The sequence below is a fragment of the Gymnoscopelus microlampas genome (genome assembly GCF_963454915.1).
Source record: "Gymnoscopelus microlampas genome assembly, chromosome: 20".
NCBI classification, from domain to species: domain Eukaryota; kingdom Metazoa; phylum Chordata; class Actinopteri; order Myctophiformes; family Myctophidae; genus Gymnoscopelus; species Gymnoscopelus microlampas.
This window is the reverse complement of record NC_139957.1, coordinates 17,621,185-17,748,845: the sequence shown is the minus strand read 5'-3', so window position 1 is coordinate 17,748,845 and position 127,661 is coordinate 17,621,185. Positions and strand designations below refer to the sequence as shown.

The 127,661-nt window shown below is 41.3% G+C and overlaps 8 protein-coding genes across 12 annotated transcripts in view; 7 read left to right on the top strand and 1 right to left on the bottom strand.

Moving 5' to 3' along the window:
- Nucleotides 1-9,653, top strand: part of slc8a3 (solute carrier family 8 member 3) — a 119,125-nt gene extending 109,472 nt beyond the window's left edge. Inside the window, exons 4-8 of one of the 2 annotated variants that reach the window (XM_084045645.1) lie at nucleotides 1,807-1,824; nucleotides 4,781-4,905; nucleotides 5,552-5,651; nucleotides 8,145-8,414; nucleotides 9,232-9,653. In XM_084045645.1, coding sequence (XP_083901771.1) covers nucleotides 1,807-1,824; nucleotides 4,781-4,905; nucleotides 5,552-5,651; nucleotides 8,145-8,414; nucleotides 9,232-9,608 — 890 coding nt within the window. In that variant the 3' untranslated portion in view covers nucleotides 9,609-9,653. The remainder of the gene's footprint in view (nucleotides 1-1,806; nucleotides 1,825-4,780; nucleotides 4,906-5,551; nucleotides 5,652-8,144; nucleotides 8,415-9,231) is intronic. The other variant, XM_084045646.1, reaches the window with a different exon arrangement.
- Nucleotides 9,654-18,357: 8,704 nt separating this feature from the next.
- map3k9 (mitogen-activated protein kinase kinase kinase 9) lies at nucleotides 18,358-36,076 on the top strand (the record flags this gene model as incomplete). The annotated part of the gene is made up of 11 exons (XM_084045388.1): nucleotides 18,358-18,751; nucleotides 20,169-20,582; nucleotides 25,167-25,347; nucleotides 28,049-28,197; nucleotides 28,525-28,700; nucleotides 29,208-29,448; nucleotides 29,826-29,948; nucleotides 31,082-31,226; nucleotides 31,578-31,690; nucleotides 34,055-34,819; nucleotides 35,626-36,076. The coding sequence occupies 11 exons, from the start codon at nucleotides 18,358-18,360 to the stop codon at nucleotides 36,066-36,068; spliced, it is 3,144 nt and encodes a 1,047-aa protein (XP_083901514.1). The 3' UTR covers nucleotides 36,069-36,076.
- Nucleotides 36,077-41,690: 5,614 nt separating this feature from the next.
- On the bottom strand, nucleotides 41,691-44,454 carry ttc9 (tetratricopeptide repeat domain 9). Its single transcript, XM_084045841.1, has 3 exons — nucleotides 43,438-44,454; nucleotides 42,892-43,074; nucleotides 41,691-41,926 (listed from the first exon to the last, which is right to left on the bottom strand). The coding sequence occupies exons 1-3, from the start codon at nucleotides 43,922-43,924 to the stop codon at nucleotides 41,844-41,846; spliced, it is 753 nt and encodes a 250-aa protein (XP_083901967.1). The 5' UTR covers nucleotides 43,925-44,454; the 3' UTR covers nucleotides 41,691-41,843.
- Nucleotides 44,455-46,274: 1,820 nt separating this feature from the next.
- med6 (mediator complex subunit 6) lies at nucleotides 46,275-53,112 on the top strand. Its single transcript, XM_084044801.1, has 8 exons — nucleotides 46,275-46,370; nucleotides 48,075-48,234; nucleotides 48,890-48,981; nucleotides 50,016-50,098; nucleotides 51,020-51,128; nucleotides 51,369-51,484; nucleotides 51,597-51,624; nucleotides 51,973-53,112. Exons 1-8 carry the CDS (start codon nucleotides 46,349-46,351, stop codon nucleotides 52,101-52,103), a joined length of 741 nt encoding a protein of 246 aa, XP_083900927.1. The 5' UTR covers nucleotides 46,275-46,348; the 3' UTR covers nucleotides 52,104-53,112.
- A 1,061-nt stretch (nucleotides 53,113-54,173) lies between these two features.
- pcnx1 (pecanex 1) lies at nucleotides 54,174-108,502 on the top strand. 4 transcript variants are annotated; one of them, XM_084044398.1, is made up of 36 exons: nucleotides 54,174-54,499; nucleotides 57,419-57,633; nucleotides 59,657-59,762; nucleotides 60,559-60,595; nucleotides 62,721-62,789; nucleotides 63,095-64,864; nucleotides 68,901-69,030; nucleotides 72,863-73,056; nucleotides 75,356-75,449; nucleotides 77,951-78,008; nucleotides 78,693-78,907; nucleotides 79,121-79,274; nucleotides 80,014-80,046; nucleotides 81,826-81,997; nucleotides 82,605-82,715; nucleotides 84,020-84,111; nucleotides 85,164-85,273; nucleotides 85,811-85,916; nucleotides 86,324-86,416; nucleotides 87,000-87,150; nucleotides 87,908-88,049; nucleotides 88,697-88,874; nucleotides 89,865-89,973; nucleotides 90,463-90,592; nucleotides 90,778-90,836; nucleotides 91,840-92,055; nucleotides 95,775-96,028; nucleotides 96,522-96,752; nucleotides 97,682-97,782; nucleotides 98,193-98,343; nucleotides 99,271-99,501; nucleotides 102,293-102,567; nucleotides 103,021-103,202; nucleotides 103,448-103,893; nucleotides 104,380-104,520; nucleotides 106,588-108,502. In XM_084044398.1, the coding sequence occupies exons 1-36, from the start codon at nucleotides 54,347-54,349 to the stop codon at nucleotides 106,726-106,728; spliced, it is 7,050 nt and encodes a 2,349-aa protein (XP_083900524.1). In that variant the 5' UTR covers nucleotides 54,174-54,346; the 3' UTR covers nucleotides 106,729-108,502. The 4 variants fall into 4 exon arrangements, with proteins under 4 accessions (XP_083900524.1, XP_083900523.1, XP_083900526.1 ...); XM_084044397.1 differs by having other exon boundaries at nucleotides 78,678-78,907; XM_084044400.1 differs by lacking the exons at nucleotides 68,901-69,030; nucleotides 72,863-73,056.
- A 1,157-nt stretch (nucleotides 108,503-109,659) lies between these two features.
- On the top strand, nucleotides 109,660-122,261 carry lgmn (legumain). Its single transcript, XM_084045830.1, has 14 exons — nucleotides 109,660-109,795; nucleotides 110,149-110,311; nucleotides 111,128-111,225; nucleotides 113,258-113,339; nucleotides 113,515-113,597; nucleotides 113,796-113,871; nucleotides 114,313-114,375; nucleotides 114,712-114,778; nucleotides 116,190-116,308; nucleotides 116,554-116,643; nucleotides 117,226-117,435; nucleotides 118,750-118,920; nucleotides 120,877-120,944; nucleotides 121,164-122,261. Exons 2-14 carry the CDS (start codon nucleotides 110,174-110,176, stop codon nucleotides 121,195-121,197), a joined length of 1,299 nt encoding a protein of 432 aa, XP_083901956.1. The 5' UTR covers nucleotides 109,660-109,795; nucleotides 110,149-110,173; the 3' UTR covers nucleotides 121,198-122,261.
- Nucleotides 122,262-122,907: 646 nt separating this feature from the next.
- On the top strand, nucleotides 122,908-123,456 carry LOC311036025 (ADP-ribosylation factor 4-like; the record flags this gene model as incomplete). The annotated part of the gene is made up of 1 exon (XM_084044550.1): nucleotides 122,908-123,456. The coding sequence occupies one exon, from the start codon at nucleotides 122,908-122,910 to the stop codon at nucleotides 123,454-123,456; it is 549 nt and encodes a 182-aa protein (XP_083900676.1).
- Nucleotides 123,457-125,078: 1,622 nt separating this feature from the next.
- On the top strand, nucleotides 125,079-125,405 carry LOC311036024 (E3 ubiquitin-protein ligase RBX1-like; the record flags this gene model as incomplete). The annotated part of the gene is made up of 1 exon (XM_084044549.1): nucleotides 125,079-125,405. The coding sequence occupies one exon, from the start codon at nucleotides 125,079-125,081 to the stop codon at nucleotides 125,403-125,405; it is 327 nt and encodes a 108-aa protein (XP_083900675.1).
- Nucleotides 125,406-127,661: the final 2,256 nt, after the last annotated feature.

Sequence of the window (127,661 nt, the reverse complement as noted above, 5' to 3'; positions counted from 1 at the left end):
ACACAATACAATTACATTATTTAAAGTAACTTTTTTCTATTTGGACATTTTATAGTATAATGTTGTTTGATAAAACTGTGTTGTCACTTGAGGGTTGCCAGTGTGAATCTCCAAATCGTCTGGGAAAAGTCTGACTGGAGGAAGAGAATGAGTAATGCTATGAGTCTGTCAATACTCTCTGCACATGCTGCCCCCATGCCCATGAGCAGACACTAAAGTCAAAGTTTTTGTGCACAAAATCTTAAGGTGCACCTGCATTCATTGCAAAAATACCCGATTGCATTGTGATGCGTTGTGAGCTTGAAGATCTGCTATTTTTGTAGGAGGAAAAATAAATAAATACATTAATTAATTAATGAAAGGTATACAGTAGTATGTGTAACTTGCCCTGTGTTTACATAGCAAAACATCATAACAACCCAAAATTTCCCTCTATACCAGCAGTCATCAGCCATTGAAGTAGCGAGGTGGTGTTTACCTGCAGAAACACATTGCCCTCTCGCTGTATTCTGGTGTTTTCACTGTTTGTTTTGGTAGAAAGGGATTTTTTGGGGCAACCAGAGCAAACAGTGAAAACACCAAAATACAGCAAGAGGGCAATGTGTTTCTGCAGGTAAATCCCACCACACCACATGCCCAAAATAGGGACACCAGATTGAAAATTTAAAATAAAATAAAAAATTGGATATAGAATTTGCCTCTGTATTGGGAAATAATTGTGCACTTTATTGCAGCGATTTGGGAACTACTGCTCTAAAGTACCAAAAGCATCAGTGAAGCTGTAGGCAGCTCCAACGTGTGACTGTGTGAATACAACCATGGTTGCCTGTGAACCCACTCCCCAGGCTGTAGCACTATAGTAAATAAGAACATGTACTTACCTTGAAGTGTTGCCCATGATGAACTATAGGTACAGCATAATCATACTCTAACTGCTTCATTATCGGAGCATGAAATGCCACTGCATAGTGCTCTATGAAATCAAAGATCCATGACTGCATCATAGCTGAGTAGTGAAAAAATATTTTTAAATGAATTATCTTCTGCTCTGCCAAAATCACTGTTGGTAAGTGAATATTTTAAGATTCAGTGGCATTTAGTGGTATTATCTTTATTGATCCACCACCATGAAGACTGAGGTTTGATTCTTCTGCCTCTGGTTTGGCCTAGCACTGCAGCTAACACAATTTGGCCATGTTAATGGGTAGGAAGCCAGCAGGGCAGCAGGGGAGGGTGATCTCTGTCACTGCATTAGCGACATGTATTCAACTCTTCATATACCCTTATAATGCAGTATGCTCATGATGATGCCTTGCAGTGCACAGTTCTAAAGTGCTGCTGTGTCCTTAGTGCATCTGATTAAATAAGGGTTTATTGTATTGCCATTACCTTCAAACTCAGCCAGCTGACAGAAGATGGGAGTAATCAACTGTGTGAATGAGTATTTCAGGTACCCTCATATTAGGTCCTCATGGCATCAAATATTCTCACAGAACTTTCCTTCATTGCTATCGGGGAAATGTCTTCCATTAATAAACCCTGTACCCTCATACGAACTCAGGAAGATATTAACACCGCAATCTTTCTGCTATACTCATCCAGGGCTGTAATCAGACCCATATACATTACACCTTACTGCCAATACATGGTCATTTTCTGACTCCATTACATTTCTCTTCTTGTTTTTCCTCTTATTAACATGCTCTGCTCCTTATCTATTCTTCTTCTTCCAACTCATCACTACTTTTCTGTTTGTTTCCCCATGCCCCATCTACCCCCATCTTCTTCCCTCTTCTTCCTCCACAGCTCTGTTGCTAGCTGAAGGTAAGTTGTTCTTTCCTTCTCTCGGCATCCCTGCTGATGATGATGATGATGCTTCACTGAGTGTGCTGTGGTTTTTGTCTGGGGAATGTGGTAATATCTTCCCAAATGTGTTCAGCTCTGGACCCAAAAGAGAACTTTGGTGTCTTCCTGGGACCCAAACTTCCAAAGATACGAATGAATTAACCACTAATGCCCTATATCAGATCTTGCTATTTTCACTATTCTTACCATTACACGTTGTGAGCTTGTAGATTGGCTATTTTTACAACCAGAATATGGACGCCTGATTCATACTTAGTCGTACAACCGTATCCCACGTACGACAGATCGCATCGCGATTTGTTGTAAGCTTGTAGATGCGTTATTTTCAGAGCAGGACACCGTAATACGACAGAGCCTAAATTAGCCATTACTGCTCCTTTTGAGACAACTGAAAAATGTGCATATAATTGACACCTTGATGGTCAATAATTCTGGAGAATATCCATCCAGGCCCCTTGGTGTGGTAGGGCTTAACAACTTAAAGGATGACATCACCCATTTTCAACCTATCTTCATATATTTGTTCCTCAGTAATGCCCATGATAAAATGGTAAAAAAAAAAAAAAAACAGTGACATCATCATTAGGCAGGTTTTTCAAATTTTGTTTAGATTTGTATTAACGCGAGAACAATGGCTTCCGTTATAGAATGATAACTTTCCAGGAATAGAAAGCCTGCCGTTTCTATTAGCTTGTATTCCCAATTGATGATGTCACTGGTAGGTGGGTTTCTGAACTGTCCAAAGTCCTTCTCTGAGACACAGACGGGGTAGACAAAAATGGTACCATATTATAATGAGCATTAGTGAGGACCAATTACAGTATATGAAGATAGGTTGAAATGGGTGAAGTCGTCCTTTAAGCCATATTTTCAAGAGTAGCTAAAATAGCAGATCTACAAGCTTTTTAAATATTTACCTAAAATTATATGCCCTAAATAGCAACTGATGCCAGTCTCTAACTGCTTCAGCTAAGCAGTTTCACCTCCAACATAACAGGTGCCCTTTTTTTTCTGACATCGCCCGCAACTGAGTGATGGATTAATTCCCCTAATCACAGGATTAATTAATCACAAACTCATGACTTATTTCCCCCCTGTCAAGCGGAAGGCCAAAACATTTGATAACCATAAAAAAAGAAAGAATCTCAGCTCAGCTCAGAAATTAGAGATTTATTACAGTACCTATGTGATTAATTCTGTGGGTTTTCTATTTTTTCTTCTTGTTCTCATTGAGGAAATATTTTCATGTTGTACTGCAAGAGGAATGTTGTGAGAATCACATTTTAAACATGAGCAAAAAGAAACCCTGTCAGGTCTTCAGGGCACATACTGTCTTGAGTGTGTAATTGATTTAGCTTAAAAGCATGTGTGTGTGTGTGTGTGTGTGTGTGTGTGTGTGTGTGTGTGTGTGTGTGTGTGTGTGTGTGTGTGTGTGTGTGTGTGTGTGTGTGTGTGTGTGTGTGTGTGTGCGTGCGTGCGTGCGTGCGTGCGTGCGTGCGTGCGTGCGTGCGCGCGTGCGTGCGCGCGTGCGTGTGAGCATGTGTGCTGCTGAAGTATGAGTGCACAAGTGCCTGCTGTGCTAACACACCTGACCACTCTTCCCTATCAAGGGGAGCTTGGCTGTGATCTTTAATGGCAGCGTTAATATTTAATAGTAACCGTGTTTTCAGCTAAGAGCAGCGGGCTGGGACTCAGGGCCTCAAATAAAAGATGACAGGGTTTCTGCACCAGGTGTCTCTGTGGGAGTGTTGCAGACAGCAGGATGAGAGTGCAGAGAAAGAGTCAGTTCTCTCTTTCTCTCTCTCTCTCTCTCTCTCTCTCTCTCTCTCTCTCTCTCTCTCTCTCTCTCTCTCTCTCTCTCTCGCTCTCTCTCTCTCGCTCTCTCTCTGTCTCTCGCTCTCTCTCATAAAGTTAAGCCTACTTTATACTTTCTCCCTCAACGTTGTGGCTTGCCAAAAATAAATGCATTGTGTCACTCACTGTATATCGTTGTCAAGTATACATGAGTCTTTAGTCATTACTGAACCAATGTTATGGACCAGTTTGTACTGCTCCAACAATGATGTCGGTTTGTACCACAGCCACACAAGACATGGGACATGTTGTGTTGATAATAATAAAATACATTTCTACAGCACATTTTAAAAACAATGTTACAGAGCTTTATATCAAACAATACAATGTGATGGTTTGATTGTTTAAATTAAAAGAAACAAAAATACTAGAAAAAACGAAACAAAATACACATACAAACTGTAAAATAGTAATAGTGATTAAAAATACTATTAAAATAGAGAGACAGAGAGAGAGGGAGAGACCGAGATATAAATTTGTATTGAATTGACTTCATAATTAGGTCTTTGGTAGTCTGGCAGGAGATCAATTCAGCTCAGTGAAATGTTGCTGCTTATTAGGGACATTGTTCCAGTGTTGCTGCAGGATGAATAAAGTATTCCTCCAATGTTTGGCCGCTCTGTGTTTGGTCTTGTCGAATGCCCGACCAAGCGTGAAAGCTCATTTGAGCTTATATAACGTAAATGATGTACACAAGAGGACATTAGCCACAGAGAATAGTTTGGGCAAAAAGTATGAAGTATGGATTCTGCATTATTAAAATGCATCCTCTATTTCTTTCTTTTACATCTTTATTTGTTTTTACTTTTCTTTTTTATAAGTTGAAGTAAGTTGTTATATATCATGAAGTCCCCCAATACCAAGGAAACATAAATACATTACAGAACTTTCAATAAACAGATCAATCAATGTTCTTTCCTCATGTTTTGTTTGTATACAGCGAAGTACAGCAAAGCACTTTAACTGAATTAACTAACATTGTCTCACATTCTCTGCTTTATTTCATTTGTCATCTTATTCTCTCTCCTGTCCTCTCCTCTCCACCTTTCTCCCTCCACAGACATACCAGACAGGAAGCTGACATCAGATGCAGAGGAAGCCAAACGGATTGCAGAGATGGGCAAACCAGTGCTGGGGGAACACTCCAAGCTTGAAGTCATCATTGAGGAGTCTTATGAGTTCAAGGTGGGTGATGTTCACCATGAAAAACAACCCTTGAATCACAACCGATAGCTGCTGGGTATTTAAGTATCTTTACAACAAAGAAGTGAATGTCAATTTCTTATGTCAATGTCATAATACGGTTCACTTCGATCAATGTATTTGACACAAAAGAGACAAACACTGTCTCTGTCAAACACTCATTTATCTTTTCACTTAAAAAAACGTGAGATGTTCACTTTGTGCAGTACTGCCATCCTCTATCCTCCTCAGTAGCATAAATATACCCAACATATTTGTTTCAATCATGCATCAAATAGAAGAGATGGGTTGCTTTTGCTGAGGACTTGATGCCACTGCCATCAAGTGGTGAAGGATGGGCACTGATGAAGCCCCAAGCTTATAGCAGTGGTCTTCAAAGTGGGGGCTGTGGCCCCCAGTGGGTAGTTGGAATGAAGAGGAAAATGGATGGCGGGGGTGTCATAAAACATAATATTAAAAACAAATCTAATTTAGATGACTTGTCATTTGTGCCAATTTAACCACTATCAACCTGCCGTTCCTATTTTGGGAATGTCATGGGGGGTCCTTGGCATGGAAAAGTTTACATTCTGAATGTAAATGATGGATGGATTGTTTATCTGCTTATGTCTCTTTTTTTATCGTACAGAGCACAGTGGACAAGTTGATCAAGAAGACCAACCTGGCTTTAGTCGTGGGAACCAACTCTTGGAGAGAACAGTTTATGGAGGCAATTACTGTCAGTGCAGGTACAGTCACAATTGTCCCACCATGCTCAGACTCCAGGTGTCTCTGCAGAGACACGTGAGCCTTTTCTACGATAGATTATCATAATTTAGGCAATAGGGGCTGTTAAAGGATAGGTCTGTTTCGTTTTTCCCCAGTCTGTCTGGGGATTTTCCCCCCAGTCTGTCCCCATTTTTCGTACTTACACACTTTATAAGATTCACCTGGTTTGGCCCCATAAGATTATCTATGACAGCTGCATTATTCCAGTATGTGAGACTTATCCTTTAATGTGAAAATGTATGGTGCAAAAACTAAATGTACAAAAAAAAATCATTCAACTTTGGGTGGAGCTAATTATTACCCTTTTCCCCCCAACTGAATATTGGTAAGAAGAGATGTTTCTGTTGCAAAGAGTTTGCGATGCCTGTTATTCCTATGTTGGTGTTTCTGAGCAATGTTGGCAATACTAGCTAATCATTCCATACATTCTGTCTGACAGCTTAAAATCCTAGTGCAACATCAACGTTGGTGATATTATGATGTCATGCGCAAAAACACTTTTGAGAAGAGTCCTTGTTTGTGGTCCCCCCTACGTTGTAATGAGATTTGCGACCTTGCTTATAAGACACTTATATATATTGTATAACATACTGTACATTCATTACATACATTCAGTTTTGTAAGTAACACACTTGGCTACATTGTATTAAGGGTATTAAAATACTTTGTCTTCTTGTTGAAGCTCTAGAAATTTCAACATATTCCCTTCAAAACTAAATTAAATCTTGCCATTTTCCACCACTACCAATCAGAATGATTGTGTTAATTCTTCCGCCCAATTTTATTATAACAGTCAATAATCATAAGTTACACATTTCTAAACATTCATAAATAAGGGCTTAGATTACTTTATAACTCATGAATTATAAACATAGTAAAGACTTGGTAATCATTTGTTGACACTTGGCCAATAATTAATACATTATTTACTAATCATTACATATAATAATATTATATACTACAATATAGACACATCTTTTATATCTCAGTTAGAGATCAGTAACCAATTATTTACATATATTTAATAATAATAATAATGTATTTTACATTTTATATTTGCTATTTTGCATTAGGCTATGTAATTTCCTAACGTAAAATTGATACATGTACAATATGCCTATGATATATATATATATATATGATATAATGTATAGAGTCTCTCATCATGCATGCCATATGACATCCACCAAACCACCACAGTCCCAGTAGCCACAGAGTAGCCAAATCCTCCTCTGGTGCCTCGCTTCATCCCTTCACCGTTGAAATATTTAATCCAGCGACACTCTTTATTTTTTCATGGTGCTCATCCTCTCTCCTCCCCTTCCTCTTCCATCGCCACCAGTAGCACTAAAAATGGATGTGCCTCACATGGCCTGCCACTTTGAATCAACACAGTGTCCCCTGGTGTGCACCATTTTGCCTTTGCATTTGAGGTGTTAAGTTGTTGCCCTTATTCAGAGTGACCTGCGGTACAATGAGTAAAGGTTGAGGGGGCTTTCAGTGTCTCGCTCAAGGACAATTGCAGTTCATGTTGGCTACCAATGAGATCAAACGGGTGACTTTTATGTTACCAGATTGATGTTTTCTAACCCCTGCTTGAGACACCTTCCAATATAATGAGTAAGCAGAAAGCTGGCTCTGTGTCTCATTCAAGGACACTGTGACAGGACACATTCCATTTTTGGTCCCTGCAATGACCAACGTGTCACACTGACTGTTTTGCTAGCATCAAACATGACTTAAAGTTTACAGGTTTGTGACTGCCTAACCTAGAGTTGATCCTGCCACCTAATTGCATGAATTAGACCCACATGTTACGATGTGACCTCTGCTCAAGGATCCAAAAACCTAAACTGGAGCAAAGTATTGTTTATCAAAAGTCTGAGCTGAAAGCCCACGGCTTAAACTAAGCTAGAAGTCAAAATTATTGCTCAACAAAGTAAGGAAAAAATACAATAAAATAAAAATAAAATGTTTTGGGGAAGGGACTAGTGCATCTGTATCTTTAGGGCACGTTATTATGAAATAATAACAAAAAAGCCCCAAACCAAAATTAACCCTCAACCAAAAACTTTTTACCAACAAAATAAGCTAAAAAGCCCAAAGCCTGCCCAAAAGCAAGAGTTATTTATCCCCACACTTTAGTTACAAATGAGTCCATTCACTGTATGTTTCCTATGCTCTCTGCAGATATTCAGAGATTTCCTAGTAATAGTTCCACGGTGTTTAAGTGAATGTTGTTGTCTGTCCTTCCTTCTCTGTCATCTCTCATCCTGTATCCCCTCACCATCTACCATATTGCCTCTTTATCTCTGCTTTTTCATTCGCAATCCCAACTTTATTTTGTATATGGTATCATTCTCTCTCTCCCACCTTCCCTTCTTCATTGCCTCTTCCTTCTCCAAACTCTCCCCTTTCACCCCCAATCCCTCTCCCTCTCTCTCCCCATGCAGATGAGGACGAGGAGGACACGGGTGAGGAGCGTCTTCCGTCCTGCTTCGACTATGTCATGCACTTTCTCACCGTCTTCTGGAAGGTGCTGTTCGCCTGTGTGCCGCCCACTGAGTACATGAATGGCTGGGCATGCTTCTTCGTCTCCATAGTCATCATCGGCCTTCTGACGGCCGTCATCGGAGACTTGGCGTCCCACTTTGGCTGCACCATTGGCCTCAAGGACTCGGTCACTGCTGTGGTGTTTGTGGCGCTCGGCACCTCCGTCCCTGGTCAGTTCAGTGTGTGTGTCTGTCTATTTATCCAGGTGGAATACTGTGTTAGCCTACTGTGAATGTGGGGCTGCTAGATTATGGCAAAAAGCATAATTACCATTATTTTGGTCAATAGTGAGATCAAGGTTATTTAACGAGATTACTCGATGACTTTCGAAACATCTTGCATTTATTGAACTTTTAGTCTTTTAACAGTGGATTTTCTTTAACTTTTTTGCTCATATAGTTTGGCCATAAACCACATAAACCACCTTCCTATACTGTGTCACCTGGAAATATATCACGATACAGGAGTTGGATACTAGAGAAATAGCATTTCAGCTGGACTTTAAAGGGGGTGTGTCCAGGTGGCACAGGAGTGAAGTTCCTGCCCACCAAAGTGGATACTGGGGTTCGAATCCGTAGCAGTGCCTTCAGCTTGGCCAGGCGATCCAAGGAACACAGTTGACGTGGTGGGGTAGCCGGCTAGGGAGGGTGATCTCTGTCGCTGTACTAGCAACTTATATAGGTTTTTCGGGGTGCCTGTTTAGCAGGGAACAGAACTGGGAAGGATAGCTGGTGACATCACACATATCAGAGTAGACACACAACCTCTCCAAGACCAACTAGTAGGGTCAGCAGTGACAGTGACTACATGGGTGAATTGGGAATTGGCAATTTGGCATAATAACTAAATTGGGAGAAAATATAGAATGGTAAAAGATAATAATCTTTTAGCCATTTATCCGATTACTAAAACGTAATTTGAGTGGTACAACTTTCCGTTGATCAATTAATCGGTTATTTTCATTTATTTTCTTGGTTTACTCCACAGACACGTTTGCCAGCAAGGCGGCGGCGGTGCATGATACGTACGCAGACGCCTCTATTGGGAACGTGACCGGCAGCAACGCGGTCAACGTCTTCCTGGGCATCGGCGTGGCCTGGTCCGTGGCCGCCATCTACTGGCACATGCAAGGGAAGCCGTTCGTGGTGGAGGCCGGCTCGCTGGCCTTCTCCGTCACCCTCTTCACCATCTTTGCCTTCCTGGCCGTGTCGGTGCTGCTGTACAGGCGCCGGGCCCACATCGGAGGGGAACTGGGCGGGCCCCGGGGACACAGACTGGCCACCTCAGCCTTCTTTTTCAGCCTCTGGTTCCTCTATATCCTGTTCTCCAGTTTGGAGGCCTACTGTCATATAGAGGGATTTTAAGACCATGACCCCGCCCCACCCCCACCCCTTATACAGAAAGAATAACTCTTAACTCCAACGTGGAAACAAAACAAGACAGAGGTTTCAAAGTACAACTTGGGAGTGAGAAAAAAAAATAGATTGAATTCTCGCTTGTGGAATTTTTTGTCCGGTCGTGTAATGGAATGGATGAACAGGAGAGGCAAACCCAGGGAGTGCAGCGTTGCTGGTTCCTCCCTCACCTCCGTCCCGCCTCCCACTGTCTTTCTCTCTGTCTCTGTCTCTGTCTCTGTCTCTGTCTCTCTCTCTCTCTCTCTCTCTCTCTCTCTCTCTCTCTCTCTCTCTCTCTCTCTCTCTCTCTCTCTCTCACAAGCTCTCACTCTCAAACCCTCCTGTAAGAATGCTCAAAGGTGTGTAGCCTGCACCAGGTGCTGAAAGCCTGTACGTCTTCTGGCTGCAGGAGCAGCCATCCTGAGCCCAGGCGAGTGAGTGTGCTTACAGCTGGGATTGGGGCGCCACTGAGTCATAAGAAGATGCAGAGAGGTGGGCCTGCATTCCACTGACGGAGACTGCAGTCTTATTATACCCAGAAGGAGTTGAGCTATCAGAGGTCTATATTTTTCTCAACACCTGATGAGAATGTTATTTCGTTTTTTTTGTTTTGTTTTTTAAACGAAGTATTTTGGGGATAAAAATGCAAAAAATTAGAATAAAACAATTACGAAAAAAACGAACAAAAAGAGGAGTCAAAGACACTATTTTCTGATCTACGTTATGGAACGAAATATAAAACAAAATGGAGATTTGCTGTCGAGTGATAAGCTGGATGGACTCATAGTATTTATTTTTATTTGCATAGTTTCCTAAGGAGCGCCACAGAGTTCTCAGATTTAACGAGAGCTGAAAGGGGGAGGAGCTACAAGTGACAACCTAAATACTGGCAGACAAATCAACCAATCAAACAGGCGTGGAGGAGGGAGCTCGGGGACACAATGGACATTGCCAAACTGCCCTGGACATTACTTCCGTACTATATACGTATCTATATATAATATATTTCCATATTTTCTGTATATTTTGAATATTTGTTTAAATGTGATCACCTTCTGCTCTAACAAAAATGGCGGATTGCTGTGGCTTGGGGGTAGGGGCAGTTGGGGTGGGGTGGGGGGTATCATATCCCAGAACGATGTCTTCACATTTCTAAGAGTTCTGTATCTTGCCTAGGAAAAAAAAGAAAAAAGAAAAAAAAATCTAAAAAGAAAAAAAGTATGACATTGTATTTTATTTACTGAAGATATCTTGGTCTCACTCGAGTTTTCACATTTTGAGAATCCGAAGTCCAAAAGAAAAAAAGTGTTGCTGCAGAGATAAAAATTCAGAGGTATTTTTGTACTGTTCCTTCCATGCACTTTGCTGTATAAATCTATTTATGGAGACTTCTTCTTGTACACGTGCAAGAGGCCAATATTCAAAAGGTACGTATCACTATGGACTGTAGAGTGCCTGTGCCAGATAAAGAGCTTGTTGTGACGGCACCCACTGACCAGCTGCCTACCAGTTCAGTTCAACTAAATCCACGGGTTCCATTATCAAAATGGCCCCATATCCAGTTTCAGACCAAGCTGTTGCCCGAATTTACTTTTACAACATATCAGAAAGAAATACCAATCATATTATGCTTAGTTTATTGGCATCACAGCAGTCACATTATTACAAATCACTGAAATTGACATTTCCATAAAAGAGCTTATTTTCAAGTCAGCGTTCATTATGAGCAGGTGTTGCTTCAAATAGTGGTAAACTCAAAACATCTATTGGAACAGGAGTGTAACTGTTGTGGAGTTTCACTAGTCTGAAGTGTCACTGGTCTGGGTGCCGAAGCAGTAAATATCTAGAGTTTGAATTTGAAAGTAACGTGATATTGAATGCTGTTTAAATACAAAATGACTGGTGCTTTGTTTTTAATGAGAGATAAACATATATATATATACGTTTAAGAGCTCCCAACCCCATGAAAATGTTTATTACTTCATTTGCATCAAGCATACATTGCTCTGTAATCACTAAAGTCTTGGCCAATTTAAAAAATCACTGAAGAGATTACCAAAGAGATGGGATGCAACATCTTTTTCAAACATAGGGTGATGGAAAGTTGCAGTGACACTATATCTCCACAAGGGGGATGTCAATCTCTAGTCCCTGTGGTTGTCCCCTCCTCTCTTTCATTCCTAGCCACTCCTCCTACCTAGTGAATATTCTCCTTCCTTTGTGGTGAGAGATGTTGTACATACATCCAGTGGCTGAAATGGATAATAATATTCCCCTAGCCCACACCTGCTCTCCCTTTGAGTTCTCCTTCTCTCTCTCCCTCTCCCCCACACACACACACACACACACACACACACACACACACACACACACACACACACACACACACACACACACACACACACACACACACACACACACACACACACACACACACACACACACACACACACACACGTTCACACACGTACACGTGTATGTTTACATAGACACGGTATAAGCGTATTTGTCAAACCGGCATGTCAAAACACAATACTCTTTCACATCTCATTCACAATAGCTTTGTCTGAGCCAACATCAGCAAGAGTGTGATGGTAAAAATGAACAAATGTACTTTTGTTATTATATTTTGTTTTTCATTTACATTAATGTGTGAGAGAGGCCCAACAAACCAGCCCTTGTAAGCCTTGAGACAATAAATATTATGGGAGTATTATATAGAGGTGGTATTTTTCACAAAGTCTAACACAAGTGGATGCAGCAGGAATTAATTGTGACAAAGAAATGCCAGGTGTGTGTGTGTGTGTGTGTGTGTGTGTGTGTGTGTGTGTGTGTGTGTGTGTGTGTGTGTGTGTGTGTGTGTGTGTGTGTGTGTGTGTGTGTGTGTGTGTGTGTGTGTGTGTGTGTGTGTGTGTTGCTTTTTATCAAAGCAAAATGTTGTATTTGAGGTTGTTGTGTACGTTGGTATGCTGCAGTCAGGCCTCTGTGGCTTCTCTGTACTTGTGAGTGCAGGTGATTTCACTGATGTTTGTCAGTTCTCTCCACATGGGAATGCCTCTGAGTTGGTTCATTTGTCATTTGTCTTAAAGCTATATGTCTTAAAAGTTGTTAGTTTTGTTAGGTGCAGGGCAGATTTGAAGTGTGTGTGTCTACAAAAAAAGCATCACAATCATTTGGAATTGCTGATGATGTGATAATCTAAAGAAAGATTGAGGGTCATATCATATGCTGACAATGCTAATGTTTTCTTTTCTGTTGTCAAAGAAGAGAACACATTCTGATGGGTGGGCGGGAAATGTTTTTCTTACCTATGTGTAGGGATGGAAAACTGATTTTTATTTTTTCTCTTTTTCTGTACCACAACCACTAGCTGGGATAGATTAGATACACTCTGAAAAAGATCGTAATGTCATTATGCATTGCTGTCAACATACTGTACATGATTGCTCGGATGAAATTATAATTGGATGTTGCCTAAACACGTTTTGAGGAAAATGCAGTTTGATGTCAAAAGCGTAATATTTGGCTGTTTTGGAATTTCGTCAGATTGCAATAAAACTAAGTCTTGGCTTTCATAATTCGTCGATATTGCTGCCCAATTTAAATCAGAAACATAAGTCTTGAAGCCTTTAAATGTAGCATGACATGCTAGTGGAGGCACATTTTTTCATATAACTCATTTATGCTTTAGGAAGTAGTCGGCAAGACTTTCTTGGTTTATTATTTCCTTCTAAAAGGAATCTGTGTGGATTGTCTTCATGCCACAAGAATATAATCTATAAGGAAATAATTAACCATGTTAAATGCTATAATTAAGACCTGCTTCGGATTTGCAAAGATTATTATTTCATATAATATACTCATTAAAACCCTTTTTCTCAAAAAGAGGCTGGTAACGACCTACTGTATACGCAATGTGATGTTGTACAATTGATCTCAGTAGAGCAGGTGAGGTCACATATTCTGTTGAAAATGTATAAAAATGTGCCAGTGTTGCAGAGAATAGAACAACAATTATCTACACAGCATGTTCAGGTCCCTTGTCTGCCCTACTGAAGTGCCCTTGAGCAAACACTAAAGCACTAATAAGATCCATACTGAGGGTGGTCAGCAAAGGCATCCAATAAATAAGAAATACAAATATTTTATTTAAAAATTATAGACAGATGTGTAGACAATGCTACATTATTTTAAAGAGTTTAAAGACTTATGGTCTTGTGAGAAGAAATCACACTCATTAAATAAATCACAGGCTGGTTTCACCAACATAGATTAAGCTTAGTTCAGGTTAAGATTTCAAGAGTTGCTGACACACAACATCCACTGATTTCTATTTAATTTTGCCCTGTCTTTTACCTGCATTTTGTGTTCCTGATTAATGGTAAATGAAGCTATAGCTCAGGCAACTAAAAGGCCAAGCCAAGGATCAGTTATCTTATCGTATGGTATTAAAAACACTACAACTAGGTTTGATGTATTATATGTGAAACAGCTCTCTTTTCCAAAAGTCTGCATGTATGTTGAAATGATCACCATATAACACTTGACAGTGTATCGGGAACATAATTTAGGAAGCCACCTGAGTTCTGTTTGTCATTAACTTAGCTGTGTGTGTGTGTGTGTGTGTGTGTGTGTGTGTGTGTGTGTGTGTGTGTGTGTGTGTGTGTGTGTGTGTGTGTGTGTGTGTGTGTGTGTGTGTGTGTGTGTGCGTGCGTGCGTGCGTGCGTGCGTGCGTGCGTGCGTGCGTGCGTGCGTGCGTGCGTGTGTGTGTGTGAGAGAGAGAGAGTTCAGTCTTTATGCTGTTTAAATGCATTAAAGGGTGCAGCAAATGTGAATTTCTTTGTTTCTCATCAGCTACGCTTACATCTAACCTTTTGTTTAATGTGCACTGAGGCAATGATAGCCTACTGTATGTTTTAGGCAGAAGCAGTCACCTATACTGTAACTAAAACATCCCAAAAGCGACACTTCCAATAGCTTTAAACTTAATTCAAACTTTGTCATAGGCTACATATTTTTGATTATTGACACGGGTGACAGTTGTATGATGAAGTATAAACTATTGAATTAATAAATTAGGCTTTATTATGTAGTCTCTCTCTCTATCTCACTCTGTAAGTGTTTCATTTAGGCCGAAATCAATTAAAGTCCTTATTTTCCTTATTTTGTACTTTGTCACACAATGGTGTCGCCGAATGTAACCAATGAAATATGGAAATTCGGCTTTAAAAAGCTTTTATTTTTTTTATAATCTCCAATATAGCTATGTTACGATTTGTCACATACTCATCACAATTGCAGAAGCATTAAGCCAGATCCTCCAAAATATGGGGTCCAGCAATCACCATTACAAGCCTCATAAGTATATGTTATGGTCTTTACAAGCAACATCTCTGTATTTCCCTTATCTACACCTACATGTATACACAAACAGTTTGGCGATAAAGACAAGTACATAAAAACAACAACTGAGGCTACATGTACAATCCTGACCTGATGCAAATGTTGAGATGGTTGACCTGGGTTGGAGTGACAGCGTAGTCTTACATTGATGTTGACACTATTGGTTGTTTTTTTCACTGACCTCTTTCTGACTGTGCCCTAACACCCCGCAACTGACACTGATTCGCCCACTGACATAAACATACTTGATTTCTGTGATACACCGTATTGCATCACACAGTGGAGTGTGTACAGAATGTCTACCTTTACAAGTTGGAGCTGTTCTCAGAAAGCTGTATATCCTACTCTACATGATGTCTTACCACAATGTTTTTCTGGGTGTTGGTTCACTTATCCATTGCTGGGCTGAAATTCAATCAAATCACACAGTACAAATCCTCAGTTAGTTTAACTCTGGGTTAAAGTAGCATGGAAGGTTTTGCTGTGTACATGTGTCAGGTGACTTGTGCACTGGAGTCTCTTTTCAAAAATTTTAAGGAAAGAGCTACAGAGTTGGTTAATTAGTTTTAGATATTCTAGTTTTGTGGGGTGTCTGTTACAGTGAAGGTTGATTGAATTCCAGCCACAACGCGTGAGTGTACACACACACACACACACGCACGCACGCACGCACGCACGCACGCACGCACGCACACACACACACACACACACACACACACACACACACACACACACACACACACACACACACACACACACACACACACACACACACACACTGTCTCATTAAAGTCACTGAAAAAGTGGGATTATTTTTATTTATTGTTTGTTATGTTGATTGTTTCTTACTCCTTGCTATGAATTTTGTTTTTATTTCAGGGATTATGCATGGAAATGAACCTTAAGTTGATTATTTTATTATTCTGTTTATTTTGTTTGTTGGGGGTCAATAACAAAATAAAGACAACTGAAAATCTAAATCATGCTAATGTGTTTAATTGGATGATGGTAAATAGTGCAACACACTATAATGATTATGAAAAGGATGAGCAGAAATTGACACTTGGATCGGGAGGAGATAAACTGTGATTGGCATCGACATGAGCTAATTGCTAATGAGAGGATGATTCGCACATTGACAGTGTTGTTGAGTCACTTTAAATAATCTTAACGCGCTCTTCAAGTTGTACCTTAGTGAGCTTTTAACTTCTGGTCGGAGGACTACAAATTAAGAGCATAATTATTACATTACATGTTAGTGCCTGCATTTGCGTTAATAATCAATAGGCTCTATTCACAGCAGCCATATTATCACTCCCTTCCCAGGTGTTACCAATGATACTAATGAAGGCTCTGTTCCATTTAGTCTAGCACAGTGGTTTCCACGACCCCCATAACTCTGAGAGTGTTCAAATGGAACTAAATGGACCCTTACGGATCCATTTGGTTCCATTTGTACACTCTCAGAGTTACACACCTGTAAGGGGCCATTTGGAAGGTTTCCAGTGAGCCAACATGCCAACAATATCAGCACCCTGACTCTGTTTGACCAGAATGGAACAGAGCCTTCATTAGTATCATTGGTAACACCTGTGAATGTCTTCATAATATGGCTGCTGTGAATAGAGCCTTTTGTTTAGTTCAGTGGTTTTCATCTTTTCATCATTTTACACTCTCAAGAGTTAAAGATCTAATAAGGGTCCATTTGGTTACCAACTCTCCATCATTTAGCTGGGGACCGCATGGAACTCCCCAAGGACCACTGGTTGAGAACCACTGGTTTAGTTGGATATAAAATATTACAAATGAAAAGGAAGCAGTCATCTAAGTATGCAATCTTCACTAAAATAATGATAGCCTACTGGTGACAGGGATTTGGTTGCCTCAATAAGATCAGGTGGCCTGGCCTGGGCGTTTTATCCCAAATTAACGACTATTTAGGATTAATCATCATGCCAAAGCCAGACTGCATTACGTTTATTCAAATTCGTCTTAAGGTTAAGACAGCACTTTCTTATAAATGTGCTTGCTTTGCTTGTGTAAATGTATACTCACTATTATGTCTCGTTTGTCAAAATAGAACAAGATCTACAATGCATAATGTGAAGGTTGTATGTATCTGTTCTTTATTTTGTCAAGCGACACAGAGTACCAGTGATGGAAGAAGTACTCACATGTTTTACTTAAGTAAAAGTATCAATACTGCAATGTAGATATACTGTTACAAGTAGAGGAGTCCCATAATCAAAATGTAGTAGCCTACCAAAAATTAAAAGTAGGCTACTAATTGTGCAGAATGTCCCATTTCACAAGTTCGAAATGTATACAAATCTTTTGAAAATAGCCCATCAACAAGCTCACAATGCGTGGCATGACCATGCATTGTGGATCTGCTATTTTCCAATGGCCGAAATATATATAGGGCTGAAGTGGTTAGTATGTTAATGTAATAATAATCAAAATCTAACTAAAGTTTTCATATAATTGTAGTGGAGTAAAAGTACAACATTTTCCTCTGAGATGTATGTGGGTAGAAGTAAGAGTATTGAAATGTGTAAATACTCAAGAAAGTAAAAATACCTAAAATAAGAACAGTACTTGAGTACATGTACTTAGTTACTTTACACCACTGCAGAGTACCGCAGTCATACCTGTGCTGCTATTAATTTTCCTCCAGCTCCAGGTGTGTTGTGGCTTATGTTTACTGTAGATCCTTTTATTTGGCTTATTTATCTCTTCTGCTCATTTGACCCTGTCTCTCGCTGTCCATGGTCCTGAAAACGGACTGGCTCATGTCAGAGAAAAAGACAATATTTATTAAAGGACCACTTCACCCATTTTCAACCTAATTGGTCGGTCCCCACTGGTGCTCATTATGATATAACCATCAGGCCTACGTTATAGGCTACTATTTAGCCCCCAAAAGCTTTTATCTTGAAGTCCACTGACCGGAAGTCATATTCTTACGTGGGCATGGACTGACGATCGTGTTCAAATAATTTGAGTTGACGGAACACTAGTGGCACAATTGGCTTAGAATAAAGACGATACATGGAGTTCCAATGCTGCGAGTGGGCAGTCTCCTGTATCAGAATAAACGATCTATAATGTTCTTCTCGACACGAGTGAGCAAAAGGACCGAGAGGAGAAGGATGCAGCAAAATGTTGGTACGTTCAGCAGCGACTCTGCGGGATTATAGCTGCAGTGGAGGAAGCCACTAGGTTCAGTATGCAGGGTGCTCCGACCGTCGCTCCCCGCATCGTCAGGTGTACTATGCGCCTGCAGTGATTCAGGTCGCCCCTATGGATCGCTTCAATGGATGTCTTCAAACCTGCTTTGGACGATAGCGTGAGTCCCAAGGCTTCTATTCCTTCATCAGATGACACCGACGCGGATGTGTTTCGCTGGCCGACGCCGGAGCACGGAGCACCGGCTGCAGCGCCAGCCAGCCCCGGTGGTCTGTGGACGGCGGTGTTCGACTATGAGGCGCGTGCGGACGACGAGCTCAGTCTGCAGCAGGGCGACCTGGTGGAGGTCCTGTCCAAAGACTCCCTGGTGTCGGGAGACGAGGGCTGGTGGACCGGTATGATAGCGGACCGGGTGGGCATTTTCCCCTGTAATTATGTCAGCATTGGAAATGGCATTTCGGAGAAAATACGGGACACTTCAGAGCAGCAGTACTCAGATTACTCAGTACCTAATCTGCACCGTGAGTATCCCATTGTGCTGCCATACCAGATAATGAAATGAGTATGTCCCTAAAATGTTGCATTAAGCTCCAGTACATACATCCTTGTTTTTGGTCTGAGAAACCCACATTGAGACTGCTATGTCATGTTGGTAGGCTACTAGGCGCATTGCACTTTAGTAGGCCTGTAAATACCAAAGCATCCTCAGTGAGGGCCATCCTCAGCACCATTATTCATCATATTGCTGCCTGTCAAACAAGGCAGTCGGCCGCGCTCCATCAATACACCCCGCCTTGCAGCTCGAATTTCATTGCACATTGTGCGTCGCATCCTCAGCAAGCCAGAGCAGCCCGGCCCTACGTCACTGCCAGCCATACACATCCCATAGCTTCATTAGGTGTGTGTGTGTGTGTGTGTGTGTGTGTGTGTGTGTGTGTGTGTGTGTGTGTGTGTGTGTGTGTGTGTGTGTGTGTGAGTGAGCCTTTGTCATCATGCTCTACTGAAGCAATGGCATCAATTAGCTTGCTTTTACTGTTAAGCATCCCTGTTCTGGGCACAGATACTGATGATGCTCCACAGCCACTGGAGCTGCAGGAGAGCAATGAAAAGGGGTCAATTATCGAATTGTGCCTCTGAAGAAAAAGCTTATGCTGTTAAATGCCAAGCCAAGGCCCTGGGCTCAGCTAGATCAAGTAGACATAAGCAAAATCTCCTAAATTGTGCTGCACTGGAGCTACATGTGAAAGCACTCTCATTCTGATTGGCCTTTATAAAACAAATTATGTGCCAAATTGATCCTGTGGAAATGCCTTTGAGCATACAGGTCCAGTCTAGTATTTAGTACCCATCTCCTGGTTATTGGTCCATCGAATGTAATATTTGACCAGTGTATTTTAACCACTTTTAACCCTGATAGCAGATGATGTATGTGAGCTACGTAGATTGGCTATTTTCGATGATTATTTTTTTTAAAAGAGAGAGGAAAATAGAGCTTAAATAAGGCTGCATTCTTATGACTGGGATGAGATCCCTAGTTTGGGTGTGTTGTATTACTTCCACTGTCTTTGCTGTCTGAACATTATTTCTATTGCTCATGCTCGGAGGCAGGTGACCTATTTTCACATACCATACCACCTGAAATATTTATCAAGGTCAGTCTGCTTAGGGGCCTGGTAGGAAAATATACAACCTGAATGTATGCCTATACTAAGTGTACAGACAAAGCGCAGACACTGAGCCGGCAAGTGGCAACATGCTCTCGATTCATCATACAGTACATAATAACTGACCTTGGACTCAAGCACTTAGGATAAATATCTATCAAGCAACGTGTCTCTCATTTTGACTATCTTGAGCAACCATCAGCTGGGTGAAACTGAATTTGCCCTGCAGGATCAATAAAGGTCTACCTTTTCCTGTATCTCTTCTCGCCCTCAGTGTTGGAGATCAACTTCTCAGAGCTCACCCTTGAGGAGATCATTGGCGTGGGTGGTTTCGGCAAGGTGTACCGCGCTGTGTGGCGTGGCGCGGACGTAGCCGTGAAAGCGGCTCGCCGGGACCCTGATGAGGACGCGGGCCAGACCCTGGAGAGTGTTCGCCAGGAGGCCAAGCTGTTTGCCATGCTCCACCACCCCAACATCATGGCCCTGCTGGGCGTCTGCCTGCAGGAGCCCAACCTGTGTCTGGTGATGGAGCTCGCAAGGGGCGGCCCCCTCAACAGGGCCCTCTCTGGGAAGCGCATCCCACCGTGCACACTGGTGGACTGGGCTGTGCAGATAGCTCGTGCCATGCTCTACCTCCACAGCGAGGCCATTGTTCCCATCATTCACAGAGACCTCAAGTCCAGCAACAGTAAGTCATCTGTGTAGTGTATGCCAATGACGGGTATGGTGGAATGCTCTGCTGGTGGCGATAGCCTATATGCAAAGTCATTGTCATTTTTGTAATCAAATTAACAAGATTTAGAATCAAAACAACATGACGTGCAACAACATGCATAACCCAGAGCTAAAAAAGGGTCCCATGTTTTTGTAAAGGCAGCAGGGTGGCCTAGTGGACAGAGAGACAATTGCAAAGGGGTGTAGAAAGGAAAAAGCAGTTTGCATGTATGTTTGTGGGTCTGTTGTAATCTTGCATTTTACTCTGGATCCCCTAAATCCCAAGCCTATTACCAAGGATTTGTCCAGTCCTCTGCCCCAGGCTTCCTATTGGACGCTCAACAAACATATGCTTGTTTGCCACTGGTCTATCCTCCAGTGATTAGTGGAGGCCTTTGAGTACAATTGACTGCTTTTGAGTGTTAAGCCAATCTAACTAGTTGACATCCTGGGCACAGTGGCCCTTTTATTTTATTTTATTGTATTATTAATAATTATATTATCAATCATTATTATATTATTGTTATATTATGTTTATTGGAAGTCAGGCACAAAATCATTGTCATTCACATCGACATGACTACAGTGGCCCTTTTAACATAACGGTAGATAAATGTATAAGACAATGTAGCTCTCAAAACCACAATATACAAACCCACTCGAGCATCAAAATGAATGGATGGATCCAGTGGTGTCCGAGATTAGCTTCACACAGGCAGACACACAGATACACGAACAGGGGCACAAACAAAATCTCTGCCTATCAGCCTGGCAGTGATCATTAGACCGTAAAACATTAAGTGATAAATAAAAACATTAACATTTTGAATATAGATAAAGCTTAGGTTTTGCTTTAATGCAGGATACTTATTACTTGGTTAAATGTATTTGTTGATAATCATATAAACTAAAGCTATAAGAATAGAAGAACAACAATTCTTCCCCTTTATGTGTCAGTATGATTGAACATTAAAGGGGGTGCAGCTTTTCAGTAAACAGAAAATACATTTTCAGGTTGGGATACCAATTTTATCCAATCAGGAGAGAGAGCCCCACAAAGATAATTTATTAGTTCCAATTATCTCTGCTCCTTTTTTCCCCAGCACTTCAAATTTCACTTGTTAATCCTGTATCCCATGTACAGTAAGAGTTCTCTCTCCTGATTGGATAAAATTTGTATCCCGACCTGAAGATTTATTTTCTGTTTAGAAAACAGAAAGAGCTGGAGAGACAGGGAAACTGACTGAACAAATACTATAGCAGCGGTTTTCGAGATCAGACCCACTTGAAACAAACAAGGTCAACAGTGTGAACAGAGCAAGTTTATTTAGATGATCAATCAAATCGATCAATCAAATCCGATTTTGATAAACACATAGATTGTGTTTCGGATTGGATCAATGGAACTGAAGTGTATACTTCATTTTTAAATTTAAATTTTTCTTTCTTTAGAGTAGCCAATTATGTTTTACTCCTTTTTCTCCCCAATTCAGTCGTTATGCCAATTAATTCCCTCACACACATTTCTGTGTTGTCGCTGCTGTATCGTACTGTCACACCTGCCAGTGAGGAGCCCCCACCGGGAGGACGTGCGGCCTTCGTCCTACTTCTCCCGCCCAAGGCTCCCTGCTGACAGGTGCTGCCCCAACCCGTAGGAGTACGTGCAATGACCATTATCACCCTCCCAGCTTCCCTCCCCCGAACACGAGCCAATTGTGTTCGCATAGACCCCCGACAAAGCCGGATACCCCGGTGGATTCGAACCACCCGGGCACTGTGTATATACTTCATTGACCGGAGTTCCCCACCCAGCGTTCTATTCTTGGCCTAGTTCTTTTTTCCCTCCACACCAAATCTCTTTGTCTATCTACAAGCTCACTACGTGTTGTAACACAATGCATTGTAAGCTTGTAGATGTGATATTTTCGCTGAATGTTCGCCAATTATGACATGCCCAGAATGGGGATGCTAGTGGTTAAAGGTAGGGTAAGTGATATTCTTTGGTTAAAACAAAAAGGTTTTGTATTAAAAGGTTAAAGCACGATATTCTGATTGTAATCATTGCTAGTGTTTGTTCAGTCACAGGGGTCTCCCTGTCTCTCCAACTCTTTAATAAACAGTACATACATTTTCAGGTAGGTGACAACATTTCAGCCAATCAGGATAGAGTACCCATTTATCAGCTTCATTTGTATAGTGTTCCAGTTCCAATTTTGTCTGCTAATTTCTTTGTGTCACCACTTCCAATTTCACTTGATAAAATTGGTATCCTGACCTGAAAATGCATTTTCTGTTTAATAAAGTGATGGAGAGACATGGAGACTCCTGTTACTGAACAAAACCTTTATAGCAATGAGTACTATCAGAATATAGAGCTATTTAACACTTATTTTGACCAAAGAAAATCACTTACCCTACCTTTTTAAGTTCCTATTTAATGGTATCACAGTCATGGCCCATTTCTCAAGGTTTTAAAGACAGAATACCATGACATCTTTTTAACATTATTATTTTTTAAATCATTGTGTTTTTCCAATGATTTGCAATGCCAGCCCACAGGTTGGGACTCGCTATTTAATTATTACTTGAACCAAAAAATATCACTTCCCTTTAAATAGAGTTATAGTATTGTCTCCTTCCATTTAAGCCTCTTTGGTTTATTTACCACGTTATCAGCTTGCTCTGACTGTTGACAGCAGGGTTATTGTGCTGACAACGCGTTGTTTTGGTCTTGATCACTGTGTTAAGGTTCGGGTACACTACTACTCAACAATCGTCGCCATTGTTTGTGGTTTGGGTGAAATAGGCTCTCTCCCACAGTCTCCCTCCTCCCTCCCTCCCTCTCTCTCTCTGTTGTGCTGACAACGCGTCGCAAATGTCCAGGCCATATGTGGACATATCTGTGTGCCCGCTACAGACACCACCCATCCACCACAACTTGAACTTTATATAGTAGATTATGAGCACACACAGGACTGCAGTATTCGGATCTAGTGTTTTGCATTAAAAAAGATGGAACCCTCCTTTAGTCTGTTACACTTTACGAAGCCCTGTGACAGAGGTGTGGCTATTATTCCATATGCTGTACTTGTGCATACCTGCAACTATGGTACAACATCTAATCAACACCTGTAGCTAGAGCGCGTCTGCTCTCACTGGCTTCAGTAGCTGTCTGTAAAAATCTGTATTTTAGCAACATGCATCAAATCCTTGGAATCATCAGACATGTATTTCTGCTGACGGTGGAAATGTGGTGGAGAGCTGAGCTGGGTTGGTTTTTTTAGATTACATGTGGGGTAAAACAAGCTTATGAGGCAAACTATTAATCTTCACAGTGACAAGAACTCAATGCTTCAAGAACAGAGTTTTGTGATACATAAAAAGCGAAAGTCCTTTCTGTTAATTATCTTTTTTATATCTAATAATTTCTGTAATTAATTTAAAAAAAATTGTGTTTATATCTTTAGAGGGCAATACTTTTGGGTAATTAACCTCCACCCTTTTCTGTGACCCACCATGTTTAACCTAACATCTGCCATTTGGTGGATGCTTTTGTTTTGTGCATGCAATTGTAGCATGGGTGGCCCCAAGGGAGGGATGGCAATTGGCAACCCCTAACCATGGACAGTTTTTTGTGCCATGCTCTTCCCATTGGGCGACACAGAGCCAGGATTTCCTTGCACCACATGTTGGGATTTAGTTTCTTTGGAACAGTAACAGCAGAGCCGCATGAGCAGCAGATGAAGGGTCCCTTGATGTGCACCACAGCTTGTAGACACACCCTCCCTACTGGGTAAAGCCACAGCAGATGGCCTGGCATTGTACAGCTGAATGGGGGAGCCCATGTGGTTGGGTGGAGAGAGCAGGTTTTGCTCTTGTGCATGGATATTGAGGTGTTTTCTACAGCCTACCCCTGCAACAGGAGTGCCAAAGTATGCTGTTTTCTGCACTTACAGAGCAGTATTATTAGAATGGCTGTATTGTTTTTAATGTATTAAATTAATTCCATTCATTTCATGTCTAATCTGTACAGTTGAATGGGGAAGAGCATGTGGTTAGGTGGTAGAGCTTCTCTTGGCTGTATTCTAGTGCCTTACTGTTGCAAAAGGGTGTACCACATTTGTTTGCAGTTACACTGTGGTCTACTGACTGGGGCTGTTAGCATTGATCAAGTCCTGTATTTTTCATCTGTGCTCTTTTCTGTGTCTTAATGGCTCACTGTTTCATGGTTTCCGCTCTTGTTTTTTTCTTTCTCTCTTCTTATCTCTCCTGCTTTCATCCTTCCAATCCTTTCATCATGGCCTCCCACCAACTGCACCCTGTTTTTGTTAATTTCCCATGTTGTCCCATCTTTGCATTCCCACATACATTGTTTTCACCTCCATGGTCGGATCCTGCCCGCTGTACTACTCCCAACATTTCAATCCATGGTCCTCATCACCCTTCACCCCCCATCCTCCAAACTGACCACCCTCAACCACCCTCAACCTCTGCATCACCCCCCCCCCCCATCATGATCTCCTCTCCTTCCTCTCTTGGATGCTTTGTATACCACCAGTACTAATCCTTGAGAGGGTTGAGATGGACGACCTTAGTAACAAGACTCTGAAGATCACAGACTTTGGCCTGGCGCGGGAGTGGCACCGTACCACCAAGATGAGCGCCGCAGGCACCTACGCCTGGATGGCTCCCGAGGTCATCCGATCATCCACCTTCTCCAAGGGTAGCGACGTCTGGAGGTGGGCAGAAGGGGGACAGATGCAGCTGCAAACTGCATCTCTTTTTTCCGTATTGTTCAGATGGACCGTTTGTGCAAATACAATAAACATCCAGACATTTGTTTGGTTTGCATTGGTGTAGTTGAGAGACATGTTGATAAGCTAACTGATCACAAGTACAACAATAGGAACAACAGTATTCTTTAAGACACGCATATGGGTTGGCCAAATCTGCCATTGTCTTGGAGGTGCAAACACAGGTACAGCGTTTGTGGGACACATTAGTGATATCTTCTGTGTTTTGTCCTAGCACAAAACTTTGGTCAAGTTATACAGGGACCTGCAACAACTACCATCTTAATGAAAAAGTGAGATGGGATGTCCAAATATACATTTTTCAAGCTCCCAAGCCACTTCAATACGCATTGATTTCCTTCCCCTATTCGCACGTACTAGGATGTGATGTCACTATGGCTAAAGGAATGTCATACAGTGCAGAAGGACAGTGGCAAACAATAGACACTATGCAGTCCTTACCAGCCTTCACACAGTATGAGAAGATATGGGGGGCTTTTTGTCATTATTTATTTGTATGGTAAAATATTATATTTAACACTCATTTCAGTTTTTTCCACTAGAATTCTTTTCATACCTCGTGGTGCTTACTGAATAAAATCTAAACAGATGCAGCACACAGGATGGCATATTGGCACAGTTGGAGGGCAAAACACGTGGTCTGCAATTTATATTTAGGTTAACATTTTTGTTCACTCTGTATATTCAAGACTCAAGTGCCTGTGTAGCAGAGTATCACTGCCTGAATACCAGAACGCTAATATCTCCCTTGGACATGGGGGATTCCTCTTTGGATGATTGGTAGATGTTTGGTCTCCCATGCGGGAGGGTGAATGTTGTAGTGTGGCCCTGCCTGAAGCCCAATATCTCCTTTGGCATGGGGGAATTGCCCTTTGGATGAGTGGTAGATATTTGGTGTCCCACGTGCAAGAACCGGGTTCTAATCCATGTGGTTACACCTGTGTGTCCTTCATATTGAGCTGCATTGTTAAGAGCCGAGCTCAGTCCACAGGGAGAGTTAAGGGAAATGGTATTAACTGGCCAGCTTAGCTATTTCTGACTGTTGTGGGGTTTCCCTCTCTACAATGGGATTAAAGGGTGATAGGTTGAAAGTCAAGGAGGCAGTGTGCAGTACAGCAGTAGTGACAGAGAGGCTAATGTCCTGAGGAGTTTTTATTTTGAAGTTTTAGCTACTGTGAGTTTTCTGTTCTACAAAAACTTGACTTGTTCACAGATCATAGAAACTTCCCTATATGTTAAGTCATGGTAAACGGCATTGAATGTTATTCAAACAAGTGATATTATGGACGTGATCAGTCACCCAGAATCAGTACAGTATGTCTATCTTCCTGTGCATACAGTCTTTACCTATTTCTACTGTTTTGTGCCATACTGTAGTTGCCCATAAGTAGACAACGTGTGCATTCCCTCCATTTGTGGTGGCACAGTCGATCTGACCTTGATATACCGTAGTTGTATATCGGCTGTATCCACTAGTATGCGACTGAGGTCATTTACTCAGCTCATCAACCCTCTCTGTTTGAAGCTGATGTTTTACTAGGTGGAATCCAAAAGCCATGGCATTAATTTATTTTGTTTTAACCTTTATTCATCTGGGAAAGGCCTGCTGGGTGAGCACATGGTTTATTTCAGGAACACCCTGCTTGATGTCCATATCGTTGCTGTCGGTGGGAAACCGTGTATGTCCAAAACAGAACCTTTTGTTCCAGTGGATCCAATGTACTATTTAGTCACCAGCTCTTGTTAATACTTTTCATTGGTTAAATATTTATAGAAACCACAGACAGACTGAACCACTTTAAAGCTGGTGTCCCTATTTTCTGAATTTTGTGAATGTCATTATTATTATAGCTCACAACGCATCTCCTTTTACACATCGCTACTTTTGCATGACACATGCGTGATACAACAAAGTATCGCAAAGTATAACTAGAAAATGTGCTCCTCGGAGCACAAGTCTCCGCCAGCAGACCCGTGCTATTTTAACCAAAGGAAATCACTTACCCTATCTTTAACCATAGTTTTCTAGAAATGTTCTGATTCTTAGATTAGAACATCTAAGGATTAGAACATGTTAGCTTGGCTAACATGTTCAATCAGCCAAGCTAACATGTCCAATGTTAGCTTGGCTGATGGCACTGATGTCACTTCAAAACATGTAAACAATGTTTTGAAGTGACACACCTATTTATAGGTCTCTATTTCGTCATGCGTCTCGCTAGCCAATCAAAGCACACCCTTTCAACATATTGTCACGTGTCACGTGAAGCTTGACCAATGTTAGCTTGGTGGACACACGGAAGGACGAGAATGAAAACATAGTCTCCTGGCGGAGACAATAATAATTGCAATAATTAATGAAAAAAACTAAAAGATGCAATATGGATATATACACGGTTTCTGCCCGACAGCGATGATATAGTATTGCACACGTTCATCTTCCACACAAGTGTTTGAAATCATGCAATCAACAACCTAGAAGTTCATCCCTGGGTGTGAAATGGGTATCTGCTGTCCACAATGTAGCTAGTCTAACTAGTCTAATGTCCACCATAATCAATTATTTGAATGTTCACAACATCTTTTGCCACCCTTTGCTGTTTTTTTTTTAATATGATCAATCAAGCTATGGTGTTCTGCTGTGGGAGTTACTAACGGGAGAGGTGCCTTTCCGTGGTATCGATGGTCTAGCAGTGGCTTATGGAGTAGCTATGAACAAGCTGGCTTTGCCTATCCCCTCAACCTGCCCAGAGCCCTTTGCACGTCTTATGGAGGGTAAGAAGGAAACTTTTACCCGCAATCTTTATACATTTATTGCACATTCCTTTCTGCATGCTCACACTGTGCTGTTCTAAGACTCTGAGATTTGATCTCATCTATTTTAAAAGCCTATCCACTGTCAGCAAGCTACTTTTAAAGCTACAGTACTGCTTCAACAACGTCCTAAGTGATGGACGGCTTAGAGATGCTATTGATGTTTTAGAAGTGTAAAGTACAGTAAGCTTTTTTAGATTGCATCAGAAAAGACTACACAGACTATCTTTTCACTGTATAAAACACTTTGGAAGGCCACATGGACTTTGATTTAAATCTTTACCACAGACTGCTGGAGCCCAGACCCTCATTCCCGGCCTCTTTTCACAAGTATTCTGGACCAGCTCACGGCTATTGAGGAGTCAGGCTTCTTTGAGATGCCAGCAGACTCCTTCCACTCTCTGCAGAACGACTGGAAAATAGAGATACAGGAAATGTTTGATCAGCTAAGGACCAAGGAAAAGGTGGGGGTTGCTTGCTTGCTCAATAGACTGATTTATTGATCATTAATTATCTCCCCCAGGCCAGAGATTGTTTTCACCCCTGTCCGTCCGTGTTTGTGTCTCTGGCACAGCTGGACCGATCGGTGTGAAACTTTGCGCACACACTTCCAGTTGGCCAAGGAAGAACCTCTATGAGACCATGACCATCAAATTGGCCTTGTGGTGGCGCTATGACCGTAGGTCAGTATGACCGTAGGTCATACAGTAAATTAAATTGCGCTGGATTCCATGGCTCATGGTGCAATTCCCCATATAGGGCACGCCCATTTCGGCCTGACAAGATTTTCTTTGCGGGGGTGGAGCTGGAGTGCCTACCTGTAGACATTAAAATTTTGACGCTTAGAGTGCATTTAATTGATTGGATTGACGTAGCGTATTAGGCTTACAGCAACTTTGACATGTTGTTGTAATTGTTGATTTCATCTTATGTTTGAGTATTTATTGCCTTGGATGTGATTTGCTGGTTAGGAGCTGCGGTCATGGGAGGAGGAGTTGAGCCGAGCGGCTCTGCAGCAGAAGTGTCAGGAGGAGGCCCTGAGGAGACGAGAGCAGGAGCTGGCTGAGCGTGAGATCCACATCCTGGAAAGAGAGCTCAACATCATCATCCACCAGCTGTACCAGGAGAAGCCCCGCGTGGAGAGCAGGCAGGGCAAGTTCAGACGCAGCCGCCTCAAACTCAAGGACGGAAACAGGATCAGCCTGCCCTCAGGTACTGTGGGCCTTGCTGTATCACTGATGCTTGAATTGCTTGATTTATCCCTCCCATTTTAAAACTGATGAATTGCACTTTGAGTTGGACATAGTGATCTTCACATCATATAGATGAATTCTTATAATGTGAGGTTTCCCTTGTGATTATTATCCCCTACTCGGGGACCAAGCCAGTTGGGAACGATGTAAATCGGGAATGATGTGAGTGCAATACCTCTTGTACCTGCTGTCAGAGTACTCGCTGAACCTGTTGTTAAGAGTACCCAGTGTGGTATCCTATCCGCAGGCACTGGCCTACTCGGGAACGATGCAGGTCTGATTTTATTATTATTGTGCTATTATTGAATGCTAACAACATTCCTGGTCCTGTTTCAGACTTTCAGCACAAAATCACAGTCCAGGCTTCCCCCTCACATGACCGCCGCAGGAGTTTGCTTGGTAGCAGTTCCAGCCCACCAAACAGTCCTGCAATGCTGCCCCGGCTGAGAGCTATCCAGCGTGAGTAACATTTCATGTTAAAATCAAATCATAACAGAATATTGAATTGAGTTAATTGCATCAAATGTATCTTCACTGTCTTTGGATTTTAGAATAGAATCCATTAGTGCAGTGCCCATTTGACTTCACACTTCACACACTCAACACACCCTCCAAGTGTGAGTGGAGTCGATTAGTTGAACGATTCGCAAGATATGTGAAGGACAGACGGGTAGAGAGACCTTGACTGTACTGTAGATAGACTAGTGCAAGGGCTAGGGGCAACCACCTCTTATTGAACTACCAGGTGATCATGTTGGGCTATTGAGGAGATCAAATGAATTGATCAAAAACAGCCATTATTAATTCCATCATTGTTTGATGTCCATCCCTGGACTAGTGCAATGCCCATTTGGGGCATGACCCCCTAAGAGTGAAGTCGATCAGAAGAGTGGTTCACAGTATACACATGCCCGTACCCGAGCGGTATAGTTATGGAGAACCCCTGATCCGATTGACTTCACACTCAATACTGCACTCCCTAAGGTCCTCAACAGCACATCTGCCAAGTGTTGATCAGATGAGTGGTTCTTGAGATATGCGAAGGACTGACAGACATATAGCACATACATACTATACATACAGAGATTCATGGATTTTATAGATAGATTTCCTGTTATACCGGTAGTACTTAGAATTTGATTGGTTTACAGGACAATACTCAGAGATACACTGCCGGAGATTGTAGTTTAGGCATGGGTTTGGTGTGGTTTTTAGGATAAAGATCTGGAAGGGTAGCAAGTGTTCATTGGTGGGTATCATCCTGCCAACTGATCCTAATCCTGATTCTAATACCGACCAGTTCTAACAAACAATTTAGAATCATTGTAGCCAAAGAATATGAATTTTGTAATCAAATTGAAATGATCTTAATTGGTGTTTAGAATTCAAATGTCTTTCTTGCCACAGAGCATTTTATTTCCACACAGTACATTTGAAAACAATGAAATGTAAACAGACTGTGGTCTCCCAAAGCCCCTACATATAGCATACTGTCTTTTCAAAGTGGAGCCACTCATTCATTATTTATAACTACAACACTTTAATGTTTGACTTAATTCATCTCCTGAATTAAAACCTCTGTTGTTGTGTAGTCACCCCAGGTGAGGGGTGTACAGCCTGGGGTCGGAACACTGGCTTCCTGCAGGATGAAGATGAAGGGGAGAGGAAGGGGTCCCGAAAGAAGGGCCGGGGAGCCCGGGGGTCGGGGCCATACAGGGAACACAGCGCTGATGCCTGGTAAGAACCTCAACTGTAGTGCTTCATATGAGGGTGAACATTGGGGTTGAATTCTATTAATAGAGCATTAATTATCACTTACCTGGGATTCTTTTTTGGGATTCTTTTTCTTGGTAAATATAATTTGAAAATATTATCTACGGAAAAAGATTCATAGTATTTGACTTCAACTGAGTCGATTAAACTGAAAGTGAATTGATCCCAACCCTGGTTGGCATCAAGAACACGTGAGCTGAGCACTTATGGAAATTGAGAAAAGGAGACTAATAACAATCAGGCCTTTATTGGCCATGCAGTGCTACTGGTGTTACAAGACAATGCTTCTGATTGTTTCTTTTAATCATCTGTCAGTGTCAAGCCCCCTCATGAGGGCAGCAGGCAGCGGTCTTGTAGTGCTCCTAACCTGCGGAGGTCACCCAGACACAGTCCAGCCGTACCCGGAGTTCCAAGTCTTGTGGAAATGGGTGAGGAAGAGTGGTGGATTATCACTAATTGAGTTTTCATCAACCCATTTTCTGTGCATTTTGCGCATAAATCCCTGAATGGAAACACTTGAAAATCTTCATATTTCCCAAAAATAAGGTGGATTTCATCGAAAATTGTAATTAAATACGCAAATAAACACTTTCTGTTTTGAGGTAGAAAGCATTGAACTCGCATGACTATCGATTTTGCACAGTTAATAGCTTAATATTTTGTATTAAAATTAGCCTAGATTATAACTAAGTAGGCCTATAGTTATTATTCATAAATTGAAGCCATCTCGGGTTTAACAACCAAACGCATTTCTGAACGCATGTAGGCCTATATGCCCACATTTCTACTGTAGGTCTATCAACAAATACATTCAGATGATAAAATTAGGCTAATGAATGCCACTGTAATTGTGTTCTATAAAGTACACTTTGATAAAAGATCTTAATAACATCATATCTCATCATAATAGTCACCTTCATAAATTAGTTTAATGTGCGCAATTCGCAGTTCCATTAATTAAAGTCTCACACTTATTCTGTGATGCTCTTTGTCCTCATATGTAGAAGTTAATAACTGTATCCGTCTTTGAAACTCGGGTGAAACTTTGATCCAAATAAAGTCTATCATTTTGGGTTTATTTTCAGTCAAGGAGGACCATGGTAACTGTGGGCAAGCCAAAGTGATGTGCATGGCTATCGTTGCGCACAGCGCGGCTTACCCACATTATAATAACTTGGGTGCTCAGGTTGGCGAAAATACGCCGGAATTGGCACTGTACCGGTGGTGAGCGCCGACCCAATTCAATGTCGTTCAGCCTGAGGTTCAGGGAATGACAAGTTACTTAATGTCGTTCATGAATTGTAGGCTACTATTTCCAAACAGACTGATTGAATTGTGTTTCTCTGCGCAACCAGCAGACTTCAGTGGGCTGCACAATGGGCAGTACAGATCAATATTTTCTGACAAAAGGATGTCAAATAGTATGTGTGTCATCTGGCCGGCATATGCTTATCTATAAAGTACACTTTAAGATAAGATCTTAATAAGATAATGTCATCATGACATAATGTGCACAATTTGCTGCTCCATTAATTAAAGCCTCGCTCTTATTCTGTGATGGTTTCTGTCCTCATATGTAGCAATTAATAACTGTATCCAAGTCCAACTTTGATCAGTGCTCCAAATAAAGTCAGACTCCATCATTTTGCGGGGTTTATTTTCAGTCAAGGACCAATGGTAACTGCTTGAAAACAAGTGCTGTGGCTATCGTTGCGCCCAGCAGTGTCCACGTTATTCCTGCATTATAAGTAGCATTATAAGTATTAAACTTAGTTGCTCAGGTAGGTAAATACGACAGAACTAGTACTGTACCAGTGAGTTTGGCCCAATAGACCCCTTAACAGACGATGTCACTCTGATAATAACCAGTATGCGTGCGCAGGCCGGCACCAAATGAAACCCATTCTGTCATGTCCCGCTAGGACGCGCCTCACTAGCCAACACACAAGAGGAGGTTGAATGAACTGAAACCAGCACACCCCGAAAAAATATGTTGGGAATTGATTGCATGAAACAATCACCTGTCCGTCCAGTCTCAATGTTGGTAAACAAATAATTGGTCTATTAGCCTAGTAGTATTATCAGACAGCCTGATTAAAAGAAACGTTTCACAGCCTTTGCACAATTAGAGGACTTGCAGCCCAATGGCCTACCAGGCAGTCCGTGTCTGTATAAAAGAACGCCAAAAAGTAATTCAGGTCCAATAAAATGCCTCCCACCTGACTGGCAAAATAGTGCCACCTACTGCTTATTTCATGAACTATCTCCCAATAATCGCATAATTTTAGTTTCGCATTTAGTTTTTCCGACTGAAACTTTGCTTCATTTTTTCGAAACGTTTTAATGGAAACCCAGTTAGTGTCTGGTGTATCTCCAAATTCCATTTAATTTCCAGGGTTGAGTTGTTGAGCATGCATGTTCAATACCTGCCCACAGTTTTCTCCTGGTCTTGAAGGAGGCGAGAGTGTCAGTCACATTCCCATTCACATTTAAATTAGCATGCCTGGTTTCCTAACATTTTTTCCACTTTTACTCCCATTTAGATCTGTTTGATAATATAATATGTGTATGATTAGTCCTCAGTTCTCTTTACACCCGCGCCCAGCAGACCGGTCCACCAGCATCTCTGTCTGTTAATCTGGACAATTTTAATCTTCCAATTTTATACAGCATTGTATATGGTAATGTTTTGAACAGTATACAACATGGTTTGCTCAGAGCATACTCCTCAGTGAAATGACTCCCACGCATTATAACATCTGCAATGTAATTATTCTGTGTATTCTTTTCAGAGAATGAGGACTGCTGCTTCACTACTGAGCCAGGGGCCTCTCCTGCCCAATCCTACCTCTGCATCCCCTTCCACAGAGAGGCCCATCTCCCTGAAGGTGAGGGAGGGGAGTACTGCCCCAGTGCCCAGGTTCCGGAAACGCCCCCGAGTAGGAAGAGCCCAGGTTCAGCGCGGCGCTCTGAGCTCGTCCTGCTGGGCTGTGGGGCTCTGCTTGCGGCTGTCGGACTCGGCTTCAACCTGCTATCACTGACCCAGCCTGAGGAGAACATTAAACCACGATGGGAGGGCTTCTTCCACAGAACAGGGGGCCAGAGACGGAGTACCAGCCCTCCGACACGGAAGCTGTTCAGACGGGAGAGCCCCCTGAAACCGTCCGTGCCCTCGCTGCCTGAGCGTGTGCCTCCCTCTTTTACGCTGATGTCTCTATCGTCCGTGTCTGACTGTAATTCGACCCGCTCGCTCTTGCGCTCTGACAGCGAGGAGTTGCTGGTCTGTCGTCCCTCATCACCCCAGGCTCGGCATTCTCTGCTGCCTCCCGTCTCACATCTCCAGCTCCCGCAGACCCCTACTGTCAACCCACTGGTCAACACTCACCTCGAGAGTTTCAAACGTAACCCCCGGCAGTCTCTCACCCCAACCCACGTACCCTGCCCTCCGAGTTCCTCACGTAGCTTACGTCGAACCCCCTCAGACGGAGCCATCAAGAAGAGCTGCCTGCCAAATAATCTCGAAACATTACCAGAAAAGACAACATTAGAGAACACAGGTAGAGTTCAATTGAGAGTCTGTCCTCTCTAGTTACTGGTATAGATGCATGTTTGATTAAGCCTGGTTTCATAGCCCCAAACTGGGGCAGTTGCAAGAGGTGGTTCTCTGTTTAATGCCAAACAGAATGAGAGATGATATGACACATCATGCACACATAGATTCCATGCAATCATAAACATTGTGCACGTAGTTCCATAATCAGTTATTCAGAAAGCCTGTGAAATCAAACCGTATTCTGTCATCACTCAAATCTAAACAATGAAAGATAATAGAGATACTGTCTATCCAAAATATGTTAATATCTATTATCTTTTCCTTCATCCGTTTTGACTAGATTTCTGGATTGTCTATGTTGATAGCACGCTTCGCGAGTCCAGAACCACGCCTTTGAGAAAGGTTATTAAGGATGTTTATTGAATGAATAAGAATGGACGAGGGGAAGGGGCTTAGGTTCCGGGGGGGTTGCTGACCCAGGAGTCTTTGGCGAGGAGTTCGTTCGCATCATCGGCACGGCTTCATGAGCGGTGACCCCCAGCAGGAACCTGAGAAGTGGGAGAGAGCGAGAGAGTTAGAGAGAGAGGGAGAAAGAGAAGAGCAGGTAAAAGAGAAACTATGGAGGTGAATGGGGTGGAGGAGAGATAGGAGAGAGAGGAAAAGCATAGAGCATTCTGGGTGGTTTGGGCAGAGTATAAGTAGTGCCCATGATTAGTGTGTAGGGCGGAGCAAAGGTGTGGTTCTCCGCCCGAACATTTGTTGTCCCAACTCCATTTATCATTGGCTGTTATTCTCTGCTTCCCCCAACAGGTGGTTTCAGGGTTTTAAAGGACGACTGTTCAGGGTTACCCCGGTTGCCTGACCCCAATCTGGTGTTTCCTCCTACCCCGCGCCGTCGCTGCGCCCCAGAGCGCCCTAAAACCCTGGACTTCGTGGCCCGGCCACGGCCCTCTCCCCGGGCTCGTTGTGGGGACATGTTTTGGTCCAGAGGGAATGGACACAGTCTGGGAAATGGAGAGTCTCCTGCCAACACCTCCAGCACAGAGACCCCTCCCACTGTGGAGTTTGGCAGAGATGCGGCCGTGCCGCCCACCCCAATGGAGGCCCCAACGCCCTCCCCACGCAAGATCAACAATCTGCTAGACCGGCAGGATGAGGGACAGTGCCGAGATGGCACAGTGCCACTCTGCAGACCAGAGGTCAAGTTTCCCAAAGACTCACCTTACCGCTATAGACCAGGATATTGGTCGTAACTCCTGGATTCTGCTCCTCTCCCCTGTACTGTTAACAGCCCTCATACCTGTTTTCCATTAGGACAACAATGAGGCTTTGGATTAAGACTAGAGTTAAGATTGTTTGCAGATAATTCATACTTTGTTCTGTCATTAAATAAGTAGAAATACTGGATTTTTGGGGTAGATACCAATATTAAGGGAGTACAAAATGTTGATATATCGGCTAATATCCTGCTATAAATGCGCGAAATCTCTGTCCATATGTTTGTGTCTGTAGTTCACATATCTCGAGAACAATCTGATCGACCGATTTCAAACTCGGTGCATGCGTCACCGAAAACCGCCGAGTGGAACTATACGCCCATGTAGGCATATATGGACATCCGGGTGTCCAAAACCACGACCCAACCGATATGGCCCAGATATGGGCATGCTCATATATGGGACTGATTGACTTCAAGGCAAGGACCAGAGTGGGAAGTCGGTCAAATCAGTGGATCTCTCCCAAAAATATTGATAAACCCGCAAATCCCCATATCTGGAGTACGCTGATGTCATCAATATGATGTCATAGACTGGCCTAGACTCCATATTTGGGCATGCTGACACAGAACTCCATATATGGGCATGAAAGGGACACAGACAGACTAGTCTCGCGTAGCCAGACAACTATTCCACAGTCTCCGGATGATATATAGAGTCTGGAACTACACCTCCAGTCCGAGCACGGAAGCTGTCATCTGTTCGTCATTTCCGTTCACGAAAGTATATTTTATATACTGTACTTTATTCTCGAATTTCCATTTCTAATTATTTTTATTTGTATTAGGACAAATTTGCACGACTGTAAAGACGAAACGGAAGCGGGGAGGTGGCGTCACATCCGCTTTATCGCTTGATCCTTTTCAGAGCTTCCGTGCTCCAGACTGTATGACGGAAGCATTTGAAAATTGTCGCAGGCAACAGTCTGGCTCGCGAGACTACAGACAGACAGATACAGAAATCTCCATATATGGGCATAAAAAGGACACAGACAGAGGGGTACTCTGACAATGGGTACAATGGTGGGGCATGCATTAGGGGCATACATTTCCAACTTGCATCGTTCCCGACTTGCATTGTTCCCAAGTAGGCCGGACACGGTCTAGTTCTTAGAATAATGTGTAAAAGGTTTTGCAATGATCCCTCAAATGTGGTGGTACCAAACACTTGTGAAAAACGACAGCAAACTTCACTAGGTACTTAATAATGATGAAAACAAAAAATATATAAGAAAACAAACAGCCACAACTAGAATAGTTTCTACCCCATGCATCTTTTTCTTCATTTTGTTCTGTAAAACAAAAATGATTCCATATCGGCGCATATCGTACAACAACATATATGCCAATACCGATATATCTGTGACAGCCAATATGTAGGCCAATATCAGACTGAAATATCGGCCGGCTCTATAAATAAGTACCACATGGTTGGGGTTTGCCATCAGGGCTAGTCAAATAATGTCAGATGAGTAGACCTAATCCCAGCCAAGAATACAAAATTAACTACTCCTATTGTCGATCTATCTTTTCTGGTGCTATTAAGCCCCACTCATCTAATACATAAGAAGGATAAAACAAACCATGGTAAGTATTTATACATACTGTTATATCCTGGTCTGTTAGTGCACCATAATAACAGAATTGCCCTTTTGTTTGGTTCCTCTTATTTAAAGATGCCCTGTATTTTTGCCATTTGGTTGGGTTTCAATTGAAGTGAACAGATGATGAAGTAATGAAGGGCATTGACAATTTCACATCACTTTTCTCTTTCATTTTAATCTCAAGTTCAAGATTGTGCATTTTATCAAGTGCACTTTTGGAAAAGCGCCATGAATGTAAAGCTGAAGATTTGTCCATTATTGTTTTATAATTATTTACACACTTTCTATGATTATTCATAAACATTCTGCAAAAAACGAAAGAAAACCCCCACCAAAAAAAGGAGAAAAAAAACTCTTTTGTGTTACTTGAATTCATTTATAAGTGCTGAAATTGTTGTGCTATTTGCTAGCAGTTTCTTTATCTTTATCTTGTTTTGTCTTGTACTGGAATCCCTGTTTTGTACCAAACACCTGCCATCACTAAACACGGCTAAAGCTACCCTAATTGAAGGGATGTTAATGTGTACACAGCTGAGCACTTGCGTTAGCGACTCACAGTCTTATAATAATGTCCTGCATTGTCTCAATCCCCTGTATGGTACTGTTAATAAGAATGTCTGAGTAAGGCCGGCGGTCCTGTAAAACCAATGGCTCTCAAATGATTTTTACTTCGGGCCTTAAATATTATGTTGCTGTAGCTATGAAGCCACAGCCCATTGTATCTTTTACCACATACTGTATATCCTATGTCAAGTTATATTGTCTGTGGCCCTTTCAGAATGGCTTGTGTCACACTTTTGGGTCCCCAAGCCAACCAGTTGAGAAACACTGTCCTAAAGTAAAAGGGAACATTTGTATTTGTAAATGATCTGCCTCATGAGCTTGTTAGAGGAGTGGAACATGGATTCATGTGTGTTATCTAAGCAACTGACTGCATGGGTCTTGAATGGCACACGTTTGTAGCAGGCCCTGGTGGCATGTGAAAGTTCATTTTTTGCTTATTTATATTTGTATTAATTTGGTGAATTTAATTTATTGGAGGATTTATTTTTCTATTTATTTTTCTTGCCTTGCTTTTTTACATTTTATTGCTGTCAGATATTTTTCAGATTGTAATCTTGCTCTCAACGTAATGGTTGTATTCATTTATTTATTCAGGTTTCTGTTCTTGGTTTGGGTCAAAATATTATTTTATATCTGGTCAAAGCAGCGTGTGCATGAAGCCTCCAGCTAAGTTTAAAGGCCCATGATTCATTAGATTTCATAACAGCAGTGAGAATAGCCTTAATTCAAATCCAACAGTACTCTACCTTCACATTGACTTTGTATTGTTTTCATATCACTTGTAATTTGTAGTTTTATGTTACTCTAATTTCCTCCAAATTCTCCACGGGGATAAAATGTTTTTTTCTGGAGTAAGCCCATACAGCGAAATATATTTCATGTTTCAAAATTATACGGTACATATACACTCCGTATAGAGAATATAGTTTTGACAGGCCTAAAGATATCAAGATTTTATTGGTAAAATATATTGGTATTGGTTTCCAAAGTCCAAAATATATTTTGAAATACACTTTTTGGCCAGTTATTTATGAAGAAAAAGAATAAACCCGCACACTCATCTGCTCCAGTGTAATTTAATGACAACGTTTCGAGCCAAGGCTCTTCATCGGGTCAAACTGTTATTTATGAAACATGTAAATTTATTTTTATTCAATTAATACATTAGCAGACAACATTTCAACCTACTATACGGTCTTCATGAAACATTGATCTAATTTTATACATTAATGTCTGATGAAGTCCTTATAGTAGGCCGAAACGTTAAGTCAGTTTTTAATGTAAGTGAATAAAAATAGCTTTAGCTACTGTGAGATTTTTTATATTTTTGGGCTGAACCTGTTCACAACCAGTTGAATGCCATCTCTTCCTATCTAGAAACATGTATAAATGTGAAATAACTTTTTTTCAGAAATGGAAGACATTCAATTTGTGTTGCACACTGTTCAACTCTCAAATGTATTTCCTTTTACTGTTTGTATGGACCAATCAAATATTATTTGCAAATAATTATCTGTTTGTTGTAGTATTTTAGAGAACCAGATGGGTGGGGTTTCACACTTCAGGGAAACTCTAGTGACTGGTAAGTTGTTGCACAAAAGTACAGTAAAAGAATCTTTTACTGCGATTGTCACAACTTTCTTTCTAAATGAATTGTCCGTTGTGATAAAACCCCACCCATGGTATCCCAAGCAAATTAAAGCTAAGCGTAATAGCCAAAACATAATCATTTGCAAATATTCTTTTAATGCAGATTTTCTATTGACACGTGAAGGAGATGCTGTTAACCTTTGATTTAACCTTTGATTCAAGTGACCTCTCCACCTGGAATATTGCATCCACTGAGATTTAAGCTGTCAAAATTAACCCCTTGTAAGTGAAGAACTAATGTACATGTCAATGTGAATGCGTTTTCTTATGAGTGTGGAAATATGGTAATGCTTGATCTACAACACAGTATTGTAAGGGTACTAGTTGAAACAAAGCACTCCCTACCAGGTGTATCTATGGTATTGTAACTGAAAATATTATTACCATAAATAAGCTGATCTTATCTTTGCTGAAATTGACAATATTTCAGGGTGGGAAATTATGCTGTTATCGACTTGACTTGTATTTGCACTGGAACACTGATTTGATTAAAATCACAGTAAGCAATTCAACAGTTAATGCTATAATTGTTCTTTCTTCAGGCTTGAACCCTCTCTCATCTCAACCCTCTCTCATCTCTCTGCTGAAATTCATACATGGATATCTAGAATGCAGAAGAAATAAAAACCTCAGGCAATGATGTACCCTAAATTCGTGGGAAGATAATTGATTGGCTGCGTTAGGTCAAATCCTCATCTGTGAAGTTAGCTTATTTTCAGACACTGCAGAGCTCAAGACCCTGATGCCAGGGTGTGCAGCGATTCAGCAGTTGGTGTAGTCTAGTACACACTATTGCATCGCATCACAGTTATTATCCAGTCTCACCATGGCAACTACCAAGAGAAATCAGTATAAAACCTTTTAAGCGGCTTGAGCTCAATGGTATATCTTTGTGCTTTGAAACAGCCCCCCTCCTCCCTTCCCTACAGGATGATGACTAGATTGAGCCATCTACACATCAGCCAGAACTACACATTTAGGTCCATTGTACAGCCTTTGATGAAGAACATAGTTATTCAAATGTTGAGAAATTAGATAAACGCTAAATGTTTAAATGCTGATAAGTAAAATGCAACAGAAAAAAGTCTTCAATCAATAGACACCTTTATTACACATATACTTTGACAATAAACATATTCTTTGTTAATATATGCTGTGAATGAAGTGCTTCTTCTGGCATTTATAAACAAGACACAATTAGCTTGGCTCTTGGTCATATTTTCTTGCAATTTCTATAAAGTAGCCTATATACATTTTGTGATATGTCTCTTAAATCCATACTGCAACTGTTTACGTGAGATGTTACACACACACTCACTGTAAGTTAAATTTGTTAAAAGTTAAAGCACCTTTTTACCCAGATATGTCATATTTTATCTAGATTTACTGTATTTAGATGTAGTATAATGCATGTAATACTAACATGATTGTACATAGTATAGGTGGTGGCTGTTAAACAGTTAAACTGTGCCACTAAAAAGACATATTGTGCGAGGGTAGGTGCTAACTTACACTTACAGTTGCCTACACGCATGCAGATTTTTTTTGTTGCTCCTGTCTCTATCACAAGTGTTGGCCTGTTTGTGCAATGTTTTGCCTGGCAGTGCATCAGACTTGTTTGTAATAGATTAAACACACTTGGGAAATACTTGTACTGGACATTTTGGCAGAAACTCTATACATATAGTATATATATATATATATATATATATATATATATATATATATATATATATATATATATATATATATATATATTAAAAGACGTTTTGTGTCAAGCACACAAAGGTATGGTAAAATCACTTAATTGGCGAAAGGTTGCTGTGCAAGGCAAAAGCAAGCATAATATATCTTTTAACACCATGACCTTGGATGGTGGTGCGTAAGGTTTGGGTGAAACACAGTAAGGGGGAAAGTCATCAGACAGTGAGTGTTTATGTTGCCTCTTTCTTTTCCCTTTGAGCAGTCCGGCGAATCTTCATCTCTGTCAGTTGGATGTAGCGGATTACATTGGTGTCTGTGAAACAAGTACAGGAAGATGTTGACTGTGATTCAAACTGTGTCATGGCAGCCATACCCTTAAGCCTGATTCATACTAAATAGCCGATCTACAAGCTCACAATTCATCACGGATGCGATGCATTGTGAGCTTGTATGCGATGCTTTGTGCGATGCTTTCTGAGCTTGTAGATGTGTTATGAAAAAATATATATTATATTGTTATTTTTCACATTTTCATCTATGTTATGTCAAAAACTGGGATGCAGGGTTAGATTGGTTAAATGTGCCACATAGCACCTTTGCAGCGCCTTTGATCTATCTATCTAAATGATCTATATCTATCTATCTATCTATCTACCTGCTGCCTATACACACGTGAGCAGACACTAGATAGATTGATTAATTTAATGTGATCGTGTAGTTATTTTTTGCAACACTATATGCTACACCAAGGAAAGAATATGAGACACATTATGAAAGACACAATGGAGGATAACACAATAAAGCCGACAAACATTTCCACTGCAGTCTGTAATGGTGAGACTGGCACAGAGCAACATGAGGCCTTTGAGTTGCATTTTTAAGACTATTAAAACAATATGGTAGTACAGAGGCACTCAGACGACCTGCTAGGAATCATGGGGCCCCTGACAAGATGTAGCAGTACCCTCCCACCCACCCCGGTGCAACAAGTTGTAGTGTTAACTTTTTTCTATTTACTGTTGAAGCGTATAAAGCCGTAAGAGAGCCTTGGTTTGCTGCTTTATTTACAACTACGTACCTTCAACTAGTAAATCATCACAATATCTCTGAAAGCAAAGGCTCCAATTAAAACAAATGCAAAAGTCCCATTGGTATCAACACCTACATCATTTATTGACTCATGGAAATCATGCAGTCTTATCCTCCCCGCACCCACTTTTGGGCCTCCACCCTCACAAGAGACTATAGTGTTCCCTGTAAAGCGGTATCAAATCTGACCTGAAGGTTCCTGTTTATGTGACTCCTTGAGGTAGTAGAGGGCCTTCTGGAAGTCACCGAGGTGGTAATAAGCCACACCAGAGCGGTACAAAGCTTTGAAGTGGTCTCCCTCCTTGCGAAGGACTTTGAGACAGTACTCCTTCACGCGCTCATAGTTCACCAGCTCCATCTGTAAGAGGCATGCTTGGAGGAGGAAAGAGAAGGAATACAGAAAAGGTGTTCATATAATGATATATAAATCGTTATTTGAATGCCATTGAATAATAGCTGTATGCACTTAAATTCAGTTCATACACTAAATTCATGCATACATTACTACGTTAATTTAGCTATCTAACAACACCAGACACAGCATCCAAACGATCCAAAAACATCAAAAACTAAAGTGAGATGAGGTGGATGAGGGTGAGGGACCAGCCTGAGAATGAGTCATACTCTGTCATGAATAATTCATGACTGTTGGAGCATTTCCCAGAAATCGACTCTATTGAAAAGAGAACAGCAAAACAAAAAAGAAAAAGGTGCGATGGTGTTATTTAGCTATACCCGCCAAGCTGTTGTAACACTCCAGCTCGGCATTTTCCATGGCACCCTTCTGCTCATCCGTCAGCGAAGTGGACTTGCTGATATTCGGGAGGAGGGAGGATGATGGGGATTTGGAGCTGGTGGTGTCTGGATCTCCCAGAACCCGGCACAAGCCCTTCATCTCCAGCAAGGCGCGATGGTACTTGCCGATCGCCTCCCTGTACTTCTTATCCTTGTAGCACTGGGTGCCTTGCGTCTTGAAGTCGATCGCTCGTCTCACGGCATCCGCCGGCTCGTGTGACGGTTGTTTCAGCATCGATCCACCATGATGTTGCCGTTGTTGTTGTTGCTGCTGCTGCTGCTGCTGGTGGTGTCTTGCATCTCTGGTCCGGCTACTGCTGCTGCTGCTGCTGCTCGGAGGCTGAGCGCTGCACTGCTGGAGGAGCCGCGGGACTGTGCCACCATCGGCGTTCGATGTGCCATCGCAGCCGGTCTGGCTTGCGCTCATTTTCGACAACCTTTCGTACGTTAAATAAATAATGTAGCTGCCCTTGCCTCCAAATTTGTATTTGTATTTTGTATTAAAAAGACTCGCTCGCCTCACCACATTCTCTTGCGCGTGTCGTGATGTTCATCCACGACTGCACGATGTCGCAACTACGTCTTCTGTGCGCACTCTTCTTCTTATATCCCCCTATTTTTTCCGTGGCGATCCGATTGGTTCTTTATTATACGAGGCTATGTTGGCTCTTCACTCAAGGTAGGCTATGCCTGGTCTAGTCTATCGCGGGATCTCTCTTTTTTATCTCAATCTGGAGGAATGCAGCCATCTCTAGAGATGAATGCATCAGATAAAGACCAAGCGGGCTGCCTCAGAGAGCGCAGGCTGTTCGGACTGACTCAACCCTTCGGTCCCCAGTTGACAGCGTATGATGTCATTTAAACAGCGTATGATGTCATTAAAACAAGAGTTTATATGGGGTAATATGCTTTCTGCCTCAACCTGCACCACCTTAGATCGCCTTGATGAATTAAGCTGATTCCTCTTCTGAGCTCCAACAACCCCACCTGCTACACAAAATACAATATGATACGCCAGGTTTTATTTATTCAGCTATTTCTGTGCTGTCAGTGTCACTCAACCGAATAGTGTACTGCAGCTGTTTGGGTGTGTCTTGATGTGGAATTCTAACTATCTCTGGAGCAAATGCTGCTGACCAAAAAAAAAACTTTCCGGTGCTGAATAAATATGGGAGGGAAGCTAAAGGGTGATACAAAGTAAACAACATAGCTACCATGCCTATTCTAGCCATTTTAACCCATATATACAAGTTCCTTCCCTGTAGTAGGCTGACATCAAAGTGAGATAATCAGGTGAATTTAAAAATAATCCAAGTCACGTTCAGTGAAGTTAAATGCTGGTCCATGCTTGCTTGGCAAAGGTTAAAAACGCAGGTGACCGAGCATTTTAGCATATTCATAAACATTGTAATATAATATTTAAAATCCTATAATTTATAAATATTATAATACACATACACAACTAAAGTATAGGCTAATGTGTAGGCTACTGTAATATATAATATAGATAATATGACAACATGTAATAGGCTATTTAGTAAATATATTTACATGATAATTATATAAATGTAAAAAAAGGTGACAAGCAAAATCACACTTCTCTTTCGCTCAATCACACACACACACACACACACACACACGGGGAGGGGGGGGCGGAAGTATATGAGCTATTTTGTGTGTATTGTAGAACACGGCTTGTAATTTCTCTTTTTACGTCGCATATACATTACTTATTTTCTTCTTGGTGAATTTTCCCATGACTTTCCACCCCCTCACGCATGGTGCGTTCGGAAATTGCCCACTGGAGCGCACTCGCCTGTTAGTTAACAGACGACGTCACACTGATAAGAAGCGCGCATGCCGGCCTGGCACCAAAAGAAACCCATTCTGTCATGTCTCTGTCTCGCTACGTGCGTGCCTCACTAGCCAACACACAAGAGGAGGTTGAATGAACTGAAACCAGCTCACCCCGAAACAATATGTTAGGAATAGGCTCTATGCATAGCAGCCTTATTATAAAGACATTCACAGGTGTTACCAATGATACTAATGAAGGCTCTGTTCCATTTAGTGTAGCACAGTGGTTCTCAGATTTTTCAATTTCCACGACCCCATAACTCTGAGAGTGTACAAATGGAACCAAATGGACACATAAAGGGTCCATTTGGTTCCATTTGTACACTCTCAGAGTTATGGGGTCGTGGAAATTGAAAAATCTGAGAACCACTGTGCTACACTAAATGGAACAGAGCCTTCATTAGTATCATTGGTAACACATGTGAATGTCTTCACAATATGACTGCTGTGCAAAGAGCCTATAGATTGCATGAAAAGTGCTTCCAGTCTGCTGTATTTCCATTTCCGAACGCTAGGTTACGCCATAGGGTTACGCCACCAAACTGCGACACAATCAGTGTTGCCATGTCGGCTTCTTCTTTGGGCTTATTTTTCTGTAAAGTAGCCGATCTAAAAGCTCACAAGTAAGTAGTTCACAACTGTAAAGTAGCCGATCTACAAGCTCACAACGCGTCGCATCGGGACGCGTTGTGAGCTTGTAGATTGGCTATTTTCAAATATCCGATGCAGATATAGGTTTATAGTAGCCTGGCTCCAGCCCGTGAATCGCTAGCCACGGCCATTAAAAAAATATGTTCAGGCGATTCTGAATAATGGAGTGAAACGAAATGAAAATTCAGGCTGCGTGTCAGGCTAGGTTTATAGTGCTCACGTGGCCTAGTTGCCTCTTTCGGGCTTGTTTTCCTAGACCTGATTGCTTATTGCTCTCACAAAATATGGCAACAATGGAAACAACAATCATTACGTCATTTCTCTGCGACAACTTGTTTACATCATGGCGTCGGTGGATTTGAGAGGTACCGGATTCCATTGTTTCCGTTTTTAAAATGCAAACATATTACTGCAGGTTTGAATTCGCTACTAATACATGATGATGGGACACATTATTTAAGTAGCTATCGAGGGAAACAAGAAGCTGCCTGGCTAAATATATCCTAATGTCGTCGTTACCGGAGGCAGCTCCACGAATCATGTTCAACCCAGATTTGGCTCAACAACAACATGCTATTCAACAAAAATGTGGAATGCCCCACCAAAAGGAGTAAAGGAGTATAAAACCCTACTCACTTTCAAAACTGCCCTAAAGATACACCTTCAGGAGGCTGCAATTCGAAAATGACCCCTGTCTAAGTCTTAACCTACCCCCCCCCCCCCCCCAACCCCTCCCCGTTTTTGTCTTCTCTTGTACATATTTTTCACTCTTCATACCAGTAACCTGTAAGCTGATTGTATGACGTTCTGTATAGTAGTGTGTATATCTGTCTGTCTCTTATATGTCATCATGATTTGTGTGCATGGGGATCTCATCTTAAACAAGCTCCGTGCTTAATGAGTCTTCCAGTTTAGTAGACCTTGTATTGTGAATTTGTACTTCCATGTACTGTTGTTCTCATGTCTTACTAAATAAAGTACATCAATCAATCAATCAATCAAAACCGTAGAGTTAACTAAGAACATTTACTCAAGTACTGTACTTAAGTACAATTGAGGTATTTTTACTCTACTGGAGTATTTCCAATGTTCAGTACTTTTACTTCTACCAGATTACATCTCAATGGCAAATATTGTACTTTTACTCCACTACAATTATATTGAAAACGTTAGTTACTAGTTACTGTGTAGATTTTGATTATTATTACAAAACATACATTACCCATTTCAGCCCTATATACATTTCGACCATTTGAAAATAGCCGATCTACAAGCTCATAATGTGTTGGATCTGCTATTTTCAAAAGATTCTTATACATTCCAAAACTTGGGACATTCTGCATAATGAGTACTTTTGGCACTTTAAGTACATTTTGATACCAATACTTCTGTATTTATATTCAAGTAAATTTTGAATACCGGACTTTCACTTGTATTGGAGTATATACTACATTGCAGTATTGATACTTACGTAAGTAAAAAATGTGAATACTTTTTCTACCACTGACCATAACTACATATCGAATGCTGCTTGTAGATCTGCAATTTACGGCAGATCTACGTGAGACGCGCTGTTTACGTTGTGGTTTGTTTTGAAAACGTAATTGCCCAGGTAATGGTACCTAATTTTATAGCCTTGGATCAAGACTGTCATAGATGTATTTTATCTAGTCTGACTTTTACTTTCGTATCATAGTTAGATACTATCATAGATGTATTTTATTGAGTTTGACTTTTACTTTCATATCATAGATACGTAAGTAATATTCAGACTCGATAAAATACATCTATGATAGTCTTGATCCAATTTTTTTTTTTAAGACCTGTCAATCAAATTCAATTCAATTTAGGCTTTCATCCAGAGCGACATTGTCCCGGACTCTGTACAGAATGTTGTGAGAACACGACCTGTTCCTACTATGAGAAAGCGGATTAGGCAACAATGATTCCCATCTCCCACAGCAGATTTTCCTTGGCAGTCTACAAAACGGAATTAACAATTAAAAAACTTTAAGTGCACGTTATTTTTCTTCAACATCCTTTGTTGTATTTGTTCTTTCTACTGACAGACAACCTCCTTGGGATATCCTGGGTTGACAGTGGCTGGGTGCCCATTCTCAACCCTGGCAATGTGTTGGACTATTTTTCGGAGAGAAGCAACCCATTCTATGACCGAACTTGTAATAATGAGGTAGTAAAGATGCAGCGGCTAACCCTGGAGCATCTGAAGTAAGATTACAATATGTTTTTTTTGTTTTGTTTTTTGTTAAAAATTATTCAGATGTATTATTGAACAAAAATACAGATACAATATTATGCTCCACAGTGTAATAAAAAAGAAAAAGAAAAACATTACATCATATCAGATAACCAGTGTGCAAATGCATCCTCACTCACTCTTCACACCGCATACACGGTGAGCAACACAGCATTTTGGCGTCAGTAACCGCTGCTGCCAGTGTCTTATCTGCCCGCAACAATGCCTCAGCCACCGTCGAAGAAGAGAAAGATACGTTCTTTCAAAGCAAACGTTTCGTTTCAGCTCCTATAATTCAAGGCATTCCTTGAGAAGATTTACAAAACTAAGCTAAAAACTAGTCATTTCCTATGCAAACATGTTTCCTACTATGTATAAACTTCGTTAAGGTAAAATAAAATGCCATGCACGGGCGTGACGCTATTAAAATAGCGTTCCGCCAATAAAAAAACTCCCCATTAGACCCCTGCAGGCAACATCATTAAATGCCCAAGATACAAGTTAATAACACTGCTATAATGTCAGAAGAACCGTCTGGTCAGAGGTCTGTAGCAAAGTTCCATTTTGCCCAGCAACATGCTTAAAAGCCACAGTCAAAATAAACACATTTTCTGATTTATTTTCCAGTCAAATGGTCGGAGTTGAGTACATTCTTCTTCATGCCCAGGAACCAATTCTTTATATCATCCGTAAGCAGCAGAGGCAGTCACCTAACCAAGGTGAGCAGCTACAGAAAATTCATTAATCGCTGATGCTCGATGTGTTGTGTACTGCACCACGTACCATGTACAAATGCAGAGGTACTTGATCCAGATTGTAACTGTTTTTTTGTGTCATGCTGTCTGTCCTTTATTTTCTGCAACTGTTGCCGGTGTACTATCTCATGTAATTGTGACCCCCTTAAATATTTTTATTTAAACTTTATTTGACCAGGAAATAGCCTCAATGAGATACAATCGTGTCCTTGCCAAGACAGCCAACAGTACATTAAACATGGTTGGAGAAACAACATAATACAAATTACAGACATTAAAATGCTTCATTCACACAAGTACATATACAATATAGGGATGTCCACAGCTAGTCGACAAGTCTATTAAACAGAGCTGCCCAGTGCAGAGATTTAGTGCGTCCTCTAAAGACAGATACAGATATTAAATTTGTGTTTTTTTTAACATACTGTACAAGGAAAGGTTTCCACCCTACAGCAACGATATGTTGGGAGTAGTGAACCACAGCCAGTTGGTGCTGCTGCTGCTTGAAGCTCAGCTTTCTTTAACTACTTAAATCCTATACAGTATACGCTTAGTCAGTGGTGTGTTATAGTTTTTTTCGGAGGGTATACGATAATTATTCCCAGCACAACATGCGCGATGCGCTAGCGCATTTTCAATGGATGAAATGGTTATTAGACTGTATGCATTTTTTTTCTAAACAAATCTGCACTGTATACGCCGTATATAGCGTAACACGGTACACACCACTTCATATTTGGGGGAAATTGTTTCAAATATTCTCCAATAATGACCTGGCCAAAATAGAGACATTTAAAGTGGTTAACAAAAGTTGAAATATGTAATATGATATATAATGTAAAAAAGAAAAGAAAAGGCTTCATCCAGAAGGATAAACTATTTAACCACCTACATATTTTCCACTACCACTACAAATATTTTTGCCAAAAATAACCGATCTACGAACCGATCTTTCAAAGCTTTAATTTGACACGTTTCTTCCATGTATCCACCCCCAGTGATACCATTGTCTGACTACTACATCATAGCAGGAGTGGTGTATCAGGCGCCAGACCTGGGAACAGTTATTGGTTCCAGAGTGGTAAGAGCTTGCTATATATTCCATCATGATATACTGTATATTTTAGGGGGCACGGTGGCGCAGTCGGTAGTGCTGTCGCCTCACAGACGGGGACGCTGTGGGTGCTGCGGGTGCATTCTCTCCTTCCGCGTCATCAGTGCCCATACCCTAGGTGGGGTTGGTGAAAGTGCCTCTATGTGTGGAGTTTGCATGTTCTCCTTGTGTTCTAACTAGGTACCCTCACAAAAACATGCAGTAATCCTGGTCTCTATACTACCTCCCCCCTGGCGCCTGATGGAGGGGAAAGGAACTGGTTGGAATAACGTGTTCCTTCCACGCGCTACATCTAACCAGGGAATTTCCCCCCTGTCAGGTGATAAGAAGCGGCTTGCTAGCTCTCATGCATTGAAGGAGGCATGAGCTCGCCTCTAGGCTCTCCCTAGGCTGGCAGAGGGAGTGTAGCTCCCAGGATTACTTAAACAATTGGCACTGGGTGAAAAAATGGATTACAAAATCGTGGGATTAAAAAAAAGAAGTGAAAGAAAGATATACTGTATATTTTAATACCTCTAGCTCAATGTTAGGTTTGTGAAGAATTCTCCAATTTGGACCGGTGTCTTGATTTGAAGAGTTTGATTGTTCTTTGCCATTCAACATTCATTCATAAAATGGGATCACACTTGACAGCAAGGATATGATATATAATTACAGTTATTGACAAAATGTAATTGTTCCCGCAGCATCTGTCATTTTATTTAGATCTTTCTTTGCTGTCAAATTTGATACCATTGCCATTCTTTTGATTAGTTAAAACACTTTTCATAAGTATTATGCACCTATTGACAAATGTAATTCTTAATTTAGCTGCTTAAGGACTTGAACTCACCTATTAACAAATGTAATTCTTCATTTAGTTGACTTATGTCATTCTATATCCTTTAGCTCTCTGCTGTCCATGGAATACAATCTGCTTTTGATGAGGCCATGTCTTATTGTCGCTACCACCCCTCCAAAGGATACTGGTGGCATTTCAAAGACCAGGAGGAGAAAGGTTAGCTTGAGGGTTGGTTTTAGTTGTAGTGCTGTTTTGATGACCTTTTCTTGTATTTTTATTTTTCACCCATCACCCACTGTATGTGCTGTGAGAATCTACTGTCACTTTTAATTATCTTATATGTGGGGTTGTCTTGGTGGTTTTTAAATGTTTTGTTTATTATGGTCAATGGTAACCCATGTAATAAAAAAGAGAATACAATTATACTGTAGTAAACTAAATCGTGTTTTTCTACAGAAAAAGTCAAACCAAAATCTAAGCAGAAAGAAGAACCCAGTTCGCTGTTTCAGAGACAACGTGTCGACACACTCCTTTTAGACCTCAGGTCAAAGTTTCCCCCAACATTTTACCAGGTATGTGTTGCACTGACAGAATAAAACAAACTAGTTGTACAGTGAATTTTGCTGTCTTTCTATAGTTTCTTTCTAGTTTTTAAAATAAATGTGTTTTTATCTATACTTTCAGCCTAAACCTGGTGAGAAGCCTATACCAGGTATGACCCTTTAAAGTGCTTCATCCACATTCTAGTCAGAACATAATCCATGGTCATTTTGAACCGCTGCTCAGTACTGTTTGATAACTTTGTCCAAGAGTTAAGTTCTAACTGTCTGTCTATGTCCATGAAACCTCCTGTCAGTAGTTCAACAATTTTGTATGAATTATTTTTACTATCCAACTCATGTTCCTATTTACATACTATGGTAGCGCAACAATTACCTTCTGATTCCCAGTTTGAATAGGGTTAGGTTTACTGACAGCCTCATTTGGCTCTCAGTCTAATGCCAAAACTGACTCAAACTCCTTAAGTCCTATGCATGATTGTAATTCTATTGTATTGCAGTTGAGGTAAAGAAGGAACCTGAACCACCTGCTGAAACAGTGAAACAGGAGGAGAGGGAACCAGCCACCAAGTCCTCAGCCCCAGGGCCTCCAAGCAAACCGCCCCCTGAGAAACGAGCAAGGCTCCAGTGATGACCACTCCTAATACACTTTGAGTGGGGTTGAGTGCACGGTAAAATCTTGAGTGATAATTTAACGCAGAGAGTGTACTAGAATAACCAAATGGACCTGTAAAGGTCCATTTGGTTATATTTGTACACTCTCTGAGTCACAATTGGATAAATTAACACTTATGATTTTACTGTGTGGGAAGAAGAACATAAATGTGACTACATCGATGAGCAAGATTATAGTCACGATCATTCCCCACTTTTGAGAGGGTGACCAGCAGGAAAAGAAGGCGTGCAGAACGTGACTAAACAGTTGAACAGGTTGAGAGTGGGCTGCCATGTTGTCAAGAATGTCCAGCACTGCAACTTTGTTGACTGGTTTTCAAGATGCGTATAACAAATTGGCACAAAAAGTGTCAGTTCTCTGTCTGGGTGCCAGAACTACTTTTACCCTGTAACCTTAGTCTTGTACTCTCGAGAAAGTTTGGCAACCCATACATTTCAAGCAGATGCATAGCTAACAGGGCTAAAGTAAAGTGTGAGTGGACATTTTAAGACTATGTGCTGAAACCTTGCTGTTTTTTTCTTTTCTTTTTTTGCTAATGAAGAGCTTTTTTTGTTGGATGATATGCTGACTTCAGCGCCAGTATCAGTTTACTGTTGACATCAGCAGGATCTTTCTGGGGTAATGAATTCAGAGGTCATTTGCATTCCCAGCCTGCTTAACCAAGGGATGTACCATGATGTTGAACATTGAAAACTTCTTTTTACTTTATGTTTTTCAGATGTATTGTGATACTAAACATCAAATACCTTATGTGTATTGATATATGTCCAATCATTTTGACTAGTGTATTATTACCAACAGAGATGTATATCTCATATTGTTAATAATTTGGAGCACTCTGATTTAACTGGTTTTGTATTACATGTGTTGTATTAAAAAAAAATGTTTATGACATTTGTAACAGTGAAGCAATGTGGTCATGTTAGTTTTTCTTCAGATATTTTCAAATAAATTGTATATAATATTTGTGTACATTTAATCTAATTTGGTATGAAATCATTGTGATGGCGTGCCGTAATGGTTAACTTTCTTGACTCATAAGCACAACGGGTTGTGTAGTTGTATGATAATTGCTTTATCTGTCTAGTTTAATAAACAATAGACAGCAGATCACAATCACCACAAGAGGTCACCATTTAGCTAAGTTTGAATCTAATTAATTATGTTACTCCTAGGCTGGATTTAATATTAATGCTATTCTGCTTTCTCTGTCAGTGTGCGCCGTGATTTTATATTTATGTTGGCCGTTTTACACTATTACAATGTGTCTGAAATCGATCCACAGAAATGAATATTAATGGCTATAGTCATAGGCTATGTGGGGGAAGTAGTAACCTAAATGTACAGGCCACGAAGAAGAACTCGCTCGCAGGGCGTGGTGGGAGGAACAACGTTACCATGTCCGCTTATTATAAGCGACTTTGGACTTCTTTTTCTGTAAAGTTGCTTGTAAAAATTGGTTTGATTGAATACTTTATTTAGAGGTTTGAAGAAAAAAAAGCACATGAAAGTACAGTTCAAATACAAGATCAACTAAATAGGATTTCTTTTTTAAAACAAGAAAGCCAATGGCTTGTTTCAATTGGGGTCCTTTTGTACTCAATTCATAGAGACAAAGTGGGAGTTGCGGGTTGCTGTTTTTTTGGGCTTGTTTCTCAAGTGTAATTGATTATTTAGGCTTGCTTCCAAAAAAAGATATTATCTAAACCAGTGGTTCTCAAAATATTTTCATGAAAAAGTTTTGTGCCCGGGAGCATTTGTGTTGTTAAAATGTGTCGAAAAAATATTCAAAATATTCCACATTTTATTTCAAGAGTTTTTGAAAATAGCAGATCTACAATCTTTAGATTGGCTATTTTCAAATGGCCGATGCTAGGTTTTAAAGTGCTCATGTGACCTAAGATGCGTGTTTTCCTAGACCTGATTTCTTATTTCTATCACCAAATCCGGCAACACAGGATAGGAGCGCTCTCCTACACAATAACGCCTCCGTGGAGGTCTAAAGTAAAAACAGTGCCCCAGCTGGCTGTTTAGCTGCAGAGACTAGAGAAGAAGAAGATGGCTGCAGTGGGGATTCTCAGGCCAACGATGTCTGAAAACAGAGCACTGCTCCTCGTCATGTTGAACGACGATTAGCCTTCGTGTGTCAAGCCCCGTTTATTTCGTCGTTTCTGTTCAGATTCGAAGGGGATAAAACAATGGGCTCTCAAACACTTCAGATCCTCAGACAAGGGGTCTGGGCTTCAGTCACAGGCGGCTGGTACTACGACCCCCACCAGAATACGTTTGTCAACGCTCTGCATCTGTACATCTGGCTGTTTCTGCTGTGTTTCCCCTTCACACTGTACATGGTGAGTGGGATCTCAAACCGCTTTATGTAAATCTATTTAGATATTTGCGATCTGGTCGTAGGGAAAGCAATATATGCCCGTTAGAGCTGCCCGAGGATATTAATGGTCGCTATCAGTGCTGCCATGTCCGGTTATTATAAGCGAGTTTTGGCTTGTTTTTCTGTAAAGTTGCTTGTAAATATTGGTTTGTTGCGAGTTGCGTTTTTGGGGGCTTGTTTTTAAGGTGTAGTTTCATATTTTTTTTGGCTTGTTGTTTCCTAAATGTTGTTTAAACCAGTGATTCTCAACCATTTTCATATCGAGGACCCCTAAATGAATACGTATTTGTCCGCGGACCCCCCACATCTGAAAATGTTTTGTTCTAGCTGGGACCTCCTACCAGATTTGTGTTGTTAAAATGTTTCTAAAATATTACACATTTTATGCTCCTTTTCTTCAAGAGTTTCTTTGAAAATAGCAGATCTACAAGCTCACAACGCGTCGCGAGCTTGTAGATCGGCAATTTTCAAGCGCTCATGTGGCCTAGTCGCTTCTTTTGGGCTTGTTTTCATAGACCTGGTTGCTTGTTTCTCTCGCTAGACCTGGCAACACTGGTGGCTCTGTGGAACGGAAACAATGTAGCGTTTCATGTGACAAAATGTAACATTACATGTTTCAATTCTCAGACATGAAAACATGATTTAGAATAGAGAATTATCTTGTTAAATTTGTCCCATATTCACCAACTATAGGATTAAATAACGGGCTCTTTTGTTTCAATTATTATTATTTATTTATTTTCCAAAACGAACGAACGTTGGATATATTCCTATAGTGTTGTCAAAGATTATTGTCCCAATTCCTTTATCTTATCCTTTTTGCCGCCTGTCAGAACTGACTGGTACAATTGCCAATGTTAGAGAGTCCATCGGTTACACTGTCTTTTAAAAAGTATTTTTATATGAACAGCAGCTTACTATTAATAGACGTCTATTACTGTCATATATATTTATATATTTTTTAAAACGAACAAGAAGGATGCTTTGTTTTGGGCCTCTTTGTTATGACATTCCCTTTGCACAATATGTACATATTAATTGACCAAAAAATATTGCGCAATAATAGCTGACCTTTAGGATTTGCAGGATTTGTTTACTTGCAGCCAAAAAATTGAGACTATAACTGGAAGATACTATCAGTGTGCAGTGGTGGAAAGTAACTAAGTCAATTTAGTACTTAAATACTATTTTCAAACGATTTTTATACATTTGAAAACTTGTGAAATGGGTCATTCTGCATAATGAGTACTTTCTACTTTTGGTACTTAAAGTACATTTTTAGAACAATACTTTTGTACTTTTACTCAAGTACATTGTACTTGTGAAAGAGTATTTCTACATTGCAGTATTGCTACTTTTCTAGTAAAAAAAAATGGTGAGTAGGCTACCACCAGTGTCAGTGTGCTACAAAGCTGAGCGATGTCTGTTTTTATATATGACTCTATAAATGTACTCTGGGAAGGAAATAGCTTGTACACCAATATACTAACTCCTCCTTATATTAGAACCTAATGCTCCAAATCTGAGTGTGGCTTCTGTCCTATTTCCGGAGTGGAAATAAATACACGGGTTGGCTCTGTGGTTTAAATTGAGCCACATGTTTGAGTGGTGCTGGTCCTGATAGTGGCAGCTATTAATGCAGCCGGTATCTCTTGAGCAGCAAGCCTACAGAAAAGAGTGAAGTCACATTGTGGTTTGCCAGACAAGCACTTGAATGATGATGGTGTACCTCATTAATAAACTGCAAAGTTAATTCACTTAACTTGACAACATAAACATTCAAAGTTTTCCAAGTTTATTTCCTGTCACAGTGTTTGTGAATATCAGTAGTTGCCAAGATGTTCCTAGCAACACACTGACAAGGTCTATTACTCATAACGTGTATTTTTCTGATATCTTTTTACATTATCTCTGTCATAATGTCTGTCTGGCTGTATGTGAACTTACCTTTAAACAATAGATATTAAAGTTGTATTTTTGTCTCAGCTGCTGTGATTATGCAGTTAAAATGGCCCCAGTTGCTGCTAGTCATTCTAGTCTATCCACTGTTGATAAATGATGTAGACATTTTCAAGGGGAATTCTCAACAGTGTGGGTGGTCTGTACCTTTTTTCTAAAATCTTTCTTTATTCCACGCTGACAAATGTTGACTTCATGTTGTTTAGATGGTAAATTATCTAAGAAGAACCGTTGAGCTTGTGCTTTTGGGTTGCTCTGAATTTGAGGTCCTGTTGTCCCTCTACTCTTTGTTTGTCAGGATGCTCTTATGTCATAACACGAGTGTTGAAATGTTCTTGGAGCAATGTCACCCAAACAAACAGCTCTACATGGTACAATTTTTGTGCTACAAATGAAGGGGATTCTAATTTGTGACCATGGCAGTGGGTTGATCTTAGTGGTTTGAGAGACCAGACGATCGTATAACCAGGGGAATTGACACCAGCCACCAGCCCAAATGCTGGCACCTTTTTACTATGAATGTAGAACGTTAGTTAATTCTTTGGCTGGTAACCCATCATTTGAGGCTTCACTGCTATTTCCAAAACAATTGGGCTGGAAAGCCAGCAAAAGTGGACAGTCCTATCAAAAGTGTCCTTGAGATGAGACGCAGAAATAATGATTTCTTCACTCACATGTTTGCTTAGATTATTCTTTTTATTTTTTCAATTTGTCAGATGTTTTCAGTTTAGTTAAACCAATGTTTGAAACTGTGATTACTTTTCAGTGCCACTAGCATTAGTGGACTTAACTGTATGTATGTATATCTGCTCTTTTAAATGGACCGAAATAAAATGTACTACTGTACTACTACTTGAGTTGATCTGGATGGGAGTCTCAACCAAATGCTTAAACTGTACAAATCAAATTCTCTCCAATCCAGGCCCTCCCGCCGACCATGGTGATCGTGGGGATCTACTGTGGGGTGATTGCTGTCATGTTTCTGCTGCTGAAAATGGTGAACTACCGCCTCCATTATGCCTTGGATGAGGGGGAGGTGGTGGAGCACCGGGCCAAGGAGACAGAGGGCATCAGGATTGGCACAGAGGGGGTCAACGATGGCAGTGCCACCCGCCAAGAGGACAGCAACGGCCCAGGGTAAGGTCTTGTGTCACAGAGCCTGTAAGGCTGGGTAGTAAAAAGAATTACTTGTCAGTACTGTACAATTTTTGGTGTTTGCATTGAGCCTGGATATATATTTGTTTAAATGTGACAATTTAGGCATTTAGCAGACACTTCTATCCAGGGTGCTTTACAAAGTGCAAGATTGGACTAAGTGCCATCGACATTGAGTTATCCATCACAAACTGTGAGCAAGACTAGGTGTTGAAAGTGATGCTTATCACATCACTACTACCGATATTTGACTAATGATGTTGTGTTTTTAGGAAAATCTGCCAAATAGGATCAATTTCTATTAGAAATGCAGATGGACTTGTTTTGGTAAAACATTTAAAAAAAGGATGCAAGGTGGTGAAAATTGTGGGTTTGATTCTTTTGGAGTGGTACTTGGAAACACACAGAACAGATCCCCCAAAATGTGAAGCAAAAGTGAGTTCGGAGAAGTCATTAACTCCTAAGAGGATGATAATGGGACAGCTGGTATAGTACAGGCCACGTACGAGTGTTGTGCATTAGATGTCTGATCAGTGATTAGATGTCTGGTCAGTGGTTGTCCCAAATGGAGCACACGTGTGGATTTTGTCAGTGTGAGTCAAGTCACTTTAAATGGTGATCTAATCGTGAGTTTCAGTATCTGTTGAGTTTCTGGGGTCAGAGGGTTGTCCTCTGGTCATGGCGCATGAAAATAAAGCCTGCCACAGAGCAAATCAATACCTCACCTTCCACATTAGACATTCAAGGCCAGCTGTAAATGGCAATCTGCTGTTGTCTTGTTTTTATGTAAAGGTCCCTAGTTCTTGTTGTGCAGGAGCTGAATGCCAGTGAGGTTCCAGGGTTCTTTTACTGCCCGGGCCTTGGAGAAGTGACTCATTTTCACATTCCAGAGGGAGCGCTTAGCAGGATGCTGAGAGAGAGAGAGAGAGGGAGAGAGAGAGGTGGAAAAGCAACAAGAATGAGAGCCCCTCGACCGCAGGGGCAGTCAGTCGTAGCTTTGCCTACACATCTGGAGTTGCATTCCAGGTTGTTGGGAGTTTACAGTAGAGCAGACAAGCTTGTTGAAATTGATTAACCACTTGAACCCCAGCATCCATATTCTGGGGGAACATTATTTGCCAAAAATAGCAGATCTACAAGCTCACAACGCATCATGTTGCAACGCATTGTGAGGTTGTAGATCAGCTATTTTTGGCAAAGCGATTCGATGTAGATTGTTTAAATTTGTCAAAGTACAAACTCAGAGCCAACTCGGGTCCAGTTTATTAAGTCTAGAGGGCTTAAGTGGTTAAGGTGTTATTATACCACCATCCTTCATGCTCCCCCTCTCCTCTATCTTTCTCTCTCCCTTCCTTCCCACAGTCTCCTTTGCCCAGACTCTGTTCTCATATTATGTGTGCACACCGTGTAGTGCAGTTTATTGCTTTGAATGTTTGTGTTGTGGTTTGACCTGTTAAGAAACATTTTCTGGCATATGGAAATGATTTATAGACGATCCCTGGCAACTTGTTTTTTTTTTCCCGACATACAGTACTGACTGGCTAAACAAGCACGTCCGGGCTAAATTTAGGCCCAGAGAAAGTCTACATGGAACCTTTTCTTCCCTTTTTTTGCCCTTTTTAAAAAAAATAGTTTTTCAAATGTACGTGTGATGAAAAGCATAAGCCTGTGTTATAAAATGTGTTTTAAAGGGATGATTAAAACCTACTTTCCTGTGTGAATGGTAGATTCTGAACAAGCTCAATAGTACATTTCTCTCTGTGCTGTCTGTCCGCGCTTCCACAGAGAAGGTGCAATGTTGATGTGCTAGGTAATTGTTTGTGTGTATCTAGCTGTGTGTGCATGTGATTGCGTGTCTCTGTCTGTGTGCATGTGTGTCAGTCCATGTTTGAATATCTGCGTTTGCGTGCATCTGTTCGTCTGCGTATGTGCCTGCATATCCGTGTATGTTTTCACGTGTGTATTGTATGTGTAGGTGTGTCATCCTATGTGTATTACCTCACAGGGACCCTGGAGGGGGTATTGAGATGGCAGACTTCATCCGGGAAGAGACCCCGCCTGTTGACTGCAGTTCCAGGAACTCCTATGCTGGCATGGATGCCAACCACCAGGTAAATAGAGGAATGACAGCTCTCAACAGCTGTCTCTAATTTACAGTACATCTAAACAAGTGCTTTGATTTGTAATTTGTCTCATATTCTTTCGTCCCTTAATATCCGCTATGTTTTTTTTGTAGCTCAGAATGTTACGATAACTTGTTCCTCAAACCTTTGTGATCAGTAACTGCTAATAATCTTCAGTTTGTTGTTTAGTCTGCCCTATGTTGCAGGGTTGTGTGCTAATGCAATGTGTAAACTAGAATTGTGGTTGAACAGAAAGGGGGGCAGGCATTTGGTGTATGTGTTCTCATTTAGCTTGAAATGCATGCATACTGCTGTCAGCAGATTGCTTTCTGCTTTTAATATTCTTTGTTATTAAGATGTTTTATTTTGCAAGATATATTTAACCTCGAAATCCCCATGGGTGCCGTGTTCCCAGTCTTGGCGCTCTGTGTCCTTGAGCTGCTAATCATCTGGCATGTTCTGCTCAGCCGCTGTGCACCTACATAAGAAGAGGGAGAACCCCAAACTCTTATCTCTGTAATGATGGTGAAGAAGCAACGGCCTGTTTTTGTGACAAGGATTATTTTGGAACTAGTCTCTTGTAGCGATCAAACACTATATTCATTTGTCGTTGTCCCTCCCACAGAGAGACACACACATACGCTCTCCCCCACTCCCGTGGAAGTATTCGTCCTTAAATGAGCTGTTAATTTACCTGAGCACCTTTTTTGAGGAATTGCACAGGGACATTTTGATTTATTAACAATACATGGCTTGACTTATGAAGGGTTTTTGTCTTCTTTAGATCGGATCCACCCACGGAGGAGCAACAACAGCCAAAGGTAAATATGGCCACCAGCTATGTACGTTCACTGCATGCAAGTGGCACATGTATGTACGTGCACTGCATGCAAGTGCACAGGTACTGTATGTAAGTGCACTGCATGCAAGTGGCACAGGTTAGGGGTGTGCCGATATATCGTCCTGCGATATATCGCGATACGTTTTCGTGATGATATGTATCGTTTTGGAAAAAAAAATATCGTTTTTTTTTTTACAATTATAATCAGGCATGCAAACAGCCCCGAGGTGAAAAGGGTGACAATATGTTGTTGTTTTTTTCGGGTCAGGTGTCTCACTATTGCCCTATTTGGATTCAAAACGGCTATTGTAGCTGAAAAGCTACAAGTTTGCATGTCTGAATAATGCAAAAACAGAATTATTTGTTTGCATTTTTTCTCCCCCATATATTTCAAGTTGTGAGCCCAATATCGTATCGTATCGTTTCGTGAAATTAGTGTATCGGCACACCCCTAGACAGGTATATAATGGTGGAAAAAGTACTAAATTGTTTTACTTAAGTGAAAGTATCAATAGTGCAACGTAGAAATACTCTGCTACATGTCAAAATTTACTTGAGTAAAAGTACAAAAGTATTGGCATCAAAATATACTTAAATTACCAAAATTAAAAGTATTGCAGTATATGCAGAATATCCTGTTTCACAGGGTGTCATATCTATAAAATGCATTAAATATTTTGAAAATAGCAGATCTACAAGCTCACAACGCTTCGGCATGGCGGCGCATTGTCAGCTTGTAGATCGGCTATTTTCAAATAGCCAAAGTTTAAATAGGGCTGAAGTGGTTAATGTATAGTTTGTAGATTTGAATTATTATTATTCAAATCTACAAACTAACTAGTAACTGAAGTTTTCAAATAATCGTAGTGGAGTAAAAGTACAATATTTGCCTCTGAAATGTAGTGGAGTAGATGTAAAAGTGTTGAAAATTGTACCTAAGTACAGTACTTGAGTAAATGTACTTAAGTTACTTTCCACCACTGCATATTATGTACAGTAAGTGCACTGCATGCAAGTGCACAGGTACTGTGTATGTAAGTGCACAAGTCTGTATCTTCTTGTGAAACATTTGTGCAGTGCATTGATGTTGTCTTAGACGGATCACTACATCACTGACCACTATGGCCTCCACTGCCCAGGGGATGTGTTCTGACTCAGCGTTGTTATTGTGACCTCTCTCTAGACATATCAAGACACTGCCACTTTAAATACAGCTAAGCAATGCTGGCTCCACAAAACGCAACACACTGCAAACACCACTGAGGGAGCTGTTCTCTGGGAGGTCTTTTATTTATTTTTCAGTATTTCAAAATAGCAGAATATGACAATAAAGTAAGTCTCTGACAGCGGTGCTTTGGGGTCCATTGTGCTGAGAGTTTCAGTGCAAGGCGGCTGCGTTGTGTGAATTATTCAGTGAGGCCGCTCGATGCCATTCTAATTAACCAGCAGTTTCTGATGACAGGAAGTGGTCTGAAGTAGAATAAGGGCTCTGCTGGGGTTTTGGCTTTTTAATCTTCTTCCCCCGAGAGCTTACATCTACTCACTATGTCCATCACAAAACAACCAGTAATTCACAAATAATGTACTGTATAGTATCCCTCTGGTAGAGCATATTCTTCAAAGGTTAGCCTCATGATATCCAAATATTTAGGGTATCTCCAAGAGTGCTCTCTTTTTTATACCTTTTATTTATGATCATTTTATGTCTTGTCTTAATATTTAATGATGTACACTGTTCAACTGCTTTATTTACATCACTAGTGATATAGGTATCGATCTACTATTGTGCATGATGTACAGGCTATTGACGGTCGGTATGATGTGGGCTGACATTAAGCTACAGAGTGGGAATATGCATAAATATGTAGTCAGTCTACAGTGAATATCTAAGGAATATACAATCTATCGATGGTAAAACATTTGCAGCAGTTTCCCTAAGCAGGCTTCTAATTATTATGATGCTAGTGTACATCTCAGTTGTCCATGAGCAAAAGTGCCAGAGTGAGTGAGGAAGTTTCATTAATCCAAGGACGGAACAGAATGCATGGGTGCTTGAATATATGAATGGAAGTATCCATTCATCATTACTCTGTTCCTGTCTGCAGGAGGAGATGTGGAGAAGAACTCAGATGACCTCAGCTTGACTCTGGTTCAGAGCTGCAGCCATGATCATGGTAATGACTAATGACAAACACAAAGCAGTGTTATTTTGACATTTTGTGACATCTGTTTCTCTCTGGGAACTTGTCACATTTGGCACCACAGTAGTACTCAGCACATAGGTTAACAGGCTCTGTCTAATTGATTTGTGTATTTTATTGTTGGGTACAGCGGTGCACATCTTTTGCATGACTATATATTTACCTAATGTTCTGTATTATGTTTATACTGGTTGATATGGCAGCAAACAAAAACAAAAGTACTTGACTCTTTGTTTTCAATAAAATAAATCCCTTTAATGTTTTTTCTATCCCTCAAGACTTGATGTCAGACCCAAAGATGTACTGCCTTGTCTCCAACGACTCCTTCGCCTCCATGCAGCCCTCGACCTCTCTCGGGCCCCCGGAGCTGACCAGGGAGTCGGGCGACCTCTGTAGCTCAGCTGCTATTCACTTCAGCCAATCGCACTCCTCCGGCGACACAGAGCTGACCACTCACGCACCAACGCAGTCTCAGTCTTTCAGGAAGGAGCTGCGATCGCGGGGCCTGCCTCGCACCTCTAGTTCAGCAGGTTCGGCCTTCCCCGACCCCTCCCTGCCAGACTTTTCTCTCTACCCTCCACCCAGGAGAGGAGGCCTCGACCCGGTGTGCGAATTGGACACCGGTAAATCTCCTAGAGACAGAGACAAAGAGGGGGCTGAACGGCCGTACCTGCAAGACCAAGCAGTCGCCTCCACTTCGGGGGCAGAGTGCTACCAGAGACACCAGGAAACACGCAGAGTAGCCCGCTCCGCCTCCAGGGAGGCAGGGGAGGGCAGCTCTGGTCTGTACCAGGTGGATGTGAGCGGTGGGGGGCGAGGGTCTGGTGGAGGTGGGAAGTCCCACCACGGAGGAGAGCGCAGCGCCGACAGTCTTCGGAGCCTGAGCACTCGTAGTAGTGGCTCCACGGAAAGCTACTGCAGTGGCACGGACCGAGACACCAACAGTACCGTCAGCAGCTTCCACAGCGAGCAGACCAGCTCCACCCACGTGGAGAGCCTCCTGTCACTATCAGGGGACGAGCGGGGGACTCGGGACAGAGGGGAGGCCTCCTCTGCCATACCCGTCGGCGGCAGGACTTCTAGCCTCGGTAGCATCAGCGCCCGAGGTCTCGCCGGGGGCCTGCCCTCACGGGAAGCCAACAAAAACCCTCACGCCAATGAGCTGATGGCCAAACAGCCTGCTGACAAAGTGCCAACATCTGCCACTGCCCAGGAGCCGACAGAGCCCTGCGGATGCCAGGACGAGCCCGGGATGAGGATGAGCGCCGATGGCTCGGCTGCCGCGATGACGCCCGCCCGAGAACGGGACAGAGACGACGTGCGGCCCAAGTCGGCCTGTCTTGCACAGCGGTCCTCCTCATCCCGCGGGGAGGCGGGAAGGAGCAGCCGCCGGCGGACGGGCAAGAAGCGGGCGAGCAGCTTCGATGCCAGCCGCCACCGGGACTACATGTCCCTCCGGGGCATGGCCAAGCCCCACAGCGCCGTTTTTGCTGGGGGCGCAGGCGGCGAGGAGGACTCGAGTGACCAGAGCGAGCTCAGCTGTGCCTCCAGCCTCCATTCCGCCCACCACCTCAGCACGGATAGCTCCTCCAGCACCACCTCCCACTCCTGCCACTCCCCTGAGGGCCGCTACCGCGCCCTCAAAGCCAAGCACACTGCAGCCCACGCAGCGGCCTGCTCCTCCTCCTCCAAAGTTGTGATGGGATGCGAGGGAGGAGGAGGAGGGGGAGGCCGCACGGGGGCAAAACGCCGTGCCTCTCGACGGACCCCGAGCACAGGCAGCGCCAAAACACACGCCAGAGTGCTGAGCTTGGACAGTGGCACGGCGGCCTGCCTTAACGACCCCAACCGCCTGGGTGCCCCCGCTGTGCCCCGGCCCCTCACCACCTCCAAGTCGGACCTGGAAGCCAAAGAAGGCGAGGTTCTTGACCCGGCATCCCTGCTGGGTCGGGCCTCCCAGCTGGAGTCGGTCACTCGCTCCAGGAACAGCCTGCCCAGCCAGGCAGCCTTCACTGAGCCTCAGGATGTCACCGCCAGCTCCCTGCGGGGTAGGTACCACTAACACAGTGGTTCTCAAAGCGGGGTCCGGGGATCCCCAGGGGTCCTTGAGGGGGTTCCGGGGGTCCCCAGCTAAATGTGTTAATATAATATCAGCTTAACCAGTTTAACCCATTTCATACTTAATGCTTAATGCTGTTTCATACTTAATGCTGAAAAATGTTTACGGGGGTCCCTGGCTCAAAATCTTTTCAGATGGTGGTCCGCGACCAAACACTCAGTTTGGGGGTCTTTGACATGAAAATGTTTGTGAACCACTGCACTAACAAACACACTGATTCCTGTGTGCATGCTTATTGTTTGATGAAACGGTTACATTTGAAACATGTGAACTCCTTCCAAAATGTAACTGCGATCGCGTTGTGATCTTCAGATTTCTATTGCCTCTGATGGGTTGTAGATTATATTAGTTGACTCTTACAGTATGTGTCTGGTTGCTGGCCTTGCTTCCAAGTTTAGCAATTTTGCCTTTCATTTCCTTTGTTCCTGTGATAAATAGTGTTGGTTGAAGACAGTGGAACATGGAATTTCACACAGTGATATTTATTACAATATTATTTAGGAAAAAATATATAAATCTTTTTCTCATTTGTGTGTTATAACATGAGCTGTGACTAGCTCTGAGTAGCATGTGAATTCCACCTATCTGTGGTGAATGAGATCCATTGCTTGTTTGAAGCTGTCACTTTAGCCATTGTCTCGTTAAAAAGCTGGTAGCATCATGTCGCAGAGGGCGGCAGTGGCTCAGGAGGTAGAGTGTCCATCTTGGAATCGGAAGGTTCCAGATTTGTGTCGAAGTGTCCTCGAGCAAGACACTGAACCCCTAACTGCTCCCGATGAGCGGTGGATACCTTGCATGGTTTCCTCCCCCATCGGTGTGGGAATGGGTGAATGTGAAGTACACTGACTGTAAAGCGCTTTGAAGGGTCACAAAGACTAGAAAGGCAATTTATAAATGTAGTCCATTTACCATTTACCATACAAAGCTCTGATGTGTCTTGCAGCAAAAACAGCCCACCCACAAGCCTGCGACGTGTTGTGAGTGTGTAGGTCTGACACCAGCATGCATGAATACCGTGTGTGTGTGTGTGTGTGTGTGTGTGTGTGTGTGTGTGTGTGTGTGTGTGTGTGTGTGTGTGTGTGTGTGTGTGTGCCTATTGTAGATACCGCGACAGGCCCACCATAATATTGAGACTTTTTTGTTATTGCAATATTGTGATAACGACAATATTGTTACACCCCTATTTTAGGGTTTAATCATTTAAATTCCTGTCACTACATACTTACTTCTCAGTGTATCTCAGAGTATATTGTGGTATGCACACTGCCCTCTCTCTAGATTCACATCATTCCTGAATCCTGGTATTGTTCATTGACAATATGGAACACATCAATGACACATTGTAAACGCAGCAAATTTAAAATGGAAGCAGTGTAATAATATGCTTCATAGAATAATTGTTATTGCTTATTTCATACTGGAAACAAATTACAGGATGTATTGGGACATGTGAAAAGTAAGGATATTGGCTGCTGCTCATGTAGTTGATGGAATATAGGAACTGTTGGTCAATGTGGCTCTTTTTCATCTTGCCTCTCTGGCAAGCCTTGTCTATTAGAATTTCTTATGACTTTTAATCAGTTCTTAGTAGATTAAGCGTATATACCGTAAATGTGTATGTGTATGTAGTATACAGTATATTTAGATATAGATAGTGAGCTCAGCTTGTAGATCGGCTAATCATATCACATCGATTTGGCGGTCCCCCTGTAGTAACTCTATGAGGACCCCCTAGGGGTCCCGGACCCCCTGTTGAAGACCCCTGTAGAGAGCTATGGGGTACCCCAGTCAACTAAATATTCAGGGTTTATGTGGTTAACCACATGAACCCTTGCGTCCCTATTCTGGGGCACACATTCGGTGAAAATAGCTGCTCTACAAGCTCACTATTGCGACACATAGCCGAGCTTGCAGATAGTACTATTTCCGGCAAAGAGATTTGGTGTAGAGGAAAAAGAGAGGGCCAAGTAGACCCCCTGGGGACCCTGGTCAACTAAGTGTATACAGTAAGGTTTAAGTGTTAATATTGATATTTTTAAATCAATGCAAGAAGACTTAACAATTTTGGGACTTTGAGGTTATTGGCTTAGGTTAGCATTTCTTGTGCAAACCATATTAATACTCTATATCACTGTATATCTGCACATGTGATTTGTAGACTGGTAGAAAGGACAGCAATGCAGTTACTAACTGCATAGCCATAGCAAAAATCCAGATTTGTAGGTTGAAGTTTTTGTTTTAGGAAAATTCATAGAGAAGGCATGGCAGTTGCGTTGGAGAACTATGTATCCGTAACTCACAGCCTGGACAATCGATATGTTTATGTATTCTGTTTGTGGTGTATCTTGGTGTATGTACATTTTGTGAGTGTCTTGTAAGCCCGTACAGGCTGGGCATCTTGTGGTGTAGGACACTATAATACAAAATATATCTATCTATCATAGCCTATAGATGCTACACGCTTCTATTGTGAGCTCCTTAGTCACCACATCTGTGTCACCGAATGACTGCGCTTTCCATCATAATTGAATTGAATGACTATAATTGCGCAAATTTCCCAACTGGTTTGGGTGTAGTCCAGACTCCAGGTTTTGTCCCATTGTTGCCACTGTGTGCTTGAGTGCCTGAATAAGACGTTGTCTGCCTTGCTCCTTTGGCTTGCCCATGGTGAGTTTCCATGGAGTGACGGGCCTGACCGAGGCACAGCGTTCCCAGTGCGTTTCACCATTAGCATGATGGGACAGTGTGCGCTTTGTGTTAAGGTTAGACAAACAGCAGACCCTCTCATAAGGGGCCTCCGCCCGCGTGTCTATTACACGTTTATTTCCCCCTCATTTTCTTTTTTTGTAAGGAGAATGGGCAGTCCATTCACGGTAATATTTTTTTTCTTTATTGAAGCAAGCTGTTGAAAAGCTGAGAGACAGTCATTGAAATGGGAACAGGAGAGAAGGTTCTGACGGGATCTGGTCCTTCGCCAGGCAGGGTTACACGGTCTCACCATGATGACGCTTCTCGAAAATAATTGATTTGTTGAACCATTTTAACTGTGGCATTTCTATTTTGGGCATGTCATTATAGGTGAACTTCTTTCTTTCTTTTTTTACGATGCGACGTGTTGTGAGCTTGTGGATCAAAATAGGGCTTAAGTGTTTCAGCAAAACAAACAAACATATAAAAGTATAAATGTGTGTGGGTCATGTGTACACAAATACAAATCCTCCCTGCTGTCAGGCTAGTACATTGCTTGCTAACGTCCTGGATGTGGTCTTTGGCTTGTAGGTATTGTGTACATTCTGTCAGGCTGACAGTGTTGATTGTTTCTTGGCTCTCTTGGGTTTGCTCCTTTTGGGATATTAGAGGCAGGGGTGTGCCCAGACTTGCCTCCCTGTGCTGGCAGCAAAAAGAGCTTGATTTACATTTTGTTGAGTGTTTGACTATGGGCTGGTTGTAGGAGAGATGCAGCCAAGCGGCGATTACCATCTGACCTCACTATGTTGATAACCGTGCAGGGCATACACTGTCAAATCCTACATGTTAATTTAACACAGAGAATGTAAAAATAGAACAAAATGGACTCTTACGGGTCAATTTGGTTGCATTTGATGTTGTACAGTACACTCTCAGTTAGAAATGGATAAATTAACACTGAGGATTTTACTGTGTACTGTAGGTTTTGTTTGTGGGTTGTCAAAATGACACGACTAGAATGCCCAGTTGTGTTAATGGCATCATCCTCAGTGTCAATTTAACCCTGAGAGTGCAAACATGGACCAAGTAAGTCGATTTGTACACTCATCAGTTAAATTAATACTGATGATTTTGCTTTTCGACTGTCACAGGAAGGTAAGGACAAAACAAAAACACAAATAGCTAGCCTATTTAACCTTTAAGAACCCCTCAAAGAAACGAGGACGAGGGGTAGCATCCATGTTGACCGCTCCAATCATGTCCTCTCGCCATGACAGCCCCGGGGAGCGAGGAGACGGTCACGTTCCGACGAGAACGTAGCACGTTCCGTCGGCAGGCGGTGCGGAGGCGGCACAATGCGGGGAGTAACCCCACGCCACCCACCTCTCTCATCGGATCTCCTCTCAGGTACGCCGTGCATGCCGACGCTGGGGGTGGGGGGCTTCTGGCACTGGTACACAGTACAATCCTCAGTGTCGATTCACAAATCTAGTACGAATTCTACCTGTTTTCTGCAGGTACAAATATAACCAAATTACACTTGTACACTCAGAGTTTCAAATAGATAAATGAACATGAGGATTCTACTGTGTGCTCTGGTGTTAGCATGCTACCAGGCACCACTCTGTCCCTCTGCATTTTCATTTCCATCCATCAACAGTAACTGTCATTCACTCTATTCCTCTGACACTGCGTGCGTTATCTCCTTTGCATGCTGGGAAAGCCCTGCATGACCCCTTTCTCCCGTTGTGACTGTGCCATGCGTGTCTCGCGTTCTGCATGTGACTCCTTTCGTCCCAATATTCCAGTGTTTTTGAAGGCTTGTTGTCGCTCTATATCCACCCCTTTATCGCACCAGATCTAGCCTCTTAAATCCCCCCCGTTTTTGTTGAGCACAGATCAGAGAATGGAGTCCTCACAAAACCCTGACAGAGAGGCCCAAGGGCATTGCCAGCTCTGATCTGTCTCACGCAACCGTTGCCTCTCATGAAAGTGCATGGTAACACAAAGCATCCTCCTGTATCATGTTACTTTGTCCTTCTCTGGGAGATCTCCCAGAGAGGGAGGGGGGGTCGATGATATTGATCAGTGTGAAAATCAAATAAAAAAGAGAATGCATGTGGTTTAAGTCATCTGCTTCTCCACCTATGGTGAATGTTCAATACTTTTTCTTTTTTAGTGACAAGTCCCTAATCGTCCATAAATGGTCCTTAAGAGCCCAGCTAGCATTTTACACCATATCATTTCACTTTCAGTTAAGGTCACGGTGACATTTTTCAACAACCCTATGTCTTAGGGAATTTTATTTTTCCAATGTTTTAGCCTCAGAGCATTAATTTGGAGATCATTGTACATTTTTTCCATGCCGTTTGTGTACCCCTCGTCATACCCTTTTATTCGAGCAACATTTCCTCTATCCTCCTCTTTATTGGGGCATCTAGCATCTTTCTGCTCGAAAGCCCAAGGGTATCTATGGCAGCCTCAATCAATTTACGGGAGCCTCATCAATCCATCTACTCTCTTCTTTATGTGGACAGCTAACCTTGGAGACCTAACGCATGCATTGATGCTAAAGGAGCTTTGGTTTGATTGTTGTCAGAGTGACGAAACGCCAGTGACTTGACATGATTGATTGCTACAGTAGCTGGCCTGGCAGAGCACTTCAAATCTGTGCTTCTTAGCAAGTCTGATTTGTTCCTCAAATACAATGTTGATTAGGACTGACTGTCAACTCTATTATTTGAGAGTGATCAGTTTGGCTTTGTGTATTCAGACATTGTTGACCTACCTGCATTGGTTCCTGTGGTAATAACATAGATGTGAGTAATGTTTAACTTACTGTATACTCTGTCGTGCAACTGTGTCATTCCCCGAAAATAGCAGATCTACAAGTATAAATCAGGCTTCAGTGTCCAGACTGAGACATGTCTTTAGAAATCAGATTTGAATCGCATTTCAAACGACCTACTGTAGACATGTTTTGCTGTTCAGACTTGATCAAACCAATCTGATTTCAATCTGGACTAGCCAAATGTTTTATTTGGGCTGCGATTCTCATAGCCTTACTGCTGTGGCCTGATGACTATGGCTATAGAGACCTCCTCTAACAGGGAGGACGCAGCCTGATCCCTGCAACAGCCATTGTTTACATCCATGTCTGAGTTAGCCTGGTAAACCCTCCCTCCGGAAATCTCATTTCCATTTGATTTCACTCCTGAAATCAAATGGAAATGAGATTTCCGGAGGGAGGGTTTACCAGGCTATGTCTGAGTGTCCTTTCAGCAAGACACTGAACTGCATATTTACACTCATGCAAATGTACACGCTATTAAAATCCGGCCACCACAAACCACATACAAAATGATGTTATGTTCCTTTTGTGGGTTTAGTGGGTGGTCCGTGAAATGTGAAGTTCTATTGACCGTATTCACACGGCGGCTCTTAAGTCATGCTCGAGGGTTGGGAAACCCCACCCTTACATCGGTTTCAGCATTCACCGTGTGAATATGGCCAATAGTAAACATGTTCCTACCAGGTCTGTGTGCCTCCCTCCTATGGTTATCATTTCCCAAACAGTTATTCATCTCTAGCCAAGGCTTTGCTTTTCCCTGCATCCGCCCCGTTGCTGCAAGGTCACGTCTCCAAATGCTGAGCCTTGGAAAATGTTGAGCAAGAAAACAAGTGTGCAGTCTGCCAGGGGTCAATAAACTTGCAGAATGCAAAACTGCCCGCTCTTCAACTAATACCTCTCTGTCCCCTCTGCCAAACCTCTCCCATCTCACTCAAATGTTTTCATGACCTTCTCCTCAGGTCTCCTCGGCTTTATTTAGTCTCAGTTTTTTTATGTGTGAACTAAAGTGTACACATGCTTTCAAAATCTGCTTCTTGTTGATGATAGTGTACATTATGGGTATGACTGTGAGACCTGTATATGCATGAAATTATAGTCATATCAAGTTGGATAATAAGAAGGTTGATGCTGTGTTGGTTTTAGCTACAGCCTGGGTCCTAACACTGGCAATGTTGGAGCCAAGCTCTAACCAGTAACCTTCACAGGGAAAGGAACAATAAACCCCAAAGACTTTGTACTGTTACAAAAATGTGTGAAAATGGATCATTACGGGTCAATTCTTACGCTTAAGGTAACATTCAGGATTTTGCCAGAACCCTGCTAAACCAGCTTCACCCCATGAGCTTCACGGTGAATTGCATCCCCTACTCTGCACTGTTAATGTTGAACTACACTGAACTGAACCCTCTGTGTTTCAGCCATCCTCAGTCTATTGCATTGGTTCCCTAACTTTTTAGCTCGAGACCCACTTATGCACTATTTAAGTGAGTGAACATAGCCGATCTACAAGCTCACAGCGCGTCACAATGTGGCGCGTTGTGAGCTATCGGCTATTTTCACAATTTCTTATGTTTTTTTTTATTTATTTATGGATTGGTTTTTGAAAACGTTTTTGAAAATGTTAGATTTATTTTTTTACATTTCTGAAAATTTCGATTCGATTTTTCTTAAGATTTTTGAAAATCTTTTGAAATAATAATGGGAAAAATGTAGGAAATTGAAAGAAATCGTACCACTGCATCCCTGCTTCTCTCCGGCCCTTTTGACAGCAACATGGTTATGTGTCTCACAAGTCCTTCCTATGGTTCGTTTGTCCACGAGTGCTGCAGCTTATCTCCCTCATGTAGCATTATCTCCCTCTGAAACTCGAGCCGACTTCCTTTTGTTTTTCCCCTGGGTGTAAAGACCCCTGACTTGTCACTCTTCAGATCAGGTTTCCCTGTCCGCATTGCCCCATGATATTCTGTCCTATCTTTAGCTCAGGCTTAGGTGTTCTTCTTCTAGTGTTTCTCGCCCGTTTCATTGTTTGTGTAGTCTCTCATCCCCTTAACCCCTTTCATGACGATAACATGGGCATCGCTACAGCTGTACTCCCAGCTGTGGTACCCTTGGGAAATGCATCTGAATTGAAATTAATATACTCCATATATAAACTGTATGAAGAAGAAAGTCACTGCATATGAACAAAGTCACTTGGACTTTCTTCCTTATTTTCTAAATGACTCCTTAAATCCTCACACACTCCTGTTTGTTTAGTCCCATTACCCAAAACCACCATGTCCTGCTTCCCCTTCCTATGATGACGGTATGTACCAATGTCCCCCATGCCTCCTTCTCGTTTCCTTTCCTTCGCCCCTGTTCCCTCGTTCCTCCTCCTCCCCCTGACAGCCTCCAGGAGGCACTCAGCCAGGCCTCCCAGCCTTCTACATCCCAGGGGAAAAGTCAGCCCTCCAGAACCCCGTCCCAGGTGACCGTGCTGAGCGCGAGCACTTCCCTGCTGGCCAGGAACGGAAGTGCGCACCTGGAGGGCTCTCAGGACAAGGCCTCCACCGTTGGCGCCACCAGTCTACAGGATGACTTTGGTAGGGGAGCTATGCTATGCTAAAGAAGACAGTTTGGAAAGAGTTTGACAGATGAATGGTGGGAGATGGCAAATGAGAGGCACAAGAGAATACACTGGCAGGATTGAATCCGAGGACAGCAAATTGTCCATGTTTGTTCAGAGGTGTACAATAGGTCTTAACCACAGAAGACACGAGACATAAAGGCTAATTAATACTTTGTCATACCGCAATGTCCCTCACTGAAGTGTTTTGGCGAAAGGAATGGAAAAGTATTAATTGGGGTGGGGGGGGGGGATTTGCATGAGACGGATCGGTGATGGGAAGAGCTTTATGGTGTCTGTAGTGGAAGTGCATGTGACAAACATCAGTCCCTTTTTTTGGGGCGGTGTAGCCGCCCCCTATAAGTGAGTTTTGGACACCGACCAAAAGATTTGTATACCCCCTAACCCTTCCATTGTTAATGCAAATCGATACTTTTGCAAAGTCAGCCAATCACATTACAGCTAGTGTCATCACCACTAACTGTAATGTGATTGGCTGACTTTGCAAATTCAGGACTGTGATTGGCTAGCGAAACACATGACACATGTGCAGCCCTATGAATAGCAGTATGGACTTTAAAAAAAGTAATTATTCCTTTTTTTAAAGTGAGTCATGTTGTGATGACCACACACCGCCCACTTCACACTGGGTGTGATTTTTTTTAAAGCATATGAATTATTTTTGGCTTTGTTTTGCTGTTTTGTGCATTCTTGGATTGTTGTTGTGGTGATACCATACTATTCTTTCTTATAAGCTAGGACTGTCAGAAGTGTCTGCAGCAATGTGTAATTATCTGTGGTCAGTGGACGGTTGCACTTGGTTATAGACGTATGTAATTATCCTCACTCCATTTATCAACGTCTACAATGCTGGGTCTGTAGCAACCACTTGACCTTGCTCGATTGTGTGTGTTGCAACTCAGTCACGCCCCTGTGCCATGTTTCTCAGCCCAATTGGGCAGGACCCCAAAATGGCCTTGTGGGATATTCCGATAAGGTCATGATGAACAAACAATAAGTTTAGCAGAGGAATGTTGTGTTATTTTATTTATCAGGTCCTGTAGTACTTAATGGTCAAATCCAGATTTTAATCCCATTGCGAAACCAGCTGTAACCCACTGCACTGGTATAATGTGTTCATTCTCTCCATGCCGAAGACGGTGTGTTTCTTATTACATTTTATGTCTTATTAGTGGAACAAGCAGTTACATACTTAAAATGTAAGTGAACATGGGGCTGTGTGTGTCTTTGATTCAATTTGGGTCCCTCCATCTTAACCAATGGTAAGTGGATTTCCACACCTACTCATAATATAGCTTGAGGGTGGAAGAAGGGGGTGTGTGTGTGTGTGTGTGTGTGTGTGTGTGTGTGTGTGTGTGTGTGTGTGTGTGTGTGTGTGTGTGTGTGTGTGTGTGTGTGTGTGTGTGTGTGTGTGTGTGTGTGTGTGTGTGTGTGTGTGTGTGTGTGTGTGTGTGTGTGTGTGTGTGTGTGTGTGTGTGTGTGTGTGCGCGCCTTTCTGCACTTGTGATTTCAGCAGACTGGCTCTGTTTGTCTTCATTTGCTCATGGCTTGAGGAGACTTGAAGTGCACACCGGTTCCTTAAACGTATTGCGATTCTGACAATACTGCAATTCAAAGAGCAAAGCAGCATGTAGACTCCCTCATCTACTCTAGAGCAGTAACTGTTGATGCATTAGGCCACGGACCCTCATTTGACAGGATTTTTATCTTCAGGACTACACTGAAAAATTCTCTGTTTTAATTAAACTCAGAGTATAAAAGTGGAACCTTACAGGTTCATTTGGTTCCATTAGTACACTCAGAGTTACAGACCCGTAAGTGTGGCTGGGGACCCCCTGTAACCCCCTCAAGGACCCCTTGGTGGTCCCTGGACCCCACATTGAGAACCACTGCTCTAGAGTATTAGTAATGTGATAAAGAAATGTGGACCCCAGTTATTTCGTTAATCTATATATGTACACTGTAAAATCTAACTAACTAAATGGAATTATTTTTTAAATGTATTTTATTTTTTACAAAAATGTGGTTGTAATGACTTATAGTTGTGATACAAGTGTGAGTCTAAAGTGAGACTGAGAGTCTACAGGGACCAGGCCCTATAGTGCCTTATTTTGCCATGGATGTACACAGCTTTATCAAATTATTCTCTTTATTTATCAAAGTTAGGCAAATAGCTGGTGTATGGAATGCATGTGAGCCTAGTTCATGTTTGAGTTTTTCCCTCTGTGACATATTGTCTTTGTGTGCATTTTCAGGGAAGCTCACTCCCTCCTTATATGAGGCAGGAGGTTGTGACATGTCCCTGGTCAATTTTGAACCTGCAACGAGACGAGCCTCCAATAACATCTGGTAAGTACTAAATAATGTCAGTTCCGGATGTGATTTAACAACACTAGAGTCTAAAAGCATCTAATGGCTGCTAGCTAATGTAAAGCGAACTCTTCGTGGCGCTCTCACCTATGATGGTCTTCTGTTGTCGCTGGCCAGTGCCATATCTGGCCACCAATATCAACCCAAACTCCATAAATGGTAGTGATTGTTCTAGAGCTCCATATATGGAGCTGACAGTGTATATCCTATTTATAAATAATTGGCTAATGGGAGGACCGGCCACGCATGTCACTATGACTCTGCCATAACCATATAAGGAGTTCCCATTGCAGCTACGCCCAAATATGGAGTGTTGTCTAACCTCAATGAGTCGTCATGGCATCAGGCGCAAACAATCAGCTCCATATATGGACATAGATGTGAGTGCCGCGAATCGGCCCAAACTTATAGGTTTGAGGGCTGCATAGCGGCCGTAACCTCTAGTATATCCATAAACATGTACTGTGTATATACTGTAGTATATTCACTGGAGGACCAACACATTATTGTAAACGGGAGCAAAAGCTAAGTAAAAATATAGCTGCAAGCAGCGATAATACGGGGCCAGTGAATAGAGAGAGAGAGAGACATGGAAACGGAATAGATTGAAGAGAGAGAGAGAGTGACATGGAAACAATAGATTGATGAGAGAGAGAGATGGAAACATAATGGTTTGATTGGACATCTCAACCTATTGCCATTAACAGGATTCGAACTCTCAACCTTCAGACTAATAGGCTGCAACACTACCTATAGTGCTATAGCTTTTTCCAGGCTGATATTGTCTGTTGAAGATCATAAACTCTTGCCTTCTTTCATGAACCAAGCCCCTGTTTCACTAACACTAAGATCACTCGTTCACAAACCATTTACCAATGAAGAAATTGTACATCTCCTCAGAACCAAAACTAGTGAAAGTAGCCGATCTACAAGCTCACAAACCATGAAAAGTTGTGAGATTGTAGATCAGCTATTTTCAGAATGAAGTATGTCATTGAAAAAACGTACTCTCAAAATAAGCATTTCAGGTTATCTTTACCATTTGCACATGTATTCATTGATACAGTCATGTTGTTTGCAATTCAACTTAAATTAAGTCTGCATCAAGTGAGGCTTGAACTGGCGACCTTGAGATTGTGAGGCATTCATTTAAGGGAGACGCCATTGGCCCAACAGACAAGTAACTGTGAAAAAGGAGATCACACAGATGATACAGTTTCACGCAAATAGCTGAAAAATCCTGGGTTTAAGTGTTTTTCAAACTGCTCAAAATTGCGGACAATCTAAGGGCGGAGCTTACTGGTCAAAGCGATAGATGTGTTCCTCATGAGTCAAGGCACAAGTGTAAGCAAGTTTCACGACTTTCGGCCAAACGAGGCATGACTTTTGCCTGTTTAAAGTTTGCATTTTCAAAAAATTGATATAGCGCCCCCCTTTGGCCAATTGGAGTGAGATTGGTTTCAGTGATATTTGGAATGACTCTCTACATTACTGCAACGTTTCAAAGAAATGTGAGTCTTGCATGTATGTGTTAGGGGCAGATGAATAATTTTCATAAAACTGCAATAGTTAAAATCTATGGAATCCTGGGATTTTGGAGCAATCTGCACGAAACGTTTAACACTTGAACTTTGGACCTCTGCCGACATAAAATAGGGAGTGGATTTTCCATAAGTGAAAAAATGCAGAAGTTAGGAGCCAATGACTGTTTTTCATATAATTCAAAATGGTGGGAGATCTAAAGGTCAGAGGTCAAAAGTCAGAGGGGGAAAGTTGTTCAGCATGAGGAGACGCATATGTGTATCCAAGTTTCATGGCTCTAGGTCAAACAGGGCATGAGTTGTACCTGTTCAAAGTTGCCATTTTCAATTGAGTGCTATAGCGCCACCTTTGGACGAAAGATTGTGAGAATTATTTCTTGATCGTTTATCATGACCATCTACCATATGGCCGAGTTTCGTAAAAAGCGACTGCACGGTTCAGCCAGAACTGCGAAAAGTGGCAGAAGAAGAAGAAGAAGTGACAGAATACTGACAATAACAAAACAGGTCCAGAGCTGAGCTCTGGCCCCGTAATAAAATAAGGGTGACACTAGAGGAAAGGCCATGTGGTAACCAACATTTGTGGGTTTATTTTTTATTGATTGATTGAGGTATTTATTGCATGATAAAATACGGTGTACACAAAATCTCAAAGAGAGAAAACGCAACAAAGTCCGAAAGCTTATTTAAATTGTGGCCCCCTGTGAGGTGAAGATGAAGGCAAATTCCATTGCAATCCAGCCAGTAGTTTTTGAGAAATGCTGTTTTGAACCAAAGTGATAGACCATTGGCACTTATTTTGTCAGCCTACGTACCTATGGTAAACAATGTCAGCTTTTTCCTCTGAGGTTTCTCTGTTTTAAGACATGGTTCAATACATGGAGTGCAGGAGCTTTTGTTTCACAAATGTTGACCCTTGACATTTTTGATAACCTACAGGGACACAGACTCCCATCTCTCCAGTTCTACCTCAGTTCGCTTCTACCCTCATGACCTGGTGAGTTCCCTTTCACACTGTGTGTGTGTGTGTGTGTGTGTGTGTGTGTGTGTGTTCTGTGTATCTCTGCACCCACAGGCTTGCATCCATTTGTCTATATTTGTGTGTGCATGTACTGTAAGTTCATATGTGTTTGCACGTGTATACGGACACTGAAAGTGCATTCACACTGGATGCAGTCAAAATATTTGCATGGCAGAAGCAGCCGTGTAGCTATTCATCTGACATTTTGTGAATTTGTTTGCGGCAGCATCAGCCATGTGTATTTCACCAGTGTGTTTCTCAAGGTATGGTAAAACAACGTGTGCTTACCAGAGACAGACAGTACTCTTTCTCACTTGTCAATCCAGAAGGTTTGTATCATGCACAGCAACAACAAACTTCTTCTCCAACTGGGTCCTGCATAGGATGTTGCGCTGTTCGCTACTGCAAAAATGGAGTTGAACATTTTTCAACTTGCGCAATTCATGTCGCTTCGGGAGAAGACGCGAAATATTGCTAGATGTCACATCTTTGCAATGACTTTGCAATATTGAAATGAGTCACTCAAAAAAAATGGCATCACGTCCGATGTGAACACACCTTTTGGCTGCACATGGTCTCCCATAAGTCCCCACCACATCCTCATGCTTCATCATTACCTGAGGTCTAGCTCTGACCCTGGGTCAGCTCTCCCTTCCTCAGATCCGTCTGAACCGGCTGCTAACCATGGACCCAGAGCTGCTAGAGCAGCAGGACGGGGACCTCAGCCCCGAGCTCCAGGACGCCCCGATGGGCCCAGAGGACCCTGCTGCTGCTGCCGCTGGTAAAGCCAGGCAGTACTACCGCTTCTGGCTGATGCCTTACCTGTGGGTGGGCCTGCACTTTGACCGGCTCACCTTGCTGGCACTTTTTGACAGGTGAGGCTGACATCTGACACCATCCGATATCACCCATGTTGTTGCAACTGTAGTGGGAAGTGCATTGTGGTTCAAGTATTACTGTGGGTTTAGTAGACAATGAGAAAGGTAGACTGAATATAAAGAGCTTGTAGTAGCAAAAGTATAATTATGCAATTATGCAAACAAATGCAATTATGTCTCCTGTGTTTATTTTCCCCCGCTGTGCTTCAGGAACCGTGAGGTTCTAGAGAACGTGCTAGCAGTGGCGTTGGCTGTCCTAGTTTCATTCTTGGGCTCTGTGCTGCTGGTCCACGGATTCTTCACCGACATCTGGGTCTTTCAATTCTGTCTCGTCATTGCAAGCTGCCAATACTCCCTGCTTAAGGTGAGTACGTCTCAGTTAGCAGCACATGCTTGTTGGATTTGTGTATGTACTGGTGACTGTCTTTCTCTCACTCTCTTTCTGTCTTTTTCGCACTTTCGCACTGTCTTGTACTACAGATGAGCATATATCTTGTGAGCCTAGTGACTAATGCTCTCAGGATTGACGATATTTCTTGAAGATAATGCTGATAAATCAGTGGTTTGAAAAATATATATATTATTATGCCCAAGGTACACCAAAGAGCAAGTCAAAATCTCACACCTGTCTTGATATCCTTGCAAAATCGCTTCAATAACACGTGGACACTCTTATCGCTCTGTACATTTTTATTTACTAATGCCAAAGAAAAGGTATAGAATTTGCTTCTGTATTGGGAAATTAGTGTACACAAAGTACTGTGAATTACTTCAAAGTAATTTAAAGATAAATGGAAGCTGAGCACTGAATATGAAACTTTCATGGCACATTACTTTACAATGTCCTTAATTTCAATGCATTAGATTCTTGAACTCATGGAAAGGTACTATCAGAACTCATTAACATGGTTTTGTAGGTTACTTACATTCTGTTGTTTCATCCTTGTAAACAAATGGTGTACAAGGACTTAAGTGGTTTAAATATTTCCCCATCGATTAATGCACAGTAATCAGGTCACCATAAAGTTACGTGTAACTGTGGATTTTCCATTGAAGTGCTGGGCAACATGTATGTTAATTAAATTGTACTTTATATTTGACAGAGTGTTCAACCAGACTCCTCATCCCCTCGGCATGTGAGTACCGTACATTTGTAAAAGCCCTCCATCTAGCAGTCTCTGTGACTTATAGGGTTGTTGTTATTATTATTGCTGTCATGTCTTTCCCCTGAGGGTTTAATACAGTGTCTCCATTTTTAATCAGTGTTTTAGGCATTCAGCTGACTTCTTATCCAGAGAAGGATCAGTGACTGCACCAGTAAAATTAGCTCAAGTTTTTAGATCAACAACATACTTCTGTGACCCAGGAAAGATCGCTTCTGTTTCATCTGTCATGTACTGTAGATGTTTAGTTTTATGCACCTCCACCTGTTCCTGTTTAGTTGTTTTTGTCTTCAAAACGGTGTTGTTTTTGTCCTTGGAATCTTTTCCTTTCCCCGTTGCGTCAGTGCAGCCATCCTCTCCTCCTCCTGCTCTCACTCTTCCATTCCTCTTCTCCTCCTCTAATTTACCTTTCTCCCTCGTCTTGTCTCGTCTCCTCTCCTCCTCTTTTCCCAGCTTGTCCTGAAACAGTGTTTTTTATTAATGCAGACTACTCTGCTGCAGGCACATGCTTTAAATAACTGGCCAGAGTTTAGACCACGGTGCTGACTATCCCAATCTCTCTCTGCTGTCTCTGTCTCTCTCATCATCCCTCTCTCCATCACCCATACTACGTCTTTCTCTAACAATCTCTCTGAGCTCTTTCTTGCTCTGTCTGTCTGTCTGCCTGTCTGTCTCTCTTTCTCTCTTTCTTTCTCTCTCTCACTTTGTTTCTTTCCGAATCTTGCTCACTCTCTGTTCATCTGTCTGCCGTTCTCTCTACCTTCACCTCACCTTGCCTCACGTCAAGGTGCTTTTTTCTCCCTTTTTGTAATACCTTTGACACTTTGGGGGAAAACATGACACAAATAATGTGAGTGTTGGTGTGTAAACTGTCAGTGCTCCCTGGAGTGAATGCACTGCTGCAGTGCAGCCTCTTGGGTGGAAAGCTGAGCAGTGCAAGCACACATTTTCACTACCTCAACTAACCTTATGTGGTGCTATTTCTGTCCACTGGTGCAAATCCTCTTTGTACTGGATCCAGTCATTCTGCACGATAAATGGGCATTTTATTTTATTATACAGCATCTAGCATTTTCTGTATGCTTTCTATCCATATTCTACAGTACCACAAATGATTTTACAGTACCACAAATTGATTGCGAACGCGGAAGGAGGCGCGGCGAAGCCGCGCCTCCGCCCAAGTGGAGCATACTATGAAACTCTGCTCGGCTTGTGTGTCTGTCTGTGTGCAGTATGTGTGCACTGCACTGCCTGTGTGCAACCAACAGAGTGGCGCCAGAGTGCAGTCAAAACACACACACACACACAAACACACACACACACACACACACACACACACACACACACACACAGTCCGTAAATACACAATATTTTCGAGCTGCGTTCGCTTCCAGCGTTCGCGCGTCTTACTTGTAGTTGTAATTCAGCCGTTGGACCCTCCAATCTACGCCCTTTGATTGAACGGGTACAATGAATCACATAGTTATTGTACGCAAATTCTGCGCCCTTTGTTTGGTCGGTAACAATCACATGGTTATTGTGCGCAGTCTGTTCAGTTTCTGCTCTGTTAGCATGGTTACGTTTAATTGTTACAACTGTGGCCATTTTGCTGTTACATCATACTCTGGTTGGGATCCCCACCTTGCCAGTGTGAGTGAGGGCAAAAATGGCCACTGTGTGAATATGGTTTGCTCAGCTATACTCAGGAACATGATATCCCTGTCTCTTCAACCTCCCCTATGCCCCTTCCAGGGCCATAATCGCATCATAGCATACAGCCGGCCTGTCTACTTCTGCTTGTGCTGTGGCCTCATTTGGATCCTCCATTACGGCAGCCAGAGGACCTCCTCGGCTCGCTTCACCCTGTATGGAGTAGCGCTCACCAGCTCCCTTGTGCTCGCTTCTGCCAGGGACCTAGTCATAGGTAAGGTTCCCTGTCCCAGATAGAGATATAAGCTGTGGGGAATTTAGAAAAATATGAAGTGGCTGAAGGTTTGTTTCCCTCAAAGGTTGGGCTAAAATTAAACAGTTTCTAGCAGCTTTTCTGCATTAAAGCTGCGTATGGACATTGGACAAATGACTTTGGCAAGATCCAGGTGTGTGAAAATATGGGACATTATTTTATGTTTGGAAAAACTCCTGGACATTCACCACCCCACATGCTATGAACTGCACCCCCCTGAGATAGGACTCTATATCAGTAGATATTGGGGAAGTTTATCTTTAGTGTATGTTCTATGTTAATGTTATTACTAACATAGTAATTCCTTATCAGCCCATAGCCAAAATGTATGGCCAAGGGTCATACCTGCAACGCTGGGTAATACTTATGAGATAAGTGTAAGATACAGTAAGAGGAGAAGGATCATGGGAAATGTATAGAAATCTAGTTAACATGTTGTTTTTACAGCAACAGTAAAGCTTTTAGCTGACTTTAAACCACTTAGAGTCACTTAGAATGAATGCAGCATTAATGTTATTCTATGAACAGTATGGTGACCTGCTTCCCTCCTGCTGTTTTCTCCCTGCAGTCTTCACGCTGTGCTTTCCAGTTGTGTTCTTTGTGGGACTGCTCCCACAGGTCAACACATTCGTCATGTACCTCTTTGAGCAGCTGGACATCCATGTGTTTGGGGGGAACGGTGAGTGACTCATTAAACGGCAACCTCTCTGCAGGTGTTGTGTTTGCCCTCTGTGGGATCATCATACATAACCCCAGTGGTTCAAGCTTTGGCAAAGAGATTTGGTGTAGAGAGAAAAAAGGGTTGGGCCTAGTATAAACCACTGGGGGGATTAATTTGTATAGGGTATATGCACAATCAAAAATGAAAATGTGCAAAGACTTTCACTTAACTGTCACACTGTTTAAACTTTAGAGTATTTCAATTCTCATTCTGGCTTTGATTAGCAATTTGGATAAATGCAACACATGCACCTCCATCACACCCTACAATTAATTTGCTAAACTCTGACACAGCAATAATGGATTCACCCACTTTTCATGATTAACCTCTTATGATGAATCTGTGTTTAAAGTACTGGTTTGCATTCAACCTGTCTAGCTTAGGGATGGGTCTGAATAATCGAATATTAGAATAATCGTTTGTAGGATAAAAAAAAATGTTATTGTAACCTATGATAGTCATTTTATGATAAAACTAAACAAATCCCCAGAACAAGAAAAAGAAAAAAAACACAAAAAAAGAAATATTTTCAAAAATATTAGAAAAAGGGGTGTGGTCGAATATTCAAATAATCAGTATGAATAGAATTATAGTAATCGATTTTCATTTTGGTCACTTTTACACATCCCTAGTCTAGCATCCCATAGCCTATAGGGTATTGCATTGATGGCCTCCCCCTTACTTCAGGACATGATCCACCCTCACACCCCATGCTGCACACTTATTAGATCAGCTAACACAGGAAGTCTGTTCGTCCTTTCCCTACGACACCCTGGCCAATGCGCCAAGCATCAAGACTCTTCTCCCCCCTGGCTCCCAAGCTACATAATGACCCCCCCCCTAGAAGTCTGCTTTCCTTGTATCCCATCTTGTGGCCTATTTTATGATAGATGCTAGTTATAGTATGCAGTGATATATTACTAGTTACTTGTTCACGTTATGTTATTTAGATACACACATGTACTTGTTTGCTTAACCACAAATGCTATGATGTTATTTAGATATAGCATGTTGTTTAGACAGATGCTAGGTTTGATGTTTACCTGGTATCCTAGTTACTTTGAAGCACTAGATTGTTTTTCTGTCTACTCTATTTACTTGACCATTTACCCTGTTGTGTGTTGACTAAGGGTTCATGCCATTTACTCTGATCTTGCACTTTCGCTCTGTATGTCGCTCTGGATAAGAGCATCTGATAAATGTTTAAATTGGAAATTGATGAGCCGAGGTGTCAGTGACACAGTATGTTCTGTCCTTCACAGCTTCCAGCAGCCTTCTGTCGGCCCTGTACAGCGTCGTCCGCAGTGCTGTGACCGTGGCCCTGTTGTATGGTCTGTGCTATGGGGCCCTGAAGGTAAGGGCCACACTCCCTACGCAGTAAAATCCTGTTGTTGTTTTTTTCCCACCACAGAATTAAATTGCAACACACAATGAGGCTTAGCACTTTACTTCACGTGGACATGAGTGAACAATGCGTTTTGCTCACTGTTTCATAAGGTTCACTCAGACTTGGTGAAGAAGAGACACTCGGCTGTTCACAGAGAAGCCTCTGGTTTTTATCGCCTAACTGTAGATTTTCCCTACAATCACAGTCCATTTCAAACCAAAATAAAAATTACAGAAACAAAGAGAAGAATGCTTCCTTGCTCAGTATTCATGACAGGTTTAGTAGAGATGTGATTGATTTGTCTCTCGTGAATGAATGAATGAATGCATGAATTCATTCATTCATTTTAATATAGGTGCGAGTGAAATCAAGCAAAGTTTACAATGTGGAGTTAAAATGCCACTGGTCAGCTATCAGAGCTACCACCATGCCAGTCTATCCAGTCTTCACTTGGAAATGTTCCTTGTAGTCAATAGTCATTTAAAATAAACATACAGTACTAATACCAGATACTGTAGCTGGGCTGGGCCGCACTGTGGATGCATGGAGGTGTACAGAGGAGGAATTTGTAGTTTATATGGGATGGCCACAAGGTTATTTGTCATGGATGTTTCTTTTCTCCAGGGACTGTTTGCTCTACTTTTCAAATCAATCCATGCTTAAGTGCAATGATAATGCAACCACACATTGATATTTAGTGTTGGATTACTTATTTCAAGCAAGTTTCAAGTCTCAACAAGTTGATTTTCATACCATGCTGAAATGAACGGAATCAAGTGGCCTCCTCAGAAATACAAAGATGGTCGGTAGTAATGTCAAATTATACTGTAAGTTGTATTCAATGGGCTGGACACGCCAGACCAGATCACCAGTGAACCTGGTACAGTACCTCTGTTTTGATATGTTGATCTGCTTTCTTTTTGTCTCATGTCATTTGAATTTAATGGATTATGAATGCAAAAGTTTTGATACAGTATAGATTTTGTGATAAAAAACCTTTTCATTTTTGTTTGTTACAGGAGACATGGGAGCCCCATCACATCCCTGTGCTATTTTCTGTGTTTTGTGGTCTCCTGGTGGCAGTGTCGTACCATCTGAGCCGCCAGAGTAGTGACCCATCTGTACTCATGTAAGTTTACTCAGGACTACACGGTAACATCCCAGTGTTATTTTAACTCGGAACAGTGTACCAATGGAACCAAATGGACCCGAACCCATTTGGTTCCATTTTTCGGAGTTAAATGAACTCTTAAGGATTTCACTCTGTATTGTGCTTTGGTTCTGTGTTTTTAAATATTCATTGAACTGTCACAGTAAATATATGAATGAAATTTTGAATACTTTACTATGATTCTCTATACTTTATGGAACTGATTGATTTGTAACAATCTAAAACAAGCCATCAGAAATATTGTTTTACCCTGGTCTGACAAAGAATGATTTGTGACTTCCTGACTATTACTCACAGTATGCACTACATTGTCTCAAATACTGAACATCCTCGTATGCCTAAGCTTTTCAAACTGTCCAACTTGAAATGTTTTTTAACTTGCTCTTACACAATAACACAGTGTTACAAGTGAATGCCCCCCCATCAGATGAATTGCCACAATGGGCTCCAAATCCACGTTTGAAATGGCTAATATAGTATTGTCTCACTTTGTAGCTCACTGATACAGTCCAAGATCTTGCCTAACTTGAAAGACAAGAACCCTGAAGACCCTCTCTCAGAGGTCCAGGACCCTCTGCCAGAGAAGCTGAGGGCCTCAGTGGTGAGTTGAGCATTGTTGCATAATGAATTGAATCCATGATTGGGTAGCTGTAATGTCATAATGGTTGTAAATTAAGCATGACAAGTAAGATGGTAACAGGTGACTTGCCTGGATCCAGTCCATTTACTCCGCCCACTCCACTGAGTGGACATTTATTGTACTAGGAGGATAGATTTCTGTTATTGCATGATGACCTCTCAGTGACCTCTCAGACCACATGATTTACCTAAATGAATTGTACCTACCATATAGTTCCTACAGATATATTATAGGTATTTTCTGGATATGTCAGGGTTTGTTTGAAAACAAAATTTGCATTTGATTTACAATTAGAGGGTGCAATTGACCTTCTTTTTCTTTTGCTGATCACATCCCTGATGTTCTGATGTTTCTTTTCGTCCCTATAGAATGAGCGTCTTCAGTCGGACATGATTGTCTGTGTGGTCATCGCTGTTCTGTACTTCGCCATCCATGTCAGCACAGTGTTCATTGCACTACAGGTAATTTCAAAATAGAAAAAATGGGCACTATGTCCTAAATAAATAAGATTGAGTTGAACCTCTCTGTCATATTTCCTGGACATGTACCTCTTTTGCGTACACAAGAGAGGGAGATAAGTGAGGATTTGTTACACATACTGTACACTATGCACCTTTATGCACTCCTGCAAAGGTCAGACTAATTGGAGCTTGTGGGAATTTTCTGATGGGCTATTTCTGATGGGTTATTATACGTACTGTTTTATTATAAATGTGTTGTCTTTCAAACTCATCTTTTCATATCCATATATTGCTACAGATGTTTGTGTAAGAAAGAAATCTATAAATATCAAAAGAATAAGTGAGAAGTAAAACCTTATTATACAAAAAGATTGCTATTCAACTTTTGTCATTAACGATATATTGCACATTTCGGTGACACGTTTCTTCTTTAGCCATGTTTTGGAGAAAACCATCCAAATACAAAGTTTGATTGAAAATGAAATTCTCACATTCAGATGCAACAATAATCCTGATATAACTACAAAGTGGGTAATACTATCCTTAATATGAATGTACTAATATTAGTATGCCTTCTCCTCAGCCTTTCTTGAGTTACATTCTGTACGCGCTGTTGGGCACGGTGGGGTTGCTCACCCACTACCTGCTGCCCCAGGTGCGCAAACAGCTTCCCTGGTACTGTTTCTCCCACCCCCTGCTCAAAACCAAGGAGTACTATCAGTTTGAAGTCCGGGGTAGGTATCCCAACTACATCGCTTGAGCTGTAGCTGCTGTCAGCACTCTGCATGTACTTTGTATAACACTGCAAAGTTTAAGAATTATTCAGCAGCGTGGCAGTACATTATAAACATGTAGGTTGAGTCAGCACTCTGCATGTATAAGAATACTAGTGACTTAGCATCACTGCAAAGTTTAAGAATTATTCATCAGTGAATTATTCATCAACATTATAAACATGTGGGTTGAGTCAGCACTCTGCATGTATAAGAATACTAGTGATTTAACATCACTGCAAAGAGTTCTGAATTACCAACTAAGCAGAATAGAGTTCAGCCACTGTTCATGTGATCATCCTTACTTTACTGGCTACTTTTAATGGAACGTACACATCATCATACTCCTGGTTTTTGCAAAGAAGTGCAGAAAATGTTAGCCGCCTTGTTTGGCACTGTTCTGTATTGCTTGCATATGGGCTTGCTGGTATCCTTGTTAATTTGCCTCAAATGCGTGGTCTTTTCTGGCCGTTCTGAACAAAAGTCAAGCCAAATTGTACTGTTTTTATTATGTTTTTTATAATGCTGCTACAATAACACCCCATTATCCTCCATGGAATAATTATCTTTATTATGAATTAATTTAATACATTTTCGGGAAAATTGAAAACGTTGCTGCCCCACAGCAACGATATACAACATCCCAGTGAAATATGTCTGTCAGTGAGTCTACTGTAGTTATGTTTCTATAATAAATTCATTTTGTGTCTTGCTCCAGATGCGGCCCATGTGATGTGGTTTGAGAAGCTCCATGTGTGGCTGCTGTTTGTTGAGAAGAACGTTCTGTATCCGCTCGTCATTCTTAATGAGATGAGTGGCAGTGCCAGAGAGCTCGCCAGCCCAAAGAAACTTGACACAGAGTGAGGATTTGTACTGCTTTCCCTCATGGTTGTATAATCTTTGTGTTACTTAAAAAAAAAATTCTGGTGCATATTATATATTATTATACAGTCAGATATAGTAAATAATATATTCATATATGGTCAGATATGGATATATCATTTACAGTCATATATATATACATATATAGTATACACTATTAATATATTCATATAGTGTATAGTCAGATGTACAGACGGATGATACATTAAAGCAGGGGTCTTCAAGGTTTTTCAGGCCAAGGACCCCTGAGCTGAGAGAGAGCTGATGCAGGGACCCCCTCTATATTGTATAAAAATGTGTTTCAGATTTTTTTTTTTACTTGGTCTGCTCTTTTTTCCCTCTACACCTATACCTCTTTGCCAAAAATAGCCAATCTACAAGCTCGTAACTCGAGCTTGTAGATCTGCTATTTTCAGAATAGTTCTCTTCAGAATAAGGATGCTAGGGTTTAAGTGGTTAATGTAAAAAAAAAATCATATCACACAAAGATTTGCCGGCCCCCCTGTAGTAACTCTGAGGACCCCCTAGGGGTCCCGGACACCCTGTTGAAGACCCCTGTGCATTAAAGGAAAAACTGTATAACTTGGTGGAGAAACCTAACGATTGCATGTGCTCATTTGTGCAGGGTGGGGGCTCTGATGATCACAGTAGCGGGACTGAAGCTCCTTCGATCGTCGTACAGCAGCCCCACCTACCAGTACGTCACTGTACTCTTCACCATCCTCTTCTTCACCTTCGACTACCGCCACCTCTCTGAAACCCTGCTGCTCGACCTCTTCCTCATGTCCATAGTCTTCAGCAAGGTCAGACATACGACATGCATATTAGTTTTCTGTTCTTCTTATCGTCGCTGTCCTTGTATCTCCTTATTTCAACGTTCTATGTTTTAAGTTAATGCCCTGCTTCGTTGTACCTGAGTGACGCGTAATAGTACGCAGATGTTGTGGTTAAGTGTGGGTTTTATAAATGTTTAACCAACAACTAACAAGAGCTTGTGACTGAATCATATTTATATTCGATCCATTGGAATTCTTTTTCCATTTCCTGAAAGGTTATGCTTTTGTATATAAGAGGTTTCTGCCTGACAGCGGAGACATTCTTTTTTGCATTTGATAGGGCCGATGCAATGTAAAATTGTCTGTATGCTCAGTTGCGTGCCAACGTCCTACACAGAAAATAGCCGATCTACAAGCTCACAACGCGTCACGACGCAAAGCATTGTGAGCTTGTAGATCTGCTATATTCTGTGCATGACATGTGCAGCAAATTATATCAAGCACCCACAGTTCCAATACAGAGAATGAAGCGGATGTGCTGTCAGTTTATACTGTTGCTATGGCTAATTTTCAACTCTTGTCCCTAGTATGGCTCAACAGTGCACAGTGTAATTAAAATATACAGCTTTCATGATCATAAAAATACAGTACACTACAATAAAATACACATGATCACTCACAACAATAAAATAAAAAGTAGTATATAGTGTGTTCAAGCTTTTCTAAACACTCATTACTGTGTGTCAGAGTTGAACATCAAAGACATCAATGTACAATGGAGCAAAAGACACAAGGACAGTGATCAGAATAATAAACAAAACGTAAGAGGAGAGCATTTTATATATTAGTAATGTATGTAGTGTTGAAAAGGATATGTGTTCATATTCTCTGTAGTGGCACAAAGGTTTATGTCTGTTTATAGTGTGGGGGGTATTTAGACACACAACCATATATTTTGTTTATGATGACATCATATGGCTGCTTTTCTGATGTGTGATGTCCTGTGGTTGTCTACAGCTGTGGGAGCTGTTCTACAAGCTGCGTTTCGTCTACACCTACATCGCTCCCTGGCAGATCACGTGGGGTTCAGCCTTCCATGCCTTCGCTCAACCCTTTGCTGTGCCTCGTATCCTTTCATCATTTCACGATGATGGATGGCCACGGCATGTTCAGGCTGACATTGAGCACTGGTGAAATATGATTTGATTAGATTTCTTGAATGGAAATAAGCTAGGAACACATGCCACTCAACCATGTTACACACCCATTGACGCAGTCAGTGAACCAAATTGAAACATCTACTGTTTTCTTTGTTTACCGGTCACAATCTCTCCCGTGCCACCTTTCACATAAATGTCACCACTGTAAAACAGACTGTAATGATTTATACTTTGTTGTCAATGTCAACCTTGTATATCATCTATTTTCACTGGCGTGCACCAAAATATCAATCAGGCTTAAGCTTGTGTAGCTGCACAGCATTATTAAACTGATGACCCATGTTTAGTGATAGTTCATTTCATAATATTTTATTTAAATAACTTTGACATGACAGGATAAAAAGTGCAGTTTATATGTGTTTTTCAAAGTAATCCTTAACACCAAGCCCTATCAGACTCTGCCATGCTGTTTGTCCAGGCCATAGTGTCAGCAGTCTTCTCCACTCCTCTCAACCCCTTCCTCGGCAGTGCCATTTTCATCACTTCCTATGTTCGCCCTGTCAAGTTCTGGGAGAGAGACTACAAGTAAGGCCAATTGAATCCTATCCTATTATTACCGTAATTATTTTAATTCCCTATAATTATTTTAACTCCCAAATAGCTTCTGTTTAATCCCCTTCTAACTACTATGCTCCTAAAATAATGTGACTTCAGTAAGTGCTTAGTTGTAATTAGCACTTTAATTTAACAAAATGTGTTTTGGGTTGTAGCACCAAGAGAGTTGACCACTCTAACACACGGCTGGCCTCTCAGCTGGACAGAAACCCAGGTACGTCATAATGGCTACATATTTTCTTGCTTTTTAATTGATCCATAAACAAGATGTAATGCACAATATCCCACATGCTATTAAACTAGGGCGACCACCTACGTAGAGATTCATCAAATTAATATTAATTGATTTAGTGCATTCCATTCAGTTATTGTGTGAACTGTTAAAATATTACATATTGTCACTGTCGGGTGGAAACCTTGTACTTTCAGGACAAAATAACCTGTGTTCCAATGGATGCAATGTAGTTACTATTTAGATAAGCTTGTGTTAATACTTTTCATTGGTTAAATATTTATAAAACCCACAGACAGATTCACTTAAAGGTAGGGTAAGTGATTTGCTTTGGTTAAAATAAGTGTTAAATAGCTCTATATTCTGATAATACTCATTGCTATAGAGTGTTTGTTCAGTAACAGGAGTCTCCTTGTCTCTCCACCTCTTTATTAAACAGAAAATGAATTTTCGTTTCAGTTTCAGTTTCATTTCCAATTTTATCCAACCAGGACAGAGAACTCAATCAGGATACAGATTAAACAAGTGAAATTGGAAGTGATGACACTAAGAAATGAGCAGACAAAATTGGAACTGGAACACTATACAAATTAAGCTTAAAATGTATTTTCTGTTTATTAAAGAGCTGGAGAAACTGGGAGACTCCTTACTGAAAAAAACACTCTATAGCAACGATTGTTTTAACCAAAAAATATCACTTACCCTACCTTTAAAAAACAATCTAAAATAGCAGCTCTACAAGCTCACAACGTGTTGTGAGTTTGTAGATTGACTATATTTGCTACTTTTGTGCAACACACATAAAGAAGTAGGGCATTAATTTAAGAAACATCCATGTGATGCTTTTCTTTATTATGGGCATTCATTTAAGAAAAAACTTGAATATGGAGACAGGGTTTCTGCCCGACAGCGACAATATGGTGGTCTGTGTTCTGTTCTTTTGTGAAAGAAAAGGGGAGCAAAAAAATCTTCTGTCCCTACCTAGGCTCAGATGACAACAACTTGAACTCCATCTTCTACGAGCATCTGACCCGCTCCCTGCAGCACAGCCTGTGTGGGGACCTGCTGTTGGGGCGCTGGGGGAACTTTGGCACTGGAGACTGCTTCATCCTGGCCTCCGACTACCTGAACGCCCTGGTGCACCTGGTGGAGATCGGCAACGGCCTGGTCACCTTCCAGCTCCGCGGACTGGAGTTCAGAGGTAAGGAGGAGGAGCACCATGCCCTTTGTTGAGCAGCAGGGAGGATGTCAAACACATAATAAAGGAACATCCGCACTCTCTTCAGTTATATTCTTGATTTATTTTTTAGGGTTAACAGCCGCAGCAGACAGTCTATCTGGAGAAACGGACGCGTTTCGGCACGTCGGCCTTCCTCAGCGTTTCAAACTAGAATACATCAAACAGGATGTGACATATATAGCTATGCGATAGTGTACAGCTGATTCTCATTGGTGAATACAATTCACTTGCAATTCATTGTACTATTAGTGTTTACATTAAGCATTACACATAGTATTTGTTTAGTAAAAATATTCTTAAAGTTTCCACAATTTCCACAACCAGAACAATCAATTCATAGAAAACATTTCATAGAAAACAATTCAATAATAACTCTTCATTCAGTCCCTTAGGGAACTCAGTATTTAATGCATGGATCCAGTAAGCCTCCCTTTGTAATAGGACCCGGTCTCTGTCCCCACCTCTTCTCAGTGGGTTGACTACTTCTAAACCTTGAAATCTTAGGGTACATATGTCATGTTTAGCCATATTATAATGCCTGGCAACTGGAGACTTCTCGTCTTTATTTCTAATATTACTCTTGTGCTCCGTAATTCTGTTTTTTAATTCTCTTTTGGTCTTTCCCACATAGCAAAAAACGCAGGGGCACTTTAAAAGATAAACTACATATTTTGTCTTACATGTAATTCTCCCTTTGACTTTAATTTTTTTACCATTATGAGGGTGAGAGAAAGAGTCTCCTGTTATCGTGGCATTACAATTAATACAACCTTTACATGGGAAATTCCCTGAGGGTATAGTAGATAAAAGGTGTTGTGGTTGAATATACACATCATTTTTAGCCGTGAGCTGAAAGCGCTGCGGCTCTACAGACAGCCTCAGACATCGTCACTCGCGACACGACATGTTTTCGACATGTTTTCGGGACACCTATTTGTCTATTGGCTGTCCTGGCTGTCCTTCACTACTTTACAGCCAATGGGAGACACTACTTTAAAGCCAATGGACGGCCAATGGACGGCCGTTACGTCACTCGCAGCACCCGCCTCCCCTCGCAGCACTCCGTCTCCGTCTCCATCTGTCCCTCTCTCTCTCTCTCTCTCACACACACACGCGCGCGCACGCTCTCTTTCTCTCTCTCTCTCTCTCACACACACACACATCAGCTGATGTGTTAGCAACATGCTATGCTAACCGTAATAGTGAGAGGACAGAGTGAGAGGCTGAGAGTCATAAAGTCATTAAGTCATAAAAAGTCGGCCAGCGGAGAATCTTCTAATCATCTGTGATTTCCAACAGCCGTGCAGCGCCCTTCAGTGTTGATTTAACTCTGAGGAGCAGTGGAAGTACTCAAATGTTTCACTTGAGTAAAAGTATCAATACTGCAATGTAGAAGTACTCTGTTACAAGTAAAAGTCCGCAATTCAAAATTTACTTGAGTAAAAGTACAAAAGTGTTGGTATCCAAATGTATTTAAAGTACCAAAAGTAAAAGTACAAAAATGTTTGAAAATAGCAGATCTACAAGCTCACAACGTGTCGCGATGCGACACGTTGTGAGCTTGTAGATCAGCTATTTTCAAATAGCCTTGGTATAAAATAGGGCTAAAGTGGTTAATGTATGTTTTATAATGTAATAATTTATATCTGCAAAGTAACTAGTAACTCAAGTTTTCAAATAATTGTAGTGGAGTAAAAGTACAATATTTGCCTCTGAGATGTAGTGGAGTAGAAGTACAAGTACTGAAAACTGGAAATACAACAGTAAAGTGAAAAATACCTCAAAATTGTTCTTAAATACAGTACTTGAGTACATGTAGTTACTTTACACCACTGATGACATGCCTGTCTAAGACAAGTCCCAGAGTATTCCCAAAACTGTATATATCTGTAGGCTATTTTTATTTAGTTATTATTGTCCATTTTATTTTCTTGCTTAATATTTTCTTCTCTTCATTATATCAATTATATGTAGAACCATCTGTGGTACAAGTTCCAACAACATTTCGCTGCTTGTATCTTTATGAGTCCGTAACAAATAAAGCTTCTTGCATTCTGCACAATTCTAATGTTGCAATTCACTGCAGAAGGACTTGTTTTGTACTGTAATAGGTAGGCTAGTCCTATACCAGTTACTTATTTTTATTTTAATGTTAAGACATTTATGCTTGAATGACAGTGATTAGGCCATAACATGTTACAGCACTATAAAAAAACAAGACATGACAAAGTCATAATATAGCCGCAAAATGTCATATTGAGGTATGCCATTTTTTGGCAGAGTTCTTCTACATTGCAGTATTGATACTTTAACTTGTGTAGTTGGGGGGGGGCACACACACACAATACAGCTGCTAATAATATGACTGTCAAATCATATTTATTCTTGTTTTCTTTCAAAAGGACATATATTTTTTCAAAAAAGTTTTTCTTTTAAAAAAAAAAAAAAAAGTTTTTTCAAAAAGTTTTTTTTTTCCTTCTTTTTTTTAAATTAATTTTTTTCAACGGCAGATTGGGGCAACAAAAGCCTGCCGCTCGCGGCTATATTATGACTTTAGTCATTTCTTGTTTATTAGTTTGTCGCTTGTATTGTTTGCTCTCTTGTTTGCAAAAATTGGGGGGTGGAAAAAGCTTTTCCTACCACTGGATCACTGGACAGTATATGCCAGTGTTTTTTGACCACCTGTTTAATGGGTTGGGAGATAGGGGAAAATGTAGTTGTCATAACTATAGGTTGTCTGTTTAAAGCAAAAGAAGATTTAGGAGCAAGGAGACTGGTTCTATCAAGGATGTCAAACATGAAAGGTGGATTCTCATTGGGGCTATGCAAACTAAAACTATACGCTAATGTATGTTTATGATATCGTAAGGCACTTAAGATTCATGCCCACTTATATAGTTATAGTAGGAGGAGAAGTACATAGGGTTGTATCAACATACAGCACTGCATATGGGTCAATAAGTATGTGCATTTTACAAATGCATTTGAATCTGACCAGTTTATTACACCAGGTGGATGAGGTTTGCCTCATACTGCAGAACAATGCAAAGCAGTATCTGAAAAATAGTATCTGGTTAATCACACTCAATCCGTTACTCAAAGACAAAACAAAATTACAAAATACTATTGGTCTTTTGGACACCATTCAAAGTAATACGGCGGCCGTGTCCATTGATATCAGTGGAGAAGTGTAGCCCTGTCATACTCGGTTCCTCAAGTTATATAGTATTGGGAAGTGCTCTAAAGACTTAGTGCTACACTGACTCAGCAGTACTGACTGCTGCTGATTATGCAACGTTTGCTTACAAGAAATTCAGTATGTACTGTAGGTGTGCTTTATGACCTTCCATGGGGTGCCTGGTGGCTCAGACAGTTTTACCACATGCTCCTTAGATAGATAGACCTTTTATTGATCACGTGGGAGAAATTCAGTCACTCACTCCTTGTGATTTGAAAGGTCCCGGGTTCAAATCCGACTCCTGGCTTGTTGTTGTTTTGCATGTCACTCTCTCTCTGCCTATAAGTGAAAATGCTTGTGTCACCATGAATTGGGTTATGTTTGCCACTTCAAATTCTGTCAGCAACCTAACAATCTTAACTGTCACATAGAAATAAAAAGATGAATAACTAATAGCTGCTTTCCACCATCTCATATTCCTGCTGATTGTTTCTTTTCCCAGGGACGTACTGCCAGCAGAGGGAGGTGGAGGCCATCACCGAGGGCGTTGAGGAGGACGAGGGCTGCTGCTGCTGTGAACCGGGCCACCTGCCCCACGTCTTGTCCTTCAATTCTGCCTTCGGCCAGCGCTGGCTGGCCTGGGAGGTGCTGGTCACCAAATATGTGTTGGAGGGCTACAGCATCACAGACAACAGTGCCGCTTCCATGCTGCAAGTGTTTGACCTCCGACGAATCCTGACCACTTACTACGTCAAGGTTAGTGGAGTAGAGCCATTTCCACATAATGATGAAAGTTCAACTTAGAGTTTAACTTACATTGGAGAATCCAATCTGATAAATTGTAATTAAGTGGTCTTCTACCTTTTAATAAAGATCAAGTGCTCTCAATCCCTTTTTAAGTAGGTGACTTTTTATGGTATGGCTCTGCAAGAGGCTAGTTAAGTCTATAATCGGGTCGGTCTGTGTGTTTTTGTCTGGGTGTTCGGAGCTAATTTCGCTAATACCGCTGGACTGATCAGTGCAGTAGCAGTAAGCCCCATAAGTACATCAATCTTTTTGTGTTTTATACTTTCTGGGGATATTTCATTTTGGAAGAATACTTTTTATATCATAATTTCATGTACGTTTCCAACATACCACACAAATGTTGCACCAGATGTAAACATTAACGTGACATACAATGACTCAAATGAGCCAATCAGAAGCTGTCTTCTAAAACCTGCATTCCACTGTTCCTTCCTGGTGTCAGGGCATCATCTACTATGTCATCGCCTCCCCCAAGCTAGAGGAGTGGTTGGCCAATGAGACCATGAAAGATGGCCTGCGGGGCTGTGGAGAGAGGAACTACGTAGACCTGGACCCCACCTTTAACCCTAACATCGACGAAGACTACGACCACCGTTTGGCTGGCATCTCCAGGGACAGCTTCTGTGGAGTGTATCTGAGCTGGATTCAATACTGCAATTCTCAAAGGGGCAAGGTAGGGTTGCTGCTGAGTAACATTTGACCCTGTTGAAGTGAGTGTCGAAGCGTGTCGGTCATCCTGTTGCCTTGCTCAAATAAATATAATTAATTTTTCACCTGAAGACGCCGTGCTTCAGTACCTTTTTCCCTACAGTCTGCTTCACCACAAGCAGAACTTCGTTTTCTTTTGCTTCTATGTATACCTACCTGTTTCACTGAAGTGCACTTGTTTGCAAACGCCACTGTGACTGAACCCAGGCAGCGCTTCCTCATTCTGTTTTAAAATGTAACATTTAACCTTTGACTTTAATGTTGTAATATATCACATGACCAAAATGTATGGGTTGCATCATGGCAGCCTGGTTGTCAGTAAAACGCAAAGTCTAAAGGTGGTTACACACCGGGCGAATATGCGAATATACGCAAAATTCGGACTCGTTCCGAATAATTAAAAGACGCTTTTTCGCTTCGCTTTTTCGCTCCATGTATGGAGCCATTGACTTTATAAGGTTTTTAAAAAAAACGCATTATTCGCACGAAAAAATCGCCCCGGTGTGTAACAACCTTAAGGTTTTAGCCTTGCAACCGTATGTTGCATTGAAGAGTGCTTGAGCAAGACTTGATGTTGATCTACATAAGAGCAACAGCTAAACATTTTTCATTCTTTCTTTTATCTTATGCTGAAAATGTTTTGACTAAGGGGTGCGCCAGTTCATCTGACAAAAATAATCGTTAAAATAATCAATTTATTAAAAAAATGAAAATAACAGATCTACAAGTTAACAAAGAGAAGACAAGAAGACATTCTCCAAAAAACATGCTTCTCGATTAATCGAAAAAGTGATCGATGGAATAATCAGTAAGAACAAAATCGATAGTTGCAGCTCTAGTTCTGATGTGATTCTTTCATAGCTGTTGAACATTGTTTCTCTCCTTTGCTTCCAGCCACTGGAAAGTGACAAGGACTCAGCCCTGGTGTTGCTGTGCTTTGGCCTGTGTGTGTTGGGGAGGAGAGCCCTGGGGACAGCTGCACACCACATGTCCAGGTTATTTAACGCAGTAGTTCTCACTTTTAAGGGACCATTTGGTTCCTAACTATCAATCATTTAGCTTGGAACCCCCTCAAGGACCCCTGGGGGTCCATGTACCCCACTTTGAGAACCACTGATTTAACAACCCTCATTATCATGACTGTTGCATGATAGCGCTTGTTTTTCAACTACTCAAACACCCTTACATGACAATATGTTTCTAACTGATCCAATATTTATTGTGCATGCCTCTTGTTTGTGGATTAGCTGGTATGATTAAAAGAGCATTACAGTACATATAAGAGAAGAGGATTACATAATAAGACACTTTCTTTACTTTGCAAGATGCACATTGCAGACAGTGTGTTTTATCTGGACAAATAGGATCTTTATTCATGACCACATGTCCTCTCTCTTTACCGCAGCAATCTGGAGTCTTTCTTGTATGGATTACATGCATTATTCAAGGGAGACTTCCGCATTTCTTCAGTCAGAGATGAGTGGATCTTCGCTGACATGGAGCTCCTGAGGAAAGTTGTGGTGCCTGGAATCAGAATGTCCCTAAAGCTCCACCAGGTGAGGCTCTGAAAGCAGTGAAATCCTTGTACTTCCTCAACAGTGTGCATAACAATAGAAAGTTGAAGTAAAAAGGAATAATACAAATAGGCTAAAATGTGGCCCTTTGATCAATAATAATATATATATTTAAAACATCTGGTGTTTGATATAAAAATGTGCATTTGCTTTGTATTCTCCAGTAGGATTATGTTATCCTGTACAAGAGCCTATTAAATGTAACATTTCCTGTTTCTGGTTTGACCCAGTCAAGCTGCTAACATTTGGCTGCAATCTTGCACCACTACATGTCCCCTGTCTTTAGCTAGCTTATTTATAACGGGTTTAGCAGATAACGTTAGTGCATTTTCAGTAGTAATGGTTAAAAAAAAAGAGAAGAAAATAGAGAATTGATTTAAAAAAAACATCAGTTCAGAACGTAATGGAAGAAGGATACATGTTTGTGGAATTGGAGGTTGGGAAGTTTGTTATTTGACCATTAGAGTGGTATCTTCTTGAACTTAATGTGTTTCATTTGGGACTGCGGGGAAATGCCGACAGTTATTGACAATGATGGAAACATGTCTGCTTCCGAGAAGAAAGTGGTTATTTTCACTGTTGATTTGAGTCCAAACAAAATGCGCAATTTCCCAGATCAATGGTGCTATACTTGCACAAATGTGTTATTATTTATGAAAGATGATCCTCAGAATTGATTACAAAAAAGGGGGGGGGGATCTTACTTATAATTAATTACATTGTTCACTGTTTATTGAAACCATATTAATGCAATGAAATATTATCAGAGAATTTAAAATGTACATTGAGTAATATCTTAATTAACAATCTTTATCTTTATAATTGTGCTGGATGTCTAGCATAGTTAAAGAAATGGCATACAATGTATAACATTTTGAAAAAGCTCACTATGTGTCCTCTTTCTGCCAGGACCACTTCACATCCCCAGATGAGTATGACGAGCCGGCAGTGCTGTTCGAGGCCATCTCCACCCACCAGCAGAACCTGGTCATTGCCCACGAGGGCGACCCAGCCTGGAGGAGTGCCGTGCTCTCAAACTCAGCATCACTCCTGGCCCTGCGCCACGTTCTGGACGAGGGAACCAACGAGTACAAGATCATCATGCTCAACCGCCGGTACCTCAGCTTCCGAGTCATCAAGGTACATCGTCAAAGATCAGATCAAACTCTGTTGGTAATCTCCAATGGGGCATTTGGTTGTATCAGTAATAGTGAATACAGCGGCAATGAAAAGTAGAATTGATAAATGAGACAAATCAACTCAAGAGGCAATGCCTGAGAAACTCCAGTATGAATCAAATGAAACAGTTTTTGAGCACACACTCCACACAGTTGCATTCAGGTAATGTTTACTTTTAGTTTCGTATATAAGAAGGTCTGCTGAACCCCTAGTCTCTACGGGGATGGGCAGGAACTTTACCCATAACTTCATGATTCAATATACCGTAAACAGATGGTCTTGGTACAGTAAGTATAGCAGGTGATGTACACATACACAGACAACCTCAGTCCAAAGTCAAGTCCTCATCATTTATTCTATGTCATAAACCTTAGTAGTTTTAATATACAAGACTCTCCAGCCCTTGCTGAATCCGCCTTTATATTTTAATGTGTATTGCATATTATTATTTTTATATTTTGTCTGTGTATGTGTTGTGTGTATTGTCTCACTTGGGACTTACTGAGGACCTGCAGCAAACAGAGTGAGGCAGAAGCTAAAATATAGCAGAAAGTAATGGTTTCAACATTCATACAGCATAAAAAAAAGACACTAATGCTAATTTTAAATATGCCCTTAGGTTTATTAAAAGAAATGAGAACATAATGAGGTCAGATTCACTGGCAAAGAAGCTACAAAAGCATAATGTGAATGATTTCTGGAAGGAAATTAAAATGATAAATAATTGTAAAACATCTCTTCCGTCAAATATAGATGGAGTGAGTGGTTCTGATGAAATTTCACAGCTATGGCAGAAACAATATTCTGAGCTGTTCAACTGTGTAAAAAGTAATCTTGTTGTAGTGGAAAATGTAGATTTTAATGATGAGGTGATTGTTACTCCTGCCGAAATTCATGAAGCAGTTTTGAAGCTAGGAGATAATAAGGCCTGTGGTCTGGATGAGATAACAGCTGAACATCTAAAACTAGCCAGTAAGAAACTGTGCCCTTTGGTTGCTATGTGTTTTACAGGTTTTTTTGTTCATGGGTTTTTACCTGTTTCCATGCTCTCTGTCGTATTAGTGCCGGTCATTAAAGACAAAGTGGGTAAACTAAACAGCTCTGATAACTATAGGCCAATAGCATTGGCCAGCGTTTTATCCAAAGTGCTAGAGACAATTCTACTGAGTAGACTTGAGAGGTTGATCCTGTCAGCGGATAACCAATTTGGATTCAAACGAAAACACGGCACTGATTTGTGTATTTTTGCACTCAAAGAGCTTTTAGATAAATATAGTAGGCAGAATTCTACTATGTTTGTTTCTTTTATTGATGCCTCTAGGGCCTTCGACCGCATTAATCATGAAAAGTTATTCTTAAAGCTGACACAGAGAGGGGTCCCTAGTTTCCTAGTCAGAATCTTGGTGTTCTGGTATGCTCACCAGACAATGAGGGTAAAATGGGGGAAGTCAATATCTGCTCCTTTTCATGTGACCAATGGTGTCCGTCAAGGAGGAATAATTTCTCCATTCCTTTTTAATGTTTATATGAATGATTTATCATTGATGTTAAATGCATGTGGGACAGGGTGTAGAGTTGGTGACTCGTTAATTAATCACCTGATGTATGCAGATGATTTGGTCATCTTTAGTCCATATAGTGCTGGGCTACAACAGCTACTGAGGATATGCTCACAGTATGGCTTTGATTTTAATATAAAATACAACGCTAAAAAGAGTAAGGTCATGATTGTCCGAAGTAGGGAAGACAGACTATCTACCTTTCCTGACTTCTACCTGGCTGGCACTGCCCTTAGTGTGTGCAGTGACATTACTTATTTGGGACATATTATCTCCAATGACCTAACAGATGACAAAGACATCTATAGGCAGCGGCGTAAGCTGTATGCCCAAGCAAACATGCTGTGCCGCAAATTTAGCATGTGCTCAGTACCTGTGAAGATCTCACTGTTTAGATCCTTCTGTACACCACTGTATACTGCCCACCTTTGGAGTCGCTTCAGGCAAGGCAGCTTCAGGCGCCTTACAGTGGCCTATAATGACTGCATGAGGCTGCTGCTGAGAGCTCCAAGAAGCTCCAGTGCAAGCCAGATGTTTGTTAGTGTTGGGGTACCCACCTGTGCTGCTGTGCTACGCAACCTTATGTATAGGTTTATGTGTAGAGCATCGGAGTCAGTAAATGACATAATCGCTGTCATAACAGACCCCACACAAAGCTCTGTCAGGTTCACCTCTAGATTGTGGAACCATTGGCGCACATGTCTGTATGTCAGAAACTGAACAATGTGAGCTATTTGCATTATTTTTATTTATTTTATTTTATTTTCTGTTTTTATTGTGTGGTGTTGTTTTCTTGTGATATGGATCCTCCTGGGTCTGAAATAAAGATTGAATTGAATTGAATTGAATACACATGACTGAACCTGACATCAGGGCAGTGTAGAGGCTTAAAGGCAGTCTAGTCAGGTGCACGAGGCAGGCACAGATGTTTGTGATTGAAATACTGAGAGAGGACAAGGGAAAAGGATAGTAAGTATCCTTGGAAAAGGCCGGCAAGTAGCAGAAATCCTACAGTGTCATCACACGGGGGGAAATAAAGATACACAAGTAAAATAATTTGTCTTCATGACGCAGGAACATATCGATGTCAGACCCCACCCCACCCGACGGAGTGTTACAGTACATAAATTTAACTAGGCCAATATAATGATAATAATAATAACCTAAACGTGGTTTCTCTCCTTGACCTTCAGGTCAATAAAGAATGTGTCCGAGGCCTTTGGGCCGGTCAGCAGCAGGAGCTAGTCTTCCTGAGAAACAGGAACCCAGAGCGTGGCAGCATCCAGAACGCCAAGCAGGCCCTGCGCAACATGATCAACTCCTCGTGTGACCAGCCCATCGGATACCCCATCTACGTGTCTCCTCTGACCACCTCCTACTGCAACTCCCACCCACAGCTCGGACACATCCTGGGGGGGCCCATCAGTATTGGAAACATCCGAAACTTTGTTGTCAGCACCTGGCACAGGTTTGTAGTGCTGAGTTATTCATTTGGTAAAGCACATATTACACTCATTCACTGCTCACCTTATCCTCAGTTCAATTTACACGTTATAATCTCAGTCTGTTACTTTGTCATGTAGCTCAATATGTAGAGTATGACATTGCCACTGTCAGAGGAAGGGTTTCGGTCCCCATTGTTGGTGCCCATACAGAAAGTTAACAAATTCAGATCCCTTTGCATAGGAGGGTCAGCAAGTGGCTCAAGTTTTACTTTATGTCAAATAGCAATTGAGTCACAGAAATAAATAAATAAGTGTGTATGTATACCGAAAGGGAGAGAGTGGAGGTACTTCTTTGGCCTGTTGGCGGCACGCAAAGTTTAGCTAACATATCCATTTGTTTTATGGTTATTCCAAATGTGTCTGCTAATTCGCTTGATATTCTCCTCATTGACTACTTTGTGCTGCTGTGTGTCCAGGTTAAGGAAGGGCTGTGGTGCAGGGTGTAACAGTGGAGGGAACATCGAGGACTCTGATGCAGGAGGCCTGTCCTGTGGCAGTGGGAATGGGACAGGGGTCAGTGACTCTCAGCAGAGCTCAGGTTCTCAGGGTGGAATGTCTGGACCTGCTGCTACCCACTCCTACCAGCCACACTCTCTGGGTGAGCATGTTGCATTATGTAATAATAAAAATGTTTATTCATTAGAATAAGCATTTACAGTATAATAACACAAATTGATTACTTTATTAGACATAATTTCTGGTTCGACTTCTGTCCTACCTCTCTGTTACTACTTCAACTATTACCACTGCTCATACTAATGCTGCAACTGTGTAATAATAGTAATAATAATAACAATGTAATTTTGTCTGGCTCTTCCTCCTGCCATCCTCTGTGTCTCCCAGGCACCAGTCAGAGTTCCCAGTCAGTCCAGTCCGGTCTGGTCCGCCACTCCCCGGCCCGGGCCTCGGTGGCCAGCCAGTCGTCGTCCTACCGCTACAGCAGCAGCCGCCACTCCTCCCTGCGTACCTCTGCCACAGGCCTGGAGCCCTGCCGCCGCTCCTCCACCAGCCAGCTGTCCCTGCGCACGCTGCCCACCTCCCTGCAGCTCCGGCTGGGCTCCACTTCCGACCCGGCGGGGCCGTCCGCCTCCCTCTCCAGTCACAGCATCCCGCCCTGTAAGCGCCACACGCTGGTGGGCCTCCTGGGCAACGACGGACTGTGCAGCAATGTGGTGGCCGACCCACTAAGCCAGCACCCCCACCACCATCACCACCACCCCCTACACCCACACCAACACAACCCCGCCATTTCCACCGTGCGCAGGGATGACATCTCGTACAGAGTGCAGGTGTGTGAGGGTTGCTGGTTCTGAGAAACGGGACCGGATACGGATCTCTGTTGGCTCTCTGTGAGGATTGAGTTTGATTTAGTTTGTTTATATCAGTGGTTCTCAAACTTTTTAATTTCAAGGTTTGCATTAAGGCAATCGACCCCTATAACTCTGAGAATACACAAATGGAAACGGTCCGTTTGGTCCCATTTGTGCTCTCTCTGAGTTACAGACTTGTAAGAGTCCATTTGATTCCTAACTATCAATCACTTAGCTTGGGACACCCTGGAACCCCTTGAAATTACCCCTGGGGGTCCCCGGACCCCACTATGAGAATCACTGGTTTAGGAGTATGATGATAAATCGGTGAAAAAGAAGAAAACAAGACAGATTATTATAATACAGTGGCTTCCCTGTGAATGTCTGACATCATAATAAACTATACTATTCTAAATCATTGGACACGATTGGAACGATAATAAGGTAATGTGATTCCACCCTTAGATTGTGGACATAAGTCAAGTGCTGGAGACCATCAACCTGTCCAAGAGGAAGGAGCTGCAGTGGCCGGATGAGTCGTTGAGACTGAGGGCAGGACGCACATGCTGGAGAGACTGGAGCCCCCTAGAGGGCATGGAAGGACATGTAAGTTATTAGGCCAGCAATTCCTGACTGATCAATCCACTTGTTTTCCCCATTCAAAATCCTTTTGACTTTTTTTTATAAATCACGTTGTGTTATTTATTCCAAAAATAAATAACACAAGTCCGGCGATTCTGTCAGGGAGGTGGCTCTGGGTTGTTTAATTATATTTTATATGATAATAATATAATATAAGGTGTATTTAATTAATTTTGCTACGGTACCCAGAAGTAGCTTTGGAAAACTACTGTAGGAAGTCACATGATTGACTGCCCCACTGAAGCATGGCAGGCTCCGTAAAAACATTCCTGAGATTCCTTGGATTTCATGACATTTGTTATCAGTGCGTTATTATTTAGTTTGTTTGATTAAACAAACTGCCAACACTCCTGTCCTACATGAGGAAAACAACCAATGCAACACGCTGTGACAGTGGTTATGTGCACCGGTGGCACCAGGCATTTGCCATATGTGTTATGAGAGATGTTGTCGTTAGGTAATTTCAATGCCTTAGATTTGTACTGAATTTGTCTGCGGCCTTTCATCTTACTCTTTGGATAAATGAGTACTTTTCATCATCGGTTGATGCTTTCAGCAAAACATGCAGCAAAATAAGAAACAAAATAAACAACAAAAGGAGACTAATCACTGAAAGTACAAGACGCAGCAGCGTCAGCAGACAGTGAAACAAAACAGAGACCATAGAAATTCTCAAGGTATAAAGGTGGGACTTAAGGCGAGATTTAAAAGTCTCGATGGATGGGCCAGTTTGATGTGGGAGAGAAGCGATTCCCATAATATGGGGGGCTACGACTGAAAAGGCTGTCACCTCTGGTCTTTACACTTGACTTGGGGACCTCAAGTTTCAAGTATATGCCCATATATGAGCATGACCCCTTTTTTGCCCATATATGGAGCTGACTGAAATGTTTTTGCGCCTGAAGCCGCTGCCGAGACAACACATTGAGGTTAGACAACACACTCCATATTTGGGCGTAGCTGCATTGGGAACTCCTTATATGGTTATGGCTGAGTCATAGTGACATGAGTGTGAAGACGTGTGTTGCGTTGGTCATTGAACGCGGTATCACGCTGCCCCACCAGTCTTTTGAGGAGGAGCACGCACATGCACGGATGTGCACGTTTGTAAACACGTGACTGCGTTCCACTCGATTTTTGCGGTGTGATAGCCTATACCTCTGTAGTAGCTAGTAGCGTCTGTAGATTAATTGTTGGTAGGCTATAGGAAAACAGTAGCCAGCAGTTTAAGGCACTTCACACTAACCTGACTAGCCAGATGAGCCTGTGAAACAAAGTTGTGTCGCAAGCTTCTTCCATTTGACGGTGTCAGGTTAACTTCACACCCCATAAGCTGCACAACCCCGTCTGGTCTCTCCATTCAAATGCATTGGTCTAGCGAGGGCAGTGGAGTGAAAGATCAAACTCATTTCACAAGATATAGTCAGGAGGATGACCTAATATTATCAGCATCCACCTTCATTTTTGTTTTTCCACCATCACCGGTTAATAGCCTATATGCATTCTGTTATCCTACCTTTCTTTCTTAGGTTCTATAAATCAAGGCCTTCTTTGGAAAAGTTACAAAGAAAACTAAAACTAAATAAAACTGCACATAAACCTAAACAAAAATGAATGAAACATCAAAATAAAAAGAATATTTCATAGGCTAATGCTGGTTGGAGTGTGCCTGTGCGCATTCACGTGCACGTGATGTCGTAAAATAGCGTCCCCCCATTCAAAATCAACACTACACCACTGGACGTGGTCCTCCTGCCCGTCCTCCCTTAAGCCAATTTGAATTTAAAGATGTGCATTAACATACAATCATACAGTACCATATATTCATATAACGTCTACATTTTAATGATGCATTTTGATTTTGATACGTTTTCTTGAAGAGTTTGACTTGCAGATGTTTTTCATTGACCTATTTAGCACATACTATCAGTCATTAAACCTGTTTGCTCTGTATATTTCCTTTTATTAAATGGCCCTCTCTCTATGCAAATCTGATATGATCTGAAACTTACAACTAGTGCTCTTTGGCAGGTGATTCACCGGTGGGTGCCTTGTAGCCGCGACCCAGCCAATCGGTCCCATATTGACAAGACCATCCTGCTGGTACAGGTGGAAGATAAGCTAGTTCCCATCATCGAGACTGGGGTCATTGAATTGGGCGCGGAGGTGTGAGCCAAGCAAGCACATCACAAACACACACACACACCTTTCGAGGTAAAAAGAAACTAAAGCCAGAGCTTTACTGGCTCTCCGCAAGAACGCAAGGAGCCTGCGGACAAACAGGGAAAACGGGAGTTCTCCCCACCTCCCCCGTTCATTATTGCTGAGGGGGAACAGGAAGCCAGGGAAATGAAGTGCAAGCGGAGGCAGAGTACACTTTCATTCAACATCCTTTACTATGACTACATGCATTTTACAGTATCTGCCTTGCTTCGCGTCGCTCAGAAATGCTGCATGACCATTAATAACCCTATTAAGTTAATTATAGCTACTGGTAATTATTTTCTATGCATTTCATAGAAATATGTTGTCATCAGATGCGTGAGTGCGTGCGTGCGTGCGTGCGCGCGTGTGTGTGTGTGTGTGTGTGTGTAAACTAATGCAGGTTTGATTTGTAATTCTGACAAATGAGTGTTATGAATGTATGGAAATATATAATTTTTATGTTTTGTTTTGCCTCTAAATACTTTGCCAAAAAAAGCCTGGTATTGAATAATGGCCATGGTTTCATACACATTTTTATTTTATTTAAAGAAATTTGCTGCCATGACAACAGAAGAACTTGTGATTTAGAAGAGGCTGATGTGGAAAAGACTTTGCCGGTGCTGTACTCAACATACTTTTTGTTGTTGTTGCTGTTGTCATTCCTCTTTAATTAGTTTGGAAATTAGCAAGATTATGTTGCGAGGAGAAGGAAAAAAAAGAACTTGCACTATAATTTCTTTTTTATTTACAGCGATGCACTAAAATCTTGAGATAATATCACATCTTTATTTATTACAGAATCTGAATGGTTGCCTTGGTTACTGATGCCTTGGGAATGAAAAAAAATGCAATCATTGTAAACTTTTCAGCCATTTTAGTTTTTACTGTTTTGTTTGATAAACTTGAAAATAACTTTTTACTGTATATGATTCTATATATATATATATATATATATATATGAATATATATATTATGTCAATGTACAAAAGATTTTGTTTTGAATATTTATTACTGTGAACATGGTATTTACACTTTGTTACCTGTTTCTTTTCATTTATGGGACAAAGGTTAATGTATCAAGGACCATCGGTTGAAAAGGAGATGCCGAATTTTTTTGATGGACTGTTCCCTTATTTAACTTAATTATTTTCTATACAGAGAAATAAAACTGTTTGAATTATGGCAAACATCTTTAAAGAGCCTGGAATGATGACAGTTTTATACATGTTATTGTTTTTCAAAATGATTTTAGCAAAAAGGAAACGAGCAACTTAAGAAAGTCCTAGTCACTAGGTTTGTGTGCCTTTTTTACGCAAGTCGTACACGACGTACAGTCCTCTTCAATCACCACGTTGCTGTCAACCAAAGCAGAAATGCCTTCAAAATGAGAGTACACACAAGAATGGCAGTGGTGCATAAGCATGTACTGTATGTGATCAGTGGTGGAAAAAGTACTCTGATTTGTTAAGTAAAAGTAGCAATACCATAATGTAGAAATACTGTTACAAGTAAATGTCCTGTATTAAAAACTTTACTTGAGTAAAAGTACAAACGTATTGGCATAAAAAATATAATTACAGTACCAAAATAAAAGTAGACCTACTCAAATTTTTCACAATTTGTCTTTTTCACACGTTGCGGCGAGCTTCTGGATCGGCTATTTTCGTATAGCTGAAATAAAAATGAATGGGGCCTTAACTGGTTAATGTATGTGTTGTAATAATATAAATCTGCAAAGTAGCCTAACTAGTAACTCAAGTTTTCAAATGTAATTGCAGTTGAATAAGTACAATATTCGCCTCCAAGATGTAGTGAAGTAGAAGTACGTATCGAACAATTGACGTAATCAAGTGAAGTATACCTCAAAATTGTACTTAAGTAATATACTTAAGTAATTGTAGGCTACTTGGTTACTTCCCACCACTGTATGTGCACTATCAAACTCGAGTGACTCGCACATCAGCAGGGACACTTGGTGTTGGCTAACCGCTCTGCTTAGACATGCTTTATGAGTTTCCCTGAATAAGCAACTCTTGAACTTGTGACAAAGCTTATTATTTTACAAGATGTGCGTGGTTTAGTTAAACACATGACTCACTTCCCTTGTTTGTACCTACCTGCCCAATATAAGGAATTGTGTAACCCACTGCAAAAATGCAGTGTAACATTATTCCTATCCTATTTATGTTGGGATCTTAATGAATAGTATGTTTTTTTTTTTTACTGAATTGATAGCATTAATGTCTTTCCAGTATCCAACCCCCCAAAATCGTTTGTCTTTTTACATCCAAATTTCTTATACAGCTTGAGCAGAATGTCTTGGTAGAAAAGTGGTTCTCAAAGGGGGTTCCAAATTACCCTTATACTGTGTACGCACCAAAGCGAAGCTGAACAATGAATCAGCTTTTTTTTTCAATGTTATCTCTATGCGAATCAGCTTTTTTTTTTTTAAATGTCCAGGTTCCTTTGGTGTGAACACAGCATTACAGTTCTATAACTCTTGAGATTCGGTGTACAACTGGAACGGCCCATGTGTACACTCTTTTGAGTTGAACCACAGTGCTTGAAAATATTTATTTTTTTGATTGAATACTTTAACAACAGTTTGCAAAAAAAAAGCACAGGTACAGTTTCATAAAGATAACCCAAGCAAGCCTATGGTTTGTTTCCATTGGGATCCCATTGGGATCCATGTGTATTAAATTCATCGAAACATTTAAAGACGAACAATAATATGCAAAAACATATAAACGAGTAATCAAAAGGAAAAATATGCACAGTCCTTATTTGTTTTTAACATTGGTGTAGTTGCTTGATCACATGACGGAGTACAGTGAAGCCTCGCCTCCTTGGCGATGGGATTGGTTGATCACATGACAGAGTACACTGAAGTCCCGCCTCCTCAGCCATGGGATTGGTTTTCCATGTAAACTTTAGTCACTTGTTTTCCCGACATCATCACGCCTATATAAACGGACCATTGGACTGGACACTGGACAGTGATACATTCAGCTTGTCGCCGTAAAAACAGAAGGTAAATAAAAATGAAATAAATCTCTTCTCTTTTTATTTGTACTACATTGTTATTACGGGTGTTATCCAGGGGTTTTAGAGGTTGATATGCTAATACTAAAGCTAGCGTTAGCTTTCCAAAGACGGAGTATCATCGCCGTGTCTGTCATGTGACACTGGACCAGTTAGGTTGTGTGTTTGTGTGTATGTTTACAATCCCCGTTTATATTGTCACTCCTTTGTTAACTCAAAAAAGCTAAAATACACAACAACTCGGTGGGGATTTGGCACAGAAAGATATGAAAATGTTGTCGTGAATTGTTCTAAGAGATAACTTGTCAGTTGTTGTTGTTTGTCATTGTCACCCACTTACAGTAAGGAAATAACACTGAAAGAGGGAATGTTTTCTCCCATCGTTGCCCTGCTGGGCCTGAGCCTGGCTGCTGCATTCCCCTCACAGTCACAGCAGACAGACAAGGGGAAGAACTGGGTAGTGATTGTAGCTGGCTCCAATGGCTGGTACAACTACAGGCACCAGGTAAATCAACTTGGCCAGTGGTGGAAAAAGTACTCGCATGTTTTACTTTAAGTGCAAATATCAAAACTGCACTGTAGAAATACCCTGTAAGTACAAGTTCGGAATTCAAAATGTACTTGAGTAATCGTACTTAAAGTACCAAAAGCAGAAAGTACTCATTATGCAGAAGGGTTTCAAAATGTATAAAAAATATTTTGAAAATAGCCGATCTACAAGCTCACAATGTGTGGCATCGCGACGCATTGTGAGCTCTAGATCGCTATTTTCAAATAGCCAAAGTTTAAAAAGGGTTAATGTGTGTTTTGTAATAGTAATCCCAATCTACAAGGTAACTAGTAACTAAAGTTTTAGGGGATAAAAGTACAATATTTGCCTCTTAGGTGTAGTGGAGTAGAAGTAAAAGTATTGAAAATTGGAAATACTCCAGTAAAGTAAAAGTACCTCAACATTGTACTTAGTTACTTTACACCACTGAACTTGGCATATGCAACTAGCTGCCACAATGTCACCTTATCAAGTGAGAACAGTACATAAGAGAGTCATTTCCCACATTTTGATAATATTACCTCTTGCATAAATGTAGACCACTTCAGTCAGTGGTTGCACACCCTTACAGAACAGAATCAGAACCTTTCTAGACACAATCAAGATCAGTTTTATTTGCTGTATTGATATGTATGATCGGGTGACACTTGTGAACATGTAATAACAGTAGGCACACAGACAAATATGAAAATGAAATATCTAAAGTGCATCTACAGCTACAGAAAATAGGCACAGAAGTTGATTATAATGAATGACTTGACTCCCTCCCAGGCCGACGCTTGCCATGCCTATCAGATCGTCCATAAGAATGGCATTCCTGATGAGCAGATTGTGGTCATGATGTACGACGACCTGGCAAACAGTGAAGAGTGAGTTAAATTTTCCTTTGTACTTAACAAATCCTCATAGACTTGATGTTTTTCAATTCTCTGTGCAGGTCCTCCATTGCCTACATACCGTACGTAATACACTGCCGTTGAGGTCTATAGAAAATGTCATAACTCATGACAACACTGCTCAAATCTCATGACTCTTGAGAGAGTGCAGACTGCATGAATTCATATAGAACATTGGTTGATTGCTATTGCATTATTTAGCGGATGATTTAACTTGGTGAAAATAATAGAAAAAGTCAGCTTAAGTTACAGCAATCATCAATATTACTAGAGGTCCCTGAAAACCAATCCAACATTCCCTATATGCATGGGTTGAATGCTTTAGTTTAATTACATTCTTTAATACAGTGTGTGTGTTAAGTGTTCCTGGTGTCCTGATGACTCCCATTGGCAGCATTACTAAGACTAACAGAGAGATCTAAACTGAGCTTGAGCTATGGCTGTAGACTAGAGTCACAAGGAACTGATTTTGCTATCCCTTCTAGACTTCATATCGGGAGTTATGTTGCTCAGGGCAAAACTTAGCAGCAGGGCAGTGGTGTGTTAACATCTATAAACATCAGTTGAGCTAACTTTATTCACAAAGTATGCTAAATGTACAATACAGGCATTTGTATTGCTTGAAAGTTGTGAACGTTTCCACAGTACAGTATATACTGACACATGGTATAAGGACAACACAACCTCACATACTGAGCAACTCATACAAGTAAACGTTAGGGCTGGGAAATGTATCGATATGAGCCAATATCGTGAGAAGACTACATTCATTGTCTTGGATTTTGTCTTGGATCGTATGGTGTTCCTCTCTGTGGTTGACAACAGGACACAACAAGTTGCTGTGTGGTCTACTTTCATTTTAAGATAGGACAGGGAAGCTGTCGGATTAATTTTGGGCTAGTATCAATGATGATTGTTGTAATAGCAATCATGTTTGACTGGACTGGACTCTCCTATCATTTACTGTTCAAATCTACTTACAGTTTTAATAAAGAGAATATTAGGGCTAATGTTTATTCTTTTGTTGCACTTGGTCTTTTTTGTTGAATCCATGTTTGAGATTTCTTAAGGTTAAATATTAGCCCATTTGTCAATCTGTTGTGACTGTGAGCCCCTTTATCTATCAAGAAGACTTCAGTCAATAAGGACATAGATAAGAGGTCATATTTTCACCTTCAGGTAGCTTATTTCCTGGAATGGCAGGTGCCCTTGTTTTTATTTATACTGAATGTTTTGTTCAGTGAGTTAAAATATAATCATATTACCTTAACATAATGTAAGTCCTGAATAACATGATGGAATAATGTTGATAAACCAGAAATTGGTTAATTGATCATTCTTATTTGAAAGACAAATTACATGTGATCAAACGCAGACAGGAATTTCTAAATGTCAATACTACTGGTTATACTTGTGTTTTTTGTGGGTGGCTTACTGGCTTTTAAGCTTTGACTGCAGTGCATTCTACCACTTTTTACCTGGCATCCCTATTCTGGCCATATAAAACAATGTCCAAAAATTGTGAGCTTGTAGATCTGCTATTTATTTGTTATTCATCGTGCGATGAAGTCGACTACAGGTTGTGCTGTGGCTCCACCAGTTGGTAAAAGGAAGCAGACCATCACCCTATATCGCATGCTACATGATGATGTCATGAGTTTGAATTTGGCTCATAAACGGGTAGATGTTACCGTAGCTCTCTATCCTGTCTTTGAATATATATATATTTAAAAAAACATACTGTGAAATTATTATTACAAGGAGGGAAGTTTACATTTGTCTTGGCGATTATGAAAACACAGTGACACGGACTGTTGGAAGGTTCTTGGCATCAATATGGAATATGGGAAGTGCCTCCATAGTAAAAGAGAGGTGATGCATTTCCTTTACTCTCTTCACTGTCTGTCACCTGACTGGTGAATCATTAACCGTTGTCATTGTGTTCATGCTTTGTCAGCTGACTTTCACTTCCCTTGAAAAACTTGAATCATATTTTTGTTTGCAGCAACCCCACACCAGGAGTCGTAATCAACAGGCCAAATGGTACAGATGTTTACAAGGGAGTTCCCAAAGACTACACTGGGGATGTGAGTACTTCAGTGCAAATAGTGTACATCCACATACTGTAGTTAGCACAAGTGCAAGCGAATCACAGCACTACATTAAAATGATTTTCCATTTGCTAGGTTGATTTCAATATTTTAAAACTCCACTACCTTGTTTTGTTTCTCTCTCTTGTTTGTGTTAATGGTGCCCTGAAAGGCTGTGACTCCTGAAAACTTCCTGGCAGTGCTGAAAGGTGACTCTCAAAATGTTAAAGGAGGCTCTGGGAGAGTGCTGAATAGGTAAGTGAGGAGGAAAAGTCAATGGGAAAACTGAAAAGTCAATGGGTTTATTGTGAAAACGGGGCTTGCCTTTGGAAAAGGTTGATTATCTCCTATATCAGGAAATGGTTGAATGCAACGTGTCTGAAGAATATCATCTATCATCTTGCTGGTTTATCAGGTTGTTCACGGTTTCCTATTTATTCCTTTTCTTGGCAGCGGCCCCAACGATCATGTGTTTGTTTATTTCACTGATCATGGCGCCCCTGGAATCCTGGCTTTCCCTAATGATGATGTAAGCATTTTCATATTTTTTACTTCCTGCTTTGGTCAGTGTTGTTCCCTGACCTTTCCACACAGAAAGAATCACCCAATTCTTACCCATAAATCTAAAGCAGAGTGTAAATACTGTTGTTTTCAAGTTGGTTTGCACTTTTAACAACTTGTGACAAGATTTGAGGAAGTGTTTAGTAATTGAGTCACATGTTCAATACCTCAACAGGCTCTGTACATAACTGTAGTCCCGGTTTCCTATGAAATTATATATTTTAGGTTAATTACCTAGCTAGCACAGATCCTATGTGTCAAAATGTCCTTAAGCAAGACACAGAACGTCCCCGCTGCGCCTACCTGCTCCAGGTGTCACTTCTGACTGCCCCTCTGCTCCACTGCGTGTGTCCATGGGAAATTGTGATTGAGTGACCTGACTGAAAGGCTTTTCGCTCTTTCTCCCCAGCTTCATGTTAAAGACTTCATGGACACCATAAACTACATGCATGAAAACAAGAAGTACAAAAAGGTAAGAAAGTCTATTTTGGGCATGTTATTATAGCCACATTTTCCAAATATTAACATAAGAAATGTAGAAAATAGCCCCACAACATGTCAAAATGTGAACGTTGTGAGCTTGTAGAGCTTGTTCAACAATAATTTAGATTTTCTTCTTGTATAAATAGGGCGTAAGTGGTTAAACATTAGACCTATTACAATACTGATGGCATAGTTACTGTAGATATCAAGCCAATCATGTGATTGCTGGAGTGCATGCGAGTTCTTGCTGAAAGGTGATGGCGTCACCTCACTAAACTTGTTTTCCTACTCACCCACCCCTTTCCTCCTGCACACACATGCACAGATGGTGTTCTACATTGAAGCATGTGAGTCCGGATCGATGATGACCCGCCTGCCTGCTGACATTGATGGTGAGTTGCACTTCACCTAGTCACAATCACTTCCCAGAAGAAAACAAAACGTAGTGATAACGAAGTCAATAAAACAATCAACTGCAGTCTGCTAGGGCTGCACAAGTGATAATAATTTTGGCATCCCACAATTAAATTAACATGATCTGCCAATATTTACATTTCAAATGTGTGCCCCACTCATAGAACACAGGCATGCAGTGATTATTTAATTATTGATTCCCCCAAATCTTACACTATAATGTAGGAGATTCCCGCACACATTCACAGTGATGTACGTAAATAATATGATCAGCAATGTGAATGTGGAAGAGCTGGCTTGGAAGCGCTGTCTTGAGTCTTCTGTGCGCTGTCCCTCTCTCTCTCTTCTACCTGTACAAGGCTACTAGCCCCCCTCCCCCTCCACTGGCTAATGCTTATTTGTACTTCATCAATGATGTTGTCGTGCACTGCAAATAGCATATGCATATCTACAATCTTGCGACACATTATGAGCTTGTAGATCAGCAATTTTCCGCACATTGCACAGCAAATATATCGGTTAAAAATGTCTGGAGCTGTGTGTTTACTAGCCGATGTCGCAAATTGAGTTTTTTTCACATCCATCATGCAAGTACAATGAATGCACTGAAAAACTTTTATTGCTTCTTATTTTGCTTATTTTGCTTCTTTGCACTGAGATGAATAAAAACCTAGTATGCAAAGATGTGCTCATTTTAACCCTCATGATCTTAACTAAGCTCTACCCCAACTTTAAAAGTGCATCCTACCATGATTGTCTTTGTCATTTGGTGTTGAATTTGCCACCACTGTAAAAAAAAAAAAAAAAAAAAATCTTTTTTTACTTTTACCTTTTCATATTGACATTATGTTCAGACAATAAATAGTCATGTGAATAAGGAATGAACAGAAGAAAGAAAATGCCATCTAAGTCAGTCATTTTTGTGGCACTCGCAAGTCAATCTTGCGCCAATGCAAGCTAATTTGACATTGTTTACAATTTATGTTATTACTGTATATTACACAGTGACTCATCTGTTAATATGATTGAATGACAGAACTGGCAGCAATGCCTGTATGTACAGTACCAATTAAACAAAGAAATGACAGTATTTTGTTTCTCTAGTATACCTTCAGAAACAGCTGACAGTCAATATTGGCTGACCTAGGTACCTTCCTTGCTGCTATACTTGCTTTTAGAAAACCTAGTCATTACTAGTCGCTCAGAAATGCATGTGCATCAAAAACTATAACTGAATCACCCACCCCTCACCTTTATTTATATAGCATGTTTAAAGACAGCAGCGTTGACCCAAAATGCTTATCAAACGGGGCAGATGACAAACCAAAAATATGATGACCATAATAAAATCAAGTCTAAAATGCAACACCAACTCTCTTCCTTTTACAGTGTATGCCACCACTGCTGCCAATGCTCATGAATCTTCTTATGCCTGCTACTATGATGAGGAGAGGGACACTTACCTGGGAGATGTGTACAGCATCAAATGGATGGAAGACTCTGATGTGGTGCGTCAACTTGTCCAGTGTATTACCCGCACCAATACAACAGATAATACTACACATATTGACACACATGAAACTCCTGAGACATGGGCCTTTTGAAGCCTTCAGATCATATCATTGTGTAGTTATACTGGTCTTAACACTTGAAAATGTGTCTATTTTGGGGCGAAAGTTTCCTCCAGAATAGCGATGCTAGGGTTCAAGTGATTGAATTTCTGATGGGTTTGTGTTTCACTCTTTGCTTACAGGAGGACCTGACAAAGGAAACCCTAATCAAGCAGTTTAAGATTGTGAAGAGCCACACCAACACCAGCCACGTCCAGCAGTTTGGAAACAAGGTCAGGAAAGAAATGTTTATTGATGAAAAGAGGAATTTCTTTCTGTTTTCCTACTTCCTTTAAACAGCCACCAAGATACTCTTGATATACTGTATGTCTAAAGTGTTGGTCCTGTATCAGTCAGGGGTGGGATGATGGACGATGAAAAAGCGTTCGGCGATCAATGGAATCTATCAGCGATCTGCATGTTTCTGTCCATGTCAGGGCATTTTTTTGTGAGGGAAATGGTGCTTTAATTGCATTTAACATTTGTAGTAACATTTGTTATATCTTTATATAGCAAAATTACGTCATTGCGGGGAAAACACAATTCCTTACCGAAGTTAAGGAAAATCTGCTGGCAGTTCCTGGCTATTATTTTTCTTTACAATAGCTTTAACCAATTGAATCATCTCTAGCATCTCTATTCTTGACATGTCATAAGAGGCGAACATTCGGCTCAAATGGCAGATCTATAAGCATGGCCAGATCGGCTATTTACGGCAAAGAGATTTGGTGTAGATGGAAAAAAGGAGTGAGCCATGGTGGACCCCGGGCAACTTAGTATATAGGGTGTAAGTGGTTCATGTGCTTACTTTGTAGACTCTGGCCCATATGAAAGTGATGGAGTTCCAGGGTAACAGCTTGGGAGGTGCCCAGCCAGCTGAACCAATGACCTTGCAGCCGGTGGGGAACGATGACGTCATCCCCAGCCCTGATGTGCCCCTGGCCATCCTCAAGAGGAAGATGATGGCCTCCAACGACATCAATACTGTAAGAGGGCTGCTTATGGAGATCAGCACCCACCTTAAGGTAAATGGAGAATTACGTGTGTTGTTTTATTTAGCCCTGCTAGTGGTGGTGGGGCTCTAGTGAGAGGGAGTGAGGAACAGATGGGGAGAGAGAGAGAGAAAGTGTGTGTGTGTGTGTGTGTGTGTGTGTGTGTGTGTGTGTGTGTGTGTGTGTGTGTGTGTGTGTGTGTGTGTGTGTGTGTGTGTGTGTGTGTGTGTGTGTGTGTGTGTGTGTGTGTGTGTGTGTGTGTGTGTGTGTGTGTGTGTGTGTGTGTGTGCCCTGGTGTTGGCAGCACGACGGTGAAGCTCCGGTGAACGCCAATGTTGTTTGTATAACTACTAACAACCACACCCGTTGTAACTACCACCGTTAATGTAGTGGGTGCAGATTTGAGATGCATTTGCAAAGAACACTGCACTCAATGAGGACATCATCACATTCACTGTAAAAGCCAGACTACAAGTCCTTCCCACCAGACTCAACCTTTCCATATGGTTTCCCACCAGTCAAGTTCCTCATTGTCTGCACCACACCACAGAACAGATCACTGAAACACTGTCACACATCTTGAATGGCCGTTATGCATACAAAGGGATGTACATTGCACGCCACGATAGAATAGTGGAACTCATCGCAAAGGACATATCAAAAAATCATGCACCCTCAGTGAGAATGTACAAACATTCCCGTGTCATTTCATCCATGTTTCATCTCTGTGATAACCCAGACATATTTACATCTTTGACAGCTAATACACCAGATGTTGTTGTGGTTGATGAAGAGTCCAGAGAGGTGTTTGTATTAGAGATAGCCTGCACCTTTGACCTTAGCCTAGAGGAAGCCTTTATGACCAAGGTCATTAAATACCAACCACTTCTACATACCATCTCAGAGCTGGGCTATAGGTGCAGACTATTTGTTTTCATATTTGGCAGCCTAGGACATACCCACAGACTGGTTGTTAGAGGGTTCCAACAACTTGGGATGCCCAAAAAGGAGGCAAAAAGGCTGGCAAAGTATTGTTCTATTTCTGCTATAATTGGCAGCCGTCACATATGGCGGAGACGCTGTTACTTATACCCATAGAGAAACTGAGTGACATGCTTATTGTATCATGAAGACGTATTCCATGATTTTGTGATGTAATCTCACTGCACCTTTACTATTTGTGTCCTTGTATACTCTCCTTTGTGTGGACATAAATAAATGGTTAAAATGTGTGTGTGTGCGCGCGCGTGTCTGTGCGGCTGTAAATGTCAGTCATCTAAGCCTAGAACATTTCACAATTAGTTGTCATTGTTAAGTTGCTATATAGATAAAATGAATCTTGTTTAGGTGAGGGAGATGCTGGCAGAGACTATGCACAGAGTGGTGGCGAGGGTGACTGGCGATAAACTCAAGGCTCAGAAGCTTGTCAACGACAGACTGGAGCTCTCCCAGGATGAGTGCTACAAATCTGCTGTCACCTACTACAAGCACAACTGCTTCAACTGGCACAAAATGGAGGTATAGCAGCAACATTTTTTAATTTGCACAACATTCATATTCTCATATCATCAATCATGTTCAGAGGTCCTTTGCCATCTACTGTCTGTCTCAGTGGGCCTGTATTCATGTTCATGTTCCACTGTGGTGTGACAGCACAATTAACATTAATATAGAAAATCTAAATAAATACTGCAAGACTTGAGAAGGATTTAGGCTATCTGACATATACTGTACAAAACCCTTTAAGTCTCTAGGCAGAGCATTGCATTTAGGTTTCATTTTTAGCTGATGGTTAAGCAAATGACTGCTGTTGCTGATCGTTTTTTGTTGAATCGAGAAGCAGGTGTTTCGATTTATTCGAGCCCTCAAGCGCTATTTATAGTATGGGTCTTACCAGCAATGTCATTTCTTGTACAGATCGGTTTCTTGTGGACATTCCCCCTGCTCTCAAAAAAAAACTTTCCACCCACAGAAACAAAGAAAAAAAAAGAAAAATGTAAAATGAGAAGGAAGAAAAGGAGAAGAAATATTGCAGAATGAATTTGATGATAGTTGACACAAATTTGAAAAATGTACATAAATGACTCGGCTTACAATTAATGTGCTACTCCTCCTTTATTTTGGAGGTGCTCTCTCTCTGGTCCAATACTCTGTTTACACCTCTGATACTTTGATACTGTACTATCGAGACGTTATCTGTTATGGATATATGCTGGATGAGGCTTTCAATACCCATGAGCTGTGCCGTAGGTCTGCAGTCTTGGTAATGCCAGTTGACTGAGATTATTATTTATTATTATTATTTTTCATCTATAAAATAACAGAGCATACAGACAGCTCTGCTACGGTAGGCAATCTTTACTTGGTATTTATGTGTAACTTGGGTTAGGTGTGTAATATTCATAGTCAAGCTCATCAATGCTCTCTGTGCGAGGGATTGAAGGTTGGTGATTTTACTCGGGTACCCTGGAAGTTAGTAAGTGTTTTTTACCTGCAGCTCATCATTGTGGGAGGATGAGCATAGGTGCACGGGGTGCACTGGGATTGGGGGGAGGTTTTCTCTTTTACTTCTTTCTCTTTTTCTTTCTATAGTATGGGTCTTCTTAACTATAATATTCAAATTCAGGAAGGAACTTTACTTGTTCAGTCAGATAACTCACAAATAGATTGAGAACATTAATAGCTTGAGAACATTTTATTTATAAAAGTAAGTGTGAATATTATATTTGACCTTGGCGTTCAGGCTCTGCTATACATTACTCCCTGCTCAGCACATTAGACAACTTTAAAATTTAAGAGCAGGGAGATCTACATCTATAACAAAGCCCCAGGGGAAAACAGAACCCTTAGGGAAAGCAGACTCTACTGGTGATGCTGGGGTGGTGGTGGGAGCAAATAAAGTGCATACAATGTTCAGTGGCACTGACAGAGAGAAGTACAATGAATGAGGTGAGCTTATATAAACCGCCAATTTGGTCAGCTGCTTGACACGTCACATACATTACCCGCATGTAAACCTCTCGATTGTATCTGCCTCAACTAGCAGAGGCTATGCATCATTTGTGGATGATACTTTTCATTTTGGAGCAGAATCCAATCTGTCAGTCTTATATGATACTGAAACTACTATTTTCCAAGACATGCAGATTAAATAATAGGTATTGATATCAATGAATGACATGACGTCAATAACATACATACTTTATGCTGATGAATGAAAGTCAATTAGCGTGTTACTCAAAACATGGCTTCAATTTAGGTATTTTTCAAAGACGTTATTACCATGGGCAAGGTACAATTCCCTCTCTGTAAATGCCTGACATTTAAATCAGCCCAATACAACAGGGGGAAATCCAAGTTATCTTCCTATCATTTGTACTTTTCTTTTAAGCAAAAATTACTGTAATTGACTGTGGCATGTTGTATGGGACTTGTGATGTTGTTAAAACATAGGGCTATAATCTTGTGTTTCAGTATGAGTATGCACTGAGGCACCTCTACGCTCTGGTCAACCTGTGTGAGGGAGGATACTCCATTGACAGGTACTGTGCGTGCATGAATGCATGTGTTTTCATTGCCTTCTTTTTAGTAAAAGCACAAAACACATATTTCTTTCTAGTTACTTTATTTTAATCAGCAATAGAAAACATAAATTCCCCATGTATTCCTCTTAAAGCCTTTCATCTCAAGTTCAATTGTTTCTACTTAATTGGCCATTGCGAAAACTAATCATTTCAATTAAATGTTCTCTCTCTCCCCAGCATTCAGAAGGCCATGGACTATGTGTGCGAGTAAAATGGACCTCAGAAAGTCTCAGACTGGATGGCTTGAGAAAATGTGACTTCTCATTGCACTGCTAAAGAATCAAGCTGACACAGAGTTGATGTTTGTGTTTTTTTTTTTTTTCCCCATCAGCACACTATAACACTTATTTTCTTAACTTGTGATCTTTTTTTATTATTTTACTGAGCGATTTTAAAGACCCGTTTTATGATGAATTGCACTATGTCACTGTGAAAGTTGCTGTCTGTGGATGAATGTTTTACTGCTTTACTTGATTTTTATAAGATCTTTTGTCGCTGTCGGGTGAAAACCCTGAATTCCAAAACGTTCCATTTTATCATAATTTTTTAAAATGTGAAAATAGCCAATCTACAAGCTTTTAGATAGTTTATTTTAACTACTTTTGTGTGACACTCTTGTATGATCTTAGAAGAGCATTAATTTATGAGAAGAAAAAACGAAATATGGAGATACAAGGTTTCTGTCCGACAGCGACGATATACTGTAGCTTTAGAGAAGAAAGTACATCTATGCAGAGATGTTCTTTTCGCTGTGTGGTCCGGAGCCTGCATGATTGACATACCACCAAATGTTTGCTGTACTGAAGGGACCTTTAAATAAATTCTGGACTGCACAAACAATGATGAAAATGATTCTTAATTAGGCGCTCATCTGCTAAATGACATTATGGAGCCGTTATTCACCCTGGTGAAGACAGCTCTTGCCAAAAAATAAACCGCAGCAGACGAGTGACTTTTATTGAGACATTATTGTAAATTATGAGAAACTATGTTTCGGGCCACAGGGCAAGGATGAACAATACCGAACACAATCAAGGGATCTCACTACGATGCAAACAAAGAGGATATCCACCAGGTGAGTAGTAGATTAAATCTATTAAACCGAAATTCTCAAACGCCACACAAGGACCATGTGGTCGTGCTCGATGTAGTTTCACTTGAGATGTAGACTTAATGATTTTTGACACCCCCCATGCTGTAAAACCCCACAAAAGTATTTTATTAGATTTGTACACTCTTAAGGATTTTACTGAGTAAAGGGTTTCTTGCATTAGATTTTATTCATCAGCCCGCCATTTCTGTTGCACTAATAGATAACTAGAAAAGTGTGCTCCTCGGAGCACACGTCTCCCTCCGCCAGGCCTTTTTGGCTACCCAGGGCCTGCGAACTTTGGTCATAGCCACTTGGAATGGGATCTGAAAAGATCCCAATTATACAGTACATCTTGATCACATGACCCCAAAGATAAGTGAGTACCGATTTGTTTGAGTTTTGGACAAAATCTTGGAATTTGACTTAGGAGTAGTAGCAAAAGGTGTGTTTTGAAGAAAACTGTACGACCTACAGTTCAAATTATAGGCAAACTACACTGTAAAATCCCCAGTGCTTATTTAACAAATGGACCCGAATGGTCCATTTTTACACTCAGAGTTACATACCCGCAATGGTCCATTTGGACTGCTTGTGGTCCCCAGACCAGATGTTGGGAACCAGTGCACCTTTCTATGGCGGCATCGGGCGACACCATCCATGTTTGTTGATTTCAGGTTGCCATGGTTTCCAAAGCTAGTCTGGTGCTGCTGCATATTTGGGCAAAACTGACAACATTTTTGGTGATGCAAGATTTGGGCAGCACTGTATAAAAGAGACACCGAGTATAGCAAGTAGTCCTAGCCATACTCAGTTTCCCAGGATCATATCATGGGGCTCATAATTTCGTCCCTGTTCTTAAAGCTTTTCGGAAAGACGCAGATGAGCATACTTATGCTTGGTTTGGATGCTGCTGGAAAAACCACCATCCTTTACAAAATGAAGCTTGGACAAATTATTAAGGCCATCCCAACCATTGGTTTTAACGTGGAGACAGTAGAGTACAAGAACATCTGCTTCACTGTGTGGGATGTGGGTGGTCAGGCCAAAATCCGACCTCTCTGGAGACAATACTTTCAGAACACACATGGTCTTATCTATGTTGTGGACAGCAACGACAGAGATAGAGTAGAAGAGTCTGCGGAGGAACTGGTCAGATTGTTGCAAGAGGGTGGCCTAAGTCAGGCAGTGCTGCTTGTATTCGCTAACAAACAGGACTTGCCTAATGCTATGCCAGTGAACGAACTATCATACAAGTTGGGCCTGCAGAGCTGTCGCAACAGAACATGGTACATCCAGGCTACCTGTGCTACCCAAGGCAAAGGTTTATATGAGGGACTGGACTGGCTATCCAATGAGCTGACAAAAAGAAAGCACTAGAGAGGAAGAGGACAAAGGAGAAGGGCCGGAGCTATGGGTTATTTGAACGATGCAAAAATGCAAACCTTTTTCCTTTTTATGTCATTGCATCTAAGGGGTGAGCCATCTAGAACAGTGTTCGTCTGCATTGTCCCTTTGTGTCTGTCCGTTGACAGTTAATCTTGAAACCATTACACCGATCAGCGCCAGATTTCTTGTGCACGTTGGCGCGCACAAGGCCTGTTTAGGAAATAAATCCATGAATATTTTTCATATTTGTGAATTGATCATCCCCGATCCACCATCACTAATCCATATTTGGGCCAATCTAATGTTGTCAGTAGGACATTAGATTCACAGGTATGCCATGATGTTATTGGACCTGTCTTGTTTTATAAATTGTACAAGTTTCTTTGATAGAACACATAGTCAATCATGGAGTTTGGGCTCAGTTCCAAAGTATTTTTTCAATTCCCTTTGATTCTGTGTGTTGTTCTCGCAGCTGTTTCTTAGACTTTTTACATAATTTATTCATATCTCCCCACCTTCCTCACCAATAAAAATGTTTACATTTGCATAGCTTATCATCAAGACAGGCTCTAATAAAGGTGTGGCTCCCATATGGATCTCGAAGGTACTTCCCTGACCTACTGGTCAGGAAAATAAATGTGGTACTGATCATTCCAGTGGTTTGAGAGATTAGCCCTGAACAAACAGACATACAACACACCTGTTCTAGGCTCGCCTCTTGCAGTGCCATGCTGTAAAAACAAAACAAGACAGTGTATGCTTTCATGTGGATCTCCGACTTCATGAGGCTACTCTATGATGTCATCTATGACATATTTGGGCATGGTTTCGGCCCAATCCAATCCGCATTCACTTTTATTATAAAATATATAAATGTTGGAGGCCAGTCTATATGATGTCAGTACTATGACATCATATTGATGACATCAGGGATCTCCATATATGGGCATAAAAGGGATTCAGACAGATAGATACAAAGATCTCCATATATGCCCATATACTGTATGGGCATATCGGTCGTATCGGCAGTCCTGGACAACGGCCGATTTCTGAAGATGTTAATAGTTTTATTGCCAACATTAAAAGCATGGTCTCAACAATCCTTCTATAAATGCAAAATCTCTGTCTGTCCGTCTGAGTGGGTCTGTAGTTCATGTATCACGGGAACCGTTTGACTCGGCGTGCAGCCGCCAACAACCTGAGGGAGTACTGTGCTCTGCGCCGAGTTGGTGGAATCGGTGAGTGTCCTGAACCGTCGATCTGACCGATACGCCCATAGGCATATACCTGCATGGACATCCGGTTGTCCAATCTGACCGATATGCCCTTACCGATCAACTTCAAACGCGACGAGTGCATCTCGGCGGACCCGAGGGAGTGATGCGCCAAGTGGCAAGTCGGTCGGATCAGTGGATCTCACAACAATTCATGATAAAACCGCAAATGCCTATATATGGAGTACCCTGATGTCATCAATTTGATGTCGTGTTTGATGACACAAGATTCTGTTTAAAAGAGACTTGTTCAACGGAAAATCACTCGTAGTTTTTGGTTAGTTTGCAATAATATCTTTATATAGAAGCAACGTATACGCTCAAAGCATTATTGCCAAAATGGCAACACCTATGGATGTTGATATGCCAAGTGGCACGAACAGCAGAGTCAGCAAGAAACCTTTTGAAGTGAAGAAGTGGAATTCTGTGGCATTGTGGTCCTGGGACATTGTAGTGGACAACTGTGCTATCTGCCGCAATCACATCATGGATCTTTGTATTGAGTGCCAGGCCAACCAAGGCTCTAACACAAATGAGGAGTGCAAAGTTGCCTGGGGTGTTTGCAATCACGCTTTCCACTTCCACTGTATTTCTCGCTGGTTGAAGACCAGACAGGTGTGCCCTCTAGACAACAGGGAATGGGAGTTTCAGAAGTATGGAAACTAAGAAGGTCTTTGAAGATCTAAAGAACATGACTCGGATCCTGACGCAACATCTAGACGAAGCTAACAACCAAATCGAAGTTCTAACACGACTCAGGATTCAAGTTGATCAGGACTGCAGAATAAGTTTATGAAAACCGAATTAAAGAAGATCAATGGCTATGCAATGAGGCGGAAGAGACCAGCATCCCTTGAGTGTACTCGGTGTCCACAGAGCTGGTTCGAGCATGCATCTCGTTTCAGCATCTTCCAGGCTTCAATGAATTGTGGGAGAGTGCCAGGAGGGAATGCCTGGATATGGGGGGCTGTTTTTCTTTTCCTCCTGCTCTTACTCTACCTCTATCCTCTCTGTTCTCACCAAAACTACAACATGATGGAGCGTGCATGAAATTTTTAATTTCACCCACCTTACACCTGTAAACCAGTGATGTGACAAAAAAAGTTGATTCTGATTCTCACTTGCTGTTGTGAATGAGGAACTGAAGACGAAATGGTAAGAAACGATGAAGGAAGACAACTTTATATGGCCAACTGATCATAACCTGCGCTGCACCCCAATCGAACATGATGTTACTGGCTCCCAAAGGAACCCAACAACAAAACCCCAAATGAGACGAAACCGATTCCGGACAAACTGTGTCAAACTGTGCAAGGAACCTGATAAGAAAAATCCTACCGGCAAACAGCTGCAGGGCTTGATGACATTTCCTGTTTTTTTTTTAAGTACACCTTCACAAATGTCTCCTTAGTATTGCCATAGTTTCCAAGCCAAAAAAGCCACATCTCTACAAAGTTGCCTCAAGGGTCTGCAGTCAGGCTTTCCACTTCCACTTGTCTCGCCGGGTGCAGACCACAAGTGACAGGTGACCAATTCTGAACCTTTTTAATTTCAAGGACCCCCAATTTGATATGCATTAGGTCATAGACATTTAATATGCTTTTTTTAAATCTCTGGGACCCTAATCTGCATGCACTATAAGATTTAACTCTGAGAGTGTAGAAATGGATCTATAAGGGTCCAATTGGTTCCATTTGCCGGACTCGACGTTGAGAAACGCTCTTGTCTAGACAATAGAGAATGGGAGTTTCAGAAGTATGGAAACACTGTGGACCACTTGACCTTCTCAGTGTCTTGACCCCTATTGCTTTCCCCTCTGTGTTATTTCATACCCTACATTTGGTGATGATTGTTTTAGGTTAGCTTGAAAATGCTTTTTTTTTTTTAGATAACTTTGCAATCTCTTTGTGATGGATGAAGCTATCAAGGTAGTTGAAGATCTAAAGAATAACTCAGGTTCTGACTCACAGTATGAAAGAGAGTGCTCAACATTTGGATGTTCCTCGCTGGTCTCTGCAAGGAATTTCTTGTGCGAAACACTTGTGATTTTTTTTGTCTTTAAGGAAAAGTGATGTGTTCTCTGGCTCCTTTATACTTAGTATTGACTAGGCTAGTCTTTAACTCATGGTGTCTCCTTTTTGTTCTTAACGGTTAACTCTACCGTCTTAACTCTGCCTCCAGTTGCACAGGCTTTTTCCACACTTCCAAAGTGAACACACAACCACTTAGTTGTCGACTTGGCGAGTTCAGCACCTTAATGACCACATTCAGTGTCTTGGAATCGATACAGTTCCTTTTATCTTTGCCTTAGCCACACCAAACCTATTCCTACATTTTAACATTAATGCTTAAATAAATACATTTCATCCCAAACTCCATGTGGTAGTACACCACTATCTGGTGTCCAAAATGATTCACTACAACTATTGTAACAACAGAAAAAACGATTTATTAAAATCAAGTTCTTAGGTGACCTTATCATGAGTAGATCATATCTATGTTTTTGCATATCCTAAATAACTAGACAGAAATCGTCAGTTTTGACACTGTTTCGCACTGCAAAGTTTGAACTGACAAGGAGTACTAAAGACAACTAGCTATGATATATTCCATCACTAAGGGGACACTAAATGTTACTGCTACAAGTGCACCCTGGTACAACTCCCAAAATAATTGTCACTGATAAATAAGTAAACTCTTTAATAACCTTGGTAAGTTTGCTACATAATGTATGAGATTACAAAATTCAGACCGCAGGACATGGAATATTTGGCCATGTTGTTCTGCAAAATGCTTCAATCTCCACTGGGACTGTAGACTTGCATCTGTCTACTGTCTTTCTTTCCCTCCCAGGCAATTTGCTAAATTTGTAGGTATGTGTTTAGGTGCTAAATGTGTCAAATATACTGTACTGTGAACCAA

Excerpts from the sequence above, each read along its gene's own strand:
- lgmn (XM_084045830.1), top strand. The coding sequence starts at position 110,174 with ATGTTTTCTCCCATCGTTGCCCTGCTGGGCCTGAGCCTGGCTGCTGCA. Across the intron at positions 113,872-114,312 it reads TGGCTTTCCCTAATGATGAT|CTTCATGTTAAAGACTTCAT; the intron begins GTAAGCATTTTC and ends CTTTCTCCCCAG. Across the intron at positions 117,436-118,749 it reads AGATCAGCACCCACCTTAAG|GTGAGGGAGATGCTGGCAGA; the intron begins GTAAATGGAGAA and ends AATCTTGTTTAG.
- med6 (XM_084044801.1), top strand. The coding sequence starts at position 46,349 with ATGGCGTCGGTGGATTTGAGAG. Across the intron at positions 50,099-51,019 it reads CAGTTATTGGTTCCAGAGTG|CTCTCTGCTGTCCATGGAAT; the intron begins GTAAGAGCTTGC and ends TATATCCTTTAG. Across the intron at positions 51,625-51,972 it reads TGGTGAGAAGCCTATACCAG|TTGAGGTAAAGAAGGAACCT; the intron begins GTATGACCCTTT and ends ATTGTATTGCAG.
- ttc9 (XM_084045841.1), bottom strand. The coding sequence starts at position 43,924 with ATGAGCGCAAGCCAGACCGGCTGCGATGGCACATCGAACGCCGATGGT. Across the intron at positions 43,075-43,437 it reads GTGTTACAACAGCTTGGCGG|CATGCCTCTTACAGATGGAG; the intron begins GTATAGCTAAAT and ends TCCTCCTCCAAG. Across the intron at positions 41,927-42,891 it reads ACATAAACAGGAACCTTCAG|ACACCAATGTAATCCGCTAC; the intron begins GTCAGATTTGAT and ends CTTGTTTCACAG.
- pcnx1 (XM_084044397.1), top strand. The coding sequence starts at position 54,347 with ATGGGCTCTCAAACACTTCAGATCCTCAGACAAGGGGTCTGGGCTTCA. Across the intron at positions 62,790-63,094 it reads GAGCTGCAGCCATGATCATG|ACTTGATGTCAGACCCAAAG; the intron begins GTAATGACTAAT and ends CTATCCCTCAAG. Across the intron at positions 84,112-85,163 it reads TGTGCTATGGGGCCCTGAAG|GAGACATGGGAGCCCCATCA; the intron begins GTAAGGGCCACA and ends TGTTTGTTACAG.